The 135,214-nt window shown below is 44.4% G+C and overlaps 2 protein-coding genes and 1 long non-coding RNA gene across 7 annotated transcripts; 2 read left to right on the forward strand and 1 right to left on the reverse strand.

The window, feature by feature from the left end:
• The first annotated feature begins 5,918 nt into the window (after positions 1 to 5,918).
• usp25 (ubiquitin specific peptidase 25) lies at positions 5,919 to 29,495 on the forward strand. Of its 5 annotated transcripts, none has more exons than XM_030360990.1 (26): positions 5,919 to 6,158; positions 9,909 to 9,986; positions 10,337 to 10,481; positions 11,093 to 11,216; positions 11,847 to 12,009; positions 13,246 to 13,332; positions 14,213 to 14,350; positions 14,801 to 14,877; positions 15,204 to 15,277; positions 16,255 to 16,406; positions 17,157 to 17,284; positions 17,398 to 17,493; positions 17,680 to 17,844; positions 18,593 to 18,861; positions 19,809 to 19,879; positions 20,175 to 20,403; positions 20,710 to 21,015; positions 21,935 to 22,074; positions 22,515 to 22,682; positions 24,389 to 24,484; positions 25,287 to 25,465; positions 26,589 to 26,667; positions 26,895 to 26,974; positions 27,312 to 27,435; positions 28,556 to 28,748; positions 29,210 to 29,495. In XM_030360990.1, exons 1-26 carry the CDS (start codon positions 6,117 to 6,119, stop codon positions 29,380 to 29,382), a joined length of 3,576 nt encoding a protein of 1,191 aa, XP_030216850.1. In that variant the 5' UTR covers positions 5,919 to 6,116; the 3' UTR covers positions 29,383 to 29,495. The 5 variants fall into 5 exon arrangements, with proteins under 5 accessions (XP_030216850.1, XP_030216852.1, XP_030216853.1 ...); XM_030360991.1 differs by having other exon boundaries at positions 5,924 to 6,158; positions 9,918 to 9,986; XM_030360992.1 differs by lacking the exon at positions 24,389 to 24,484.
• A 14,168-nt stretch (positions 29,496 to 43,663) lies between these two features.
• On the forward strand, positions 43,664 to 88,503 carry LOC115547586 (uncharacterized). The gene is made up of 4 exons (XR_003977392.1): positions 43,664 to 43,787; positions 69,013 to 69,085; positions 87,019 to 87,089; positions 87,970 to 88,503. It is a non-coding gene; the product is annotated as an uncharacterized LOC115547586 (long non-coding RNA).
• Positions 88,504 to 98,204: 9,701 nt separating this feature from the next.
• wscd1b (WSC domain containing 1b) lies at positions 98,205 to 112,377 on the reverse strand. The gene is made up of 9 exons (XM_030362486.1): positions 112,158 to 112,377; positions 110,021 to 110,786; positions 105,362 to 105,476; positions 103,161 to 103,342; positions 101,827 to 101,948; positions 101,003 to 101,201; positions 100,119 to 100,283; positions 99,832 to 100,032; positions 98,205 to 99,445 (listed from the first exon to the last, which is right to left on the reverse strand). The coding sequence occupies exons 2-9, from the start codon at positions 110,466 to 110,468 to the stop codon at positions 99,093 to 99,095; spliced, it is 1,785 nt and encodes a 594-aa protein (XP_030218346.1). The 5' UTR covers positions 110,469 to 110,786; positions 112,158 to 112,377; the 3' UTR covers positions 98,205 to 99,092.
• Positions 112,378 to 135,214: the final 22,837 nt, after the last annotated feature.

Raw genomic sequence — 135,214 nt, forward strand, 5'->3', positions numbered from 1 at the left:
ATAATTGCCTGGCCTAAAAAAGGTCAGCCCTTGCTTAATGTGAGGTTAACAGGGAATAGGTAGTAAGACTAAAGGGCAAGGGTTCACAATTTTGTATTATTGATAAGAGAAATGGCAGGCGTTTTGTTCAAGCCTGTGAATGCATGCAAACAGGGTGAATAAATTATTCAGGGCGAGCTGGAGTCCCCTCAGTCCACCGCGCAGACTGTCGGCTTGAGAGATCTTGGCTGACATTGAGGGGAACATGAACATGGCTGACATTTGCAGTGTCACATAAGCGCAAGGGTAAATGCTTTACAAACTGGCTGGGGAAAACTATTGCCAGGTCCGTCTCCTGTCGGCTAATGCCTCTTTTCTCCTTCTGTCTTTCTCACAGTCCTGCCGTGACCTCTTGCTCCCCTGACACATGACTGTATCCTTGTCCCTCCTTTCTCCGATGTTGTTTGTTGTTTCGAGACGGAGGGTACCGCCGCGGGATGCTGACATTTTACTTTCAGATTGGCTCATTTCACACTGAGCTGATTGTCATATATGCTAATGAAACCAAATTACAATTTAGGCCAGCGATATGTTAAAACAAAGAAACCACAGCCATTGCTACCTCTTTGATGTTTCACCATACCACCGCCTCAAGGACTTATGCTTCTCGGTTATTTCCCCCCTCACGCACCGTCACACGTGATGACATCGTGGCTCATCTGCGAGGTCGTGAACTATCCGGGTAAACATTTCCCAAAATCCCTGCTAGAATGAGAAAGGTTATTTGAGTGTCAACCTGTCTGGCTCAAACTAGCTGGAGAGTCGCACTTTGTTCTGTTGGGCGGGGGGGTTGGGGGTGGTGGTGGGGGGTAGGGGTCTTAGGCCATTAAGATAGGGGAAGGGGGGAGGGCAGCAGGATAAGTTTAACTGTGGTGGACTCGATGGCATTAGGAACCATACTGGGGACATTCATGAGGCATTAATAGTTGAACACCCTGGAATGGGGATGGCTGCCTTGCTTCAAGGGGGATCAGAAACATAGTCAGAGGCACACAAGCCTTTCGATCCATGTGTGTTCTCTCAATACAGATGTTAATTGGACGAGGGAGATTTCCTGCTTCCGAGACTTCCGCCCGGATCCCAACAGTATTCGGAATGTCTCAGACAGAGTATCCCCTGCGAATCCCTCACTCAAGTGCGCTATCATTTAAGTACATATCACGTTGTGAATTTGATGAATACTTACCTTAAAGAGTCTGTGTGGTGTCAAAAGGTCCCTAGTACACAAAACGTTTGAGCCGTTCATAGAAAGGATGCCTTTGTCCAGTAGAGCCCACATGGTCCATGTCCGAAATACTCTAAAACACCAAACAACCGAAAGAAAACCCCTGATAAAAAGATCTGACACATTATCAAGACAGAATATCTATGTTTTTTGGGTGAACTCAGACTCGAGTAGAGCTCTCAGGGGGAATTGACAGGGTTTTTTTGTTTTTTCCAGAGACGATGTGAATAAATGAAAATATATTTGACATACTATTCAATATATTTGTACCATCAAATATCTAGCCTAAAAAGCCAAATGTTCTCTTTAAAGCATGCTTTATTGATATACAAACTATTCAATAAAGCTTAACAATCTCTGAAATCCTTTCCTATAGCATGAATTTCTAAACCCCTGTGGTTAAAAAATGAAAACCGGAAATGTGCTTGCCAATTTTATATACAATACATTTGTTATGTGGTCCCTCAAAATAGTTTAGGCCGGTTTTTATGAAGAGAGCTATCTTTGTGTGTCCGCGGGTTCAACTGGATCAGAGGTTCTAAGATCGCTGTGATGGTGCCTGCATATTTCAGCAATGGATAAAAAAGAATATTCAATTTACTTTTCGCACTCATTATTTAATTAATTTGTCTGATTGGCCTCCTGATTTCTCCAATGATATTCTGACTGATAGTTCTGCTGCTTTCCTTCCTTGAGGTCAATCTACGTAATGGCTCTGCCCAGACAAGAGGGCTAGAGGCCCTACACAGAGTCCTCCAGGTAACCTTCACACAATCTAGTGGTCATTCCCTATTTCAGTATTCAGCACAGAAATATCAAATATTGATTAACTTGCAGCTCTTGGAATTGGAAAACAGACTATTTGATTTACAATGCTACTTGATTTACCAACCGAAATCGTTTTCATGAATCATTTGCTTTTACCTCATTCATCCTGCGACCGTTGTGTGGATCTGTCTTTATATAACCAGATCTACCAGGTCCTACAAATAAGATGCTATGTTTCCCCCTGCTGGCAAAAGAAAGAAATGCTTGTGCAACGCAACCTAAATGCTGAAGCCCTGCTTCTTCTTTTTATGCAACCGTTGCATTACGTAAACAACATATGTTTAATTATACCCGCCACATTCACAGTGAAACTACTACGGCTAATAATACACACACACATTATTAATATGTATGCACTAGTTAGATGACAGAGGAGTGTGCTACTGAAGCATCAAAAGCATGACCTAGTTATATGTGAAAAGAAAATGTTCTCAAACTTCCACCATAAAATTAATAACAACTGACACATTTGAATATCGAATGTTTAGATGTTTTCCTCTCCTTGTACTTTCGGAATAATTAGCTCACAAACGAGACTATGGAAAAGTGTTAAATAAACTGAAATAGGCTACACATTGTAATGTTTATCCATTGTGGATGGAACCTAGTAACATACTGCCCTACTTACATGATTAAAATCTCAAACGTATTGTACATGCAAAAGCAGTGGATCTCATGCCGAGTCGAGGCAGAAGATAAACGTATGGAAGGAAAATAGGTGTGGGGACCATAAAAAAGAAATCAAACATTGTGACTATCCACTGTCAAGAACAATGTGTTTATGTTTTTGAAGTATAATTAATTAAATAATTATGTATAATAAATATATACTAAAAACCTCATAGTCACAATATTTACATAAAGATATAAGTCATAAATCTAAACCAAGGCAAATCACCTCAAATGTTTCTCAGCAGGCATAATTTTCAGAAATATCAGGTCACTGGGATTTTTCTGATGATTTCAAAAGTTGTGGATTATTTCTGCATATTTTATTGGATAGTGTAGTCGCGGACTCAGGGGGGGGGGGGCAGGGGGGGCGCGCTAAAGTGCCCTTCAAGAGTGTCGAAAACGAGAGGAAATGGCTTATTGGCTGCCCTTTTCACGTGCAAAACATGATTAGGTGCCCTCTAGGGTGCTCCTTCATACAATAAATTATGATGATGTGCCCTCTAGAACAAGGAAATTCAATGACGTGCCTTAATGAGTGCCCTTATAGTCCCCTTCTGCCCGTCTGGTGCCCTTTTAGTGCCCCCTTTAGTACCCTGATAGTGCCCTTCTGCCCGTCTGGTGCCCTTCTAGTGCCCTGATAGTCCCCTTCTGCCCGTCTGGTCCTTCTAGTACCCTGATAGTCCCCTTCTGCCCGTCTGGTCCTACAAGTGCCCTTCTGCCCATCTGGTGCCCTTCTAGTACCCTGATAGTGCCCTTCTGCCCGTCTGGTCCTTCTAGTGCCCTTCTAGTGCCCTTCTAGTACCCTGATAGTGCCCTTCTGCCCGTCTGGTACTTCTAGTGCCCTTCCAGTGCCCTTCCAGTGCCCTTCTAGTGCCCTTCTAGTGCCCTGATAGTGCCCTTGTGCTCATCTGGTCCTTATAGTGCCCTTCTAGTGCTCTTCTGCCCGTCTGGTGCCCTTCTAGTGCCCTTCTGCCCGTCTGGTGCCCCCGTGGTTGAAAAAGTGTGCTAAAGTGCCCTCTATGGTGGTGAAAATTAGAGAAAGTGCCTTATTGGCTGCCCTTTTACACGTGAACAAAAATTAATGAGTGCCCTAGGTTGCCCCTGATGATGATGATGTGCCCTCTGGAGCAAGAATATGGCAAACCGAAAAAAACATGTTGGGGTTAGCTATTGAGGTGCAGACGTTCCTCTCTTTGGTAGCTGACGAACGGGGAATGCGAGGCGTTGCTTTCATGTGGCGTCGCCATGACAAACAGCTACATCGAGTGGTACTTAAATCTCCACTGGATAACGAAGCAAAAAGCGGATTAAGAGTATGTCAGTACCCATAGTGGAAAAGCGCAATTAGATGCCAAGTTAGAAAAACTTAATATTTTCAGTTTGCATAATCCGTTTAAAATGTATATACATTTTTTGAGTGTTCAAGATCATTCAAGTGTAGGCCATTTCATGCAAGAGAGACGATAATGGTCAGCTATCACCTCAACATGAAGGAAAACTTCCTTAAATGTTTCCGTAGCTGGCTGTCAGCAGTCAAAGACTGTATGGTAGCGGCACATTGAATTTTCTCCAGTCAAATTTTTACTTAAATGTTAGTAAAGATGAAAGCAGTAAGGCATCCTCCTTTCTTTGGCTAAAATGTGAAAGTGCACAATGACGTGAACAACTCATTTTGGTGTTTATAAAGTCGCTAGAATAAGGGGAAACAGTGTCTTTGAAGCAAAAATTATTCTGGGGGACAACCCCCAGACCCCCCGTTTAAATTATGAGCCCAACTATTCTTTAAAGGGCTACATGGAGATGTAACAAGTGCCCCGAATGGGACCTTCAAGGCAGCGCTTGCTAAGGTTAGGGTATAGGACCTTCCAAGCAGCGCTGCCTTTAAGGCTCCGTTGGGGGAACAAAACACCATCAAGTTAGAAAAGCCACTGTGTCCGCTGGTGGGGCCCCATGTTGACCAGAATCTGCCCTTTTTATTTTTTCGCCCCTGCCCTTCAAACAGTCTGAGTCCGCCACTGGTGTAGTGGCTAGAAGGTTGGACTCGCAGCAAGGTTTTGGGTTAGATCCCCCCTAGGTCCACAGATGGAACCATAAGAGGTCATATGATTGCTTTCTCCTTAAGGCCTGCATCCACTTTTACTGTATGTTGATTTGGATAAAAGTGCTATAAAGTTACATTTATTCATAGACAAACAACTTCAGATGGCCAAAGGGCTATAAAGTTGAGCATTGTTAACAACTAATAATGATTATTAGATGCATGGTCAGGTCGGCTTAGGTCAGGTCGTCAACCCCCGCCTCCTCCTAGCTGAATTTTAGGGTGTCCCTGAGCAAGACACCTAACTCTACCTGCTCCCGATGAGCTGGCTGTTGCCTTGCATGGTTTACACAGCAGTATGTCTGTGAATGAATGGTTGTAAGTTGCTTTAGATATCAAATAAAGGGGCCACAGAGTAGTTCACCTGCCGACAGATATACCCCATGGAACTTGACTTCCTCCGTTGCTTATTATTTTCTTAATCTGCAGGGTATGTCACATCTAAATATTCTCCAAAGAGTTCTCATCTGGGGCAGCAACAGGGAGCCTGGCCACAGGGAGGTCTACAGCTTGTGGAAACAGGTATGCACCTCAATCTCAATGGCACTGCGAGCAAGGAACTATAGAGGGTAGTAGTGGGTCCAGTACTCACCATGAATAGTGGCAGGTGCTTATTTTTTCCTGTGGTGCTCAGTGGGAAGGAACAACAAGGTTTGCGTGTTGGGAGGGGAGGGTGGTGGTAATTGGCCACAAAGAAAATACTGATGACATATCTATATCTATAGATAATTGTATCAATAGCCTAATATAATTGTAATTACATATGTATATGTATATATATATATATATATATATATATATATATATATATATATATATATATATATATATATATATATATATGTAATTTAAAGGGTGTGAATGTCAGGGGTGGGGGTAAGGAATGTCTTATGTTTTGTAAGGTGTTTCTCAGTTATTAATTACCACACCAATTACCACTATATATATATATATTAAGAGACAAGTTATTCCATGTTGATCTTGTATCGGTGTTATTTTTCAGTTACGTCATTTTCACAGGTTTTACCCGTGACGTAAACTTAGTTCAGACAGACATGAGTAATCGAAAACACATTTCGAGGAGCAGCAATGTTTTCATGCCTGACGTCTTGCGCTGCTATGCCATGGCGCCCGTTATGTCGCTGATTGCGAAGGAAATATCTTAGCTCTTGTTTTCGTTTGGTTTATTAAAAATTAAAAAAAGCGCTTCGCCATACTGGTTTGACTTTAACATCACTTCACCCTGAACCGGCCATGACCGTCGAGCAGAATGTCCTCCAACAGCATTCTCAAAAGGTAAGCTTATGCTAACTTGGGGCTTGGCTAACTTTAGCTTGTTTGGCTAGGTAAAACTTAGCGTCATGAAATACACAACAGTCAAATTCAGTTTTCTAATCGAGTGTCTGTAAAACACACCTGACCGAGTGAATCCAAACGAAACACGCTGTCTACCTCTATACCAGTAGCTGTTATCCCTTATAAATGAATAAAGATAACTTAGGCCTTATTTAGAATATAACGTCCACAGTAATAGGAGGCTAGGTGGAAGCTATAGCTAACTGGCAGTACAAACAATCGCTCTACTTTCGCTTTGTACCCAATGCTGTAATTACGACACGCCTGGTAAACAAATCCTGAGATTGCGCTCGCTAGCATTAATTTGGTAATTTATCAGTCATTTTGCTATAAAATATTAGGCCAAGCTGTATTCACTGGTCTAATTTGCACCTCCACTTTATTCCCGTAGAGTATTACCATGTTATTTTTTTTATAAGAACCCATGATGGGGTATAGCACACGAAGTAAATATTGGTGTAATTTGTATTGAAATCAAGGGGTGAAGTTAGGCCTACGCATAAAATGACCGTTGCAGGCGTTTCCTGGGTCACCGATATCTTTGTTTACTAGGCATGGCCACTAGTGACGCCGGGGAGTGATCCTGAATGATGCCTCCTTGGCTCCTTGGGTGACTGAGCAGCTAGGATGCGCAGGTCCTCTACCTGCCACTGCCAGAAATGCCAACCGCGAAGTAAACTCTAAAGTAATTACACGTAGGAAGAATACACAGCAAAGTCTGTCACTGTCCATCTCAAATCCATTTCAAAAGTATCGTAGCAAATAACACAGCCAAGGTATAACCCCTCCCAACCTTAGATGTTTCAGAATGCTAAACTTGTAAACTTGCTCTATCTATACAGCGTTGGGATCAAATGAAAAAACAATTGCCATGTGGTGTTAAATTGGCTGTATTTAAACAAATGGATTGTCATTTTTTTCATGTTGGTAACCTTACACCTAATATCGATTGTTTGTGTGCTTTCAAAGAAATGGGATTTATTCAGGCATGTTTGTCAAGTATGTTTGCAACAGGACCACCGTTTTACCTAAACATAAAGGGCTATCCTAATCTTTCCATTATCAGTTAGAGGGAGAGTGTGTGAATCCCAGGTTTCTGGGTTTGTACATCCAGTGACAGTTCAGAAATATTGGATGTGGATCAAGTCACATTTAGCACATCTCCTGGGGGATGTATCCTGGGGGAAATATTTGTGTATGTAAAACTTAAATGGGATTGCGCACGGCAAAAACACACCTTAAGGTTAGCTTAATATTTGTGGTACTTGTTGGGAAAATAAAATATGTGCTGGCATGCAAATCAAGGTGTGGTAATGTTTAAACAAACAACGTTTTATTGGGTTGTTATGAAGAAATCTACCCTTTAACAGATTCTGGCAAATAATGAATGCCTTTTTGGTTTATATATATATTGGTCTTGTATATTATATCTGTCTTTTGATCTTTGATACATCTTTGATGTAATGATCTTTTTGTTCAGCAAGCACAAAGCAGTAAAAACAAACAGTTGGCCACAAACATCTCTTCCCATGAAGCGGGCCATTTGTAAATAAAGCAAGGGGCTCTGATTTCTAAAATTCCTGGTGGCAGGCTCTTAGTAGAACCTATTCTCAAGGTTTCATCTTCACTCTATTTGATATTGACAGTTTTACATTTTACATTCTTCTGAATTTCTCAGTCAGCACATCTCAGTCGGCGTCAACTGAATGGATCTCTTTTAGCTTGTAGCAAAATGTAAGATAATTATAATCATCCCATATATTATTGTATTGGCTACTTTACATTTTAAAGCCTTATACCATTTGATAAATCCACATAGTTAATATGGAGATTATTACAGCCCACATGCAAGATGATATGAATATGTAACAACCACACCAGGCCAAAAGTGGCCTATGAGTCACTGTTTATGCTTTGAATTGGCTATGCCGAGACCCTTTTACTGGCTTTCGACTGAGCCTAACAGGTTCATTAAACAATAAACTGACTGGAAAGTCAATGGTTTGATTACAGACCTCAAGAGGCAATAAACGGCTTTCCCCAGCTGGACTGAAGAGGTGGTCCATGGGGCCGCTGATGTTATTGTGCCGCAAACAAACTGTACAGTTGGGACTACGGTCTAAACTCCTTCCTCATGCTTCTGCATGGCAAATTACTAACTTGTGTATTCTACTCTGTTCGGACGGCTGCATTGCCCATAAAGAAGGCCATTGAAAATAGTTTTACCTCATTGACTGGGATTCCAAAAACAATATCCTAGGAAAATCGTATTTCTAGGAAAAGGAATATCTGCATGGTCCATGTTGAATCAATGTCACAGTGTATTCTGTTGAATTGAAAACATTTCTGAAATGGTGTTGGCCGTATGTCAAGTTATTGTACTGGCACACTCAACACTTTTGATGCATTATCCTCACGCACTGACTGTACCAAGTGGGGCGTACGAGTGCATTATTCACTACTGTGTCACTGATGTAATTGTGCTGTAAATATAGATGATTTAACCAGACATTGTTGAAGTGACTAGCTTCTGAAGAATGTAGGATGGATGAATGTAGGCAGTGCCCTTAGAGAATGGAAATATAGGATCTAAATGGGTTGTGACACTGGGTTGAGTGGCCTGTGGAATTCTGCAACTTTAAGACTTTAACTATGAGGTAACATGTTTTCAGTAGCGCACGCATTATCGGACACGGTTGGTCAGGTCTAGTCTTTGTTGAAAGACCACGCCCTGAAGGATTTTGTGTTTTGAAAGGTGAGACGTTGAGGTTTCCTCACATGATCATCATTCAATGTTTTTCTGTATTAATTTACCACACACACTAAATGACTGATATATGCAGAATGAAACACCTTCTAAGGTAATTGTTTGAAGAATGTCCTATTGCGAGTTAACTGCAACAGCCCATCTCGATACGTGAAATGTGGCTTCAAAGTCGGTCATTTAAACCACTTTGCCCATCTCTGGAACAATGATTGTATTGTTTCAACATGTTATTATAAATGCATCAGCCTTTTTCACCCATGGTTGCCAGCTTGCCTTTTAGTGCTTGAAAGACTCTATTTTTAATTACCACACTCTTGGCCTGCTTCCGACTGGGCAGAGCTCGCCAGAGACTAGGTGTAGCACCCTAGCATTGTAACAGCTTGAGGTGATGGTGTTGGATGGTTGAGGCGGGCGTGCTTCGTTTGCTAACTGGGAGTTCTTGTCACATATTATGATTTATGTTCTTTTTATCTTTCTGTTTGAGATCTGTCTGAGTTGTTGTTCAACCCTAGCCTGTATACTGTGCCTACGAAGGCTGCTGAAGGCGCAGACTCTAAGGGCACTTCATCCACCTTGTTAATTCGTTCTCGATGTCTATTGCGTCAATGGTGCAATGATACAATGACAATGATACACTACAGTGTGTGACAACTAACCAGAAAGTGTTATACAGTGAGTTGCTTGTTTTTGTGAAAAAATGTTGTTGGTTTAACCTTGTAGGATACATGCCTCCAAGGGCCAAAATATAATTTTGGTTAGAAAAACTCAAGTGTAATACATTGTTTAACCCTTTTGTCCCTTTACATTCACCAAAATATTATTACAATAAGAAAGTTTAACTTGCAATTTCTTTAAACTAACTCACTTGCGCATCCACTTAATTGTGTTATGTTTACCTTTATCTCCCCTTCCCCCTCCCTTAGCACCAACAGACTCTGATAAACCAGTTAAAGGAGGTCACAGGAACCACAGACATTCAACTTCTCCAGCAAGCCCTGCAGGTACAGTATAATGGTTTAGCTTACCGCACATGGACAAGCATTATTAACATTCAGACGAGTTTTGTTTGATTGTCATGATATTTGCATAATATAACCCTTGCCTTGAAGTCTCCAGTAAATGAACACAACATTACATTTTCACTTCATCGTTGCTCAATTCCTTAGTCATGTTATGCACCTGTTCAACATTGTTTGCCAAAACGCACTCCCACAAGGTACGTGGGAGTTATTTTACGGACATCTAATCCTGGCGAGGCAGATATCAACCCACCTAAGGAAATGCGTTACATCACCAAAGTGAGCCGCTTCGTGTTGTCTTTAACATGGTGAATCGGCTCCTCTCGCTACAGGTGAGCAATGGAGACCTGGCCGAGGCAGTGGCCTTTCTGACGGAGAAGAACGCCAAGGTCCCCCAGCAAGATGAGCCCACGTACTACCAGACCTCCCAGGTGGCCAACGACCGATACATCAGCGTGGGCAGCCAGGCAGACACCAGTAAGCAACGCCATCGTCACCATGAATAACGAACATGTTACCATTTATTTAGTATCCATATTTGGAAGGAGGATATTCGGTGGGAAGAATGGAAAAAAACTGTTAAAAGCTAAAATCAACATTGATAAGCAATTACTTGACTGCTATTCCGCAGTGTGTCTGGACGTTATGAGCTACGATAAGATAATTCTTTATTGTCCGAGCAAGCCTGAAACTTGTCTTGCATCCCAGCAGCTCTATTTGCAAACATCTCAGACAGGACATCAAAAAAATAAATAATTACATTCATCATGACATTACAACAACAGACGAAAACATTTAAGGCACATTAGTGGCATTTGGTCGTGGATCAACTGCCTGATTCAGTTTGAGGCTTGACTAGTGAACCAAAGAGTGCTTCAGTCTAACCTTTTTGAATGTTGTAACCCTATATCTCCGGTTTGATGGTAGTAGATTGTACTCTGTGTTCAGGACGTGGTTGGGGTCGGAGGAAATGTTGGACCTATGGTGATATTAGGCCCTATCAAGGTCCCAGCTGTCGACATGCTATTAATAGGCTCTGACATCCCAACTTGAGACTGTGGTGTGTGTGTGTGTGTGTGTGTGTGCAGATGTGATCGACCTGACCGGCGATGACAAGGATGATCTTCAGAGGGCCATCGCTCTCAGCCTGGAGGAGTCGAGCCGTGCCTTCAGAGAGACTGGCATCACAGATGAGGAGCAAGCCATCAGCAGGTGCTGGCCAACATGTATACCTCCACCCCCCTCCACCCCCCTCGGCCCCCCACTACACGTTTACTGACCCGCCAACACGCATACCTCCCCCTGCTAGCCCAACCACACACACAAAAACAGACCCATGCACATTTCCATCATTGCTGTTGTACCTGCAACATCAATGATGTGCAAATATATGCATTCTGTGTTATCTCTAAATAACTTTTGTGCAGGTAGAGACAAAGTTGTGATTAAACGGAGAAAAAGCTTCACCGAACATTGAAATCCAACTCTTTTAGAAGTAATAATAATCAGAAACACTTCTGAATATTTTACACAACGTGCCTACCTAACTAGTCACCGAAGCCCTTGCTGGTTGAGTGGACGTCGACGTCTCTCACGCACTACAGATCTGAATTGGTGCAGGAGGTCAAGAGGGGGGAAAACCCACCTGAAACCCAACACTCAAGGGCCACATTCCCAGGCTTGTTCTGTGCTAAATGGGGACCAATGTGAAGTCTCTTTGGGGGAGAAACCCTCAGAGAGGCATCAACATGTCATTTGTGTCCTAGACCAAGGTGGCGGAGCGTCCTTTGGCTATATTTACGATTGTATCTACGTTGTGTCATCCTTCCCTCCATGTTATAGAGTCCTGGAGGCCAGCATAGCTGAGAACAAGGCCAGCTTGAAGCGCACCCACACGGAGGTCTGGAGTGACTCGCCCGACCCTCATGACAGGAAGCGGATGGACAACTGTCCCGTGGGCCTCAAGAACGTCGGCAACACCTGCTGGTTCAGTGCCGTCATTCAGGTAGAGCCCACGCACTGTGAGCCGGGAAAAATAAAGAGCTCCCCTATCAGTGCCTGAGGCTATTGAGTCTACCCCCCTCCCATCCTTGTCACAACAATTCGCCTGGTTTGTTGTCTTCCTGTGGCGCCACGGTGGCATGTGAACTGAATACAAATATGTTGGAGGGTACACCGGATACGCCGTCACATGGTGCCTGGTAAACACACACACACACACACACACACACACACACACACACACACACACATACACATACACATACACACACACACACACACACACACACACTTCTCCCTTCTGACAAACAGGCGTCTCCCTTAAGGAGGCTGGGGGCTTTTGCACTGTAGCCTGACCCCTGCAGTAGATTATCTCAGAGCGCGTGATAAGCAACTCTTGACCACGCATAATATGATGGGTGAAGATGAAGCAGCAGTTCTAACAAGTATCTGTTTTGTCACACTCTAAAACGGTTTGGCGGTTCTGGGTCACGGGTCCAAGGACTCTGATTGGCCGCTCGACCCAAAGTGCAAGGCGGCAGCCTTGGAGGGGAGATCTTTTTCTCGCTGACCCCTTTTAATCTAAATGAGGGCAGAAACTCTTAGGTCATTTCAAATGCTGTGGGCCGTGTTTTTAAACCAAAGTCAAAAGTCAATCATAAGCTAGTGTGATAAAATAGCCCACTACATTTATTGTAACTACTGAAGACGTACGTCAGGTGACAAAAGAGCAAAGTATCTGTGAATGAAATTATCTGTGAATGTTTAAAGAGAAGCGTGATTGTTCACTGCAAGTGTACGGTTGTCATTTGATGATTCAGTGCACCTGTCACCCACAAGTCTTTACCGCCGCAGGCACAATCTTTTATAAGTGCATTTCGATGTGGCATACTTGCCCACACCCTGTGCTAGGACAGGGTGGACTTGAAGACGATGTTGTGATGAGAAGTTGACACGCTCCGCCTCGTGGGACATGCAACTTCTCCATTGCACTCAATCATTAAGGGAAACTCCGATCCGTCAACAACAGCATGATAGTGGGCTCATGTCGATTTGGATCCAATTTAGAAGCAAGCATGAAAGTACTGAAAGACTTAAAGTACTTGAAAGACATTAAAACATCAAAACCCAAAGCCTGTTGATCGTCTTATCCTCTAATATATCATGGGGTCAGGGTTGGGTTTGAACGTTTTTGCTGGAGGAATGACTCCGCTGTGTGTCCCGTGGCTCTTCCTCTCAGTCGCTGTTCAACCTACTGGAGTTCCAGAGGCTGGTACTCCACTACTCTCCCCCGGCCAGGGTGCAGGACCTCCCTCGCAACCAGAAGGTGAGATGAACTCCCAAGCTCTCTAAGGGTACTGGTATAGCCAGGCATCTTTAACTTAGTTTGTGAATCTGGTTCACCTATGTTATATCAGTTTTTGTATTTGTTTTTGTCACCGAGCCCTAGACCTTTCTCAACCTTCAACCCCTTGGAAGGGGCGAAAGGTCTCCACCATGATCATTATGATATCAATGGCAGGAGGTTACGACACCGCATTCAGCAGCGTCGCAACACTCTCCTCCGGTTACAGCAGCTTAGCCAGCCACCTCCAGTCCTACGTGTGTTTACCGAACCCCGGTGTGAAATGTCCCCACTCCCTCAGTCACTCAGTACCTCAGTCCCTCGCTCACTCACTCAGTCGCTCACAAACTCCATGATGGACATGTATCTGGTTGAAATGCATGCAGCACAGGGGTTCTTGTTTTGTCGGAAAAGGTGCATTTTCCTACGATCAAAAAACATCCAAACATCCACAAGAGTTCAGCATAAGGGTTAGTGTCCTGCTACTAGTAATATGTAAGCCCATGTTTTGATGGCAGTCCCCTGCAGTGTTAATCCATGTCCTGTTGCTCAAGAGATGGCAGAGACCCTCAAGTACCAAACCTCCTTCAGTCTGATCTTGCTCTATAAACTGCGTTTTATGATGTATCTCGGTTCTGTTGGGCTTCATGCTGACATCACTTTACTGGGAATAAACTTGTCGGGGGCGACATAAACGTCTTTTTATATCTAAAATAGAAAAGCTTGCATCATCAGTAAAGTTGTTTTCATGTTCATACAGTACATATTTGCACTACACCATATTCCAGAATTTGAATGGTATCTGTGTGCTTCCACCTGGCGGTCCCAGTGGGTCACATTTGTCCCGTTGTCCCCCACCCAGGAGCACAGGAACCTGCCCTTCATGCAGGAGCTGAGGAACCTCTTCTCCCTCATGGTGGGCTCTAAGAGGAAGTACGTGGACCCGTCGCGCGCCGTCGACATCCTCAAAGACGCCTTCAAGTCAAGCGAGTCCCAGCAGGTAAACAAGTTCATTCACAAAGAAAACGACAGCGTGCTGTCTAAACACCTCCCAAATGTAAGAGGCACGGCCCAATTAGCCGGAGCGCTAAGCGTGAGGTTTAACCGAGGCCGGGGCTCCAGACACCGTTCATCAGTCATGCTGCTGCACCACGTGGAGAGGGCCAGGTTGGGAGAGCCATTGACCTGGGTGTGAGAGGGAAACGGCCTTCGTCTGTATGATGGAGTGTTCTCGGCGCCCTATAGTCCACTAAAGGTCCCTCAATGGCTCACAAGTCATGAGTCACACCATGGCATGCCACTCAAACAAATGACTAATCGCTGGTTTGCCTGGACTAAGGCCTTAACTCCCTGCGGTTGGGACGCTCCTAGGAACCCCCCCCCCATATATTCACTCCCTTTTCCCAGCGGGCTTCTTTGATTATCCTTGGTGTGTTTATTGTGCCAACAGCAGGATGTGAGCGAGTTCACCCACAAACTGCTGGACTGGCTGGAGGACGCCTTCCAGATGAAGGCCGAAGAGGACCGGTACGCACGCGCACGTACACACGCACGCACGCAAACACACGCACGCACGCACGCAGACACACGCGCGCAAGCAAGCACACATAAATGCACATCTAAATTTGCTCACCTCGGCTAAAAGCTCTGGGCATAGATTTTTCTTTTTATGGCGGTTAAGTAGACAGCAGAGGTCAACACAAGCGACTGCCTCTTTGCATTAGCCCTGCGTCTCTTAGGCAGATAAGTACTGTATTAACAGCCGGGGCTGATATACCGTCCTGTATTCCCCCTGCGCTGATGCGATGGCTACTTCTAAAATGTTATTTTATTCCTTGTTTACCCCATTCCAGCGAGGGCGAGAAGCCAAAGAACCCAATGGTGGAGCTCTTCTACGGGCGCTTCCTGGCCGTGGGCGTGCTGGAAGGTGAGGCGGGGTGAAGGGGTGTTAACATGCAAAGCGACGGCGTGGAGAGAGGGAGACCCAGGACGAGAGAAAGATAACAAATGAAAGGGAATGGGGGAGACAGGGGGGAAATAAAGGCTGGGGCCGGGGCCGGGCAGCAGTAGCCCGGAGAGAGCGTGGGCGTGCGAGCCCCTGCCCCCGGTAATGAAAGGTGACCTTGTTTTAATGAGATATAGGCCATGTTTAAAAAAAAAAAGAAAGAAAAAAAAAAAGGGGGGTGAGAGAGGGGGGGGGGAAGGCGGAGGGAGGAAGAGGGCAGCCGCATTGATCCTGGAGGACCTTGGTGGCTGATTGACATTGCGTTTATTATGCATGACAATACTGGCCCAGAGCCACGGCAAGCCGGGCCAGCGGACGAACTCGCCGCTCGTAAAATGACCTTAATGCCTCATCTGCATGTCCACCAAACAACCAGATCCACCCACCACCTCCACCCCCGTGCTTTTCTGACATCTCATCAGTACTCCATGCAGAGGGTCTCTGCTGCTGCCGCTGCTCTTTAAGTGGTTCTGATGAGTGACCGACTGCTGAACTAGAGGAAAAAATCAGCACGGATGCAAACGAGTGTGAAATGGCTCCAATTATTGCTTTTCTTTTTTTCCACTGCCTCTCTCCCTCTCCTCTCGCCCAGAGCGCTCTGCATCTCTCACTTTCCCTCACGCCTGACCCACTTCTACCCTGAGCCTGTACATATGCTCCTCTCCCCATCTCCGCCTGTCTCTTTCTGTTGCAGTACACTCATATCCGTGGCGTGATGCTCACACTCTTCCTTGTGCAACCATTGTTGGTTTTCTGTGGCTCTTGTTCGATCCTACAACAGTCTACTACCGTGTTGAACACGGCTCTCTTTCTAAAAGTCAAAGTCTCCTTTTTCAAGTCCAAATGTTAGATTTACTATCCGTGAGTTTTGCATTGATCAGCATCCCTCCCTTCTCCAGGTAAGAAATTTGAGAACACGGAGATGTTCGGCCAGTACCCCCTGCAGGTGAACGGCTTCAAGGACCTCCATGAGTGTCTGGAAGCGGCGATGATTGAGGGGGAGATCGAGTCCCTGCACTCAGCAGATAACTCAGCCAGGTCTGGGCAGGAGGTCAGTGTCCCAAGGCTCTTGTTCGCTCTCACGCACACATACACACACCACACACTACACACAATGTCAATGCCAAGTTTTTGTCAACTTGCTCAAATTATTTTCTCGAGGTATAAACAAGACAAATACTTTGTTTTATCTATGTAGCAAATACAAACAAAACAGCTAAGGATTTTCACTTAAAGTTCAACGATCAGTCCAGACACTTCCAGGCACTTTCCATTATGCGCATTGAGTGGCTTATGGTAGCTGGTGGTCCGTGCCTCACGATGAGTCCTGTCCATGGGTGGGGTTGACCTCTGGATGGCTGGGAGGCTGCACATGTCACGCTGACCAGCTGGTGGAGACTATTTACAGGAGGCCAGCAGCACATTGATTTGAAATGACAGCAGTCAGCCCTCTGGAGTAGCGTCTGACACGGCGGTTGAATAATAGTTTGTTGTAGTGGAGATACAACAGTGTAATGGGAACAGAAATGGGAAAATAAAACAAAGCTGAAATGTTGAAAGGGCTTTGTAGCGTGCTTAAGGGTTAGTGTGTCCGTGTATTGTGGGTGGCCTTGGACTGCCACTGATATCTAGTCTGTCAAGGCTACTTACAGTAGCATTGTCATTACATTTAATAAGCACACCTTTTATCAACGGAGACAACTGTTTGAATTTGCACTACATTTACATTTAGTTTGGATGACATTCTGTTTCTGCAGAATATTCAGCTTTCGCTAATGTCAACATCCCTATTGTCTTTCAGCACTGGTTCACTGAACTCCCTCCTGTGTTGACCTTTGAACTGTCCAGATTTGAGTTCAACCAAGCGCTCGGACGGCCCGAGAAGATCCACAACAAGCTTGAGTTTCCCTCCATGCTGTACATGGACAGGTATAGCCACGGGGAGCAGAGGGATGGAGAGAGAAAGTACCTGAATATACACCTGCTGTGTGACTGAGACTAATGCTTGCCTGACTGTCTGTGTGTGTGTCCTGTTCTCTCAGGTACATGGACAGGAACCGAGACGTCACCCGCATCAAGAGGGAGGAGATCAGGAGGCTGAAAGAGCACCTGACGCTGCTGCAACAGCGGCTGGAGAGGTTTGGCATGCCCCCTCTTGACGACTGCCTTATAATTAACTGAATCCTGCACAACTATAGCTGTCACTCACTCTTAATCATACATTGTCCGCCCCTTTCCAACCTGTAATTAGTTTATTTCTTTGTTCTCGTCTTTCTCTCATTCTCTCTCTCTAACTCTCCCCCCTCTCTCCACCTCTCCCCCAGGTATCTGAGTTATGGCTCAGGCCCCAAGAGGTTTCCTCTGGCAGATGTCCTCCAGTATGCCATGGAGTTTGCCTCCAGTAAGCCGGTGTGCACCTCCCCTGTGGAAGACATTGACACATCAGCACCCCCCGGTGGCACAACAGGGCAACAACTGCCCCAACCAAGGTTGGTTGCATAAATATGAGAAATATATATACATTGATTTGATCTGTTTACATATAGTTAAACCCTGATATTATACTATCTCTCTGCTACCTTTTTTTCTGATGTTCATTGCATGTTCTGAATATACTTTCTTTTCACGCTTTATAACTCCATAAATGTGGCAATAATCGTATTTGACGTGAAAAGTTTAGAATGGAACCAATGAATGAAAGAGACACTGACATTGACACTCTGTCTACATTGAGTTTCTGATGCTGAGATGGCTGAAACATTTATGTGCAGATGGGACTCTTCTTGCCGGTCTGTGGAACAATTGCAGATGCAGACTAAACTCCTTTACTGTAGTGTAATGTAATATAATGGTTGATAACACTGGACCTATTCCAAGAATTCTTATTTGCTCAGAGGTTTGTCTAATCAAAATGGCATTTATGAGGGTTCTGAAATGACCTTGGTTAGGCATAATTGATTCTAGGTAAACTGATAATATCTGTTGAGAATCAGATGCAATATCCACCGGGTTATTATTCCAATACAAAAATAACAAATTATAATATAAAAGATATATAATAATCATTTTATACAATCCATTATAATCAGTTCAAGGCGGAACATATGATCCTTTTTAAAAATGTAAAGTGCTCAGTATCTGCATTCAATCTCTGTATTCTGCATATATATATATATATATATATATATATATGTCTAATATACATATAACATACGGCATCATTCTGTGATTCGGCAGCACTGTGGAACAGGCCGCCGCCGTTTCCCCCGACGCCCCGTCCTCTGCCCAGGGCCCGTCGCTGGCCCAGGGCTCGGCCGCCGCCCTGTCTCTGGCCCCGGGGTCGGCCCCCCAGCAGAGGGCCCAGGTCCACAAGCCCTTCACACAGTCCCGGCTGCCCCCCGACCTGCCCATGCACCCGGCGCCAAGGCATGTGACGGATGAGGAGCTGCGCGTGCTGGAGGGCTGTCTGCATCGCTGGCGGAGCGAGGTGGAGAACGACACTCGGGGTATGACGACTGCAGCCGCAGCCATCTTCATGAGGGACCGGTTAACACTCATAGCCCATATTGACTCCAGATTTGTCAGCATAAAGCAATGCATTGTTTGCGATCCGCAGTAGGGCGTCGTTTAGGCAGATTAGCGCGCGCGGGTGTGGCCGTGTGTACTTTGCACATTGTTTCGCAAACTGTTTCTCATCAACAACCATACTTGAAATGTGAGCACCGTGGTATTCTAAGGCTCGTTGGATGAAGTCGTCCACTTTATACCATGTATGATGAACTCTTATTTTGTGGTTCTAGTTAGCTACTACTGTGGCTACCCCGCATTCATTCTATACCTCAGCAAAGCGTGGGAGCAGTAAAATTAAACACTACTTTAAGTAGCTAGTGCCGCTACCTACCCTGCATCCCGACCCGTACAAGTGGTTTGAAGATGAGGATGAGGACTTTTAAGTAAACACATGTGTTAAGCTTACTAATAGAGCCAAGCCAGTCAGGGTAAATGTTAGTTCCAACTAGGCCTAAAAAATAATTTTGTTTGGTTCCGGTTTCCGACCGACCCTGTCAATGTATGTGCGACCCAAATTATTTTATGAGTTTTATAAAAAAAAAAATTTTTTTTTTTTTTTATGTAATTACGTTTTGGTACAGCACCTCTATAATTACGTTTTGGTACAGCACCTCTTCATTCTGTACAAGGATGAGCGAATTTTCTCGTTTTTAAATGAAAACAACCTACCTATCATTCGCTGCCGCTGGAAAAAATAAAATAAAAAAATAAAATAAATTCCCTACCTACCCATGACCTCATCTGACAACCAACAGGAACCAAACTTTTTTTTTTTTTAGGCCCTATAGTTCAACAATTTGTCTTTGTCTCATGACTTTCAATGCTACTTATATCTAATTAACCGTAATATTCATGGCCTCATATTTATACAATTTACTTTCAGATCTACAGGGCAGCATCTCAAGAATCCACAGAACCATTGAGCTGATGTACTCTGACAAGTCCATGATGCAGGTGGGTGCCACTGTTGTTCTTCTATTTACAATCCATGCATGAATATGTGTCAAGCCGTGCCACCACATGATCTTCAACAAATGCCACAATTAATGACAAATGAACTCCACTGGAGATGCTGTTTTATTCCCAATTCTCATAAGTAACCCTTTAATTGGTTCTGCGTCCAATGAGGTCAGACGGTTTCATGGGTTATGGTTTTAACTGCAGCCATAACCCATTAGCACCCATCTGTTGTTCCATGGTTTCTCAGCACTCAAGTGTAGCTGTCCCCCCCCCTCCCTGCTTGCTGCAGGTCCCGTACCGGCTGCACGCCGTTCTGGTCCACGAGGGCCAGGCCAACGCGGGCCACTACTGGGCCTACATCTACGACCCGCACCAGCGGCGCTGGATGAAGTACAACGACGTCTCGGTCACCAAGTCCACCTGGGAAGAGCTGGTGAGGGACTCGTTCGGAGGCTACCGCAACGCCAGCGCCTACTGCCTGATGTACATCAACGACAAGAAGCCCTTCCTCATAGAAGGTATGGTGTCAAGGGAGGAAATAGCAGCCCCTTTTTTAGTCCTATTCAACTGTAATTCCTATGGTATGCAATACCAGGTTCTCCTTGAATTCCCGACATCTTGTTTTTCTCATTTGGGTTGGCATATGTAATGTATTGATTGCATCTTTTGACCAGAGATGCACTGAGACTTTTTCATATGGTTATATTTGTCAGAGAATATATTTGCACTGTTACAATTAATTCAAATTAAATCACAATATTTGAACTAGGTTTTTTCATCACATGCCTGCTCCAACGCTCCTCTCCCATTGGTTCTCCCCGCAGAAGAGTTCGACAAGGAGACGGGCCAGGTGCTGAGCGGCCTGGACAAGCTGCCAGCAGACCTGCGGCGCTTCGTCCAGGAAGACAACAAGCTGTTTGACAAGGAGATGGAGGAGTGGGACGCCCTTCAGGCCCGCAAGGCCCAGCAGGAGAAGCTGGCCCTGGCCGCCGCCGCCGTCGCCGCCGCCGCAGCTTCTACCGCTGCTGCGGCGGCGGCTGCGTCCACAGCCTCCGGAGCCTCCTCCAATACCACCTCCTCCTCCTCCCCTCAGCCAATGAGCATCGAGTACAGTCCTTCGGACAACACAGGTGGGTAACCCTCCAAAGCCACTATGTATACTCCATTTTGTTCTGTGTGAAACACAATGTAAATGCGCTGACCCTTTAGTTCTGTTGTGGCTGGTGAATGATTTAAGATGGCTGACCCACCGATGGCAATTCAATATTGGCTCTGAAGAAGTAGGGTGCTACAATGTACTGCAAGAGTCTCACTTGAAACAACACATCCAGTTAATGTATTTTTTTTTATTGTCATCATTCTCAATGTAATGACCCAATTATCATCTGTCTGGGAAACTAGATAAATGCGTCCCTTCTGTGTGGTTGACTTGAACTGGTATCAGAAATCATCCACCTGATTCATTTTGGCAGTATATTTATTAATATGTCTGTCAAGCCACCGTGCCCATGTAGGGTTGGTTTCCTCTCCTCAGTCCAGATCGTCTTCGTCCACCTTTAGAAGCTGGACATGCATTACGTTGACAGTTTGCTAATGCAAGACTAAGTGGAATCCAATCTAAGCAGCAGTTTTGTCATTCATCAATGACACAGTTCCTGCTTGTGTGCCATTTTCAATCTGTTTTACACTGTACAAGATCATTTTCACCATTAATGATGATTGAACGCAAAATCGTTTCTGTAATGCATTTTTGAATTAAATAGAAAAAGTTGCCGCCATCCTCAAAGCTTTTCGCTCATTAGCCCATATGTCATGTACACTAAATGTCATTAGCTCCATAGCCTCCACAAATTATTCGATGAAAGACGGTATGAAATAAACTTTTTCTACCAACAGAAAGTTGGTAGAAATCTATTGTTAACTTCAACATTCAATTCATCGTTGATGGTCGGGTCTTTTTGGATCAGCTCGTAGCCTTTGAGGTGTGTTGGATCGTCGTCACCACTGCATGGGATCAACTTAACCTTCTGTTGGCTTTGTGTGTTGCAGTGGCAATGCAGGACCCAGATTACATGGAGCAGCCCTCTCCTACCACAGACTCCAAGCAGCTCCAGCAGAACATGGAGAGAGCCATCTCACAGGCTGCTGCTGCACAGGAAGACACCAGCCCCGAGACGCTGCTTAACGCGGTGCGTTCACACACACGCCCGTGCACTAACGCTTGGCTCTAGAGCGATGACGTGCCAACTCGTGGCCCGGAATCTTGACTCAAAGAGTTGGCTTGAATGGAGTAGCATTTCTTGTTGAAACCTTTTTCTATGCCACTTATTCCATATGTGTTACCATGAGATTCGAGAATTGAATTTTCTTTGATTGTTTTTTTTTTTTTTTGTGTAACAAAGATCATCAAAGCACTTCGTATACAATTGATTATATAACGAAACGAAAAAAAATAAAAAACTTGTAAACAATGATGTGAAAATAGGCTTCTTAATGGAGAAGACTATTTTCCCCTTTTTTTATTTTTTTTATTTATTTATTTTCAACCCGCGCCAACTCCAAGACTCTCTCCTTCCTCCATTCTTCTTCTTTTCTGTGTATGTCTGTCTGTGTCCAATTCTCTCCACAGTCTCCTCCCCCCAATCCCCTCTCTCCCCAGCCTGGGGTCCTGTCCCCTTCTCCGCCCCCCCAGCCTGGTGCGGAGGGCGAGGGTCCGGCCCAGCGTACTGTAGAGGTGGCCATCCCCCACGTGGGAACTTTTGTCATTGAGTCAGAGGAAGGGGGGTACGATGATGAGGTAGCGCCCGCAGCACCCCCCTCCCCCTCCAACACTGCACTTGTCCTTTCTGTTGTTATACCTGTATTCAACCAATCCCAGCCCTCCCTACCACTCACAATGGACTTGATTGGTTCGACAATTAATCCCAGAGTTTAAACCCACTAGTTGGTTTAACATAACCATGGTAACTATTTACCTCAATTCAAACCTCATATAACCTTAATGGTATAAGATGTTATGTTATAAGAATAACCTCTTAATCCGTTTTAAGATAAGAAATTACTTTAACTTAAAACCCGAATATGACAATTTTAAACCCTACCTTTAATCCCGACATATTTTAACACCTATACTTAAAGAGGACATATTATGCCACCAGGTGTGAGTATTAGCCTTACAAGCCGTTTCGAAAATCTGCCCCATATGACATCACTAGTGGGCCTGTCCACCTAGATCTGTGCTGGATAGATGAGCGTCGTTTACTTCAGTCCACTGGGTAGGCTGGTAGACTGATCTATCCGGCACAGATCTAGGTGGACACGCCCACTAGTGATGTCATAGGGGTCAGATTTTTGAAACAGCTTGTAAGGTTAATCACACTCACACCTGGCGGTACAATATGTCCCCTTTAAAGATCTCTCACCTATTACCTAATACATCTAATCATACTTTTAATCTCCATAACGTGAATACATTTAATAATCTGCAAGCCAAATGCTAAAGTGCAAACAGTTATAACATAGGGCTCCGTTTCAGTAATTGCATTCGAGGTGGGATTTGTGTGAATACTGGTAAAAAAACGAACGGGAAAATAATCCCCTAATCCCCCTCCCTCGTCAGGTTGTCTTTCCCTGTCTTGCAACAAGACGTCTGTACCTGTTTGAGTTGGAATGAGGGCGTCTCTCCTGGTTTGCCCCACAGATTTTTCACACTCGGAGAAAAAGCGGCGTCATTCATTCCTCTTTCCCTCTTGTTTTGAGCTCAAGATTAAGGGACATTACGGGCAGGGAAAAAGGCCACTGGTTTGACCTGACACAGAGCAACTATATTGCTCAACCTTCTGCGCTCCTGTGTGAAAAGTCACCACCCCCTACCCTCTATTTGAAACAGCCTGCCTTTTGTCTGAAGAAGACTCTTTCACACTAAGCTTATCCTGACCTTTCAGACGTAGGTGGGGGGTTAGATGTTGGTGGTTGGATGAATGTGTGACTCTGTCCATTTGACCCCTGATGTTTGCGTCTGCAGCAGCATTTGAACGGCAGCTGGGGGTCAGGTGTTTCGCTGTGTTGCTCTGCATGGGTCTTCTGGATATTCGCAGTGGGACACTCTTTATCTCGTCTTTGCTTTACGGTAGTCCCCTGGGTCTGTGTGTTTGCAGAGGTGCGTGGGATCGAATTGCACTGCGCTCAATCACTAAACCTGTTTTCTTAACACGGTGCCTTGGCTGTTGTCTCTTTCCTAACAGCCTTAACCCTGGCTGCATAGTGTTCTTTACAGCCGGTTGTCCTCGATAAAGCCGTGCCCTGGTAATGGATCGTGTCATTCTACTGACCACACACTCTTGTCACTTGTAACCTCTGCATGGACTGCTAATCAATGCCTGGCATGCTCTGGACTGCTTGAACGGGTGGCTCACAGCTGAGGACCCGCCTTGTCTGACTCCCAGTGCTTCTGAAGGATAATACTGTGTGCTGTTAACCACAGTTCCCCTTCCCCGACTTTAGGCGATGCTGACCCCAAACATGCAGGGTATAATTATGGCCATTGGCAAATCCAGCAATGTATTTGAAAAGAGTGGGCCCGAGGCAGCCTTCTTCAAGGTATATTGCCCCTTCTACTCCTCCTCATCTCCCCCTGTCTTATCTTCCTCTCCCTTGTACTCGCATCTCATCTTTGTGTCACTTCTTTCTTTTTGATGTCTTCTTTTTTTTCCAGTTTTATGTTGGGAAGTTCAACTCAAGTTAGGATGGGGCGTTGGTAGTGTTTAGCCCATCCAAGAAGAACAAAAACATGGCCAGTGCCTGTCCACTAAAATGGAGCATTAACGTTGTTTTTGAATCTTTTTTCTCTGTGTTTGGACCTCAATTCAATTTTCTTTTTTTTACTGGCCTGATCTGATAGAAATCTTTTTTTCATTTTATATGAAAAATAAGTAAATAATATCATTCTAAAAACACCCCTGCAATGCATGAACTGACTATGTTTTGTTTATTGCGGGAAAAAAATTCCATTGGTAACGTAATATATTTTTGGTAATCAGTGGGATTATTGTTGTCGAATCTGAATATACATTACTAGTATTAGGGACTTGGTGTGCTCAGCATCAACAGAGAGCAATGATGGATGAGTCTTAAGTTTGTCAGATCATATCAGACTCCGTAGGCACCGCGACTCTGGAGAGCGTCAAACTTTTGCACTCAATCACATCGGTGCTGGATCGTGACCGCGCCAAATAAGTTTCAATCATCATCCTTTTTCGTAGCGAGTCACTCAGCGGGGGGGGCAAACGGCCCCTAAAAATATGCACGTCCCCTCTGAAGCCTGACCTCAATCAGGAGGCAGGCTGCTCCCCCCGGAGGTTCATCTATGGTCTCCCTCTCCCCTCCCTCCGTCTTCGCGCAGGCCATCAAGGTGGAGTACGGCCGCCTGATGCATTTTGCGGAGGAGGACGTGGCCTCGGATAACGACTACCGGCTGCAGCACGCCGTCGTCTACTTCATCCTCAACCAAGCGCCCAAGAAGATCCTGGAGAGGACGCTGCTCACGCAGTTTGCCGACAGGAACCTGGCCTTCGACGAGAGGTCAGTGGAGCCGCCGCAGCAGCAGCCACAATGCGCTGGCTCGCCCGTTAGACTTGAGGGATGCTTTGTCTTGAGGAGGATTTTTTTTAAATACGGAGTATGGTTTTGATTACACTTATGCTAATGGAATGAATAAAATGGAGACCGATTGCCGCACTTGAAAGCCCATTTCCATTTCCATCAGCCAGCGCTCACAGCACCCGCTGTTCTAAATTCACTTTGGAAACTGTTTGGTCTTATGCGTTGTACAGCCCTAAATGGCTTTGAGAAAAACAGGAATTGCTAATAGAAAGATGCATATTGAGTTCTATGAATGCCACATATGGTCTTGGCTTTAGAAACCTTCGGGACTATACTAGCACATTCTTTGTTTGTTAGAATAAAGCTGTGTACACATGTATTCGATGAGCCGTGCAGTCATGTTTTTCAGACAGAAAATCAACAGGACAGATATAAGACACGCCAATACATCAACCTTGTTATTGGCAGGCCAATGAGGGTGTTGCAGGCTTCATTTTAATTGAAGTGGGGATCTTTTTCAAAACGACCAGCAGGGGGTAGCACAACTACTAACACACCACAACAGACTGGCTCATTGTCTGCAGCGGCTGGTTGAAGTCTCATCGTACCTATGCGCACACTCATTGCACCTCCGATTGCAATGAGCAGGGGCTTCATTTACTCATTACTAAATATAAATGCCCTCCCCCCCCAAAGATGCGGATAGTGACACCTTTTGGGTATCAAGTGGAGCCCCCGTTTACTGCCATCTCTTGAAAAACTTTTCAACTTCGCTTGTTAGCCTCAATCCATATTCATGAGAGAAGAATTGATTTCTCCCTTCTCTATTTTGAGCCGGATAATTAGATTTATGTGTGCAATGTGGCCTCAATAGCGTTCTCTAGAGAAGCGGTTCACTTCTCCTCAGCACTAAAGAGTGATTCATTAGACCGTGTTAAAGGCCCCAGGGCAGGGCGCGCCATCTCATCTGCTAGAGTACATCACACAGTGACTCACCATCTTCACCACTTACATCAGCCCATCCTTCTCTCTCTCTCTCTCTCTCTCTCTCTCTCTCTCTCTCTTGCTTTCTCTGTCTCTCGCCTCTTTCTCACTTCCTCAGGTGTAAGAGCATTATGAATGTGGCGCGTGCCAAACTGGACCTCATTAAGCCCGAGGAGGTCAACATTGAGGAGTACGAGGTCTGGACCCCTTTTCTCTTGGATGTCTAGTTAAAGGAGTTGAATTGGGTTTAAATACTTGGGAGTCAGTCAGACATGCTTCTGAATAAGGCCAATGCAAAAAAAGAGGCATGTCAAGTATAAAGACGGCACGAAATGTCTTCAGTTAAAGAAATTATGTATAAAGCACTACCAGCTGTATGTTTAAATTAATTTTAGATGCAACCTCATGTGTTACTCTTTATCAGATGTGGCATCAGGACTACAGGACTTTCCGGGACACCACCACCCTTCTGATGATTGGTTTGGAGCTGTTCCAAAAGTCAAAGTAAGAGGACATTGTTCAACTCCTCTCCATACATTGTTTGAAGCCAAGCACAACCATTTGTATTTGTTTTTATTCAAAGCGCCATTTGTTCATTTCTGAACTGTGGAGGGCAGAAAGGAACTCGTAGAGTAAACAAACGGAAAGCTCCTTGCCACCTTGCTTACCTAAGAATAAGTATATATAGGTATAATGGCATAACATAGGGCCTTTGCTGTTGGCAATCAGAGCTGATATTTAAAAGATAGCCCATGCGCTGGAAAAAGCTGATGGTTGTTTGTAGGTGTTGCGTTATTTCTTTCTTACTGAATGCATTCCTTTTTCCTGTGACTCTTTCCAGTTATGTGGAGGCCCTGATGTACCTGATCTACTCGTACCAGTACAACAATGAGCTGGTTGCCAAGGGGCCTAACAGGGGCCACGACGAGGCATTTCTCAGTCACTTCCGCCGCGAGTGTTTGCTAGTAAGTCGCATATATACCAATTTTGGTGACTTTTGCTGAAATTCGTGTGGATGGGAATTACCCACTTAAAGTGGGAATTCATTGAGGCCAACTTGAAGTCAGACAGAACAGCACACGGACGACAGAATCCTAAACTCGCTTTTTCCAGCAACCAATCCGTCTGCTCCATAAACGCATCTGGTCAACTTTGGCATAAAATAATAATATTGTATTAATGGATCTTCCATGAAAATATTGCCTTGCTTGAGCAAACAAGCAGTAGGGGAATTCACCACTCCTAGCTCAGAGTCCGCAGTCTGCCGCCATGGGAACATACATACGTTTTTAATCTTGTAACAATCCAATACAAACTTCTTTTTTCTCTTGGTCCCTACTGGGGCCTCTGGCTGAGGGAGGGGGGCCTCTCGTCGGGTATTTTGGCGCGGTCTGCCCCAGTTCAGGCCCATAGCGATCATGTTGCTACTGAACCCAGTAACCCAAGACTGGCATTGTGCTCGAAATGCGATCACTGGAGCAGGGGAGGGAGGGCTAGGAAGCAGGCGGCCTGAGCGAGTGTAAACACATTACAGTGAGACCTAACCATGTCCTCAGCTAACCTTGGGGTAAAAAAAAGAAAAAGCTCTCAATGTCTTGATCGGACACCTCAGATCTCTGGCCAGAACCCCTGGCTCGCGGCCTCAGCCCGCTTAGCTGTTTACCTTTTGGCTCTTGTTTTAATTGAAAACACTGCTAACGTTGACACGGTTTAATGTGTGTCGATGTTTTTTTTGGAGCAAAATCCAACCGTATTCACAGAAAGTGTGTGTGTGAGTCTGACTGTGTGTGTGTGTGTGTGTGTGTGTGTGTGTGTGTGTGTGTGTGTGTGTGTGTGTGTGTGTGTGTGTGTGTGTGTGTGTGTGTGTGTGTGTGTGTGTGTGTGTGTGTGTGTGTGTGTGTGTGTGTGTGCGTGCGTGCGTGCGTGCGTGCGTGCGTGCGTGTGGAGGGCCTCAATACTGTGTGTTTGGGTTCTACTGCAGGGTCAGGGAGTTCTTAGCAGGGAGCGTTTCCTGAGAACTCATAAGAGGGGGGAAAAGTACTTAAAGTATACTTATCGTGTAACCTCCCTTATATTTACGTTCAGAAACTAAACGAGCAAGCAGCTGGCATGTTTGAGGCTGGCGAGGACCCGCAGGTCACCAACGGGCTGGGCATCATGAACGAGCTGGTGGTTCCCTGCCTACCCCTGCTGCTAGTGCAGGACGCGGAGAAGGACCTGCTGGCCGTGGAGGACATGAGGAACCGCTGGTGCTCCTACCTGGGCCAAGAGATGGAGCGTGAGTCTGCTCGCCAACCCCTTCCAACCCAAATAAACGTTTTCGGTTAGCTCCTATTTGAGTGATGAACTACGTAGACGATCAAAGCTGAGCTTTTATTAGAACATTGTTTTCACTGTTTCAAACGAACACGTCGTTTTTCTGTCTGATTGATTTTCTTTTTTTGGACATTTCTGTTGCTTGGGGTCGCGTTGTTTTCCCAAGGTTCTAAATGATCTTGTTCTTGGTATCGTGAACAGTGTTCAGGTGAAATGGGTTTGGCGTTTCCCTGAAAGTTAGAATAATAAGAATTATGCAACCTTTTCAGTGGGTCGATGAAGCCCTCTTTGCACGCTACTTCGGAATGTTGTGATTTCCTATTTTTCCCCGTCTTTGAGTTCACCGGTTGTTGACGCCATAAAATGACCTCCGTTGTATCCCTTTGTTTCCTCCTACTCTTTCCTGCCCCCCACCAACTGCAGCCAACCTACAGGAGAAGCTGACGGACTTTCTCCCCAAGTTACTGGACTGTTCCACGGAGATCAAGGGCTTCCACGAACCCCCCAAGGTGCCCACCTACTCCACCCTGGAGCTGTGCGAGCGCTTCAGCCAGATCATGGCTACTGTGGCCAAGGCCCTCACTGAGGGCAGATGAACGAGACCCTCAAACCCCCTCACAACCCTACCCCCCTCACCCCTGCCCTGGGCGCCAAAACCCCATGGATCTCTCTCTCTCTCTCTCTCTCTCTCTCTCTCTCTCTCTCTCTCTCTCTCTCTCTCTCTCTCTCTCTCTCTCTCTCTCTCTCTCTCTCTCTCTCTCTCTCTCTCTCTCTCTCTCTCTCTCTCTCTCTCTCTCTCTCTCTCTCTCTCTCTCTCTCTCTCTCTCTCTCTCTCTCTCTCTCTCTCTCTCTCTCTCAAAAAACCCATGCCTTTCTCTCAACCCAGGGGTCAGTCTCATATAGGCGTTATTCCCGTTTTTTTGCTGCTATAGGTTTTATCAATATTATTTCAAACTTTATACGTTACGTAACATGCAACGGAGGATGTTTTTGGTTGTGGGCGAAGGCAGAAACCGAGGTGTGAAAGATGGGAGAGAGAGGCAATCCTCTGGCGATTGAACAACACATATTCAGCTAGTGCTTTGCAAAAGAAAGATACAATAGCAGTTAAGGGCTTAATTTTTTTATGGTTGTTGTTGCTGTTTGGATAAAGCCCCCACCCACCCACCCACCCCACCACCAAACGGCTCTTTTTTTTAAGCTCTCCTTTCCACGTGGAAAGGATCACCCTGCTGCTCTGCCACCTGTTGGGTACAGTATTATCATATCTCCTTTTTGTTTTCTTTTTATTTTCTAAGTAAGTAATGAAACGAGCAGTGTCTTGAGATTTGTCCGAGGCTGTAAGCGGGTCTCGCGTGGACTGCACCCGAATGGAGACGTCTTATCTGCCGTCTGGTAGTGGGCTGTGGTCGCTCTGTGGCTTGTTAATAAATTGAGAGAATAAAATTTTATTTATGGCCCTTTTAGGCCAAATAAAAGATGTTTGTGTCTGATTCATTTTTTTTTAAGTCTGTGTTTAGACATTGTGCATCTGTTCGTCCCGTGTTCTTAAAGTTTGGAGTTATTGCAGCTGCATGCGACCGATAAACACCCTTTGTGGATGATGCATATTCTCCCGTGTGCTGTGAGGATGTCTCCACCAGTCGAGTCGCTGGTACCTGGGATTCAAAGGTCTCTTTTTCGCCAGCTTGGATCCAGAAAGGTTATTTGTCGTAAGCTTTCCACCAGCGTAGTGGTTTTCCTGCGAGTGCCATTGGTGGGACCTACTGGTATCTTCTCATCTCCTCCGCTATAGCAGGTAATGTTTTTGGTGGGGCTCCAACATCACCATGAGCCTGACTAAACAAGTCCGCCAGCTTACATGACTTCCTCGCAATGGGTAAGCCAAGCTCTCTAACTCAACAAAAACAGGAGGAAATGGGGCAGCAAATGATAGACCACTCACCCCCAGCTTCCTACAGGATGGGCCAAAGCATAAGTAAACCAAGGCCAAATATGGCAGCCGGTAGAAACATCTGAATGAATCCGAATAAGTTATAACCCTAACCCAATGACCACAGAAGCAACAAGACAGCCCCGAGACAGTGCATAAAAACAGCCAACCGGCAGGTACACAAGCACCTGTGAGATCATGCGCATCAGAGAAGCCCCAGGTGACAGAAATGAAAGAATGGCAACACATTTATACATTTTAATGCTGACACAAATTTAGGAATTTCACCTAGATTGAAATTAAGGTCGCTCATGTTTTTTCATCAGCGACCGCAGTGTCCATTTCTTTCATCATAGCAATGATAGAAAACGTTATATTCAGCGAGACCTGAAAGTGGTAGGCCTATTCGTAACAACTTGTGAGCACACTGAGAATAGTTTTGTGTCGCTTTCCCTAAACTGGAAAGCGACAAAGGATAACTTGCACATCATAGCGTATGACAGGTCTCCAAGGCACTACGTTAATGTAACCTATGTATAATTAGTAGGATATAAAAACTGCTAACACATACCAACTCTTGATTAGTTATAACTAATCAAGAGTTGGTGCTCAACATACAGCATGCTATTGCTGAAATGGCTGTTTTTTTTTTTGGGGGGGGGGGGGGGGGGCAGCACGCTGTACCTATTGGGTTTTACATATTTAAGATTTTAAGATCAATTGCTCCATGTTCATTAACTTGCACGTCTGCCTAAATGAAAGGGAAAGGGGGAAATCTTTTTCAGATGAAAATATAACATTTCTGAAAAGTAAAAAAAAAAACTACAATGGTACAGCTCAAACGGGCAGTCATGGGTAAGCGGTTAGGGTGTCAGACTTGTATCCCAGAGGCATAAATGCAATTTCGTTGTGTGCAGTGTTCACTTGTGTGCTGTGGAGTGCTGTGTCACAATGACAATGGGAGTTGGAGTTTCCCAATGGGCTTTCACACGTTTCACACAAATGTGCTTTTTTTTCTTGGAACTGCTGTACCTATTGGTTCAGGCTGTGTTTACAATCATTGCTTCTGTTACAATATACAGCATTGCCTGAAAAAAAAATACAAACACACAAATACACAAAAAAAATCCTCTAACTCTTGATTTTTTACGTCGGCTTTCTGACCAAACGCCAACGCTTGCTGCTGCTTGAGGTTGGACCAACGATGGCCCGAGGGTGGTTTGACGCCAAAGCTTGGTGTTGGGCCAACGATGGCCCGACAATGTTTTGACGTTGGAAGTCGGGGATTAAAAAATACATTCAGACCGACTAAATAGTAAAGGGAAATGTTTAATTCGACAGCGCTGAGTTAAAATGTATAGGAATTGATCAGCCTGTGACTTTTTTTTTTAATCTTCTAACTCGTGATTTTTTACGTCGGCTTTCCAACCATACGCCAACACTTGCTGCTGCGGAAGCCGAGGTTGGCATGAGGGTGGCCCAACGTTGGAATTCCACCGCCAACCTTTCCAACCAGTCGCCAACCAATGCCGCAGTTGGGCCAACGTGTGCTTGCTATCTGGGTAGCTGGTGAAAGCTTTTAAAACCATTTTCTAATTTGTTTAGCGGCAACGACGTACTGATTAAAATACTTTGTATTTATTCTATCAAACATTCAACATTGAAAAAAGTCACCTGTCATTTCGCACGGAGTGGCCAGCCAGCGCGGGAAGAAGAAACCTCTAAAGACTGCGCGATGCACATGGACACTTTGTATCTCGCAATTTCGTATTTTGATCTCATTATTTTGAGTTTACATTGGGATATTTTTTATTTTCATTAATACTGGTGGATATAGCTTACATAGTAGATGACCGTCCGTGGATGGCTGCGGGATACACGGTGCTGTTTTTGGTGGTCTGATTTGAGTGTTTACATCTTTTCTTGAGAACATTGCGTGAACCGTTATCTTTTGCTTTATTCGTTTTAGTGCTTTGGATGCAACTGAACCATTTGTTTGATTTGCTTGTTGTTTCACTTCTATACAAACACGCCCAAATCATCATTCATCTGCTGCTATTAACCCGCCTGGACCTCCGCTTCGTTGGAGACTTCCCCGAGAAACAACCGAGTCGTGAGTAGGCTACCCCCAAATCCCCCTTTCAGCCTGGAACTGCTTTGAAACCATTAGCGCTCTGAAGCCGCTAAGCGTCTCCTAATGGGCCATCGATCAGATGAAACGTTAGCCATTACAAGTACCAAGTAACCATATAGATCAGGCCTATTCAACTAGCGGCCCGTGGGCCAAATGCGGCCCCTCTTACTTTTTTCTGGCCCGCAAGAGGTTGCAAGCAAAAAATAAATAAAATAAAGGAGAAACATAGTTGCATGAAAATCAGGTTTCTGTGTGTAGCCGGTGATACTAGCCAGTATCAGTACCCCACAATCAGGAACTGGCATCACTTATTCTGACAATGTTTGGCTCAACCGATACGTGTGAGTCTAGCTTTTCTCATATGAATGCCATCAGAACAAGGGCACGTTGCTCCATGACCTATGAGAAGCTGCAGGAGTGTCTCAGGATGAGCCAAACTAGGCAAACAAGGCAGTGCAATCTTTCTCACTGACTCACTGGCTCAAAATGTCTCATATGTACAGTAGTTCTGTTTTGTGATTCGATGATTCAAACAACATTGTTGAATTCTAAATACGTGTCCAAAATATGTGAGAACAAAATCTTTTATAATGATACGATTAAAAGTGAAGAAGGAAGGAATGCGTCTGACAAGTTTATTCCATGTAGTAGTATTATATATATTAAGTTAACACTACTTTAAGTACGATTTATTTGTAGCGAATCATTCACATAGTTTTACTCTGTGTGGCCAATGAACCCCCAATGGTTTTCCTTTTCGGCCCACTTATTAATGAGGTTGAATAGCCCTGATATAGATTATGCACTGTTGTCCATGGGATTTGACAGCCTTCTAAAGTTAACTTTTATGGATGCTGTTTGAGCCCATCCGTTTAAGTACAACTTTTTATTTGCAGTCAATGTGTTTACCTGTTAAGTTAAATGTATATTTGACCTTAGACTAGCATATAAACAAATATTAATTTACTTTGTCAACATGGTCATTTGCTGTGTGTGTTTTTGCTAATTAATGGAGGGAGACACAAGAGATGTACAGGTATCCTATACGTGTGGACAGGGGTGTAGCAAAAAACTCTGGGCCCTATACAAAAGCAGTCTCTGTGGACCCCGTTCCTCTCTTGATCCATGTAACTCAGGCATCTTTATTTAGTTTTACAAATAATCGGGCAACAATTGTGCACACACACCTCAGTAACATAAGGAGATGATGAGGTTGCCCCTGCACACATGACCTGTGTGCAGGGGCGTAGCCAGGATTTTATTACTGTGGTGGCCAACCCGGCCCAGTCTTATTTTTGGGGTGGCACTTGATTGTCAAGGGGGGGGGGGGGGGGGGGGGGTGTAACACTTTCAATAAGAATAATAAGTAGTGGTGGGCATAGATTATTTTCTTTAATCTAGATTAATTTTGTAATAATGGCAAACGGCAAAAAATCCTTTAGTTTACCTTGACAGCTGTCAATTATACTTGTCAACGGTGAATTATCAAATATAATTCACCGCCGGAAGTTGTGAAGTGCCCATGCAAGTGAACGGAGCATCAACAATAATTATTGACAGCTGAACGTTGGGAAGGCCCATGCAAGTGAATGGAGCCATCTACAGCATTGAGAAGAGCCGTGTAATAATCCATAATAATGTAAGGTTTAGAAGTTAAATATTTGAAAGTTGTAGAATGAATTAATGTAATTTATATAATGGAGTTAAATTGCTAGAAATGTACTTGCAATGTTTAGTCAGTTAATCATCAACATATTTATGTCACACAATTATTACTTAGATATTTACTTGTTTACATATTTAACACAGTCAGGATATTCTATTGAATCTGCCGATTCCCTCACGTTTACCTCAGTCTAAATTCTAGCTTCTGATTGGTTAGTTCGGTCACGTGATGGGTCCGAACAAGGAAGTGTTTGAAAATAGATTAACGGCGATATTTTTTTTATCGCCCGATAAAAGTTTTGCGTTAATGCAGCCGTTAACGCCGATAACGGCCCACCACTAATAATAAGTCAAAGTTAGATCAAACTAATAGTGCATATATTTAAGCTTTCTTTAGATCAGCATTTTCTTTGGTTTGGAGACAAATAGTAATTGTCATGATTTCTTTTCATTTAAACTCGGATGAACATTTGTGCTATTTAAATATCAAGGGGCCTCTTCCAGTAAGCCGGATTTGATGAATTCACATAGTCTTAATATTCATTTTCAAGATACATTGAAATGCGTAACAGGGCAAATACAATCGACAGAATACAAGGCAGTAGATACACCTTGATAAGTAACGTATACTTTTTTAACATTTATAAATACTATTGATCTCATCGGCCGGCCAGTCACTGCTGTTACTTATTCCACCTACACACTGTACACGTCCGTCGACGGATCTCATTGACTTTTGCATTGGGCGCTCTCGAAATGCATTGTGGGTCAATCCGTTCCGTCGACTCTGTTGCCTGCGTCAAAAAGTTGAGAAATGTTCAACTTTTCAGATAGCGACGGATCCGTCGGCCAATCAGATCATGTCCCCCGTACGTCAGACACGCCCTCCAGTGTACAACGTGAATGCGGTCTTACAAATGGAAAAAAATCTTCTCAAAGCATTATTTGAAACCTAACAAATTTGGTTGCTCCCAAACAACGGCATCGCCATACAGCTGTGCCATCATTTCCAGCACTGCTCAAAACCATGGCGAGTACGCGGCGCCATTTATGACCACTCATTATATTAAAAACAGACCTCAATTCAACGCTGGAGTAGAGCAGACTCCTCCACACAGCACTTACATGATATGGCAGTTTGGCTTTTCAACGTGAATGTGTTTTAACCAATTAAAACGTTAAAAAAATTCAATGTCTTTGTCGCTACAGCCCAATTTTAAAATGTAACATGGTGGTGCAGCGCCGCTATAAAATTGTTTTGGGAGAACCCTAATATATATATATATATATATATATATATATATATATATATATCGTTTGTTTATTGCCACTTGTGTTATCCCCTGCTTAACCAAAAACAAACACAAACCTGAATTTCAGTGTTCTGATTATTTGTAGCTTGTTCTATCTACACAGGATAGGTATAATTATTGCCCATTGTCTGTCTTAAAATGTCAGCTTTAAGTAATTTCTATGCCCCAATTGTCTGGCGGAAGAATGTTAAAGAAACGTATGGTGTAGCTATTTGCCTTTGTGTTATTTTTCTAAAAGTCTAGAACTAGATGGAAGGCAAAATGAGATGTGTGGAGCTAGGGTTGTTCTGACCTTTAGAGTTAATGTAGTTGGTGATGTGTGATTATAAAACATGCTGAATCATATTGCCTACAGAACAAACCACTCCTTGGTGTTTCTACTCATGCAGGAACTATATTTATACTTGGTTGTTTTTGGTGTGTTTACTCTTCTTTTCCATATTATGATTAACGTTGTGAAAGTCAACAACATTCTCTTCTGATTTATATCCATAGTTAAAGAGCGTCCATATAGGGACAGTAAATATACTGGACGCTAAAAGAATTGCGGCAAGCAACGTCACGTCTGCCACTGATCCATAGGGCTATTTCTGCGGTTAGCTGTGCAATTAGCCGCCACAGTGAGTTGGAATCACAAAGTCATGTACTAAATCAATCAGCTAAATTAGAGCAGGGGATATTCTCTTGGGCCTGACAGATACTGGATTTTATGGGCCGAAACTGATTTTGGGAATAAAAAATTACAGATGTCGATATCGGCCGATATTCAAAGTATAGATATATCTGCCGTTATTCAATAGTGATGGAACAGGAGGGACACTTATCGGTTGCTGTCAGACCAAGCCCTCTCATACGTGTGTGTAAAGGCCTCCTCTACCCCCAGTAAGAGGGTTCTCTCTGCTGCTGGAGATACCATCAGCCAGGAGAGATCACACATGTTCCTAGAGAAGGTCGACATGTTGGTCTTTCTGCAGACGAATTGTTAATTTTGGGTGGCAGACATCCACATAATATTAAAGATACCCACCCCTAAACATTGCATTAAAATCATAAGCTGAAGGAAAACAATTATCACTAAGGGGAGGAGATACTAACCTTCACAAAGAACATGATTAATGTAATACATGTGATGTAGTGAAGCTATTTAAAATATTGGTAGATTCAAGTCTACTTAGTTTTTTCAAGATTGAATGGAAATTAAGTACGGTAATGATTAGTGATGGGAATTTATGATGCAGTGTTCTATAGATTAGACTACATATAGGCATCCATGTTGCTATGGTTCCATGTTCCATGTTAATTAATAGGCGCATCTTCCAACAAAAGTCTGGTGGACCGTATGTCTGTCGCTTAGGGTTTAATGACACTCTGTTCCCTTACCTGATGCCTTTGTGTTATAATGGCCTAATAAAGGTTGTGCAGGGGAAAAAATGCCACCCGGGCTCCATTCCAATAGTGGAGCTATAGCCTATCCCTTGTGCGATGGGAAACTTGGTGGGTGGGAAGGTGGGTGGGATTAAGCCTCTTGTGCTGCCACTTCCATGGAGACGCAGCTGGACTGAGCAAGACTTCCATCAGTGGGCGAACAAAAGGTGTCTGACTGTTTGGTTAATGGGAGCCCAGTGGCCGATATTGCACGCTCTTCAATGCCACAATGCATGAAACTTGCACACATCCCCTCCCTTTACCTTGAGGATAGAGAACTGAGCATGGGATCTGATAATCAACAACTGTTCCAAGTATCATTATGATCGCCCAAGTACTAAAGGGGAAAGAGTTACTATTTGTGCTAACTATGCTCTTTTCCCTAATTTTGTTTAGGCATGTTCTTGATTGAATAGTGTCAAGTCAATGCTTGTTTTTGTCTTTGTTTTGGTTATTGATCTGTATCATGGCTAGCATGCCCACTTTTGGCAGGGATTCAGGAAATCCTTACTGTAAGCCATATCAAGTAGAAGATGGCTTTAATCTATAGCACACTTTTAACGACATACACTTTAAGTAATAAAAAGGGAGCATTGTAAACGCAGTCGTTCAACGTTTGACAGGTTTCAAGTTTCATGAAAAACATTCCAAATCATACCAGTACTCTTGGCGGTGAGAATATGTATACATTAGATATGAAGTAACATTTTTGTCAAACGAAGCCCATTAATCATTAGCTTTAGGTACTGTTGGTTGTTTTCTTTTTTAAACACCTAGCACCCTCCGCCCCACCGAGCCTCGACATGTGTCCCAGATTGCTGAAGGACTCACTGAGGGTATTGTTTCTCTTGCCAGCTAACTTGGCATGACCCACTTTATTTAGGAGCCCAGAGCCATTTGGCAGCAGAAGGGGGAGATTGAGTGCTGTTTGAGGCATTTAAGAGGCTGTCCTCAAGAAACCTTTCCTTATATCAACAGCTTCACTTATGTATGTGACAGCAGAATGGATTCTGGAAGCGCTTATGAAGGGGTTGTCTGTTTGACTTATGTGGGCTGCGATTCCGGCCAGAACGAGAACGTGTTAATTACAGTAGCTTTTATCAAGCAAAGCTATTTTTATTTTTAGGCAACATTGTTTGCCATCCTATTAGTTTCGATCAAAGGTAGAACTGCAACCATTTTAAGATTAATTAAAAATAGGGTTCGAAAATGTCGAACATTGCGTTCTGACACATAATTGATCAAAGTTCATTCTGTTTTATTTTAAAACGTTGGATAAGATTGAAATATGGCTCCAGGGTTGTCTTCTCCAGGAAAGCTTGAACCATTGTTAGCTGACAGTGTCATTATCTAGGAAGTGGCTGATCTTGAATACAATACCGGGTCCTGCTTTATCGAAAAACCTCTTCATGAAATCAAGTAGGAATGATGTCAAGTAAGGGTGTGCTAGATTTCATGCAAGCTATGGCATCATATGAAATTGAGATACGCAGTCAGGGGCAATCTGCTGTGGTTGAAAGTAAAAAAGTGAACTCTCCTGGGATGTATCACAAAATGATGGGGTATAAAATCTTGTTGTTTGATGACATAATATCATGCAAGATGGCTGCTCTTATTTTATTATCCGCTCTTTGGTATTTTAGCATGGCTTCTTTCCACAACTCATTAAAACATGTCACCTCTCTTTGCACTTCTCAAAGTTTTATAGCATTTTTAAGGAGTGGCTGAGTCAAGAATAGATAAACAATCATGGGTAAAAAAAGCCTAGTTCTTCTGTACGGTATTTAAATGCAAAGATATCACTGGCCAGAAACGGTTGTGCAGACATTGAGTTCTATTTATTATATACATACACCATGATTTATGATATTTTACATGCAATACAAAAAGCAGGTGTGTTTGCTTTAAAAGGAAAAATTCCTGAAGATATTGACCATACATAACCCATGTAAGAGCTAAAGATCATTGTGGTGTGCAATAGATCAGTGAGTGGAATGTTCATTAAAAGTAATCCAAAAACCAGCATCCTATTATATATCCTTGCCTTAAAAGGTTGAATATAAACGTTAACATTTAGTCTTCACAAAGGAGGGATGAATTGGACATGGTTGACAGAGAAATGAATTATAAATAAGTTATAAGCAATATCGACATCTCATGAAAGAGGTAATTTGTAGAGGAAAGAAACTAAGTACTAACGAGAAAGGTGTAGCTAGGACACTTCTGCTTATGCAGTGTTTTGGCAATCATCATCCTACAGATGAAACAAAGCATGAGCCTACTCTGTGAGCAGTTACTGCAATGTGTTATGTGGCCTGGTGAGGGCAGCAGTAGGCTTGGGATACGTCCACATAACATTAAATCCTACACGACGAATAAGAAGAGCAGCCCTCCCTGCATAGGAAACATCCATGGTAGGAAAACGTTAGAAATTGTAAAAAAAAAAGAAACCACGCCTTGAGCATCCTCATGGACTCCAGAACAGCCCACTTAACGGGATATTAACTCAGTAGCTACATCGATCCAACTATCATTCAGCAGCAACCAAGAGAAATGTCTCCACCAAGATTCGTTGTACACTGGAGAGGAAAAACAATTGCTGCAACCTACATGAAGTGGAAGGGGACACGTGTGTTTATTAAGTTGAACTACTTTCCCATGACGTGTGTGTAATGGCAAGGTCAAATGTTTTGATCCAATTTGATATTTGGATCCATAATCAAGACTGGACAGGGGAGTAAATAACACTGTTTATCAAAGTCTTGATATGTCTGCCTCTATATCAAAGTGTGCAATCAAGATATAACGAGTTGATGCATGAACATTCCTGCATACAGACATCAATGTTTACTGGTAGCCATACTAAGCCATCACTTACCGGTTGATCCACAGTTCTCACCTTCCTCCTATGTTCCTGATAACTGCATAAGAAGTCTCTTATGCGTTTGTAGCAGTTTAAGTGGTAGCCATATATGCTGTAGCATTAGATCTGGGGCTGATTCTGATGCTGCTGATTGCTACTTGTTAACTGAAGGTCCAACATATCTTCCTGGTTCCTATTATTAAAAATTGACTGCATATGTAGTATATATTACACTTGTCAGACCTATGGCCACTCAAAAGTGCCTTTCAATTATTGCCTCAGAGTCATATTCATACACACATCCAAACTCCAACGGCAGTGTCAACCAACAGCCAGCTTGTCAGAAGCAGTTAGGGTTAATGTCTTGCTCAGGGACCTCTTGACGCTTAGCCAGGAGGAGCTGGATATCGAACCAGCAATCTTCGATTTGTCAGAAAACCCGGTCTTCCTTAGCTGCCGACCATTATGTAAGTTCTGACTTGGTTAAGAAATTGTATCACTGTGTGACCAGCCATATTACAGCTAAACCTGGCACTTGTTAGACAATTGTTGTAGTGTAACATTTTTTTATTGTTCTGCAGACTTTGAACCCATAAAAAGTAATTTGGTAGGCCATGACATTTGATCGTGTCTGGCAAATAACCATACTCTCTTTGGAGAGCCCCCCTTGTGGCCACAAGCAATGTTTTGGAAAGTTACATCATGACATTTAATGAAATTAACAGTACATTGCAAATATATTCCCATTCTTCATTACATATCTACCTCCTCCTCTGTTGTTTTTTATCTTAATGTCATTATTAGAGAACACAGTCATTCATTTCAAATATAATTCTCCTCCAGCAACAGATAGAATGTGATTGAATCTGACGGACTACTTGCAATAAGCCCGAGTTCGTATAAAAATGAATTTCATACAGGTGTAAACGTAATTCACATCCTCACAAAAATAAGCCGGTTTGCTTAAAAGGCGTCAGATACTTGCAGGTACAGTTCTTTAGCATGATATGGCCTATTCAGCTGATCCAGGCCAACGGGATTTCAGCCCTGAAAACCTTTTTTTGACCTTAACAAAACCCAAGGTCTTGTTGATTTGGCCTTGTGGGGAGCAACACGATAAGAAAAAACCTTCATTATGTTTGACCTTTTGTCAGATATCTATTTTTGTTCCCTGTCATCTACATTGTTTTTGCTTGATTGAAATAGCCGTATAACTGAAAATAGCATTTAGTTGATCAGTCATTTTTCAAATACATACATTTCTCCCAAACTATTTGGATATCCCTTTAAAACGTTTGTGAATAGAAACAGCCCAGCGACGTTTGACAGGATATCCTGCACAGATCTGCTGTGCTGAGAGCAACACTGGTATACTGTTGTGAGCCATAGGCTGCTGCTAGAAAAAAGGATCTGTGCCACTTTTATGCTTTTCCCTGCCTTGTTATGTTCTTGTTCATTTGATTTTCATTACCAAGAAGGCACATGTTAAAGTTAAGTTGGACAATGAAAAAAAGTAATTTCTTAATGAAGTAATTTCTGAAGAGCTACTGTTGCAAACAGTCCTACAGACGTAGATTATACAAACCACCAACCATATAAATGATTATTGCACAGTTGTTATTTCATGTATCACTACTGTATGGCTGAAATCGGTGACAAAATTTCCGGGTGCTCAGTGAAGAAAGCAGTGAGACCTTCCCGAGCAGGGATACCACTTCATGTTAGGAATGCGTTCTTACACGCAGCACAGCCATAACGCTGAGTGCCTGATTCACAGGCTGCACTCACAGCTTCACAGATTAAATGCAATGTGTTGGATCATGTCCAGTTATGATGCGATATATATATGACATTTTTATGACCACTGAAAATATTATTTGAATGAATGGAACTTATTTATTTAAGATTGTTGTGTACATTACAATGGAGCTACTATTATCATTGTTAATTAAGCGATTGCTTTTAAATCCAAAATAGTTATTTAACTTAAATTCAATTGTGCACCAGTAGTTGGCTTTGCTGTTTATTCAAAAGCCATATTTGAGTCGATAGGGTGAGGAATATAATTTCTTTATCACATTCTATTCGTAACGCCTTCTTTTGTGCTATAACAAAGCCGGTTGTTGTGCACGTATAATATGAATCAATATCCCGTTAAGTGTGCCTTATCGTGGCTGGATAGATTCTAAGTGAGCCAGAGACTTTGTTTATCCTGTGGCCCGCCAGGGTGTGTCATATGATCTGATGAAGTAAACCCTTGGAGTTTTGCAGACTTACTAAAGCCACCAAACCCGACGTTTAGCGTTTCTGTTCACAATTGCAAGAGCGCGCACACACACACACACACACACACACACACATACACATATACACACACGCACACACATGTGACACACACAGACAACACACACGCAATTGCTCGCACACGCACACACACAACCAACAGACAACACACAAAAGCAGTGCGTGTGACCTGAGGGTCAAGGTGCAGTGACTCTGAGAGTTGTCTAACTGGGCCTCTTGAAACTCGTGCCTTGCATTCCAGTGCCCCAGGGAGGGGGGCTGTCACAGACCAGCCTGACCTGCGAGCGAGAGGGGGAGGGAGAGAGAGAGAGAGAGAGAGGGAGAGAGAGAGAGAGAGAGAAAGAGAGAGAGAGAGAAAGGGAGAAAGAGAGAGAAAGAGAGAGGGAGAAAGAGAGAGAGATTAAAGTAAAGATAAAGGCGATGGAGGGAAGCCGGTGAGGGATTATACAGCGTTTGCTTGCATCGCTAGAACCGCCTGCTAGTTCCCTCCCCCATTGACCAGCGGAGGACTTTCCGCAGCAAAACTTGAACCTCCTATTCTCCAGCTGCTCTTCTAACTAGCCCACTTGTTTTCTTTCAGACCGCCTCCCCCCCTCCCATCTCTCTCCCTCTCTTTTATCTCGCTGTGTGTGTGTGTGTGTGTGTGTGTGTGTGTGTGTGTGTGTGTGTGTGTGTGTGTGTGTGTGTGTGTGTGTGTGTGTGTGTGTGTGTGTGTGTGTGTGTGTGTGTGTGTGTGTGTGTGTGTGTGTTGAACGTGTGTAAGAGGAGCACTTTTGTCCGGTGCCTTTTTTTTCTGCGGTGTTGCAGACACCCATGGAGAAGAGGGCTGGTGGATTTTAGGGGTTACTGATTGGGTGCACAGCTGCGCCGCGCACGAGTCTCTCTCCACTTTTCCACACTATCTCCACACTGGGACTATCGCGTCTCTACCTCTCGCTCTCTCTCTCTCTCTCTCTCTCTCTCTCTCTCTCTCTCTCTCTCTCTCTCTCTCTCTCTCTCTCTCTCTCTCCCACTCTTCTGCTTTCTCTCTCTCTCTCTCTCTCACTCTCTCTCTTGCTCTTGCACTCTTGCCTCCGTCTCTGTAGCTCTCTTTCTACCTTTCCCTCGCATTCTCTTTTCTTTCCCTATTGCTCATTATCTCTCTAAGTCTTCCTCTCTCTCTCTCTCTCTGAATCTTTATCTCCCTCAATTTCCTCGGACTCCCTCTAAGCCAACGGGTGTTTTGGACAAGGTGGGCGGGAGGAGGTGTGGGGGTTGAGGGGGGGGGGGGGGGGGGGCAGAGCATAACGGAGCGCAGGAGAACGGAGTGGGTTGCACATCGAAGAGAGGATTCTTTCGCTCTTGGATTTTGGCGCTCAAATCAGGTCAGTGGTCATCTCATTGTTGGGTCGGTTTTCGACAATCTTTGTGGTGGTCAAGTGCCAGGAACTATATATGCGTTGGTTTGTTGTCGTTTGGTAACATTGTTCTTTGTTCACTTTGTTTTGCCCTCCGTCCACATGTTGCCAAGACTTTTTCTGCCTCCCCTCGTTCTTTCTCACTCGCTTTTCCCGAAATTCAAGTCGGTATAAAGTTGTGAAATATTAGTGCCACTAAGCGCACATGTCTGCGGCTGACGTTTACAGAAAAAGCCTACTAAACGGTTTTGGTGGTGGTGTGTTGGGGGTAACGGGGTCAACGTCAAGTAAGAGAGAGTGGCTGAGTTGTGGGGTCGATGGTGGGGGGGGGGGGGGGGGCTGGCGGCGGTGTAGGGTGTGAAGGGAATGGTAGTTAGCACGGCCGTAAGAACGGAGGTGGGCCTCTAAACTTTCTTTAAGCATGACACGGATACTTTGTGAAACATGCGCCTGCCTCAGCACTCGGGGAGCAGCCCCCTTGCTTTAGGATACTTTTTACGAGCCAATTCGACGAGCCCGCTTACTCTGCTAATTGAAGCGGCGCAGTTACACAGTGTGATCTCAACCTATTTCTCCGACCGCCTCAGACACAAGCCAGAATCATCCAAAGCTACCGCACTCGAATTCCCTGTGAAGCCTGGTTGGTTAAAAAAGTGTTGCAAAAAACAGAAAAGAAAAAGGGGGTTACTGAGTTCATCTGTCCTCTGGGTTTATTTCTCTGGATTTGCCGCTGCAGTACCGCTGCTTCGTCACCAAGCCGCTTCGTCACTTTATATACCGTGGAGAACCGCCTTGAGAAGTGGTACACGAGAACTGCTTGTGTGCTTGAGGCTGTTCGTGCTGGGTTTAAAATTAGCCAGTCAATAGCCCACGCAACAACATGCATGAGGACATATTAGTTGGTCTATTTTTCCACGAAAAACGTTCTAAAAATACTCACATACTAGGTCTGCAGCAGAATCTAGTTCACTATTTTGGGCATGTAGGTCACAATTTAAGAAAATAGCTCAACCTCAAGCTGTCTTGATGAGGATCATTAAAATTGCTGTTGATTTGAAAGAAAAATGCTGCCTACTCTATTATGAAATATAAATCATAAAGAAAATGATTTTTGTTGGAAATGTATTCCTCGTGTACTCATTGCACTGTACGTTTTTGTTTACCTGACTTCTACACACCCTTTTACAGTACTATATTTTAAGTTGGCACTGCGATTGTTTCTTGACAATGAAATAGTTTATTTTATGTCCACCAATGTTCTTCATTTGGGATGTATTTACATTTTTCTTTGCAAGTTTGTGTCCCCATGATGGTAATTCGATTTGTCAATGAATAATTGGTATAACATAGATGACCTTAGGCTAAATTTATGTTATACTGATGAGATAGCCAAAGTTACAGTCTAGTGGTTGGTTGTTCATCGTAATGTATTATTTGGTATTATCTATTAATAGAATAAAATAAATAAATCTGTGCATGATTATTTTTCTTTCTTTGTTTTTAGACTAGTTTTTCTGCCCTTGACATCTATTTCAAATGTGTGCCATGCATTGTGAAAACGTGTCAAGCTATTGGCCTGACTGACCCCTACCACTGATTTCTCCCTATTCCTCGAGCCCCCCCAAGCCCGCGCCCCACAGATAGAAATTAGTCTGCTTGGTGTTTGCGAGCAGTGAAAGGAAAAGCTTGGCCGGTTCCAGTAATTTATTAGTGGCAGGCCTGCCACAGCCATGCAACTGACAGAGGTGCCTTTCAGAGAGAAAACAGAAACTCAGAAAGTCAGCAGGAACTTAAGCTTAGTTTCAGGAAATAGGAGGAGGCTGCACTCGTTGCCACTTAAGAGTACTGGGAACATGGACTGGTATATTTTTCTTGGACTTGAGTTGGTTATTTGTGTGTCTTTCGGTAAGAACCGGTATGCCCTTGCCTTGGAAATGACTGATTGTGTTACTGGTAAATGGATGAGACCTGCATCGAATCCTATCACGTGACGTTTAAGCTGGCCTCACTCTCTTTGGAAACATGGTTAATTACAATCAGTGCAGGAATTCAACATAATGTTGCACCATAGACCCAGTCATACAGGCAGTACATATAAGGAATGTGAATTATATATAAGCCTAGTAGTGACAGCATCTCCTCTTGATTTTAAACTTTGAGACTGGATTGAGATGTTGCTCTATAGGAACAAGTATAAGTATATAAAGTAAACTGTTAGTATTATAGTATTATAGCTTTGCACTATTTATATAACTTATGAAGGAATTAAACAATTTAAAGAATTTTGTTTAGAAAGAAATATGTTTGACACTAATGATAGCAATAAAATACTGAATTCTTTATAGCAAGATCTGTTAATTTGCTTTATAAAAGAGATTTAAAGAATAATACATTTATGGCAAAATGCAAGCAACATACCATTCAACATCACTAAATGTTATTACCATGCATTTACATTCAACATTCATTTGGGTTATACATTAAATCAATACTTGAAATATTTTTGGATTAAGAAGGTCCACAGTCAAGAGATGCACAACCATTCGCAAACAGTAAGACCCATTTCCTACAAACTGAGGAAATAGTAAAACATTACAACGCGACTGCCCCCTCCCTAGTCGATCCGATTCCTCTACAAAAGGAGAGGATTTGAAACCCACCTCCGAAACCATATTTCCTCCCTGAACCATGAATGTGTTTATTTGTACGAGAGGCTGCCCGTCCCCCTCCCAGGTCAGAGATCACGGTACTTTGTCTTCTCTCCCTCGCGCTGACGGTGTCATCGCTCCCCCGTCGTCCGGGCCGAGGCCACCAAAGCTTATTCGTTTTGTAGTGTCGATTTCTGCGTTTGGTCTAAGCCCGCAGATTCCCATTGTGTGTGCGTGCGTGTGTGTGTGTGTGTGTGTGTGTGTGTGTGTGTGTGTGTGTGTGTGTGTGTGTGTGTGTGTGTGTGTGCGTGTGCGCGCGCGCGCTGCGCGAGTGTGCTGCCGCGGATCCGTCTTCGCTGACCGAACCACGTGGGCCCGGGGCTCCCCACCATTTTAAACAGCCAGTCTGTCACCGCTCCCACAGCGGAGGGGGCGGGGATGCCTCCGAGCACATACGGAGAGGGGTACACTAGGAAATGGCTTCCATACATCAAGCGTTTCCTTTTCATGGAAAGGTGGGGTGGGAGGGGGAGGTGGGGGTGGGGTGTAAGCGGTGTAGCGGGACCGGGGCCGTGGTTTAAAGCGCTGTAGTGGTGGCTGAAGGCGGTGGTGATGTGGAGGGGGCAGATAATGGACACACAATGGGCTAAGGCAAACATTGGCCGGTGAGACAAAGGCTGGTCCACTTAGGTCACAGTGGGGCGAAACTCTTCCCATTATATGGGGGAAGTGATCTTCATTGAGGCTTGGGGCTTTTTTTTTTAAGAACCCCCCCAATAAAGGGCTTTTACTCGTCTGCACTCGGGGTCTGGATAAAGCCAGCAGAGCACGTTGGTTTATGGAAGAGAGTAAAGTAGAGCAGTCACAACATCCCGCCACCGCACCGGGCTGGCTTCAGGGTACCATGCATGCTATCCTGGCCGGGTTGTCATTGCTGCAACCCTCCCTCCTCGAGTGCTCAGAGATGGGAGGCTAGGATGGGGTCTTTCATCTGAAATGCCCTGTTTATTTTCTTTCTTTCTTTCCTTTTATGATACAATATACTATAAGGTACATATAATAGACCTATATATTTGATAAATGAACGATTTTTTCCAAATATAGTAAAGATCAGAAAGGTAGACGTCCTTAAAGATTTTTTTTTTGTAAATAGGTAACAATTGATGTCAATCGTGTGTCCTGCCATTGAAAATAGCCAGTTGTTCAATTAAGTCACATGGAAATTGTAGCAGCTTTTATCGCTCGGAAAAGACCTGTCTATAGGTTTTCCAGCTAGTAGTGCTAACCACCATGCTCTCACTTATTAGTCCAACAGCCGGATGAGTTGTGGTCTAATTTATGACTTGAAAACAAGCAGTCAATTACATGGTCATTACACGCTCTTAAAGATTGAGTCTTCCCTGCTTGCTGTTATTCACATTTATAACGTTGCTTCTCAATAAACGTGCCATTACCTCTGAAGCAAAATAAAGTCACTCAAGCCACATGATAAACAACACAATCATCTTATCAGCTAACCACATCTAGCCTTGGGTGGATGCTGAAGATCTTTCACAAACAACAATGTTACACAAGACCAAGTTTACAAGCAACCACAGCTCTGTGATAGATAGGATAGATATATGCACTTGGGCCTCTGCAAGCACTGCTTGAGTTTGTTATTGTTTTGTTGTTTGTTATTGTTTGTGTTGTGTGTGAGTGTGTCACTGTGTGTGTGTGTGTTTGTGTGTGAAACCGTACGCGTGTTTGTGTGACTGAAGGGCCATTATGGGACAGCTTTTTAATGGCGGTCTGGGAAAGTGGAAACCCAACGCCGGCTGACCGCTGCGCTTGTGTACATGAGCCCCACAGCTGGTGACGGCTGGGGGAAGGGAGATGGAGGTTAAGGGAGACAAGGGAGAGGGGATGGGGGGAGAGAGAGAGAGTATGGTGCGCTCAGTAATTAGTTGTCTGGTTTTCTATTGACCAGTCTGGTGTGGAGGCCTTGGGGACTGTTACATTTGCTATTGAGAGTGAAAGGATTATGCGTCTGAAAGAAATTAAACGGCAGCGATGAATAGATTGCGGTGGTGGCCAAACGGTAGGCTGCTGTTTTTTTCTTCTTCTTCTTTCCGAGTATTTTATTTATTTATTTATTTTGTTCCTCCATCTGCTTCGTGCGCTGACCTGCGTCTCGTGGGTGGCTGGGCTTGTGTTTTTCCTGTCAGAAGGCACTCGTCGTCGCGTCGTAGGTAAATTGAAAAATTGTGCCATCGGTCATGACAGCTTTATGGAGGGATAACACCCAATTTTGGACGAGACTGACACACTCGTCCGACGCACGGACTTGGACACACACACACACACACACACACACACGCACACACACAAAAACACAATGCCATTGTTCCGTATTCACTGTCAAATATGAAGCCCTCTTAGCGGACAACTTATCATCCACCCGAGAAAAAAATGAAAAAATCCTTTCCGTGTGTTAGCCGTCAAGAGTTTGATGTGGCAACTGTGTAATTAGATCCTTTAGAGGGGAAAGGAGGCGATGGTGGGGGGATGTAGCGGGAACAACTGATGATGCTTCTCTGGCCGCCGTGGGTGGGGTGGGGGGGGGGGCAGTGTGCTGTCCCTGGTCGGTCGGACAGTTTGGACGAAAAAGAACAGGTCACCCCAGGCTTGTCTGTGAAGGGCCATGAACACAAAATGGGGACCTGGATTCACAGCGTATGGTTTGGTGACTCAGACCTTTACCTCTTACCACGGTACCAGCGTGGAATAACAAAGATAGAAAGAAGCATGTTTATTTTTTTTGCGTGTGGCCAGGCTGTTACACAATCCCTATAATGGCATAAAGCGGAGAAGAAAAAAAGTCACAAAAGATGGTGGGGGGAGAAAGTGCCTATAGCAGGGGAGTCTATTTTCGCCCAAGCGTGTTAACATTAGCCTGCATGTGTGTGTGTGTGTGTGTGTGTGTGTGTGTCTGCGTGGAAAATGTGAACCTGCTGAACCCTTGTGCCTTGAGTGTATCTTGCGGACGAAAGAGGGATGAGGTCATGTGTTCTCTCCCACTGTTTGTGTAGCTGGCAGAGAGGCAAGGCCCTGCTGCTGGAAAGCCTCTCTGTATGACTCACGTCAGGAACCATGGCTACCCAGCGGGACGTTACCCAAACACGCCGAGATCAAATCAAGATGCAAACTCTCTGTCCCGGGGTCGTCCCTCAACCAGCCTACTTCCTCTCCAAATAAACAGCTAGTAAAACGTCTTTTAACGTTTTACTAGGTTCCATCCAGTGCCTGAATTAAGGGAACATTAGGTAATTATTTTAGGAAAAAGAGTGTGGTTGTCAGGTTATTTGAGATTTTGTTGTATTTGTTGTTGTGTTTTTCCATCAGAGGCATTAATATCTCGATCCACATGACAATGTCCCCCTTTGTACCCCTTCAAGATGTGAATCCCCTTCTCTGTCTCTGTCTCTCCCTATCTCTCTGTCTGTCTCTCTCTGTCCCTCTCTCTCTGTCTCTCTCTCTCTCTCTCTCTCTCTCTCTCTCTCTCTCTCTCTCTCTCTCTCTCTCTCTCTCTCTCTCTCTCTCTCTCTCTCTCTCTCGCTCTCTCTCTCTCCCTCTCTCCCTCTCCCTGGCAGAGATTCCTTAGCGATTATCGCAGTGTAAATAGAAGTGGTCTGGACACTGTACCCTGGTACTGGGATGATTCTATCCAGGCCACTCTAGTGGGAAACAGGTCGCTGGTGCAGCATGAACAACAGCCTGCTTGCTGCTCTCTCTGTTCGTCCCATACCGCCACCGAAAACAGTTTTTCCATTGTCCCGGGTTTCTGATAAAAATGAAAATATGCATATGACGTTCAAACCTAGGATGGCCTAAATATCAGCAGGGGTGTGTCTCTAGCATGTCGGCTGTGAAGTGTGGTGTTGTTGTAAATATATACGCTGGCTCTAAATAAACATGGGCATCCATGAGGGGAAAGTGATTTCCAAGGCAACCAAACATTGTAGAACGGTGGTCCGTCTTTATCCAGCGATGGGGATGTTTGCCGTACGCAAGGAACATTTGCTCTGGGATATATTATTGTTTTGGTGATGTGTTATTGTTTATCAGCTATCGTTCCAGTGTGTTACGTGTGTGGCTTTTCGAATGTAGGGCAGAGTGACAACGGTAAAAGGATGAAGTGCACAAGAACTTGCTCTCGTAAGGATGAGCTGATTTCAGAAAGCCAATAAAATGGAGGAAAATAATAACAGTGTAATTTAATAACAAGCCCAATGAAATTTGGTAATGATGGGAATGATGATGACACTATTTACCCCTCGATATATAAAATTGTACACTACAATGAACAGGAGAAATGTACCGGAGATATTTATGCTTTGCCTAAAGTGTTTGCAGATGGAGGGAAAATATAGGCCGAACAAATTGTTATGATAAAAAAGACATCCATTATGAAAGTCAGGGCAAGTACAAAAAAAACGAATATGAACAATGTTCTCTGTTCAAGAGTCTAAATCAAAACTCAACGTACAAAAGTATATACCATTTCCGTCCTTTCCTCCGATTACATTGTGATTTCAATTTTAGGCCCAAGGGAAAAAACCTGAGTCTTTCCTGGCTATTGCATGGAAACTCACTCACTGAAATTACATTAATGCCGTTTGCTTGCACAGGAGGTTTTTTTCTCCTTTATAATCCAATTTGCGTATTGTGCTGTAAGTTAGATGGTTTTCCTTTGTGCTGTTTGTGATCATTGCAGCGATACCAGCTGTGCCTGCCGCCTGCGTCACCAGTGAGACCGAGCTATCACTGCTTTAATACGTCCATTACACTTGAAAATTAAGGACAGCCGAGGCATGAGTACATCTGCTGTACAAATGACCACCTCGAAGGCAAATGCAGACATTATCAAAGACTGCCTGTGTATTTGTATTTTAGCATCTCCGTTTCCATATATTTCTGTGTGTGTGTGTGTGTGTGTGTGTGTGTGTGTGTGTGTGTGTGTGTGTGTGTGTGGGTGTGGGTGTCTGTGATTGGCTCCGATACCTTTCCAGGTACTTTCCCAGCTCTTATACCGCCCCAATCTAGGTTTCACTTGCAGTGTGTGTATGACGCCATCTTGCTGGAAGGAATATCTCCGTGCTCCATGTGGCTTGCGCTCAAGTACGTGCAGACGTAAGTAGGCGTGCACACGCCTCTCTTGCTGCATGGGACTGCCCAAGTCAAGAACATGGTCACAGACTGTGGCTCTCACAGACCCGGTCTCATGTACATCCGTAGACTGAACAACCCCCCCCCCCCCACAAACACACACACACACACACACACACACACACACACACACACACACACACACACACACACACACACACACACACACAGACACCAACCCCCCAACAAACCTGCATCCCCAGAGTCCCCAGACTGCCTCCCCCCACTGCCTGTCACCCCGCTGAGCCCCATGGGTAATAGATGGTGTCACTGCTCTGGGTTTGAGCCCACCTTTAGCAGCTAGACAGAACGGGGGCCAGAGCCCACCGAGCGGAACAATGACGCGTGACATTTGTCAAGGTGAATAAGCTGTAGATGTGTGTGTGTGTGTGTGTGTGTCCGTGTGTGTCTATGTGTGTGTCTCTGGTGTGCAGTGTGTGTTTGTGGTGGTGGGGGGGTTGTATGGGGGAAATGCTGGCACATGTACATACACGTGACAACGTGACAGTGTGGCAGGCCTGACAGGTAGCCAGAGGAGGAAGAGCAGGATTCAGGGTATGCAGATGTGGTCTCTTCTTCTTCCTTTCCTGATTTTCTGCATTTTTCTTGTTGTTCACCTCCAAGCTGTCTTTTTAAGTGGCTGGCTGTTTCTCATTGTTCTTCCCACTCATATTTTCCTGTGGTATTTGTAGCCTTTCTGTTGTTCTGTTGTTCTGTACGGACCTCCTTGAGTCCTGTACAGGGTTACCCATATGGAGGTGTGTGTGTGTGTGTGTGTGTGTGTGTGTGTGTGTGTGTGTGTGTGTGTGTGTGTGTGTGTGTGTGTGTGTGTGTGTGTGTGTGTGTGTGTGTGTGTGTGTGTGTGTGTGTGTGTGTGTGTGTATGTGATAAATTAGTATAAATGTGTGTATTCATTAGCATTTTGATTCATGAGCTTTCTTGCTGGCAACGGGGGCGACCTTTGTATCTGTGTGTATGTGTGTGTGTGTGTGTGTGTGTTTGTGCGTGTGTGTGAGCTTGTTTTTGCAAGACTTTGCACGTGTCTCCCACAATTACTTAAATGTCACGTCTAAATGCATAGTTTTTGTTCCTTCTTTTTGATCAAAATCAGTTTGGTTTTGGATTTCAACGTTGTTTTTTTTATACACCCTGATTGCAGATCTGTATCGCCTCAACCTTCGAAGTGTGTGTTTTCTCACCGAGCACTGACTCCGTGTGTCAGGCATGTTGCCCGTGGTTTCTCCTTTCTTTTCCTTCTTTAGCATATTCTACATTCATATGGAAATGCGGGGGCAGAGGAGGGACAGATTCTCACATCAACTTGATCTGGTCATGAATGGCCGCCTGTGTTTGCACTGACCCACAGTTGGCTTTAAAGACACTGGGCCACCTTTGGCCCCCAGACCGGACCAGCTGAAAGCCAAGCGCAGATTCAGCGGTGATACCGGCCGGGTGGAATAATAATCATCCCGGATCGTAGAGAATGCACAGATGCTCGTAGCCGCCCCCAGATAATTAGATAAAGTTGAGAACGATGAGGAGCTCGGTTCTCCGGGGTTCCCATGTGGATCTTGCGGTTCAGTGTGTGTAGACTGACAGCCATGCTTTAGTCCCAGGAAGATGCCAGCACTCTTCTCTCCTTTTCCCCTCCTTTCAGATCATTCTTCTCCTCTTTTTTTTTTTTTTCATTTCTGAAAGACAAGAATCTCTTTTCCTCTCGCCCGCCCAAAACCTTTGCGGTCACCAGATGATGAATGACCTTGCACTGAACGCGGGGCCGGATGGTTTTAAATGTTTCATATTTGTGGATCCTATATAAATCTCTAAAATAACAATAACTTCCACGATTATTTTTATGACGTACTTATTATTAATATGGAAATACATTACAGCTAGAAAATAAATTATTTCTCAGAATCTCTGTAATTAAATTAATATGACATGCCAAAACCAACAACGATATCAAAGCTGCCTGGGTTAGCTTTAATAAATGCGTAACCACAGCACAGTACAAATATTTGTGTTGATTTAAATGCTTTTGCAATGTCGTTTTTTATTCCCCCCATTGAGAAAACCGTGTGGGATTAAGGTAATTTCTCTTTCACTGGGATGTCAGGGAATTAATATGGTCTTTGAAAAGTCCCGTTTCTAATAACCTCGGACCGTGTTTCCTTTCCGAGCGCCCCGCTCCTCAGGCGGGGCCTCCCAGTCTGCCGGGCTGGGGCTGGATCAAGCTGCGGGGTTCCATCAAACAAGATTTGTCTCGGTGGATATGTCGGTTTTGTCCTCCAGGATTAGGGCCCACCACCCCATCCCAACCCATGGCTGTTACTTTGTCTTTTACAGCATTCAGTGCCGTCTTCCGCGATGTGTGTGTTTGTGTGTGTGCACACGTTTGATTAGCTGTTTAGATTTTCTAAACAGGGGGGGGGGGGGGGGGGGGGGGGGGGGGAGTACGTCACGCTTTTTTAGAAACATTTTCCATTTTCCATTCGACTGTATTTAGGTTTACAAAGCGTGATCATTTTGAAATGTTTGACTTTAATTCACTTTTTTGATTAAATACATATATGAGAAATAAAAGTAAAATTTAACAAATAAATTATATAATTTGGTGTAAACATTTCTATACATTTATAAATTAAACATTTGAATTAGTTATTTTCAACAGGACTCGGCTTATTGATCCAATTTTGTAGTTTATATTAAATGGGGATTTTGTACATTGATTGGGTTTACATTTGTTTAAAAAACCTGTCGCTTTAACAACTGCACTCTACAATTTGGAGGCCATTTTGTTCTCATATGCATCCCCTCAATTAAGGTTCAGTATACAAGTGGGGCCCTAAAAAGAGCAGCACGTTGCAGTAGGGTCCCAACGTGTGTGTGTGTGTGTGTGCATGTGTGTGTGTGTGTGTGTGTGTTTGTGTACGTGTGTGTGTGTGTGTGTGTGTGTGTGTGCGCGCGTGCACGTGTGTGTCTGTCTGTGTGTGTGTGTGTGTGTGCGCGTGAGAGCGTGCCCCCTGTTGTTTTGTCTCTCCATTAGCACTCATTCAAGAGACAATGAATTAGAGATGCGTACGATGGGCTTGTTAACACACAGGCATTAGCAAGTCTGTGTGCATGTGTGTGTTTGTGTGTGTGTGTGTGTGAGGGAGGGGACACTCCTCCAGTGTTATGACTGCAGTCTTTCACCCAACGATACACTCCACTCCATCACTACAAGTGTCCGGCCACTGAATAGGAAGGATTTGTTGCTCTACACCTAATTAAATGGCCCTCTAAGTAGTGGTTTGAGTAAAGGGCCCCCTTGTTCCAATCCCCTTTCTAAAGCACCTTCGAAGGCTAGTGTTTGACTTTGGTGACAGTCGTGGCATGTGCTTGAAAGCTTGCGTTCCTGTGGCAAATTCTAAGGATGCCTTTCACAGCCCGGGATCTTAACATCACTGAGGGTTGGTTTTCTGCAGGAGCCTCCTATGTGATATTTCATCTCACTCATTAGCATAGCTTACATGCTAAAGTTGTTTACACCGAGCCTGGCCCTGACTACCTTGAGTTTCCCTAAGAGGATTCTCCTCATGCCCACAATCATTAAAAAAAATGGCTGCTTTAATTGAGCACCACTCATTTTTTTCAACTAAATCAACAGTTTTTATGAGGTGCCCTCCATCTGAATAAATTGTAAGACGAGTTCTTTTTTGTTTGTTTTACCAAAGCTTTAATATCACTCTTAAATTAGCCAAATTATGATGTTGTAGAGATATATATATCTTCCTTCTAGTGATGTTTATTTTTTTCACAGTTCTGACTAGAGACTTTAGAAGAGGATGAGGGTCCCTATGCAGCAGCATATGGGACCAACCAGAAGCAGTGTGCCAGAGGCCTTGTGTCTGTGAGGAGGGACGAGTCGAGGCGAGGTCAACAATAACATTGTTTGAGCATACGTCAGACATCGCGGCGTCCGCCATATTGTCTGCACATGGTCCAGATGCACATTAAAACCGTCTGATTACTGGTCATTTGTATTATCATCATTCGTTTTGAGGACAAAGGTAAAAACGAAGCCGGGTGTCTGAGGAGTGCATGCAGTGTGAAACATCGAGTCACATGGGCACACTGGCCAATCGGCTTTCAGGAAAACAGGAAGAGAGCGAGTAGCGATATAGAAGGAAAAAAAAGGCAACCTATCATAACTGGGTGGTGCTGGCGCAGCGTCCCTTTTGCCCAGCTACCCCTGTCTCATAATTGGCCTCCTTGGTCATGAAGCTGGCATGGCGGTGTGCTCATATTGTTGGTCCTCTTGGCTTTACAGTGACATCGGACACTGCGGTCCTGCAGTGGGCACTTGGCTGCTACTGTATCCAGGCAGGACTACAGTGAGATTGTGAGAACAGCCGGCTTTGATTACACATCCCATGGAACATCTGCCTTTTGGGAAGTTTTTTGGAAAGGGAGTTGGTGGCTGGGTGTGTGGGTTTGTGTGTGCACGTGTGTGGGTGTGTGTGCACGCATGTGTGTGCACGTCTTTCTCAGAGAGCGAGAAGCAAAGGGGAATCTGAATGTGCTGTCCGGTACCTTCTCATCGATCTTTGTTCCTTCTGTCGTTCCAGTCTGTTCCAAAATGTGATGGGTAATATATGCTATTAGTGGGGTAGTATTTTTTTTAAATAGCTTGCTATGTTATTATTTTTCCCGAGCTTCGTTAGCATTCACGAAGAGACTGAGCTGGCATTAGCCCTCATTAGCATTTGACATGTGTGTTTATTCGTACACTGTGGTACATAAAACCCACAACAGAACAAAAATCAACAGAGGTTGTCCCTGCTTTGGTCCCGACCGGCCGTTTCCCTCCTCATGCAGACTTATGTGTGCGCTGGTTCCAGTCACTGAACTGCAGTCAAAACCATTGTCACCCTCCATTTTCTCATGCGGTTCTCTCTCAGCTCCTGGCTGCTACTAAGAAGCCCCCCGCTCAGTTTTTTTTTATATATATTGTTCATTTAAATCCATTCAAAATCTAAATCTGTGTTGTTTTTCCTGTTTGATTATTAGAATTTAGATTATTATAATTATTATTATTATTAAAGATGAATTATTATGCAAATGCCACAAATTAGATGTAATTTTGCACCCAACTTTTCACCACACAATTTCAAGAATTAAAAGGTTTATATTTCAAAATACATTTCCCTTATACATGCTTCCCTGAAACATGTCCCATATTTCCATAGTAATTTTCATTCTCTTTATGCATGCTTATAAAAAGTGAAGGATTTCTTTCACTCACTATTAAAAAAGAAATTCATCAAAATAAGGAATAAATTGCGATCCACACACAAAACCCTTCGAATGATGAACCTTCAAGCTTGTGGTATGGGGTGGAGGGACAATGTTCAAACACAGTGAAGCAGTCACTGATTGTTTGGCAGACACAATGCCCGTTCTTTCTTACCGCGCTGATTCTTTGGCTTTCCTTCCTCTGGCTTTGAATTTGCTCATTTTCTGCCCTGGCTTGGCCCCCCTCTCTCCTCCGGTTGCCCCCTGGATTGGCCCCTGCATAGCAACTTGTCACATGGAGCATGGGAGCTAGCTGCTCTCTCAGGACTCCAAGTTCTGCATTTACATGATACCTTGTGGTACATGAGATTGTAACGTGTAGTATGCGATTTTTTGGGGTCTTTTTTTAGGTCTTTCATCCTGTTAACAGTATAATAAAGTAATTTATTAATGCTAAATTAACTGTATGTAAGGCTTTATGTTATGTATAGCTTTGTTAAATCTCCCATGGAACAATGTCAATCTAGAAAACAATGTAGTATATTTTAGTTCAGGGAATAATTTTATTACACTAAGATAAAATGTACTGATGATACAATTATATTCAAACCATTTTTTTGTGATTTCCCTTGAGATGATCTTAAACACTAATCAAGTGAAATTGATAAGATATAATTGAATAGTGCAAATCAGCCTTCTTTTAACATGATTTGTAAAACCTTTCTTGACAAGGATTATACATTTTCTTATTTGCAAGAAAAATTGGGATAATATGCACTTTATTCCACACAATATTGAACAATGTTGATATATTGCAATGGATTGTCTGCACTTTTTGGTTTAGGCTGTTGGTAAGTGTCAAACTCTAACTGTCCTTTGCTCGTCGTTTGCCTGTTGGAGCAAAAAAATGTTATTAGAAGCACAAACACAGTACTGGAGATAAATACAATAGAATAATTTAGAATTTGGATTGTGTGAAAACAAATGTAATTGTAAGAAAATGTATGTGGATTTCTAAAGTTGAGTCCAAATGTAGTATAAAAATTGTATGCATTTCTATTGCATCAATATCATGTTTGGTAATTAGTTTCACAATTAATTAAGAATTTGTGACAGGCCACAATGTCAAAATTAATTCATAAAGTGGTACATTTATATATGCTAATTCGTTTGAACAGAAAATAAGGTTATCTTATTGAAACGAACACATTTTGAACCCTTTTTATCCAAAAGTGAATTTTGGAAGGTTGTCATGTTGAAAAGTCATTAATTGAAAGCTTTAGAAGCAAGAAGGCAATTACTCTTCATGAATATTTAAATGTGTTTGATGTCCTTCAATTTTACTTATCTAGTATTCATTATTATGTATTAATTATATCCAGGCTCTCGTTATTTTTGAATATTATATACATTTTAGTTCCTCAGTAAGGTTTGTAATATTTGTGTTCATTTAAAAAGCAAATTTTCCGAACAGCCAGAATGAATATGGGATATCCAAAGTGTTAAATCTTCAGACCTTTTTTGCTCATAGGACCACTTTCCAAAATATCCCATCCTTTCACAACCCCTTACCATCCATCTACAGAAAGCAAAAAAAAAAAGAAAAGAAAATAATGTTAAAACGTATTCTTACACATAACACTGAAATGAAATCTCAGCTCTGGCCCACATCACACACACACACACACACAGACCTGCGTGAAAAAAAAAAAAAAGCTTGCTAAGCTATCCGTTTCACATACGCAGGGACAGAAGGTTCGATATTCATTCGATCGATGAATGAAAAGGCACAATGGCAAAATCGGACGGGGCTCCTTTTCAAATCCACGTCTCCAATGTCCCCCTCCCCGTCACCCCTCTGCAGTCTGCAGTCGCAGGGCGGCCGGAGCGGCAGAGAGAGAAAGAGAGAGAGAGGAGAGCAAGGGTTACATCAAGGCTGCTCCCTGGACCGTGCAAACAAGTCTAGACCAGTGACCTGTTCAATGGCTCCTTTTCAGGAGCGGGGGCAAGTTCGCTCAGAGCGAGGAGAAAGGCAGGCATGCTCTCTTTTCAGCGGCGAAGCAGCTCACAGCCCGCAACCGCCAGGAGGTAAGGAGGGCCGGGGGGGCAAGCATCTGCTTCCATGGTTACGGGCCGGGTATGGGGACCCTACTATTGAGGAGCCTCCGTTCTCATGCTCCCACAGAGGCAATGTCACGCATCTTTAAAAAAAAAAAGAGAGAGAGAAAGAGGGAGAGAAAGAGGGAGAGAAAGCGGCAGGGCCAGGGCGAGGGCGAGGACCATATCCACAGCAGCACAGAGTTGCTCTTTGAGAGGGAAAATAAAATGATAGCACATGTCTGCTTGTGGAGGAGAGCTGAGGAGAAAAAAAACACAGAGTTGGGAAACGCTTTAGTGATGGGGGCGGCGGCATGTGCTGGATAAAGAAAGAAATGCGTCACATGATCGTAGCGAATCCTAATTCAAAGTAAGATGTATGATGTTTTTTGTGTTGTTTGTTGCCGTTTTGTTTTGGTTTTGTTGTCGGCGATGTGCGGTTCTGTTTCTCTGATATATGTCAGTGGAGGATTTTTTTATGGGCTATTGTGTGGAAATTGTATTGTTTGGTAGAAGTCAGTAGCCCAGATGATTTATCCTCAGCAGGGGCAAAGGTCAAGGTTTATGTGTTGAACTCTTTTGTTCTGCAGGCAAGGATATTTTCTTCTTCTTATTATTCCTGCTTCCTCCCATGCCTTTCCCAGTTGTAGAATAATTTAGTAGAAAAAGCTGAAGGAGAATGACGAGTGATTGAGTGGGCTGAGTTATTCGCCGTCGTTCATTAGTTTTTTGCTCTTTCACTTTTATTTTACTTTAAGAATATTCTTGAGATAAGCTAATGGAAATATTAAGACTTGGTAAATATTAAGAAAAATGGTTAATAAATGAAGATGTCTTACTCTGACCACACACAACCGATCAAATTGATATGACCTACGAATGTATCCCAAGACAGTTGTATACGTAAAACAGGACAAAAGTTGTGTTTATTCTCGCTTGTCCTTTTTTTGCCGGTTTGTGTTTGGACACGGGCTGGACACAGGCTGTGGGTCTCCAGTTGAATGGACACTTTTGCGTGTGGGAGTGTGTGAAAGGGGGTGGGGGGGGGGGGGGTGTTTCTTGACCAAGGCGTGGGGAGAGTGGGAGGTGTCGGTGTGTTGGAACGTTGAATTTGGTCATGCAGCTGACGCCTCACCCTGGTAGCGCACTCCAAACAGAAGGGACAGATGGTTGGGCCCCGAGGAGAGGCTAGGGGCCGACGGATTTGCTCCCAGACCGTGGGAAAGTCTTCCCTGGACTTCACCTGCTTAGGGAGCTGTGACTGGATTAAATAGCAATGAAAGAAATGAGAAATAGAGGAGGAGAATAAAAAAAGTCATGCAAAGAATTGTGTACAATGCTTTGCTAGGAAGCTAGTTTAGCATTAGAGTACAGCAGTACAGAGAGATTCGGGAGTCCGTTGGAAGTGTTTTGTCATTTGTATTTGTATTATTTCTTTCTTTCAAATAACACAAAACCTCTCTGTCACTGTGTTTTCTGTGTGTGTGTGTGTGTGTGTGTGTCTGCGTGTGTGCGTGCGCATTTTGAAGGCAGCCGGGTTGCTGGGTTCATTCTGTTTTAGCGTGTGTCTTGGTTAATCGTAATTGAAAACAGTTGATGGTTGGATTGGAGGGAAGTCAGACAGCATGTTCGACCATCTCTTACTCTGTGTTTGATTACCTGTTGCACATGCAGATGACCATGTGGGCTCTTTTCATACATTGTTTTGTAAAAAAAAAAAAAGAAGAATGAGATCATTTTTCAGGCCTGCTTCTGATTGATGTCAAGAGGCAAACACTGTTTGAATTTACGATTTTCAAAACCACAGCGTGTACTTTTGATAGATTATTATCAATTTGAAATGTGCAAAAACGCTTTAAGGATTTTATCTTTGCAGCTGTTTGACAGCTTTAAAAGATGTAGCTTTAAAGCCAACATAAAGAGATATAATTTCTTGAAGTTTGATGTAGAAAACGGATGTTGAGAACTTAATTGAAGATGTTATTTTTTTTAACCAAATTAGCATTGGATTTTGTGGTTATTGCATATCAAAACAATCATGATATTAGATAGAAAATAGGTAAAGCCAGCTTCTAAATTTAAACCCTTTTTGATAGCTGCAGCATTATGATTTTCCTAAGCAGAAAATGATTCAACTTGCCTTGATTTAAACTTGGTGATAAAAAAAAACAACAATACTTTAACTCACACACACACTGAAAATATAATGTATTACCTTATTATATAGTATAATATCTAAAATATATAATAATAGTCCTCAACATCACAATATCTGTAACAGGTCTTTCCGAAAGGTCTTAGTTGGAACCGAAAGATTAGATTCATATTACTTGAGAATGACACACACACTCAAATACCTACTTTTGGCTTTAAAAGGGCATTATCTCACATAGAACTAGAGTGCTTTAGAGTTCACTTTGGGTTCGAGTCAAGTGCTCTCAATCTGAGAAGTGTGTGTGTGTGTGTGTGTGTGTGTGTGTGTGTGTGTGTGTGTGTGTGTGTGTGTGTGTGTGTGTGTGTGTGTGTGTGTGTGTGTGTGTGTGTGTGTGTGTGTGAGTGTGTGAGAGAGTGTTATTTGGACGGGGGGCAAGGTGTTAATCAAATGTGGTTTTGCAATGCCTACAACACTGTACTTGTAGTTTATGGCTTGTAATATGATACTTCCTTAGGGATACCCAGTAGCCGTTTCATTTTAATGTCCTCTCTTACCTTTTGGAAAATGAATTATAAGGAAACCCCCCCAAGTCATTGGTCCATCAACACAATGGATCGTTTAGATTTGGCCCAAACTGCCGACAGTCCTGTACCAAAAGATGAGGTCATATAGTGTATATTCATTACACTTGAGAAAATGGCGATCATTTTCATACCCCAAATTTTAAAACATTGCTAGGCCCTAACAGCTCAAACCAGCTGATTCCTTAGTACTATACTACTTTACTGTACAACTTTTTGAGTGTAAACAGAAAATCACAGCGTTACTGTATATCCAACCACAGACAAAATTGAAAATGTATGAGCATGCATTCATTTAAACCTTCATCCCCCATTGTTGAAGGATTCTTAGTTCATCGTCTGATGAACGTTAATTAGGTAACATGCCCTGTTTTGCATTTGTTCATACAACTATATAAATATTCACTCAAAGACATTTTGTGCTCCAGCCTCACTGACCTGTTCAGATCATGGTTTATTTTTATGGCTGTAATTTGCCATTGGCCCATTGGTTTGGATTCAGAGGCCCACATCATTAATCACGGAGGCCATCACTGCAGTATAATTACACTTTCTCTTTGTGTACCCGGCAACGTGTTCTCCGTCTCTAACTTGTGTACGCCGCGACACTGCAAATAAATTCACTGCTGCGCTCTGTGTGCAAACACAGAAAGAAACAAGCAAGCCCTTTCATGTCATGACACTAATGTGAATCGAGAATTATATTGACCTAAAAAAACCCTTGTCTTTTACGGATAAAAAATACAACCAACAGGGGCTAATATACGTCCAACCAACTAGCTCACTCAACCACCATGTTTTGCATGGATTGAGGCCACGAGAAGACCTCTTTCAAAGGAACGTGTCGTTTGAAGGTGTTTGCGACAATTTAAGGCAAGGGGGCTGACAATAATGGAAGCAACAGACACTGCAGGAAACAAACGCATCTGTGTGGGAGTTAAGGGGTGGAATGGGTGGCGACGCCGCGGAACCCTTTAAGATCATTATTCCACACAAAACAACCCCCCCCGGGAGTGTGACTCCACTCTGAATAGGATCTTCCGCGGGATTTAACGGGTTAACCGCGGACAAAGGGAACGCGGAGCATGTAGCCCAGCGTGGGGTGGGGTAGATGGTTGGTTGGCAGTGGGTGGGGGTCTCTCCGGCGACAGCACCAGGACTGCATTTAGAAACCCCTCCTCTGTCCTGGTTTGCCCCTGCCTGAATTTATGGCTCACTGCAATATGTGGTCTAAAAGGTCTGGGCCTCCAGGGTGGTGAGGAGCCACATGTCTCTCGCTCTGGGATCTCCTTCCCAGTCCGCCTTTCCAAGATGCTTGTCAAAATACACCCACATGCTTGTTTCCTCAAGCCATCATCAGGGACTTTGACAGCAGGGCACATGGCACAAGTTTAGCAGGGAGATGGTAAATCAAGACAAGCAGTTACATTAATTGACTGGATGGACGTGAACCTTGGACCGAGGCCTGATTGGAATCTCCCGTAGATGGATCAGGGTGTTGTTCTCAGCTGTTTCAAAGATCATATGATCATAGCATGTTTCGTCTGGGCCCAACAAACCAAGCCCAACGTCGGGTTGAGCTGTACAGCTTAGCATTGACACTGATTGGCTTTGATTCTCACTCAGGCATAGCTCGTTGAAAATGTTTCCAGAGCTTTGACAGAGATTAATTAAAGTGCAAACCATTGAATATGCGGACGATATTTGTCTAGAGTTTCCGAGGGATCCATAATGGTTAACATATTCTCTGGAGGTCGATGAATGTCTAGTTTCTAAGGGGTACCTTGTGTTTTCGTTTGACATTTCTTGATGATCTGCAGTACATATCATTTATCTTACATCATTTGTCTTATATCTGAGATACATTCATATGTTTTAGAAAGTTTGGCTGTTTGCAAAAAAACATTCAATGAAGGAGCCCCCTTTTAAGTATTCATTGAGCTCTGCCTCAAGTCTCTGGGTGTCCCCAGTCATTATGGCTTAATGGATGTTTTGAAAGTGATGTATTGCCTATTCACCCATCTGATTTACCTGCAAATCAACTCGTCTCATTGGCTGCTTCAATAGCCCTGGAAGCTATTCACATTCAAGCTTCGTAATGTTAAAGTATAGCTATGCTCAGTGAATCCTTTGCAAATCATGAAATATGAATTCATGTCCCTTTATTTTCTGAGTTTTACTTTATTGACTTCTGCCTCTTAATTGTGCATGATTGTGTTTTCAAGAGCCTAATTAAAGTCTTGAATCAGCAATTATTCTTTCCATAGACTAACACTAATTTGTTTTATTTCTAGTGGGGTATTTTCCTTTGTCAGTCAATTGGTTGGATAATGAAAGCTTCTGCAGGGAATTATTTTGGAAACAGAAATAGTAGAGACAGGCTGTGAAAAGGTATCATTATGAGAACTGCTCTTTCTGCCTCTCCAATGAGATGGAATCCTTAATTCACTCGATTATAGTCTTCTCCTCTGGAGATGGCATGCGACAACGATTTGTTGGATAGATTATTCATTGCTTCATTGAAAATGACACCCCTGTAGCTAACCTTTTGAAGGAAATGACGGAAAGAAACCAACATTATATTTATTGAATTCAAATTGATCGTACATACTCAACAAAAAACGAAAAAACAAAACAATATAATGGTATACAACTAGCCTAGATGTAAGTAAGACCAAACTTGTGTTCTCAGCTCTCAGGTTAAGATTCAACATACACAAACGTTTTGCAGTGCTTTAGCATTGCACACCAACAAATGTAAAGTAAAAAGATAAAGAAGTAATGCTTTTTAGTTATTTATTTATGTTTCAACAATAAATTAAACAATGTATTTTCCTTCCAAAACATGGGAATGTGCTTATTCCAAAACAATCTTAATAAATAAGCCTGAATTTCCTACTAGGTTGTTATTGACATCCTATACCTATTTACTCAGAGGTAAAACCATTTTATATGAATTATATTTCTTAATTTTCACGTTTAAATCACCTCACTCGATGCGTGACACATTAACAGTTGTTGGTCAATGTTCCCAGGAAAAAGTTCTAGGACAGCAAATAGGGCCACTCAAGTTCTGTCACTTATCCTGCAAACTGTTTAAAAATCAGAGTTTATTGGTTTATAAATCTATTGCAACGAAAATAATTGTTGAAATACCATCTTTTTGCATTATCATATATTCATTAACAATTATTTGATCATGTTTTTTACATTATGACTCCTAAATGCTATGAAGTGCATGTCAATCTTAATTACATTAGTTGAACAATTGCATAGCCTTGCTGTATAAGCAAAAAGTTAATACTACTATTTGCATATATTATGATACGAGGAAACCCAAATTAGCCTTTTACTCATTTAGATCCCATGCATTCCATGCCGAGCTGCATGATTGGAGCTGGTGGGAATGAAAGCCCCACATTAGGTCCCGAGGCGAGCCGACCACACGATGCTGTGCTCTTTAACATCTCAGGACCAAGGTGCTGCACAACGCAATCCATTTTAATTGTCTTTTTTATTAATTTGAAATGCACAGGTCAATTAAGAAGATGCATTTCCCAGGCTTTATGCAATGTCATATTTATTGATCCATAGGGGTTGCTTTATGCACTCATTTGTAGGATACATTTATGTTTTGAAACTCAACCGTTTGGAATTCATTAAGTATTGATCCATTTAGAGATGGTAAAAGCCTGGTCGGATAGCAGTCCTATCGGAGGCAGCGTAATCAATTCTGTGCCATTCAGAAACCGGTGCCCTTTTACTTGGTTACAGTTATGCTTCAACATTAGCTCCTGCTGCAAAAAACTGAACATACATCAGGAAACATAATGAAGTGTAATTGCCCTGCTCCATTTAAAATATCTATATTCTTTTAAATACATGCATTTGAAAATTCAGGCTTTATGGTCAAGACGGAACCAACATAACCATTTGTCTGCACTTAGCCAGCTTCCTGGTTATAGATCATTCCAAATATTTTGCTTCTTTTGTTTGCGTCTGCCTCAGCTTTTGCTGTAACTGCTCCAGAAGCCCAATTCCCTGATCCTGCCTGCCATCCATCCCTCCCTTTCATTTGATTGGCTCTAGCATAGTCAGTAACAGCCAATAAGCCATGAGGAAGATCGTAGTGTTTAGTCTGGTGCTAGGCAGTAGGATCAACAAACAGGTGGGTCAGACAAAGTCATTGTCCCGGCTGGCTGCGCAGCAAAGCTTTGTTAGAATTTAAAGCAACGACACACTCCAAAAGACTTTCTAAATAACATAATTTCTATTTCTATAAGTTTAATACTTGATCATTAAGAGATCTGACATGACCAAACTGAGGATTTTACATGTGATCTCCCACGTGGAAACCCCACAAACACCAATGGACTTTTTTTTACACTAACTCTCAGTTTTAGCATTTAGATTAACTCATTTTAAATATTACTTATGGAGGAAAAGCCTTATCAGGAAAGCCTGTATGATTTCCAGTATTCAGCTGTTGCATTTATTCTTGGTATATCTCTCTTCAGCAAATGTATCGAGTTCATCCTCAGAAAAATCGTAAAACTTTAAACGCAATAATGTATACTTTGTAAGTGTTGTTTTTTAGTTTCTGTTGAGCAATGACATACATTGTAGATCTATTTACAAAGGAATAGGTTATTGAGTAGATCATCAAATCACAACGTTAGCCTTTTAAATCGTTAGACCACCTGTGTGCCATTTCACCCCTCTTGCTACATTTTCAAGCTGCCTTGACCTTTACTCCATTTGAAAAAGACAAAATAGATACATAAAAAATATAAATTAAATAAATTCTTCTTAGGTTACACATAATTACCATGTGCATTCACTGTTTTCGATATGATGATCTGTGTCACAATATTTTATTACATTCATATTTTGTGGTCTGTTTCCTTCCATCCCCAGACATATGGTCTATGGATCTCGTTCTTAAGTGGATGTGTTCGTTTCTCTCCCACTCCCACACAGAAACCATACAATATTTAATATTGCCTGTTTGACAGCTTGACTCCACCCGTCTGATTTGCAGTGGTATATTCCATCCCAGGGGAAGGCCCTCCCCCCTTCCACAGCTACCATCTCATCCCCAACCCCGATCTCATTTGAACTTTGACCCTGGCCCCCTGCCTTTCAGGATATGAAATGACCCCCTCAGTGGCAGAATGTTTTGGAACAGTTTCAGCTAAGTCGGTTTAATGGAGTCTAGAGCAGGTGAGCCTTGGAGGCCCCAGCATGGCTCCTTTGTTTAGGATTCCTCTTCCCCTCCACGGGCCAAGACACCACAGCAGTTAGCACCCCTAAGCACCACACATAATGAAGACCAACCATGCATGAAACATTATTCTTTCATTTAGTTTCTTATGCTTATGTTGTTCTTGTAATTTGTAATATTAAGTTCATTATCCTTTATAAATGACTCGGTCTGAATGTTTGACCGACTCAGCTCCCTCATTGATTGTTTTATAAAACAAGCTTGGGAGATTGCGAATGAAATAGTGTGACATCCTCTAAGGATTTAATAAAATTGGCTGTTTCTGTTAGATTGCCAATCTTGATGTTACCTGGGGTGGGTGGGGACTTTGATTCATGCAACACATCACCAGTGACTAATGTCACTGTTGTTGTAAGTCAAGGCGATTTGGCTGTAAATCATAATCCCTTTTATTGTGTAATTTGGCAACATTTTATTACCTTTTGCCCAGACTCCTTACTGGGAGGTATCTGATAAATCCCTGTTTCAGAATCATGAGAATGCAATCTTTGTGGTCACTCAAATGTCAGCAACCAACCCTAATGGACTGCCAAATCTAAGCAGAAAAATGTCTGAATGTCATTTCCCTAACCCTCCTCATTCGCTATGTAAAACAAAACAAGCGATTGGATTACATGATGAAATCTGAGGCAACCAGCATGCCCATAGAGTTGATTTTGGAAGTCTTGGAGAATTCCTGCTCCACATCGCATGATCCTCTCCTTTGCCCCACCTCGGGTGATGGGCAGGCTGCCAGGTGAAGGTTGCCATGACTCCTAACACCACCCCTTCTCCCTACCTACCCCACTTGGAAGGTGCCAATTTTTTGGTTGGGGGAAGTGTGTGTGTGTGGGGGGGGGGGGGGCAGACTGGGTTTGGGTTTGGACAAAAGATGTCTTCACAATGTCAGGATAATAATTGCTGGGAATGCTGTGGCTTTTGGTAGGAAATCATGTGATGTTTCTAGCCAAGGTTTCGTTATTGTGCCAAGCAAGAGAAAGGCAAAGAGAAGAGGTGAAAAAGAAAACTTGGAAACCGATGCCAACCAAAAAAAGGCTTCTATCAAGTTCCTCTCTCCGCCCGTTCTCGTTCGGTTAGCGAGAAAATGGCGGATGGAGCCGTCTTGTCAGCCAGCTAATTTAGAAAATGCCGTGCAGCTTTTCGGCTTGAATGTTTTCCTGCACTTTAAGAACGGACATTTTCTAACATTTAGTAAAGAATGGTATGAGCGGTAGTGGAAAAACAATGGTCAGATTGAAAAAAATAAACCTGAGTGGAAATTAGATGAGGAAAAGACAAGAGATAGTGAAAGTCTGGCAATGGCATTTGTTCCCACTCTCCGCGGTTGCATACCTGTCTTTGTCGCACTGCGGTGGTTGGAATATTCTGGTGTTTAGGACTCTGGCATTGGCACGGTTAATAGTAGCTGACCGTGGTCTGCTTGATTACACTGGCATCCCTCTCAGCCGGTCTGATTTATGCAGCTCCTTGCCATGGCTCTCTGCTGCCCGCGGTCTTGGCTGAGTTGTTTAAACCTCTCCCCACAAACGCGGCGCTCATGGCCGCGGAGAGGACCGAGAAATGGGATTTCTGGGAGCCTCTTTTGGATAACAATCCACAAGAGTTAGTTCTACATTATGATAAGGACCGTGGATCTAATTTTATTTCCGGGACCCGGTGAGAAAAAAAGCGAGGCAGAGCACATTTCTTGCTTTACTTTGTCTCTTTGTTGCTCAGACACTGTGCAGACACAATTACCGGCTCTTGCTTCCAACTAACGTGAATATGCTTTAATGCATAATCTCAATAGTACTTCACTAAGCACAGTGCTAATAATTTGTCAATTGTATAATTTCTAATTAAAAGATAATTAATATTCTGTAGCATAATAGGCCTCAACCGCATCCAGCAATGTCCCTTTTCATTTAGTTAATTATGGCTTTTGTTTCTTTTCTGTTTTCAGAGGGAGAAGAGTGAAAACTTGAGCTGCCCTGGACCCATCAAGAACCACCGAGGCGAGACAGATTCTGAAACCGGTAAGTTAAGAGAAAACTTGTCTTTCTTTCTCGGTGGTTGGATGAATGGGGCAGATTTGCCTTATGTATCCTCTAAATACTACAAACCGTCACTAGGCTGTAACGAGCGAGATGAAGGGTCAATTTAATTTTGTGGCTTCCTTGTTATTGTCCTGGTTTATTTGAATGCTGTGGAGCGGATACACAGCCCAGACAGTGATTGTAAGTAGTGAACCAGGCAAGGGTCCTTCAGGAGTCAAGTGCCGTTTCTTCCTACTTGGCTTCTCTTGCAGTGAAATCATCCCAGGGGCAATTACAAGTATTAACACAGTTGTCAGGTCACATAAGCTGGGACAGTGATGTTTTGCCTTGATATTTTTGCTTTCATTATTTTGATACCATTTGCTATTTAACCATTTGACACAAACCCGTAGATCCGATCTTGTGGCAAATATGACAGCACAAGTTCGCTTCTGCAGGTCTCTGTCATCCTGGTGTGAACTTCGTCAAACTGCTGTTTTTGCAATGTAATTTGATAATGTTGAAAATACATATTCATGGATGAGGAAGGAAGGCATTTTATAGTTGCATTTTGATTACATCTTAAAAAACAAAGGGCAAAATGCTTGACCTGGTACCCTGGCATGATTGTAACGCATACAATTCATTTTCTACGTAAATCATTAAAAGACTAAACACAGGAAACGAGATGGCAGAAGTAGCTTTTCATGGAGCAAGGAGTCAAGCGCCCCCTGAGGGCAGAAGCCTAGTCACCCTTGGTTTAACAACCAGACTCTGGAAGATCAAGGAAGGCCCTGCCTGGCGGTTTATGACTATGCACTGCATTATACTGCCTCAGCAGATCTGTTATGTTACCTGGAGCTCCATGCAGACAAAGTGTTTTAAAAGTCATGCAAATGATTCCTACAGCTAACAGGGAGCCATTGGGGGGAATCCAGGATTTGCGCACCTGTGATGTCATCTATTATAACCTGTGTTATCCCTGGCTGCTGCACGGTGGACTAGGTAGGTACTGAGAGAGATTACGATAGTCCAGCGGTGAGGAGATGAGGGTATGGACGAGGTTAATGGTTAAAATGGGATTGTTTTGGAAAAGGTTCAGAGTTGCGGGAAAATTAACTGGCTAACTTTCTTGACCTGATGTTTAAAGTCTTATTACGTTTCTGGGTTTTCACAGAGGACCTGGCTCATTCGCTTTAATGCTGGAACCTGGTGGGCAAATAGCCATTTTTTTGGTCTCATTATTTGGTCCAGTTAATAATAATTGCCTTCCTCCATCTAATAATAAGATTGTGATGCATAGTAATTTTAGTATGCAAACATCAATAAAAAACAAATTTAAACAACTTATAATAATATTGAATTATTCTTGAATTATTTAATTCCATCCTACCAAACCAAACCCTAAGGTACAAGTATGTGGAACCTTGACTGGGTAACATGAGGTTTGTTATGTCATAGAGATGGGAAACTTGTGAAAATGTGTGCATCCGGGTTGAGGTAGTAGGTTGTATGGTTTAGAATTACACCGTGGGAGTTGACTGTACAACCTTCTAGCTTTCCTTGGAGTACACGTACGACATCAAAGACTTGACTTAGGTTTTGAGCTAACAGCTTATTTTTATTAATATAATGGTCTTTCACTGCTCATTATCGATGCTGTTGCTCCATAGCAGATTTCCTTTTTCTTGCTCTTGCCAACTTGGGGTTCATGCTTCGTAGTTGACCTTTGCTGACCTTTGCGGCCGAAACAATTCATTGAGCCTCTGTTTGATATATTTTAGACATGGTTTCCTTTTATAAAATAAAAGTTTACACAGTATTGATCAGATTGGTGACCTTGTCTCCACTGCAATGTTATCCCTCCAGTAGAGTTTGTTAATTCACAATATGTGTTGCTGATTTTGAAGCAGTGGTTTATTTGGATAAACACCAGTATTTTGGGTTAATTTTGTCGTTGATGGTCCAACAGAATGCCATTAAAGACCTGCTTAGTCATTTGGATGCAGAACATTTTAACCTTAATGTTAGAGCGGTGATAAATATTGCTCCTTCCTTTTAAAGGGCATATCTCTCAATAAGGCAGAGCTGAGTGGTAGAACCAATTTCACAGTATAGTGGCTTTACCCCTCAAACCGAGCCTCAGGCTACTTACGCCATGGTACTCCATCTTACCAGAAGTTTGTTCAACGGGGGGGACATGCCATCATTTAAATGGCTTGTGAGATGTGAACTACTGGCAAACTTTATGACACCCAGATGCGTGTATATAAAGTATACAGAGTGAAATAGACAGAGTCATAATACATTTCAGCTGCTCCGTTTCATACACTTCCTGAGTGTACAAATATTGCCCTTTTACAACATGCGCATTTGCACTTTATATCGGAAATTTTTCTCTGAGATTTAGAGGTCTGTTTAGAATCCAGTGACGGCTTCAATGTCTCTACAACTGAACAGCCTTACTTTCGACCACTGAAACGGTACCTTTTTCGACATGAAAAATAAAGAATGTTTATGCTTTGTGTAGTGGGCCTTGTGACATATTGGATGGTGTTACACACAGAGAGCATTTATGAGGCAAGATCAGGTTTCAGGTTGAGCTTGGCTCTCTGACACTACAGCCTCTGTTTACTGTAGATTTGTCCAATTGGCTCATTGCTTCTGGCTTCATCTCTACACGACTCCACCCCACAGCTTGTAAAATTACTCCAGTTCACTAAGGAACATGGACCAGTGGCTCATCTCTAGATTTGCCACAGTTTGTTACACCTCTTTTAAGCTTGATTTGAAAGTGCTGGAGAGGCATCACTATATTCTGTTGCAGTTATTTATCCTCTTCAGCAGGAGGGAAGGTCATTTCTAAGTAGACTCACGTTAAGGGACCATTAATATATTCTCTTGGCTTTTTGGCAACAATTCACTTTTACATTTACAATGTTTTTAATACACACTTATCCATTGTTTGTTGGGCAGTCCTTTTTAGAAAATGTGTACTGTAATCTTTGTATATCTTGGTTGTTGTTCATTTATAGATGTCATATTTCTATTTTGCAATTTATCAGACTTACAGCAATAGCTAAGTTATGACCTATATAAGACATGAATTGTGAAAAACCCATACCGCAGACAGAATGACGATATGCATATAGCTGAAGGACCTGCTTAGCACGAAACTTGGTAAACCCTATTCAGAAATGGCACCTCCATGCAGATATTTGAAGATGTGTCTGAGATGGACTGCAGCCACATCTGGCATTGATATGCAAGTCAAAATGCATTTGCAGTGACCACTCCTGATCGTATTTCCCTTTGCCGCTCAATATGCTAATAACTGTTCACCACTTTCCACAATGTTTCCATAGAGTTGGCAGACATCAGGCAAGGCTAGCTGGAGTGGCTTCATGGTAATTGAGCCGCACTGAGATGTGGATTTTTTTCTCAAATTCATGTTGGAAGAATCTGGCTAACACAATATGCGAACATGCAGGGTTGATTTAGTCGATAGAGGTTAAATCGCAGTTTTAATGATGATGTTGGCATGCGAATGATCGCATACTCTGAGCGATGGAATGCCAAGTCAAATACCATCAGGGGTGCATGTGGATTCAGTCACACTTTTTTTTTGCTAATCATTTGCCAAAATTGACAAGGCCGCAAGGACTGGCAACAGTTAACCATTTCTCCATGCTATTTCGTTTCTGTTGCCGAATGTTTTCAGTTACAGCTCAGGTCAGGTTGACAACCTGACCTGTAATTCAGCTATTTATTAGAAAGCACCTTGAGCTGCTTCCAAATGAGCCCACAGGAAATTGTGTAGTTCAGCTTTCATTGTGGTGATATGCCCACACCCTGAGTGTGTCATAGATTCTGTGCTAATTCTTAAAGTGCATTAGGAGAAGGGTATATCCATGGGAACTGTAATCCATTCATCAACTTTCATCACTTCTGTAGTCACTTGTACAGATAATGCCTGCTCTTCTCAACCAACTGAAATCAAGGTAGCAAATACCCGAGTTTCTACTCACACACACACACACACAGCGAAAATACTGTTAGCTTCATCATTAATTATTTCACGTGACTACTCATATAGTACAGCCTCCATTTCCCCAGCATTTGAACATAGCCATGGGAGTAGGGCAGCAACAAGCTTTGATTAATTATGAAAAAGAAGAAGGCTTTCTGCTTGTCTTTCTTCACCAACCAACTCCAATGGTTCTTCCAGATGTGTTGTCGCCATGGAGCGTTGTGCTGGCTCAGCACTCATCCACTCAGCTGCCCCGGCAGCAGCGCTAAAAGTCATTGGTTCCAGCTGGGTTGTCATTTATGGGATGGCTGAACAAATAAATTATGGGATTAGATAGCAGGCGGATAGGGCCTCCGGTTTTTTCCTGAACACCCTAAACAATCGTTTCTTGTTGTTGCTCCTGGAGCTCGCCGTCCCACAGCCTTAGTTTATTTGAAAGATGTTTTTATTCAAATATACAACGTTAGAGCACTTTTATTAGACTCCAAGGCAGACACGTGTCATTCGTTATAAGGTAGTGCCGCGTTGTTGATGATGATTGCTTTGTTTTGCCTTTTTCTTTGGTTGTTTAGAGCTTCTTGCAAACGTATAACCTATAGACACACAAACAACACACAAACACAGGCAGCCATGGCAACCCCTGATCTCTTAAGATTTTACGAGGCGAACGCTGCAGCATAGACACACATGAGCTGGAGAGGCAGCCAATGGGATAAGCACCTTTTCTAACAATGAGATGACACACACACACACGCACGCACGCACGCACGCACGCACGCACGCACACACACACACACACACACACACACACACACACACACACACACACACACACACACACACACACACACACACACACACACACACACAGAAGAAGCAAACTGGATAAAGAACCGGAAAACATTTGTTTCTAGGCCAGTGGCTATTTCTATCATTTTCACAAATATCAGACTCATCCACGAAGGCAAGTGTCGTTGAATGTCCCAGCTGCTAGGAGGGAGCGATTCCTCTTAATGCGGCCGAGATAATGGCAAATGAATAATCATAACACACCAATGGCAGACGGGGGGATGTCATCGATCTGTCTGGACCCAGCCCCTCTCCGCCTGCTGCATCAGCCACTCTCCCCCTATTGATACGCTCTTGCCCCTTGACCCCTGGGACAGATCAATGCCATTGATTGGAGAAGGGCAGGGACAAGGGCAAGAACTGCTGACTGGCCCGACAGCCAGTGTGACAAGACATGATCGTCATTAATGTCCCGCTGGCTGGCTGGTGGGCTGGCTTGCCGGAGAGGCGCTGTGCATCGCATATTCTCTACCCCCCCACCCCCTCCCCCTCCCTCCGCCAGCCCCCTCCTTCACTCACACACTTTCCACTCTTTTCCTATAGCTCTGCCTTCTTGCTCCAGTCCTCCATTCTCCATCCTGCGTTTTCCACGCTGTCTGCGACGTGGCCATTGTTTGACTACCTGACTGTTGCATGAGGCCCATCGTCTGTGCCACAGATATGGATCAGACCACCGAGCTATTTCGGGCTCTTTGTGTAAAAAAAAAACACCCAATAAAACAAGTCATTGCGTCATGGCAAATGGCAGCACCCATGTGCCATTCGACTCGAATCAACTGCAACCCTTCCGGTTCACATTTTGGTTTATATTAAAACAAATTCATTTTTTTCGTTTAGTGTAGAATACATTGTAGTTGGGTAGTGGTCTGTGCTGCCATTGGGCTGCATTGTCTTTGCTGTGGGATGGGGGAAATAACTCGGCGTCATCCGTGTCTTACCGACGCAAAACAAAGACGGAGTGTGGTTACGGTGTAGACTGTTGTTATCTGTTAATGCAGTTTGTCACATAAAAATGGATGTCATTGCATTACGTGGCTTAATTACACTCGCGAGCAACCTATTTTTAGTCTAGACCGACGAAGTGAGCGATTAGGAGATGGGAGCAATATATTTGTGTGTGTGTGTGTGCGTGTCTCTGTCTCTAGGTGTGTGTGTGTGTGCGTGTGCGTGTGTGCGTGCGTGTGTGCGTGCGTACCGAGGCGAAGGGCGGGGGAGAGGCGGCAGCTCCAGACGCTGCAGTGACATGGCTGTAATAGAGCTGATTGATCACTCCCCAACACACTCTCACACACACACACACACACACGCGCGCAGAAAATAGCACACCCCCAAAGCCCCTGCGGTCGCCACCGCCATCATCAGGCCAAAGACTTACCCTCCCCCACTAGACTTCAACCTGGTCACGGTATTGACATTGGCCGGAACATTCGTTTTCACCTCGGCAACGAAAACGCTTCTGTTGTTCTGCCGTCGATGCCGCAGCCGTCGCCATGTCCTCACTTCCTCGTCCCTCCCGTGGACCGCGGACCTCGAGGAAGCATGGGGCGAAATGACATTTAGGAAATTCATCCCCTCTTTCTTCCCTTTTTTCCCCTGCACTGCGACAGAGCTCCCCCAAACCTGCTGTTTTTTCCATTTGAATTAAAAGGGCATAATCAATCAATGATAACATTTGCAGCGCTCTCTCCCTGCCCCCCTCCGCTGTCAGACGGGGTCACAACCCTAATCTATCGCTGGGTGTTGGGGGGGGGGGGGGGGGGGGGGGGGGGGGCGATTAGGCGCACAGATTAGACCAAGCCGTCTCATAAGGAGAAGCAAACAAACACGAGGGCACGGAAACCCAACGGTTCGCCACGAGCGCTCCCTCCTCTCGCTCTCCTCCCCAGACAGGACGTACAGCAAACATCTATCAAGCTTTAGAGTGCGACAAATATACAAGGCTGCGGAAAAAAAAGCCAGATAGTCGGATAGCAGACGAGGAAATGACGTTATATGACATTTAACACAATGGCCGGCAATGGACGACGATTTTTTGGTTAGTCCTATAGTAGATCGGTCAAAGCTTTCTCCTGATTAGAGATGCATTATAAACACCCCACTCAGCCCTGATAACCCTCCCCCCTCTCCGTACACACACACACACACACACACATACACATACACATACACATACACACACACACACACACACACACACACATACAGACCCATACATTCACACACCTAAAAAGGTACAACAACACTCATTCCCACTTGCATTTAATTTGCCCATGTTATACTAAACTCGTTGCAGTGCGACAAAGGACCTATCCATCTTCAGCTTCTATATGTGTGTACGTTTGCGTATGAATATAGAACATTTTGCGAAGTACGTTATTTGATCTCCCCCCAAACGAAAATTTAAATGAAACAATGCCCTGCAGACCTGAAAATTGTTTCGTCTGTGTGTTTATTGTCTCGGAAGGGAGGCGTCCGAATGTGACGGCGCTGTCTGTCGCCCAGCACGCCGTTGTGTAGCATGGTCAAAATGTTTTGACAGTAACTGTTTGTGCTCATGCTTGACGTGGCCCTGCGTCGCAGTCTGCTGGCACATCCTGTCGGAATAAATTAATAAATCGGCCCATGTGCCGTTTGTGTCCACGGAGGTGGCCCGATTTCCGATTTCTTAATTTCTCTATTTATTATTATACATTATTCATTCAATCCTTGTTTTTGTTTGTTTTTCTCCCGCTCGGCGGCATTGTTGAAGTATCAGAGAGTGCGTCATTTGTTTGGCTGTTTGTTTGTTGTCGCCTGTCTTCCTGTTTGTCATCTGTGCCATTGGCTGCCAGCAGTGTTTTCTGTCTGTTCAGGCTGTGCCCTGTTTGTGTGTTGTCTCAGATGACTGTGTTTGTTTCCTGCCTCCAATATTGTGTCAGAGACTATGTCTGTCTACAGTCGCACATGACTCTCTGTGCGTTTGTGCGTGCGCATGTCTGTCTGTCTGTGTGTATGTGACTGTCACTTTGTGTCTGTCTATCTGTGTGTGTGTGTGTGTGTGCGTGTGCGTGTGCGTGTGTGTGTGTGTGTGTGTGTGTGTGTGTGTGTGTGTGTGTGTGTGTGTGTGTGTGTGTGTGTGTCTGGCTATGGGTACGCGTCGGATTCATGTTGCGTTGTGCTGTTGCACAACGGCGGCGAAGCGCTAGAGCGCATCTTCCTCGGCAGCCAACCAGTTAGCTGCAGCGTGTCTGAGCGCCGATGGAAAAAAAAACACAGAGAGAAAGGGAGGGGGGGGGAGAGAGAGAGAGAGAGAGCGAGAGGGAGAAGGAATTGATCAGCGCTGGGAGGAACGTGTGTGCCGGCAGGCGCTGGATGGAGGGTGTGAGAGGAAGAAAAGGAGAGAGATAGGTAGGTAGAGGCGAAGAGAGAGAGAGAGAGAGAGGGAGCACGAGGGTCTTTCGCTGCAGACTCCTGCTGCAGTATCTCACATTGGGGCGAGCCGGGAGTACCAGACAGCCAGCCAGACAGGTGGAGAGACCTGGTGAGATGGAGCATCCAGGCGCCTCCACCCTAAACGCTGCTGTTGGGGTTGGGTTGGCGGGGGTGGGGGAGAGACAGCTGAGGCTGGAGAGGCGGCAGCTTTTGGGACGGCGGGACAGGGGGCAGGTGGGAGGGGGGTGGTTGGTTAGGGTAGAGGTCATGGCGCGCGTGTGTGTGTGTGTGTGTGTGTGTGTGTGTGTGTGTGTGTGTGTGTGTGTGTGTGTGTGTGTGTGTGTGTGTGTGTGTGTGTGTGTGTGTGTGTGTGTGTGTGTGTGTGCGAGGGACTTTGTTTGTGTGTGTCTGCAGGGTGCCAGCGGTGGTGATGGTGAAAAGGCTTTTCTTGCATCATCTCTTCCAATTTCATTCTGGTTATACGCGCATGTGCATCCGTGTGTGTGTACAGTGTGTGTGTGTGTGTGTGTGTGTGTGTCTGGCTAGGGGGGAGGAGGTAATAGATGGCCGTGCGGCGACGCGGCTAGTGTCTCCACGTCTGGAGCCGAGGGGGGAGGGAGGGAGTGATGCGGTTGGGGGGGAGGGCTCGCGTGTGTGTGGTGGTGGTGGGGGGGGGTTGGTGTCCCACCTCACTAACCTGCGCCGTCTGGCTGCTTCTCCCAGCCCCGGCGCGGCGCGTTTATTCTGTCTCTCGCCTTCGCTCTTCAGAGTGTTGTTTTCTTTCCTTCTTCCTTCCTTCATTTTTTCCCGCTGCCACCATCGCTTCTATCTCCTCCTTCCGCGTCCTCGTCGGCACAAAGATGGATGACAAAGAGACGTCGGTCGGTGCAGACTAGAGGCGCGCCACGCCGCGTGCGCGTCACGCAGGACTCCACGGGGGAGCGTTTTTTTCCGGAAGCCTCCACTTTGCCTGGCATTCCCCAGAGAGAGAGAGAGAGAGAGAGAGAGAGAGAGAGAGAGAGTGTGAGCGGCATAGAGAGAGAGGGAGGAAGCAAGGCAGAAATGTATATGTCATTTTTGTTGTCTGAGGGGGAGGAGTTGTGTGTGTTAAGGTGGGGGGGCAGACTGGTTAGCATATAGGGGTGGTTTTGTTTATTTAGAGAGGGGGGGGGGGGGGGGGGGGGGGCAGCAGGGGTGGGTAGGCCGGGGTACCTGATGGACTGAGGTGACATGGGAGTATTTTTTTACAATGTCACAGAGTTTGCAATCTTGTGACGGGGCAGTTTTGCGATCGCCCCCCCCCCATGTGAGTTGGGTGTTCCTCTCGGATTCCGACGCGTGTTGGGAGCCCAGGCGTGTGTTTGTGTGGCTGTACGTGACGCTCGTCCATGTATGACAGACGCCGGATGTCTGTGACAGTGACAACTTATTGTTGGGGCCGGGCCCCAGTTTGGTGGCTACATGACAGGTTCTGGTGGTGTGTGTGTGTCTGTCTGTCTGGTTGGAGTCGGGGGGGGGGGGGGGGGGAGTTGGGGTTGGCGGGTTCAGTCTGGACAGTAAAAAAAAAAAAAAGAGAGAGAGAGAGTGAGCGGGGGAGAAAGGGGGGAGCCACCAGCAGTTCTGGAGAAAGCTTTGTGCAAACCGTTTGCTGGAGACCAGTCCTGCGCTTTTCCTGCCGCTGCTCTTCCTTTAAAAAAGGAAAAGATTCAGATCCACACTTTTTAATGTGGATTTTTCTTTAATTATCACACTCTTCCTCCGTCTCCTCGCTTTCCGCCCTGCTGACCGATTCCGACGTTGATGACTTTCAATGATTGATAAAAATCGCGCCGGAGCGATTTTTTGTGTCGGCATCCGCACCCAGAGCCAGTGGACCCGGGGCGGCCCGGCCCGACCCGGGGGCCGGTGGCGGGGTGTCTGGCTCTCCGCCGGGCCAACCCTGGCATCGGCACGGACAGAGACAGAGGGTCCCGCCAACGCGGGGGTGGGGGGGGGGGGGGGGGGGGCTCGGGCAGACCTGAGAGGGAGACAGGGGGGGGGGGAGAGAAAAGGAGGAAAAGGGTAATCTAGACTGATGATCAGCCAATGCTCTGAGCACAAAGAGAGCATGCGTGGCTGCGGGGCTGATGGGGAGATGGCGATGGTGGAGGTGCAGGGGGGGAGGTGGTGGTGGTGGTGGTTGAGGCGTGTGGGGGTGCCGGCGGCGGCACCGGGGGGCTGGGGGGGGGGGGGGTGGGCTGTGAGGTCCTTTGCCGGCACAAAGGCTAGTTAGCAGAGAGCAGGCAGCGTCGGATCCCCTGTCTGCTTCTGCTCCTCTCTGGCTGCCGATACCGCCGACCGGTGCTGCACCATGGGCTGATTCAGGTCTCACTCTCTGTCTGCCTCTTTGTCTCTCAGTCTGTCGTCGGCCGCCGCCGCTGTCCTAGCCAACGCTGTCTGTCTCCCTTTTCTGTTCATTAAGTGTCGGTTTGTACCGTAAATGCCGCAATTGTTTGTGTCGGTCTGTCCATCTTTCAGTCTCCGTCTACCTGTCTCTTGTCTGTCTGTCTCTGTCCGTCTCGCTTGTCTGTCTGTCTTGTCTCTTTTGTGCATACAGGACGCTGAAGCAGCTTGAAGGAAGATATTAGTCAATCTGCAGACAACCTGGACGCGCACCGCCTTTCTTTGTTCTGTCAGGGGACAGATGTTTTACATTTTTTTATTTTTTCATGAATGAATTGATTTGGTAATTTTAGCCTGGCACTGCCTTGAGCAGGGATGGAGGGGCATCTGTGTGTGCATCTGTGTGTGTGTATGTGTTTGTGCGAGCGTGTCTGTGTGTGCATGCATGTGCACATCTTAGACAGAGTGTGATGAGGTAGACTTGAGGACATGCCCAAGAAGAAGAGAGAGAGGGGCGGGCCACTGCCGGTGCCTGTCATTGGCCTCCTGCATCCCAGTGGAACGCCATTGGTGCTTCACCTGCTCCCTGAGACCCTAACTTGTGAGCTCTCTTGGTAAAATATCACGGGTTAGGCTCTTGGGACGCGGGCGGAGGGCACAATCGACCTTCAACCGACACCGCCAGCGGGGTGGAGTCACGGCGACGCCTGCCTGATGACCTGCTGCTAAATGATGACTTGAGATCTGTTTAAGATGGTTTATACAGTTTGGGAAGGGGAAAGTGGAAAAATTGTTAAGGATAATGAAGACGGGGGAATGCGGAATTGTTCCATTTTCTTTCCGTGTTCCCGGGGAGCCGCGGCCATAACGATAAAGAGTTAAAGTCGAATCACAGACATGTTTGTAATGAAAGCGTTGCCTTTGGTTCTGCCAGACAGAACCACAGAGAACGCCATTCACCGCCGTCAAACTCGAGCGTTGACTATCACGCTACACCATTAGGCATTCGCATCGCAGCACCGATACCAGACTAGACTGCGGTCACACACAGTGCGTAGGTCTTTGTTAATAAAGATTCCAATGCGACACACGCAATCACTCCAATTTTTTTCTTTTCTGTTGTTTACCGACATGGAGACCAGGAGGACCGCTTCAGGGCGCACCTCCCCCTAACCGTCTGTTGATTAAACTTCTGTCAACATCGGCAGAGCACAGACGCATGCCAATATATTTGATTAGCCGTTAACAAATCGGTGCGTCCAAATTCGATCACTCTCGCTCCAGTCGCCCGGCCCCAGACGGATGTGTCTGCTGTCGCTGTCTTACGCAGCGTGGTGACTCTGGGTTCTGGTGAACTCATTCACTGAATGACTCCGGCTTACCTATGTCATCCCCTTTGTTTCCAATCACAGACAGACAGACATTCGGCCACACACACACACACACACACACACACATGTGCGTGCAGGAATACCGGAATGTCATGATAGCAAAACCGTGGCCGTCATCCGTGTAACGTTGATTATGTAACGATACGATAGAAATTGTCTCCCTGGGTAGACGTTGATAAAGCAGACTTTATTATCACACTTAGAGTGTGCAAATATTTTTCAACTCACTACAATTTATTTCTTAAATCTAGATCTGATGCTGTCAGTAATAAATAAATAAAATCCAGCAGTACAACATATCAAAAGAGGCAATGTAAATAATTGAAATACAGTATATCAAAAATATAGTGATAAATATGTTATATGTTTGTGTGTTTCTGTACTGCAAATATCAGTAGTCCAAAATTAGAAGCCGAAACACTAAAGCAATATGTTAATTATTGAAGTGTCACAGCCCATAATTTGGGCAGCATAAAACCCATTGAAAAATATCACAGATTGTAGCGACCGTATACATTGTCATAGTGTCACAACAACAAGCTCCCAAATTTGGGCTTGCAATTTTCAACTCCAAGTGACACAAATAGATAATGTGATTCAGCCAGGCTGCACGTCGAACAACAAAAAAAGAGGAAACGACAATGAATTAGTCTCACACGAATCTGTCTGTGACAAAGGCTGCTAAAGAAAGCCTGCTCACCGTGGAAGTGTGTGTGTGTGTGTGTGTGGTGTGTGGTGTGTGGTGTGTGGTGTGTGTGTGTGTTGTGTGAAAGGTGTGACTTAATTTGCAGCCATCGCGGCTTGACCTGCTTTTTAAACTTTTACGTTCCCAAGGCAGCGTGGCTTTCTGAAAACCTAATTTCTGCCAAATTACCCATATTAGAGATGCAGTTCAAAACAATTGATTTTCCTCTCCAATGTCCCCCCTCCCCACACTCCCATCCCTCCCCTGTCTCTCTCCCTTTCTCGCTCTTTCTCTCCCTAATTACGTTGCCTCTGTGGTGAACAATGCCGATGCCAACTAATCAGTGTGAGCCTGTGCCACAGACCACCCCCCACCCCACCCTCAAACCTTACACACACAGACACACACCCACACACACACACAAACACACACACACACACACACAAAGACCACCACCCCCAGCAACAGCTGAAGGAGCACTGTGCCCCATGAATACCAAATAGCTGGGCATGGTGCGACAAGTGCTGAGCAGTCAGACACAGTGCAGCAAGACGAGGTAGAGGAAGAGAGAGAGAGAAGAACGAGTGGAATGAATGGAAGGGAGGGAAAGAGGGAGGAAAAAGAGAAATAACAGAAGAGAGGGAGAGAAATAAATAAAGAAGGGGACACTGAGAGGAGTGGGGAGAGAAAGAAAGGTAGAGTTGCAGAGAGTGAAAGAAATGGGGGGGGGGGGGGGGGGGGGGGGGGGGGGGGGGGGAAGGAGTGAGACAACGAGATGGAGAGCGAGAGCGTAGAGCGTAAGCGAGAGGAAGCCCACAAAACAGCCAGACAGTTTTATTAGACTCTGTCTGACACGCAGCGTAGACCGGCAGCAGGCGCGCCCACCGCTGATGAGATCCTCACTGCTCCCCTAACAGTAACAAAGCAGCCCGCTGCATCCAATCTGCCCGCCATCCAATAAACCTCCTCCTAAAATAAATAAATAACCAGGAATAAAAGCAGGGCTTAGGGCTACACGGCGCCCCACTCACACAGAGAATACCAACTTTCCTCAAAGTCAAACCTTTTGCTGTGTGTGTGTGTGTGTGTGTGTGTGTGTGGGGGGGGCGGGGGTCCTGTGTGTGGGTGGGTTGGTTGGTGTGCGTGTGTGTGTGCGTGTTTGTGTGTGTGTTTTGGTCTGTGTGTGGTTGTGTGTGTGTTGGAATCTATTTTTTTAGGTTTGTAGTAGCTAAATGTGATGAGATATGCAGTGTGTTACAGAACCTGATCATAAACATTACCAAGAAATGGCGATATTTGAGGATGGGTAGTTACGTTTTAACGCAGTCTTTTGCAAATAATTATTATAATCAATCCAAGCTGTTGAAGGTGTAAGTTACTATTAAATTAATATTGCAATGCAGATACCCATTTTAAAGATTCCCATTTTGACATTTTAGGTGTGTGAGCTCACACATTAGGCTGCATTAAATTACCCAAATAATGTTTTTGCATTGCAGTGGTGACAAGGAATCCATCTTGTGACTGTTCAACTGAATCACAGGAAATCCCATACATAAATTGCAAAAAGTTGGCTTAATAAAATAATTATAATTATATACCGAAACCAAAATGTAATTATCTTTTGATTGAATATATACTCATGTCATATTTGAATTTGTTATAGTGCATTGAAGGATCTAATAATAGTGGCTGGTTGATGAGTGGTTTGTAATTAAAGGCAAAGCAGAGGACAGGGGCAGGGCCATGTCTCATGTCGCTTTATTTATCTCTGTAGACAGCCAGCCTTAATCTGTTTGGTTAATTGTTTCATTTGATTCCAGGACATGCTATTCAAACAAGTGACCAAAGTGATATCCTAAACAAGGTGTAATTTAGTATGTAATAGTTTATTCAAATAAACATTACGTGCCGCCTTCCCGGTTTCAATCTGCTCACGGCTAATTGAACTACCACCATGCTTTGCTTACAGAGAAAATTACTTCGGCACGTTTTAAACAACACACGCCGTAAAATTTCAATGTAGCCGTGTCTCGCACCGTTCCAAATTACAGCAGTAGGCGGTGGGTCACAACATCACAGGTTTGCGTGGAGGAGTGTGGCCATGGGGCATCAACAGTGGCTCAGCAGAACGCAGCCAAATGAGCCACAATATTTAATTCAACTAAGTGCTCCTTTACGCAGCTCTCCTCAATGTGTGTGTGTGTGTGTGTGTGTGTGTGTGTTTGGGCCTTCTTGTGTTAGTCTCGGCTAATTCCTTCGTAGAATAGATGTGATTGAAGCTCTGAATGAGCCCAGATAAAGCCACGGCCCCGGCTTTGATTCTAGATTAAAAGCCAGTGCAGCGGCATACCTGCGTGTGTGTCTGTGTGTGTGGATGTGTCTGTCGTCCTTGGCGTATGTGTGTGTGGGGGGTGTGTGCGTACGTGCGTGCGGATCGCTCCCCATTGTTTGGATGTGTGCTCATGTATCAAATGCCGGGCTGTCACGTCGCCGTGAGATAAAAGTAATGGTGGACAGATTCACATTTACACGCCACACTACAATTTGGCTGGAGCTGACATGTAAATCCTGCTGAATTCAAAGACTTCTGCAAGGTGTTTCTGTGTTAGCGTGCGTAAGTGTGTGCATTGTGCGTGCGTTTTTCCACGTTAGTGCGTTTGTGTGTGTGTGTTTGTGTCCAAGTGTCTGCATCTGCATGTGTTAATGCGGGATAGTGCCTGGATTAATATGTGTGGTTGCAGGTACGTGTGTTTGTGCCATAGTGTGTTTTTATGTGTGTTTATTAGCTCATATGTGTGTGTTAGGGGGGGGGGGGGGGGGGGAGGTATGCAGCTGACAGGGGAGCCCGGCGCGGCGAGGGGATTCTGCGGGGAGGGCGGGTAGGTGATCGGGGCGTCTGTGTTTCCAGACACTGCGGCAGGAGGCTAGACAGTCACCTAAACACACATAGACACACACACACACACACACACACACACACACACACACACACACACACACACACGCACACACATCATGTGTAGATGACATTGCACACAAGTGCGTATTTCTCTCTGCCACACTCAGACACACTTACACACACACACAAACAGACACGCACACACACACACACACACACACACACACACACACACACACAGACGCCAAGCCCCACTTGCACAATCGACACCCAATGTCGCCCCTACCCGAAAGCAAATGCAATTGTCTTTTTTTTCTTTTTCATCTAATCAAGGGTATAAATTGTAGCCCCACTTTTAATGTAATATTCTCCGAGCACCAGGGAAAAGTTTGCCTGTTATTATTCTCAGGGTGACACAGATGAGGGTTAGACTCCATTAAGGATCTGCAGAGGATTGCTTCGGGGCAAACAGTGAGTCAAAAGGACAGCCCAGTCGCCCAGAGTCCTTCCTCCATGTTTTATTGCAGGTTTGTAGACCTGCTGTCGAAATGTGCTACTAATTTGCTACTCGCATGATGGTGATGGTTACGGTGATGATGATGGTGATGATGATGATGATGATGATGATGATGATGATGATGATGATGATGATGATGATGAGGTAAAGGATGACCAAGGCGCAAAGCATTGATAAAAGAGAAGGTTTTCACTGGCCAAGCCGCTGCGTCACATGGGCACGTGTGTGTGCACGTGCACTGCGTCCATTGGTGGTCTATGGTGACCTGGATGGGCGTGTCTTCCCTGTTACAACCTTCGGCCTGTCCCCTCCCCTAGTACGTCTGCCCTTACTCCTCCCCTCAGATCTGTGAATCAAGGCGTTGCCAGGGAAACGGGGTATCTGGCGAGCAGCCTGATGGAGTTATTGAACTGTAACTGGCTGGGATAATTATGCTTTGGGTTGCAGGTTATCTCTCTCTTGCTGTCTCTCTCTCTCGCTCTCTCTCTCTCTTGCTGCCTATCTCTCTCACTCGCTGTCTCGCTCCCTTGCTGAATGTCCCTCTCTCTCTCTCTCTCTTGCGGTCTCTCTCTCGCTCTCTTGCTGCCCATCTCTCTCACTTTCTGTCTCTCCCTTGCCGAATGTCTCTCTCTCTCTCTCGCTGTCTCTTTCAATTTCTCTCTCTCTCTCTCTCTCTCTCTCTCTCTCTCTCTCTCTCTCTCTCTCTCTCTCTCTCTCTCTCTCTCTCTCTCTCTCTCTCTCTCTCTCAGCTGGCCAGGGTTTGAATGTGACCTACGACTGGCCTAGATGTGTCGCCTCGGGCGGAGTGTTTAGCCCCTAGCAACCGGAGACAGTTTGGCAGTTGTAATCTTGACAGAGACGTCCAGTCATAGAGCCGGCATGGGCAGCGCCAGATTCGCTTCTCCTCCGCGCTACGCCGTCGTCCTACCGTTCACGTGCTCGTCCCTCCACCAAGCCAGGCCTACGAGGGAAAGGGACCCTTCTCCGGCAATGTTTTCCTTGTGACCCGGCTGCAGCAGTTCAGCTAGAAGAATGAAATACAGTTGACAAGGTTGCCTACGGTGAGACGTATGAGCCCCCTGACATTGGTGTACCCCCCCGCCCTGCGTGACGACATAATGACATGATATTAGTCGTATGAAACTATTTAATTGGATTTATTCTTAACCCGTCACTTAAATCACGCCGTCCAATTTCGTTTTCCTTTCATTTTAGCATTAGCCCTCCCCCGTAGCGTTAGCTTCCTCTGTAGCGCTGTTCCTTATCGTCACAGCGGTTGCTAATTGAGTTGGACTGGAACCTCGCTTTTTCACAGACGGTCTGGAATATCATGTTTTTAATATTAAGCGTAAACGGTGGCTTTATGTGTGTGTGTGTGTGTGTGTGTGTGCTTTAGATATTACACACTAGCGAACAAAACACTTATCTCTCCCCCCTGACGCACACGAGCATGCAAGTGTGTTCATGTCTGCGTAGCGACGCTCCGTGGGCCTCCCCCTGGAAGAGGTCACGGCGACAGGAAATTCCTAGCATGTTTAGCTTCACATCGTTCACGTCCTTGACAGGTGGAACCAGGGCCCATGTTTACTCTGCCGTGTTGAGTTGGGTGCTGATGTTCCATGATGAGGGGAGGGGGGAGGGGGGTGTGTGTGACCACCGTGATCTCGAGACACGCGCTGCCGTACTTGACTCGCTTGTCGTAAACGGCCAAGTGTGTGTCTGCCCGTGTTATGACGCGACTCTTCTGCCTCTTTTGGTTTCTCTAGGAAGCAGAGCAGTGGTCGAGTGTCTCTCTCTCTCTCTGTGTGAGTGTCTCTCTCAGCCCACATGTGCAAGGGTAAGGGAAACTGCAACCTGCGTTTCAGACACACACACGTACACACACGAACACACGCTCAACTCTCTGAACATTTACTACACGTTGTTAAAAAAAAGTGTAACTTCGTAACGGTCTCCCTGTGTGATCTATTTATTTTAAGTGTCGAGGTTAGCATTTCAGTGTCCAACTGTCAACCCCCCTGACGCCCCTCCCCCTCTCTCCCTCCCTCTGTCTCTCCCCTCCCTCCCCCTCCCTCTGCCTCTCGCCTCCCTCTGTCACTCCCCTCCCTGCCCCTGTCCACCTCCCAAACCTCAAGCGCTCCGCCGCAGTTGTGTGCAGTCAATAAAAGTGTCAGACAGGAGGGGAACAGACGAAGGGCTGGATAATTAGAGCACAGCTTCTCCTGGAAGACTGCTCCATGCCTCTGCCCAGGTGCTCTCAGGGAGAGAGAGAGAGAGAGAGAGAGAGAGAGAGAGAGAGAGAGAGAGAGAGAGAGAGAGAGAGAGAGAGAGAGAGAGAGAGAGGGGGGGGGGGGGGGGAGAGAGAGAGAGAGAGAGAGAGAGAGAGAGAGGAAGAGGGCGAGGGCCTGGGCATCCTGTTTAACTCTACCTGTCCCACTGCAGTCACTTAAAACAGTGATGAATGTTTCCCTGACCCAAAACCGATCCCCAATACTCTCTCTCGCTGTCCCTCTGTGTCTGTGTGTCTCTCTCTCTCTCTCTCTCTCTCTCTCTCTCTCTCTCTCTCTCTCTCTCTCTCTCTCTCTTCTCTCTCTCTCTCTCTCTCTCTCTCTCTCTCTCTCTCTCTCTCACGTCCACCCTTCTCTTTGTACTTCCTCTTCCTGCGTCCTGGCCCTAACCCACTTCCTCCATCTTCAATCCTGCATTATTCCACACAGAGGGAAAGAAGGAACAAGGAAGTCACAAGCGAGCCCTGCTGGGAGGCGGGTCCTCAGGCTATGCGGGAGCGACACCGCAACCCCCCCCCCCCCCCCCCCCCCCAGCCCCCCACCCCCTCCCTGCCTCTATCATCATCAGCATCGTCATCATCAGTATGCAGGGCCGGTCGGCCAGGTTACTGCTGGAGTCCGCAGTAACAGCTCGTCCGGAGAGCCATAAAGCAGGTAAAGAAAATACATCAAGCCCCATGCAGCGAGCCCTCCAGGGGAGAGGAACCCTCTGACCCTCCCCACCACTCACTCACACAGTGCTCATACCCTCACCAATACACATGGAGATAGATGGTGTTTATGCATGGTTGGTTTATGTTCTACTATAGCCATAGTTTAATTTATCATCTATTTATTATTACGTACTGGTTCTTTTCGTAACTTTTTTTAGGATTGTTTATATTATGAGGGTTTCATTGAGTGTGTTTTCTTAATGTGTTGTATGTATTAAAACTTAATAAAATCGTTTTGATATGGTGGAAATACTTGTGCGTTTTTCTGCCCGATCGGTTATCTTGTGGAATTTTTTGGTGTGTTTATATCTATGAACATTGTGGTGTTTTAGAATCATAATAGCAACCACTGTGTATATTACATGAATGTTTTTTCAATTAAACTTTATCATTATCCGGGGTGTTTATTACTATTGATAATCACAGCTGTTTTACCAAGCAAAAGGATTATTTATTTTTAAATATTTCTGTTATCCTGCTTAGAGTTTCACTGCTCTGTTTTGCTCCAAGGTTCTCTTGCCAAAGGCGCACAGGGTTGAATTATAACTCAAATAACACAATAACACAAAAGAGTGTGCTTGTGTGAAATGAGTAAAGGAGCTGTATCCAGTCTAATAGGCTGAGAGATTATGTGCGTCAAGAGCACTGGTTTGGTTCCCTCTATTTGTGTGTCTGTGCATATGTGTGTTTGTGAGCGCACTTCTGAGTGTGCCTGTGGATGTGTGTGTCCGTGGATGCTTCTCTGTGTTGAATGTGCACGTTTCTGTGTCTCTGCGTATGGGTTTCTGACCTCGCTGCTGTGTGTACTCATGTATGCTTAGAGGTGTGTGTGCGTTCGCTCTTCTGTAGGTTTATGTGCACCCTTTTGTGTGTGCGTGTGTATGCTTGTGGTTGTGTGTTTGTGCATGCTTCTGTGTGTTTAGGTGCACGTTTCTGTGTGCGCATGGCTATGTGTGTTTGTGAGCTCCCTTCTGTTTATGCGCGTCCATGCTAATGGTTGTGTTTTTGTGAATCATTCTGTGTGTTTATGCACGTTTCTGTTTCTGTGTGTGCGCAGGCGTTCATATGGGTGTTTGTGTGTGCGTGTGAGTGCTTATGCGTTTTCGGGTTTCGTCCGTGCCTCTGTGTGTTCATGTGCACGTTTCCATTGAATGTGTGTGTGTGTGCATGCATGCTACTCTGCGTTTGTGTCTGTCTGCGGGCTTGTATGCGTGTGTATGTGTGTGCATGCTTCTCTGCGTGTGTGTGTTTGTGTGTGTGTGTGTGTGTGTGTGTATGTGTGTGTGTGTGTGTGTGTGTGTGTGTGTGTGTGTGTGTGTGTGTGTGTGTGTGTGTGTGTGTGAAGCGTCTGTGTGTGTGGGTGAATGTGCGTGTGCAGAGCAGACAATGTTGTGTGGGAGCAGTGCGGGGGCCAGGCTGCAGATATCATCCATCTCCCTGTCACTGGCCCAAGGACTGCTGGGAAGGCGGCCGACAGCTCCCCGGCTCTGACGATGGTGGCTGCATCCTAATTCAACCCCCCCCTCCCCCCTCCCTTCCTCCCCCACAACCCTCCTCCCCCAGCAACAGAGCCCCATCTAAAAAACACAGCGCATCGCTCCGCCCTCGCCACCCAGTATGAGAAATCATTAACCCTGCCATCCTGGAACAAAGCACCGAGCTCCTGCTATGTGTGCCACCGGCTGCAAGTCATATCGTCGCCAATCATGCGCAGGGCGGGGGAGCCGGCGGTTCCACTTAGAAAACGTTTGCCGGCGTCTCCGTAAGGTACGGGAGCCCCCTGCTACTCTGACCGGCCGGACGCAGCGATGGAGGAGGGAGACGTCGGAAAAACTCGTCGGTTGTTTGCAAACACTGCAAACACGACTGCAGAGGAACGTGTGGGGGCGAGGGGGTTAAAGTGTTCACTGCACGTTCCATCCTTTCTCTGTAAAAATATTAGTTATATTTCAAGGCAGGCTCCTGTTTTTATACATGTACACAACCTTTGCATATATATATACATATTCTATATTTACTTTTTTGTATTATTCATACATATATATATATAAAAAATATATATATATGTATATATATTCTTTGTATATATCATATATATATATATATCACTGATAGGCTGTGTGGCCATGTAAGGACAATTTAAATGAGATTGCCACAAATCTGTTCAGTGAGAATGGGTGAGAAAATAAGCTTTCATAAGAGTAATGAAGTGTTCATGCAGTGAGCCTGTCTGTAATGACTTCCTTTTTGATAAAGCGCTGGAGAGGGTGACCAATGAAATGCATGTGGAACGCATTGTGTTTTGAATAAGCAAGAGATGTAACCATTATGTTTCCCTTTAATCCCTTTTGATACGGAACGGATCGAGCGTTTGTGTCGGCCATCTTGGCCTCATGGCCAACTTCAGCAAGCGTTATTTCACCGTAGAAGGAAGTGATATTATAAAAAGCTGAAAGAGATTGACAGTGTTAAATTAAAGATATTATTGACATCAGAGAACGTCCTCCAGCTAAATTGAACCACCTCGTAAAGATGCCTGCATTTTAGATTGAAAAAATGAACTGCGGGTTTGGATTAATAATACAAACATCACACATTTGCAAACCTCAAGCCGTACCATCATATCACATAGAGTCAATTCATTGAATAGTCACAGAATGCTTATTTTTACATGTTGACAAGCAGTTAAGCTGTTTTGGCTACCGATTAGAGGTGATGAACAGCATTCATTCACCACCGCATTATTATATTCTAATAATAATTTGTAATTCACATCTGTGACTTATTATCCTACAAAGCATTCACCCAAGCTATTTCTGCTCCTTACCAACAATCCTAATGCATGTGCAACCCATTAAAGAAGAAATTTGGCGGTATTTAATGTGTGCACGCATTAGACTGCCGTCACATGAAGTTCCCTCTGCGTCCTGCCTTAAGTTTGCTCGGCAGGGTGGTTCTCTGCATTATGGTGGCAGAGACGTTGCCTCTACAGTCGTTTTCCTCCTCTTGTTGAATCCACCGGGGTGGGACGCAGCACGATCCACAGTGGGGGGGACTGGGAGGTGCTCCTCATCTTAGGAGACCCCGCTCTATAATACCCTGACTGCTGCCGTGTGTGTGTGTGTGTGTGTGTGTGTGTGTGTGTGTGTGTGTGTGTGTGTGTGTGTGTGTGTGTGTGTGTGTGTGTGTGTGTGTGTGTGTGTGTGTGTGTGTGTGTGTGTGTGTGTGTGTGTGTCTTTGCATGTGGGAAAGAACTGGAGAGATTGTGAAAGCCCAAAATACCCAAAATAATGACTAGCAATATTATTTTCCCTCCCAGTGTTCAAGGCACTCCAACTAAGGGGCTATTTAAAAAAAAATGCTGAGGATAGCTTACACTAAGTGCACTGTCCTTGTTAAAGGTCTATCATGCTTCCCTGTGAAGGTGTGTATGCTGTTAATACACACAACATATTACTTTGAGCTCCCTTTCAATATCCTCTTTAAATACACTAAAGGGGTCAGTTTGTTGGCTGATGTGCTGTTTTGGTAGAAAATGAATGCATACTTTGGAAGTCCTCCTGGATCAAACAAATAGATCAAATGCCGAGATAACGCCACCTCTAGACAAACACTGGTTAGTGCAATAAATCTGAAGGGAATGAATGCCGATCCCGTTAGTGCTAATACTTTTGCTGGCATTACAGTGAAGCAATTAAAAATTAGGATTACCTTATTTTGGCTGCTTTCTTTCTCTCCTTTCTGTGTTTCCTGAACTAGCAATGCATTTGAGTGGAGGAAACGCTGTGTAGTTGAATATACGCTCCTCTACTCAGTTAGAATCTTTTTTCGTCAGTGCTATTTCTATGAATTATCTTTTAACACCACCCCATCAAAATATCTGAAGTGATTATATATATTTAAAAAATCGAGGTTACAGTTCCAGTCGGGAATTTCTACAAATAATTTGAGTAACCAAAGTTTAAAAACACATACTTTTGAAACCCTGAAATGCTTTTAATGAGCGAATTTTGATTGCCAAGCTACAAAACAGGCCTATATTTGACTCTTATGGAAGACATTCACAGTTTAAACTTTTCAAACTCACCACGGTTTACACCCAGCCAGCCGAGCAAGGATTTTTAAATCTGTCTGACATGCACTTGGAGCATCCTGAATTCATTGTCGGAGAATGAAAACATGAATATAGAATTCAGATGTCTCAAGCCTCTCACAAGCTCACCGGGGCCTGCACACAAGAATACAATAGCGGGGGAAAAAACATCAAGCTCGCTTATTATGAAAGACAGTCGGCTGGAGATCGTTCCTGGTGAGCATCGAGCAGCAGGGGAACTGGCTGCAGGATAGAATAAGAAGAAAAAGTGATTACTGTGGAAGATAGATCTTCAAAGTTAACTTCAAAGAAGATGTAAACTAGCCTACAAGGCATTGACGGTAGGTTATGTAGGCTAGGAATGGCCATTCGGGCCTGTTGAGGAAAAATCCAACAGATGTTCTTCTGTAATGTTTTACTACTCATAGTAGATCTTGTGTTTGAGGTGCATAAGGTGCAATGAGGTTATCCAAACCCTTTGACTACTTCATTGCCCTTATTTGGATTTCATTGCAGACCTATTGAGCGAGACAAGGTGTTCTAGCGCCATCTTGTGTTGTGCAAAGTAGTAGGCCTATGCTGTACGATCTAGTTCAAATGAATTGGATATTTATTAATTTAAAATCAAGGCAGGCACTTAGCAAATAGTTTATATAATGTAACAAAAAAAAATCGTATAATTATTATTATATTATAACGTATATTCCGTTTCACCCAATTCTCCCTGTCGACCACAACCCAAATCCAGTGTCTAAAGCAGGCCTATTCAACTAGCGGCCCGTGGGCCAAATGCGGCCCCTCTTAATTTTTTTATGGCCCGCGAGAGGTTGCATGCAAAAAAAATAAAAAATAAAGGAGAAACATAGTTGCATGCAAATCAGGTTTCTGTGTATAGCCGGTGATACTAGCCAGTATCATTAACCCACAATCAGGAACTGGCATCACTTATTCTGACAATGTTTGGCTCAACCGATACGTGTGAGTCTAGCTTTTCTCATATGAATGCCATAAGAACAAGGGCACGTTGCTCCATGACCTTTGAGAAGCTGCATGACTGTCTCAGGATGAGCCAAACTAGGCAAACAAGGCAGTGCAATCTTTCTCACTGACTCACTGGCTCAAAATGTCTCATATGTACAGTAGTTCTGTTTTGTGATGATTCAAACAACATTGTTTAATTCTAAATACGTGTCCAAAATATGTGAGAACAAAATCTTTTATAATGATACGATTAAAAAGTGAAGAAGGCAGGAATGCGTCTGACAAGTTATTCCATGTAGTAGTACTGTATATATTAAGTTAACACTACTTTAAGTACGATTTATTTGTAGCGATTCATTCACGTAGTTATACTCTGTTTGGCCCATGAACCCCCAGTGGTTTTCTTTTTCGGCCCACTTGTTAAGGAGGTTGAATAGCCCTGGTCTAAAGTATGCACAAATGTTCAAACAAGATGTTGATTGGGATAACGCAATTATTTTTAAACAGTAAAATAATCCCCTTGCAACTCGGTTGAAACGAACATACATCATCTGCAGCAGCAGTGTGCATACGTCACCGCACCGCTTTACACCATGCAATGCCAGCAGGTGGCAGGAGAGTACCATTTCTGTTGCCCTACCATCTTTCATAGTCTACGGCGCTTTATCCATGAGGAGGAGGCTCACTGACTTAAAATAGACCAGATTGTAATTTTGAAAGATTGCTTGAGATACCCCCCTTTGTTAGTCTGATTAGTTTAATATCCGGGAATACTTCAGTAGCTAGCCACCTTTTAACCCTTTTTTCTGGGTAGGCTATGATTATTAAAGTGTAGGCCTACATGACTGAATTACCACCCACAAAAAATGAATAGGCTACATCCAAACTAGTGCTTTGCTACTGTCTGTTGGCTAACCTCCCATTTAGTCATACCTTGCTTCCTGGGAAGTAATATGAATTGTTCTCCCCTTTCCCCTCCTCTCTAAGTCTTCGGGGAAAGAGTGTTAGAAAGAAAGGCTCACTCAAAAAGCATGTGGCTTTGTTTTCCTGAAAATATGCAACATAAAAAGTGTGACATCTGCAATCACTTGAATTGTCAGATTGAATCAACTCCAGACTATAATAAATTTGATTCAGAGCTTTAAGCCTGAGTTGTCCCTGATTCGACATCGAGTGGGTTTTTCTTTGGGTGTTGCAGTGTCCCCACAAATACATGCAGGCTACATCCTTTTTCACAGGTATAGACAGTGTGAGCGTGGTGGTACAGAAATTGGATGGTCCCTTGAGTGGACAACATTTCCCTTGCAGGAGAGCAAAAAGAAGATGTCCACACTACACATGATCCTGATTGAAATATAAACCATCTCTTGAGACCATTCACACCCATAATACCCCCATTAAACCCTGTGAGATATTGCAATGCACCAGCAAACACAGGGCCTTAGAATGGGATCTGCTCTCTCATTTTGCAGCCATTTCAATTAGCCACTATTACACAAAGGCAATCAGCGGGCTGGGACCCCATGCTTGTCAGCCGGAAAGCATTTTCAACAGGGCCTCTGTATGAAATGCATTTATATGCGGTTTAGTACGCATTCAATCTTCAATTAGCACACCTGAGTGGCAATGAATTAGGCCTTTATTAGTGTATAATTTAAAATTAAGATGCCGTTATTCTCGTGTATAAAGACAACAGCAATCAGTTGCGTATACAAATGTCCCTTTAACCAAGCAGCGATTTATGCAGGATGTATGCTTACCATCTGCTACAGAGAGCTATAATTAGATATTTGGCGTAATTGTATTCAGCCTCATGCATGTACCCCTTTGAAAATCAATGTACCGCTTTGACTGTTAAAAACAACAACAATGTGCTTGTCTGTCTCCATTTCTCCAGTTATACATCTAGTTCTCTAGTGATGTCTGGAGTACAAGTCATGGGCCTCATTCCCCTAGCGGCCATCATGGTTCAACCAAGATGGGACCAACATGGCCGCTAGGTGAATGGGGCTTATATGAACCAAATAATCAAAGAGTGATAGATGATGTAAATTCAGATAATAATGGGAATAGTAGCATTCTAGAGCATGGACTGCGTTTGAAATCAGTTTGTTATAGCGGGTCCCTGCAGGATGAGTGTATGTGCAGTTCTGAACAACATCCAGCTTCATTGCATAAGGTTATCTGCGTCAAGTCTAGCCGGGCCCTATCTCGATTCCTACTTGAAAGTCTCTCCTAAGTGGAGAACGCTCCCCGGCGTCTCCATCTTTCATCTATTCATCATGAAGCAGGTGTAGAAAACGACTCTTCTGTACACTTGTTTCCAAGGTGACAATGAGAAGGACAAGCTGGCCATTTGGTAACTACACACACACACACACACACACACACACACACACACACACACACACGCATGCACACACACGCAGGCACACGCTGCACACTGCACACACCACACACACACACACACGCACACACACACACACACACACACACACACACACACACACACACACACACACACACACACACACACACACACACACACACACACACACACAGGAAGCTGTCAAAAGACACACAGCTGCCTCAAAAGGAAGCTGGGTTGCCAAACAACAGACGATATAAAGGTGTGTATACGTGAGCTTATCTATTTTCTGTTCTTGTCAGACACTTCTCATAAAGATAATAGGCTGCCAGACGACCAGCAGCGTTGGAGGGTTGCCTGCTGCATCTTCCCACACAGGTCAAGCCAAACCATGTGTCCTTGGTAACAGCATGTGCTGCAGACAGTACTCCAGTAAGGGCATACAGAATGTGAAGAACTAAACCCTGGCTCTGCACCAGAACAACCATTAGCCAGAGGGCTCTCCACGAGGACGGCTCCGGAGGTAACATCGAGGTGAGGCCGCGCTGTAAATCCTCTCAACTTCAGAGAACCTTGGGAGTGGAAGCACTTGCTTGTATTTTGGTCCCGGCTGTTGCCGTTTTGTTATTCTGGCTCTTAGGAGTCATATTTATTTAACGGTAATGTTTGTTTGTCAGAAGAAAGGTTAGCACGCGGTCATCACAGCTCAAGACAAACCGTTTGAGCACAATGTGAAGGGGGCTCGCTCCGGGGGCGGATTATCCCTTTGCATGATCCCTATCTTGATTTGTTGGTGTTTAGTGTCACGCAGAGCCTGCAGTCGCTGTTGAGGAATTGAGTCCTGAGGCGCGTGCGTTTGCATGCTTGTGTGTGTGTGTGTGTGTGTGTGTGTGTGTGTGTGTGTGTGTGTGTGTGTGTGTGTGTGTGTGTAATAGGATGATAGGAAAGCTTGATCACTTTAGATAGATCCTTCTTTATAACTGACCCTCCAGCCAACAGAGGACATTTTGTTTAGGCGCGTACACCCACCCCCCCAAAGAGCGCTACTGAGATGTAATAAAGTGCGGGGCGATAAGGGAGCTCATCATCCCTGTCACAGCTTCTCACTAATGGAGCCTGTACTCCTCATAAACACCATCTCCGGAAATGGCCCGTCTTTTATCTCCCAGTATCCCGAGGTGGTCGGTGTACAGATCAGGAATGCACTTTAATTAAAGTTTGATGCCGTTCATCTCGGCTTTTGAAATATTTACGAACCCCCCCCCCCCCCCCCCCCCCCCTCAACCTCAGATGTTTGTCGGATAAGTGAATGTATATGTCATTGTACTTAAAACTGGATTCATATTATTTTTGCTGTAGTTCTCAGATGTACAATAGCACTATTATTTTACTGCATAGTGATTGTATTAAGGCAATAGTGAGTGCCACTTAAGAAGTGCTTGAAGAGGGCTATAATGGTGTAACCTCATCAAATGTAAACTTCCCATTATTGCCGACCAAAACACCCACCAATAGAATTAACCTTCCCATAATTAAAACGAAAAAGATTTTCCGTGACATAAAGCAGATTGAACAAGTTAGCTGTGATATTAGCCTTTGCTGCCCCATTGTGAAAGACCCTTTTTTTTATTTATACCTTCACATTAAATCACGTTTTTCTTGTCTGTTTATCCTTTGATTTGTAAACACTTTTCCATTAGATAAGTTAAATCAAAAATATGTGTTTTCTCCCCTCTATTTATTAGAAAGTGAAAAACAACAACTCTAATGCATTTCTCTTTCAGGAATAAAAATGGCTGAGATATACGAGGGCAGGCTCTTCTCTATGGAAAATTTGTGTCAAAGCCAAGTATGCTGAAAGCTGTTTTCACAGCCCAAGGAAAAGTGTGTCTCTCCTTACAGGATGTTGTCCAGGTTGAATGGTTGATGGTGAATGGTGAATGGTTTCTTCAACAACCTGACCAAATTGGAGACTGCAGTGTGAATTGCTATCACCTTCTTGGTACAGTAGGACAGGTACATCCATCTCTCCATTCACAGAGAAAACCTCTGGGGTTGAAAATAAACAGATTGTTCACTTTAGCAATTTTGTAGACACAGACTTTGTTATTTGTTGGTGGGTATGTCTGAACCAGTCAAGTGGTGTGTGAAGTTGTCACAGTAGTAGTAGTTTTGTCTGTGGTTCATTGGAAGGCTGGTTACCCCCAACAACTACAAGCATTATAGCCAACCGAAGATTTGCCTGCAGATTTGATTAATTTCTGTGGATAACTGAGGGTGTAATTCTCCCTAAACAACTGTGGCTTCACACTCACTTTCATTTTGGACACGTGCCATTTAGGCAATTCCATCTTTTTTTTATCAAAAATGTTGGTAAACTGAGATGGAGATGGTAAACTGCCCATAAATGCAGCACTAGCTCATTGTGAGAGCAAGGATAGTTGACCTAAGACTTCTGCACCTTATTTTGTGATATGTTCACCGAAGAAACAACACACATTGTCTCTGGAAATATTTAGGAGTCTCTTATGCAATTTTATTTCCATTTTATTTCACATACTTTACAAGGTGACAGGAAGTTTGTACAAAGTACATTTGGTTACACAAAGGTCAGTGTAGCCTTCGGTTTAGAACAAAACTTGAAGTCGACTGTAAGCTTGGCCATAGTACTTTGAGAAATGTACAGTCAAGACATTGTTTACCATTCAGTATGCAACACGGCTTTATCAAATCAACCATTGATTCAATATGAAAAAATTTGGCGATTTGATTGGTGGTTCCTCATGTGGAGGCATAGACCAATGGCTGAAGAGAATATACACCAGGACAAGAGTCAACTCATTCAACACTAATCCTACTGATATGAGCGTCATGTAAAAATGGAATGTTTTACTTGTGTGGAATTTTAAAGAGGCTTTTCAAGGGGCTGGTCAACCCATTAGCTATCCAACATCAGATTAAAATCTGACTTTGAAATGATAAAGTAACTTCATAAGACCCCTTTAACACCACAATTTAATGAATCGGAACCAGACAGTTTATGACCTTGGAGCTTTCAGCTGAAAGTGACATTCTCAACCGGCTTTTACAATCAATCGTCTGCTTCTCCCAGGTCATCTTTAATGGGAAAAATGTGTCAAGTGTCCTCCCAGCCATTCACAGTGAGCTCAACGTGTTAGAAGACTCTGGAGTGGACTCCTTACACCTGCATTCCTGATATCAGCTGGACCATCTGTGAGCACGGAGAAGATCTTTCAATCATTGTATCCAGGATCCTCTAAATATGCCCCCCTCCATGGGTGAAGCAACAGTTTGCACTCTGTATTTTTGTATACTCTGAAGCTTTCTTGGGCATATCCGTGGTTTGGCTTGCCCACCACCATCCCCTGCCCCACCATCATCTGGGTAGGTATTCCTGTGGAAGTCCCGTGAGGTTCCTGTCAAGCAAAGCCTGGTCCACGGATCTGACGAAGGAGTCAATCAGCCGTCTCATGTCCCCCGTGAAGGGGTCGAAGGACGGCTGCTTTACACCGGAGCGCTTGAAGTGGCCGTCTTGGTTGCTCTGCGCGCACATCAGCCTCTCCTCGCTGGCGGTAACGTTCAGGAACAACGTGACCAGGCGCAGCGGCGGGAACAGCGCCCTGTGCAGGTCCTCGTAGTGCACTACAAGCAGCCGCTGGCCAAACTTCAGCCAGCTAAGCGCGTGGGATGCCCACCAGGGGGCGTAGCTCGCTACGAACTCTGACCATTCTGCGTAGTAGAGAGAGAGAGAGAGAGAGAGAGAGAGAGAGAGAGAGAGAGAGAGAGAGGGGGGGGGGGGGCTCGGTTATTGTTGTGAATCTCCCCCCGCTTTTCATTTTTATTTGTTGATAGTTTGGCTGTGTAAGACAAGCATCTGCCAAAAAACACAGGCCATCTGGAGAACACACTTTTTGGTTCCAATCAAAAGAAACATGAAAACAATTGCCTACTTTCCATGAATGACTTTCTGTTAAATATACATTTTATGGATAATCCCAGTATATTGTACAGAACTGATTGCCTTGAAACCGCCCTACCATTCCAAACAATTGCAGTATTGAAAAGAACAATGGCGTCTAAATCACCAAGGAAAATGGCAGTGGGGACAGCGTTACCTTTGCTCTTCCACTGTGTGTCCGTCGCGTGGCCCAAATGCCCGGCGCACTTGCGATTGAACTCCGCCATCAGGGACCGGTACGGGTTCCGGATCAGCAGGATGGCCGCGTCGAACATCTCGATCTCCTTCTGTCCACTCTCGTGGGTCTTCACGCAAATGCTTCGGCCGCTCTTCCAGTAGTCCTTCTCCCCTTTGAAGCCTGAGGGGAGGACGGAAGCGACCATCAGCCCACACAGCCACACTGGCCAGCATGCAGCAGGTTACTGGGGACCCAGTGGCCCCTACCTCTGTTGTACAGCGTGCCGTCAAAGTAGAAGCTGCCAGTGTAGTATCCCGTCACCAGCTCCACCAGGTGTCGAAGCCAGGTGTTGCCCGCCCCGGGGAAACTGGACAGAGCCACCAGATTGCTGGAGCGTTGTGGCAAAAAGGTCCTTTCTTTGCACCTCAAGTCTGGCATGGCGCAAAAAGCACAGGAGGTCAGCCAATGCATTGTCTGAACGAGTGTCAGCAGAGCCCCCAAATCGACCGTTCCAGCTCGTTATGCATGTCTATGATGACAACATGATGAAACCCATCCATCTTTGATGTCATCTTGACACAGAGTTAGCTTTAATGGATTTCTTATGCAAATCCTTTCTCCTCATTGCCAACTAGAGGCTGAAATAAAATCAGATTAGAAGAAATATTGCTTCAATTCTTATTTTACAAGTGTTCCACATGCACGGTAAATACAGCAGGCTGCCCTGTCTACTTCCCACTCACTTCCCCCCTGTACAGATCTGTACCGCACGGTATTGTAGCATAGGGACCAGTCTCAATCGCACATATAAATGTCACATATATATATATATCTGTTGTCACTATATGTCCTGGCCCAACCAGGCTCAATCAATCTGGCCCCCTAATCATCCTCCTGTATAATTGGCCGACTCATTAATTCCCTCACTCTCCACCTCAAGCTGGTGTGTGGTGAGCATTCTGGCGCAGATTGGCTGCCGTGCATCGCCCAAGTGGGTGCTACACACTGGTGGAGGTTAGTGAGGTTCCCCCTTCACTGTAAAGCGTCTTTGAGCGTCTAGAAAAGCGCTACATAAATTCAATCCATTATTATTATTATTATTATTATTATTATTATTATTATTATTATTATATATTACATGACCCCTCACCGAGGACAGGCGTGTGATACACTTGGTAGTAGTCCTGCTGCGTGGGTGCTGTGGGAGTAGCGGGGGAAACCAGGCTGGTGTGGTTCAGACCAGAGTCCCTCCCACACATCTGTGCCTGGGGCTCCTGGGAGAGGCTGAAGAGAGAGCTGGTCCCGGCGCAGAAACATCGGGGAGCCTTCAACACGGCCAGCGGAAGCTCCTACATCAAATGAAAAAAAGACTCAATCTCAGGAGGGTGATGTGCACGCATATGCACCTACGCATGGACAGACACACGTTTGATTTATTCCCTCTTCAACAAACGTTAAATCTACAGTGCTTGTGACATCCAGATGCTGATGTCAAATTGTCACTATGTTTGCACTACTATGATGAGCTGGACGAGTGTGCGCTCGTTACATGCACCTGCGCACACACTCACTCACTCAGCAACACACACGCACACGCACACACACATACACACACACACAGACACTACACAAATACATGGGGATGGAAGGACTCCAAAACCATCGTTATCTCATTATGGGCCCATTAAAGCATAAGCAGCCATCAGCGGTAATGAAACCCCATCCCCAGACTCGTGTCAGTGGGATCCCATGGGGGACGGAGCGACACACGCGCACAGAAAGAAATGTCTCTTATCTTCCATCTCCAGGGAGCGCACACTTCAGGCTGTGGTCTACAGAGACTAGCGCTAGAGTGCTAGCACATCTCTCTGTAGAGTATAGCCAGAGATGTTATGCATTAATCTCACGGTATATATATATATATATATATATATATATATATATATATATATATAATTACGGAGGGGAGCGAACCTTATCCGTGCAGGTCTCGATGCAGGATGGCACGGTGAGATTGGGATGGAGGGAGGCCACGGGGAAGGCGCTGATGGTGCTCTTTGGTATCTTGAAGCAACCGCTGTAGTAAACATTCCTGACTAGGGCGAGAAGGAGAGGGAGAGCAAGAGAGAGATGCGCAATACAGTATGAACACGAAGCAGGTTGTGAACCCATCTTCAAAACCCAGTTGAATGAGAACAAAGACGCGTTCATTGTAGCTTGCTACTGGCACTCGACTAGCGAGCTTACGTTAAACGCTTAAATAAGAGAAGGCAAGATGAGGTCGGATAAGATGGGTGTTTGAACACTTCAATGCCAAGTCTTTTGTAAGTAGACATATTTTCTGTATTTGCAGTTATTATTTTTATTTAAATGTTTAGTTTCAGACTCTTTCATATTTACTGTCCTGAACTCTATGCTGTGACAGCAACATTTCCTGTCAGGGATTAATAAAGTAAAATCAACTTCTAATAAAAACAATTAAAAAACTAGTAGGATTAGTAAACGCCTATCTATTTGAAGTTAACTCTGCTAGTTTGGTATGAGGCCCGGGGAATGTGGCCACACTCCATTTGATCCTAATTTCTTTGAACATGGATAGGCTTAAGTATAAATACGCAGACTTTACCACTAATGCAATGTGACATCCATATTTAGGTCAGTCAACAACTTTGCACAAAGAGTACATCACGAAGGCCTGCAACAACTTGAACACAACTCTTTTCGCCCCATTCGTGAGGTAACCGTTCCCTTGTAAAAGCTCATCGATGCATCATATCTATTCATATGAATTTGTTTCTTTTTATTTTGCTCAAAGATCCACCATTCCTATATGTTTCGGTGAGTGTTTCATAAAGACACGGTCTTACGAGCAGGGGTAAAAAGAGGGTGAAAGATGGTGAATGAGTAATCATTAATCAGGAGTGTGCTGCCCGCCGTGTATAGCTGCCATGCATCCCCACCCCTGCATAATAAACCCATGTTTCTGCACGCATATACATCAATATCGCAGGAGGAGAAGTAACTAGTATAATATGTTATGTGTGTGTGTGTGTGTTTGTGAGAAAGAGAGAGAGCGACAGAGAGAGAGCAAGAGAGGCCTAAAGACTGATTTATAGAAATCCCCCCTGCCTGAGTGTAGAGAGGGAAACAGAGAGGTAAGAGGTAAAGGAAACCGAGTAAGAGACCTAGGGAAAGAAAGAGAGAGATTGAACGAGGGAAGGAGAGAGAGAAAGAGAGAGATCAAGCAAAAAAGAGAGAGCAAGGCTGATAGAAGTAAGTAGAGACTAGCGTTCCGGTGCCGGACTCACATTTCCTGTGTCCCGGGAGTTGTTCCACCTTGTATATGGAGAGGCGCTCCACTCCCCCACAGGGGGTGCCCCTCTCTCCGCGACAGCTCACACTGCAGTCCTCCTCGGGGGCCTGGGAGCTTCTGATGCGGTTCCCACAGTGACACTCGGCCCCATACTCTAGACCTGCATACTGGTACCCACTAACCACACACACACACACACACACACACACACACACACACACACACACACACACACACACACACACACACACACACAGACACACACACACACACACACACACACACACACACACACACACACACACACACACACACACACACACACATACACACACACACACACACACACACACACACACACACACACACACATATAGACGTATATACACACAGGTAGAAATACACATATCCATGTATATGAAATCCATGCATGCACACATACACACACACACATGAACAGAAATATACACGTGTATATACCCACACACAACCACACACACAAACACTCACACACACACACACAGACATACACACAGCAACACACACACACACACACACACACACACAAACACACATGAACATAAATACACACGTGTATATACACACACACAACCACACGCACACAAACACACACACACACACACACACACACACACACACACACACACACACACACACACACACACACACATAAACAGCCATAAACATGAGCAAATATAAACAAACACATACCCAGGCCCACACACACCCTGAAAAATATACTTAAACATGAGCATATATAGACACACACATAAACACCCACCCGATCACACACACACACAATCACACTACAAACACACACACTCATGCACACACCCACATACACTCAGTCAAACCGGATGAACACATACACAACCGGATATACAAACTTAAAGACACACTTAAACACAAACACACACCGACACACATACATAAACATCTTTCGCGAGAAACCAAAATTGCTCCCGCCCGGGGCGATCCATAACCGCAAGCCATCAGCCGTTGGCTACAGCCAGCCTATCGGACACCACTTAAGATTTAAAACTCATTCGTTTATTTTGGGTTTCCCGCCCTACTGAGGATTTCCTCCCCTTGCCGTGTTGTAACAATAGCGTGCATGTGTCCGCACTACGCCGGATGGGGCCACAGCCCAGCTAAAGAGACTCCTGAGCCAGGGGAGGATCCAGGGTGTCCAGGCTTACTCTGGGACTCATCCCCCCCCCCCCACCCCCTGTCCTTCCCTCTCCTCTGCGATGAAAAACATAATCAGAATTGACCTTTTATATATATCGTCCTTTTATAGTTTCCGCACTGAGGCGAACTTACTCCTTTTGCCACATTTCTATAACTGGAACACTTTGGTAAACAGCACATCGCGGAGGGGTAGAGGAGAGGCTGAAACGCTGTCAACACCACCTTGGTAGTCTGCGTGCATCTGCCTTTATTCCACTGAGATGCTTCCTCTGCTTTCCACAATGTCTGAGGTGCGCTCTGTGAAAGCCTTTTTCTGAAATCTAAGATAACATCAGGATAATGTTGTGCAGGCACAGCTACTACAGCAGGAATGGCTTTGAAATGTCAAAAATCTATTCAGATTCTGATTTTGCCCAAAAATATTTGTCATAGCTAATTGCTCCATTTCTGTACTCTCTGCCTTATACTTGGGTGCAGTATATATCTCCTTCTGTTTAGTGAAAATCCTGCGCATAGTGCATAGTGTACAGCTATGTATACTATGTCATCAATTCATTAAAAGCCTCCGTTCACTTCCACTCCATATAGATAAAGCTGCTTAAATTGAGAATAAATGTTTATAAAAAGACATCAATAGGCAACAGCCCATGAAGGACTACTCCACAACAAGAGATGGAAACCAGCGTTATTACCATGCAGTTTCAGTATTCCTCTCTCGAATACCTGAATTCAATCTGCAATATTGCCTCCATGTGATTGTATGTCACGTGACGGGCTCTCCTCCCCACCGCCAATCATTCACTGTCCCCCTCCACCCCTTCCCCAGCCACCTGGCACTCCACTGGAACACAAGCAGCCATTCACCCAGAGGAGTCTCAAAAAGTGCTCCGCACCGAACAGCGCTGCCTCTGTGGCTCGCCCGGCGATGCCCTCTCTAGCCCTCCGCCCACCGGCGCAGCGGCCCAGCCTCCACAACGGCATTACCTTTCGGCGCAGGTGTCCTGACACAGGGTGCTGGTCATCTTGCGCAGGTCGTACAGGATAGTTCCCCCCAGGGCCCGGTCCCCTGCCTCGTGCAGGAAGCAGCCCACATAGGTCCCTGCGAGGGGAGAGGGGGGAGAGTATAAGACAGATGAGAAATATAACGGAGGAAGGTCAGTCACCCTCCACTAGTGTTGATGTCAAGCACATGGTGGGTCCTCCCAGGCCCACACAAGGGCAAACGTAGATCTTTCCATCCGTGGATGTGAAATTGGCATTAATTGAAAAGAGTATTCAGAAATAGTATTTTTGTTATTTTTTTTCTATGCCCTCTATTAAGCATTTGTAACATTTAATTCTATTTTATACCGGAAGGACTGAAGAGCAAAAAATCTAGGCGAAAAGAAAGGGATTTTCATTTGATATTTCATCGATCCTGCTGAAAGACTCTCCCTTGATAGTTAGAAATCTGTCATGCCATATGTGAATCTGCCACTTTCCAGACTATTGTGATAAAATATCACATATAGTTAAGCAAGTAAACAAGTAAATATTTTATTGTCTCTCTCACGAGCGAAATTTGCTTTGGGCAAACAGAGAGCGTCGGCGACACATACATAAAGGTTTTACATAGACATACATAAAACATGAAACACATTGCATTACCCAAAACATGGCCTCACCCAAACACATGGCCTAACCCCCACCTTGAAACCCATTATAAAAAGTATGGTATTGCATTATTGCATTTATTGCGCCCATAAAACTCAGTTATGTGATCAAAAGCGCGTATTTTCAAGTTACTAGCATTATATGAATCCCAAAAATTACAATAAATCCCAAGCTGGAAAGGCCAAGGAATTCCAAGTACACATTTATTGCGCCCATAAACCTTAGATGGAATGATTCTTTCGTTTCAACCACATTTTCCCATAATTGCCACAATTTGAGAGTGTGGCTTGCCGTCAATGAAGTGCTCATTACGTTGACAGGGTAGTTTGAGCCACTGAATGACATGAACATGAACAGATATTTAATGTAAATATGACACCATCCTTACAGAAAGAAACTGGTCATTTCTATGCAGAGCATGTTGAAGGATTGGAAGCCTTGAAGCAGACGGTGTTGGACAAGCGGGGAGGTGGGGGGACACGGTAGATGAATGTAGCCCATGTGTCAGCAAGATGCACTGACACGAGAGAAACAAGAAACGGAGCATGAAATCCTTTGTCTGGGCTCAGAGCGTGTAGAGCACAGAATTTAACGTCCAACAGTTTTGCAGTGTCCTTCTGAACCACGTGTCCTTCCAAACCATGCGTCCTCCAAAACCCTGCATCCACCTAGACCCTGAATCCCTCTAAATCGTGTGTCTTCCGAAGCTCTGCATCCCCCTAAACCCTACATCCTCCTAAACCATGTGTCTGCATAAGCCCTGCATCCCATAAACCCTACATCCTCCTAAACCATGTGTCTGCATAAGCCCTGCATATACCTCAACCTAGTGTCCTGCTAAACCATGTGCCTGCATAAGCCCTGCCTCAACCTAAACCTAGTGTCCTCCTAATCCCTGCATCCTCCTTAACCCTGTATCCTCCTTAACCCTGCATCCTCCCTTACCTTGTATCCTCCCTAACCCTTTATCCTCCTAAACCTAGTGCCCTTCTAAACCCTGTATCCTCCTTAACCTAGTGTCCTCCTAAACCCTACATCATTCTTAAAGCTGCATCCTCCTAAATCATGCATACTCCTAAACTAAGTGTCATCCTAAACCCTGCATGATCCTAAATCCTGTATTCTCCTAATCCATGTGTCCTCGTAAACCCTGCAAAAATCTAAGCCCTGCATCCTCTTAAAGTCTGCATCATCCTTAACCTTGTATCTCATAGAACCTGCATCCTCCTTAATCTTGCATCTACCTGAACCATACATCCTCATATACTCCGTAAAGCCTTCGCTATAGGCTTGGTGGACCGCATTTCTTGACTACTTTGTCGTGGAAGCCCATCTCAATGTAAAGAATCATTCCAATACATCCAAGAAATGCAGCCCTCCTTCTGCAGTCAGTGTATCATTTTTGGCCAATATCAGGGACAGTACTGTCCACATGTTAGTAATAAGAAGGAATTCGTTCATAAATGAATACAGATGAGTGCTAACTAGCTAGCATACCTAATACTTAAGTTAGTGTAATTACATTTTTTATCCTTATTCTTCAGACTAATTGGGCATTCCCCAAAAGTTTAGTGAAATGGTTTTTCGTGGACCACCTTGCAATTGTTGCAAATCTGATTTTGAATCACGTTTGTTTCAACAGAGGTCGAGATTTACTTTTCCTTGCAGATGGTTTGCTGTTGGTAAACCAAGATCTCTTCCTAAAAGTAGCTGGTTATTGACACAGTTAATCAATGCTGTGCCCCAGACTTTGCATATTGTATGTAAAGGCTGTGAGGGACTATTCTAGACCATCCTCTAATATAAATCATTGTTGAAAAGCAATATTTTCTAAGAGCTGATCTTGAACGATTAGAGCCTTGATTCAAGCATGCAAACAGGGGAAGGGAAGCGGTTTGGATCAGCAACCATGCGTGAGATGAACACCCTGTGTGTTGGTGTTTAATGACATGCACAAAAACTGGCCCAGCTCCTCTTCCCAGAGAGGGCTGAGAAAGAAGTCGATGCCAATGGAAGGCAGTAGGCAGCGAGGAGGGGAGATGCAAGATTACCACAGATGGGGGTAGGCAGTCCATTTTAGGACCATTAGAGTAGACCTGCGGAGGGCAGCAGGGACCCAGTAGGGGACCGCCGATCTTGGGAGGAAAATGCAGGCTACCACACAGACTAAAAGAACGTCACGCTTTTAGTCCAGGACTCAAAAGCTGTTTATTTTTAGAGAAAAGCTATAATTAAATTGTCATTGATGCCTTATCCATTTATTTATTTATTTTTGTTGTATTCGTGGATTTCCCCCCGTACCGTTAAGGTTTAAGTTTTAATCTTCCGGTAATTCAAAAACAACAAATCCTTCCCTGTGCATTCAAATGTAAAAATCTCACATAAATGCATAATGGAGCTGTGTTTGCTGCTCTAAATTCATGCCTGTCTCATGAATGTGCAATGAGTTGCAGTTTCTAAATGAGAAATGGAAACCTCACGCGCAGATTGTGTTACCGCTGGCTAGGGGCCATCCGAGCAACCTAAAGTAAATCACCAAATAAGACAATAGGTACATTTGTATGTTTTCTGCCTCATATATTATTCAAGGAAAAAACATTTTTCTGTCAACAAGCTTTATTTGTTACACACACATATCCTAGCTGCGGTGCTCTGCACACAAAAGAAATACAATTCAGAGGCTATCGTCCATTTCAATAAGACGTTGCAGAGGTATCTGCTCTATTTCAAGCCTAGCCTCAAGGGCTTACACTATGCATCTAGATGTTGTCATGGGTGGGTTGACACAAACAGGGTAGCTTTGGAATTGATTGATAATACAGTCTTCATGTAACCTAGTGGTGGCCAATACCACCACTGAATGACAAACATTGTACTGGTGTACAACCAGGACTATGAATAAGAAGAATCAGGAGGAGCTATGTTCTTCTTGAAGAATATCAGGGATGAGATGAATGTGTGTTTTTTCCAATTGCCACTTCCCCAATGAAACGAGCCGAAAGGCGCACAATGTGTTCCTTGTGTTCCCATGTATCATCTGTCTAGCGATCAACACAGAGATGCTTAAGTTGTTGTTGACTTCCGTATCATGAGTTCATTAACAGAGACCTTTTGCATCACTGACGACGACGAATATGTGTTTTTTGCTCTACGTTTATTTTTTTCTAGTCACAGTTAGACCTCAGCGAGACAAAGACATTGAAATTGCCTAGCAGTACCTTCCTTACACACATACCGGCCTTTCCAAATGCACAGACATGAATCTCTTATTGTGCTGAATAAAGCTATGAGGGATGAATTTGTAGCCTTTTTTAATGCACTTTTGCACATAACATGTTGTACGCCACCAGGGAATGTGTCTATGTTCATTGCCAGAGAAACAGTATACAAAATCCTTAACCTTTAACCAACCACCGTTGAAACACGACTTACATAATAATGTTATAGCAACAGGGCTTCTACAACCATATGTGCTTCAGCTACTTGCAAAGGGATGCACGGGTTAAAAGCGTATTCTTGGATTGAGCACAGTATACAACTAAATCGATGGATATCCTTATTCTTGTTTTCTTATGGCGCATAATAATTCACTCTCTGAGCCTTGCACAGTTTCAGGGGGTAACATTGTTGTTTGCTTGTCAATTCACTCATTCAGGGGAAAATTAAGACATGTTAAATTCAATTTAAGATAGACAAAAAAACCTTTTCAGCCCGAGCCATCTTGTGTGTGCCGAGAATAATGGATTTTCTTTTATAACCCATGAATCATCGGAAAGTCATTATTTTAACTCTCCACCCCTTTCTGAAAAAATACAGCTCAACGTGACCCGGCGGAACGCGCTTATTTTCTTCTCCTTCTTCAAATGAGGGGCCTCTCAGAGAAGCCTGACATTGCGTCTCTGGTGACTCAACACCCACGACTCACTGTTGGTAACTGTTTACTAGCGTGCATCATGCGGCTGCGAACGCCTTATCTTCACCGCCGCTTACCTTTCCGTCTGCTGCCGCTGCTCCGACCGCTGCCGCTGCTGCTGAGCTGAGCGCCCCTCTGCTCAAGGGTCTCGGGCAGAAGGCCGTGGAACCAGCGGTGCTGCAGGTGCTGCGCCCCCAGGCCGCGGGAGTCGGCCCAGTGTCGCCTGGCCCTCGTGCCCGGCCCCGGCCCCGACCCAGGCCCCGGGGTGGCCTGGTAGGTGGCCCACCGGGAGCGATGCCTCGCGCTCAGGCCGGACCCCCTGGGCACGGTGGGGGGGGCCACCAGGGACAGCGGGGGCTTGGTGGAGGAGGACAGGGAGGGGACCCCGCTGGTCTGCGTGACCCGCAGGCCAGAGCGCTGCAGGAGCAGAATGCTGCCCGCCATTAGGTAGGCGATGCCCAGGAAGAACAGCAGCACCTGGGCTCGCCACAGGAAGCAGTGCACCTTCGAGAGCCGCGCCAACATGCTGAGCGCGGGCTGGGATCAGAGCAGCCGACCCCCCGGCGCGGCGAGGAGCGTCAGAGTGCGGCGTCTACAGACGCATCAAGACGCACTGTGCCGGCGCTGGTGGCGGTCCAACACCATGCTCTTCCTCTTCCCTAGTGTAGCCCCCCAGCAGTGCAGTCATTCTTCCCGCCAAGCCTCCACCATGCCTTGCTTCTTCATCTCAGTGCCCCTCCTCCACCAAGGGGTGGGGGTTGGATCCTTTTAATGTGCCACAGCTAAGATTGACCTCAAGGCAATCTCCAGCACTGCAACACCCGGGTTGCCTTCAACAAGTCCCTGGGGACAAAATGGAGGGGGAGAAAACAGGCAGCTGTTTTATTTATTTATTTATGTATGTATGTATTTCCTCTTTTTAAATGTCACTGTTATCCGACTCCATATGTGCATAATCCAATAGTGCGGTGGCATGTGAGGGGATTAGACCCGTAGCTCATGTTGAAATATATAGGCTTGTGTTTCCCTGGCCTCCAGCTATGTCTTTTTTTTTCCCATTTTGCTGTTTGCTGCCTCTTTTATGTTCAAGACGATCCCTGAAGTTGTGGTATCCCTGCAATTTGACTGCAGGGTATGACAGACCTAACTTGCAATGTTGTTTGTGCTTTTTCACCACATACCAAAATAACTGAATTAGTTGGAACTTACAAAAAAAAGGATATCTTTTACCAAAATTTTGAATATGGCCTCTCTTCCCCAAACCATATCAAACAATGTTGAGTTATTAAGCAACATCTGTCAAGGACGAATATCTATTATGTGTTTGACAAATTAATCTTAAATCCTAATTTGATAGGTGGAAAATCCAAAAGAGTGTAGACCCAATCATGCAGTGAAAGAAATATGAGATGAGATGAGAGGACAGCAGATCTCCATATTAACACCTTCTCGTGCATGCAGATTTGCAGGATATATGACAATGTTGGCCAATTATCGTTCAGCTGTCAAACCTATTCTAAACCTACATTAATCTTCATAAGCAATAGCGTTTATGAAAGGAATACATCCAAGCAATGTCAACGATTAATTTCGTCATAGTTCGCTTTGGAAAATGGGATCATTGAAGTGTTGCCATACAAGGTCCCAGGTGTTTTATTTCTTTTTTTTGACACCTCAGTGAACGCTTTGAAATGAACTGCTGGTCTTTTAGTATATCACAGGCAAATAGATGCGTTTCAGAGCGTGTCTCTTTGCTTCGCACCAGCGGACATTATAGTAGTATTCATACTTCCTATTGTGTCAATAACCGTTAGGGGACCCTGACACCGTTTTAGTACTTTTCACACAATGTAGCCTATCCTTCGGGTCGTTTTATTTAATCGAAACATTTCGACACACTTGCGAGCAAAGTATGGAGCTGCTGCTGCTCCCGAGAATCGAAGCAACAGTTTGCCCACAGAATATCCTCTTTACATCGTTTCATGCACAGTGGTCAACTCTTTCAACTAAACACAATTTGCGGACATAAAATGAACTCAAATAATACAGACTATATCATCTTAACACTGCGAACAGCGTCCGCCGTATGTTGCATGTTTCATCCAAACAAAAAAGAATCAAGGGTAAGTAGGGAAACCTTGCATAGCATTAGAAATCTTCCATCTTAAGGTTCCGCACCGTTTACAGTAGATGATCATTTGGCCGGTTGCTTACCCTCAGCTCCAGAGAGACGCCACGACGTCTTATCGCTCAATAAATTATGAATCTGTTGACATGCTCTCACTTCCCCGGTTTTTCTGAAGGTCTCCTTACAGTTCCTCAGCATTTGCCAGAGCTGTGACGACGTGCTCGCGTTATATAAGCGATCTCCCTCTCTCTCCATCTCTCTCTCTCGCTCTCTCTCGCTCTCTCTCCCTGTCTCCATCTCCCTCTCCCCCTCTCTCCCTCTCGCCCTCTCTCTCTCCCTCTCCTCCCTCTCTCCTTCTATCTCCCTCTCTCTCTCCCTCCCTCTCCCTCTCTCTCCCTCTCTCTCTCTGCTTCTCACATTTTACTCTCCGTCGGAGGAGCTGGCAGAACGACATAAAGAGAGGAGGCAGTGTGTGTGTGTGTGTGTGTGTGTGTGTGTGTGTGTGTGTGTGTGTGTGTGTGTGTGTGTGTGTGTGTGTGTGTGTGTGTGTGTGTGTGTGTGTGTGTGTGTGTGTGTGTGTGCGTGCGTGGGTGGGGTGTGGGGGGGGGGGGGGGGGGGGGGGGGGGGGTTGAATTCTCATTTGCATTGGTGATCTAAGCGCGTCACGGCACTCGCTGTGCGGGGAAACGTGTCCGGCAGTAGGCATTGAAGACAAGAGACACGCCGAGTCCTGATGCTTTACGACGTTGCATCCTCCGGCTCCATCCTTGATCGACATTTGTTTATCGACCGACTTGCCCTTTTTTTATTATTATTCTCATACTGTATTAATGTATGCATTTGCATACATTTCAAATGTTGTGAAATGTGATACTTCTCCCCCCCGCGCCCCCTCCCACAAAACATCCACCGGCAGTTTGAAGGACATTTCAGCACCACGAACAGCGCCGCGTCGTGCAGGGACCTGCTGTGCATGAATAAGGCAAAGTTAACAGTAGAAGGGAATGAGGAGGGGCTGTTAGGCTGCCCTATGTAGTCTATAGGTTACTTTAAGCAGTTTGCAGTTTTGGCAAGAATACAAATCGAAAATGGGCCTCAGCTATACTATTGTAATCTAGTCCAAAATCTAGTCCTTTCTAAAGACTTACTTATATTTTGTTGTTTATTTGCCTACTATATATTTGGCTGCAACACAGAGACTCTGCTATATCTAACATCATCCGTGGAGATATACCCCGCCCATTGCGCTGCTCCTGGGACTCCAACACGTTACTGTGTGCCGTCCTGGATTTTACTGACTTCCAATGTGTTCCCCGGGGAGTTAACAAGTCAGCCCTAGCGTCTGTTCTTCTTCAGACGAAGAAATATCGAACCCTCCAAATAATTCATTCAAGTAACAGATTTCCTGACACAAGTATTTATATAAGCCTATTGATTGATGTTTGATAATGCTGCACATGTACAGGCTACACGATTGTATGAAAAAAAAAAGAAGATATCTTCCTAATCAACAATTTCTACACGCCATTTCTGATTTGGATGTGCCTAAAACCCACATTTTGCCTGAACAGAAGCGTATACATCAGGTTTCTGCACTTATCATCAGCTCATCAGACATTGCAGACACCTAATCTCAGCCCACCTGGCTGCTATACTGTAGTGTTATGACCTCTCTTGAACCCGCTCCCATTGAGAAATCTGTGTGCGATCTCAGCTCTGCTTTATTTCAATTAATTTGAATGTCTCCTCCACACAACCAAATCTCCCCAACACAGCCCAGCACCCCACACAGCGCTCAGGGAAACCCATTCTCCCAAAACGTACCCCCCACCAAAATTATTCCTCCTCTTGTTCAATTGCATGCTGTCGCCAGTTTCATGTGGCTGACTGCGCTGTCATCTCTGTGTGACCTTTGCTGTCGCGTTCCTGCCAACCCCACTGTAGTCCCAGGGCTGTCTTAGCGTACAAGGCCCTAAGAAGCTTAAAAGTGCATGCCACAAATCAGGCTTTTTCTGCCATACTTTCAACCACTGCCATCAGCGATGTTCCCATTCCCCCCCCCCCCCCCCCCCCCCCCCCCCCCCCCCCCCCCCCCGCTCCCTACTCCCTCCCGCTCTTCCTCCTTCTTCTTCTGTTGCATCTGTCCTCGGCGCTGCTGAATAAATAAAAACGCCAGCTAAATCCTCTCCAAACTTTCTGCCACTGTTGCTGCCCTCCCACTAATTCCATTACTGCCTCTGACTTCAAAGGCGTTGACTGTGGCTTTATGCCGGTGTCTCTCTCGCTTCACCCGCCCGTTCCTGACGATGCGCTTGACATCCCTCTCGAAACGGCAGGGGTGCTGCTCCCCTCTCTCTCCACCACGACGCTCTCTAAGAAGTAGAGAGCGCCTCTGTTCCCCCCTATGGGACCGCTATCATCCACACCTTATTAGCTCCCCGCTGGATGTTTTATAATCCCTCATGATCCCTCTTTTCTGTACCGCACAAACAATTCCATACGGCGTTTATTAACCGATGGGGAGATGATAAACGATCAAATGAGCATTCGCCGAGGCGTTGCATTCTGTCACCATTAGCGTGTGTACAGTGACGGAATTTGCGCTTGTGTTTTGTGTGCTGGCAAAAAAAAAAGAAGGGGTCTATGTCTGTACTTCAGGAGTAACCTTTTGTGGATTTCTCCTCAGTAATTGCTTGGTCTGTCTGTTTGTCTTTCTGTGTGTGTGGGGTCCTGTCTGTCTGTCTGTCTGTCTGTGTCTCTGCATCACCTCCAGGCTGTGGTGCATTTGTTGGCCGTCCCTCTTCGCTAAAATGTCTGGGCTCTGTTGCCACCAGTTCACCCCGTGACATTTGCGACTGTTCCTTATGCTAATGAGACTCAACTCTCTCTTTTCCCTGTATTCTCTCTCTGCGCCCCAACCAGCCCCCCGACCCCCCCCCCCATGCCCTCCAGAGCCAGCCGTGTCCGTTGGTTAGCTGACATTTTCACAGTTGAATGTCTGCCAACCGACTGGGCCTAAACTAATGCGGTTCCCAATTCCTCCCGTACCAGGGAGTAATCCCGGATCCCTGTCCCCTCTTCTGGCTCAAAAAGAAGCCTCTCTTTGGCTTTTTAAGGAATTAAAGTCTTCCATAGAAGAAATGTTTCCCCTCGCTACTTGGCGTTGTCTCCTGCCATCGCTTTGTTCTGTCACTTCCAAGCCTTACCTTATGTATTCTTTAGCTGTCGAACAAAACATTATACCTTTGCAAGTAAATGCAACACAAATCAAGATACGGGTTTGTTAAACGCTTTCCCTTTATTGATCCAGCCTTTTTCTTCTTTTTCATTTAAATGGAAACATATGCACTCAGAAACCGAGCTACTAACAAAGCTCTACAACTAAAGCTTTAATCTCACCTTGCAAAGAAAGCACACATTGTTGGCTTGTGCCAGCTGTCAACGTAATCTACATCCTGTCTGGGTATAAAACACAAGCAGCCTCCTGGAAAGATGAGAAACGAGAAAGCACCCACAGACAGCTGAGTAATTGCCTATAATATATCAACTTATCAAGCCTTCCCAAAACCTTGTTCCTTTAAATCTAATCCGAAACACATTATCTTTAATTAAAATACGGAAATGAGGATGAATACAAATTTGTGTGTTATTCAAGGAGAGGTAAAAAGAAAATAACCTTCTCAGGCGGCCATATTACTGGATATTACTGGATTCTTATTTCGAATGAGGAGGAAAAAATAAAAACGTGTGTTATTAACCTTTGGCATTTAAAAGCTATACATTTTGTACACATTCAAATTAATTGAAAAACACAAGTGGCGCAGGAACAACACAATGCACAATGCTGCAAGATTTATATTTAATTAATATTTCATCTTATATTATTTAGGAAGTTAACCAAATCTGATACATTTGGTTGCTATTCGCCAATGACAAGCAGACACTACTAAAGCTACAACCAAATCCCCCTTCTCTTTCAACTCTCTTTTCCACTAATTTGTAGCACTATTTACCCATCTTTATCAAGACACATCTGATGCATGCATTAGCACTTTTGTGTAATAGTACTCTTCTACAGTCGGATTCAACTCGAGTTATCTTAAGACAGTGTGGAATACAGAACCAACAGAGGATAGACTCAGTTATTTACAATGCACATTGACATTAGGAAGCTAAATATCAATGGTCAGCACTTTCAGGAAGGGCATTAAATACCCTTATTAACAATGTGTCAATGCACTCCATGAGGAGAGAGCATTCAGGACATCATTCATATATACAGATATGCTTTTCTGCAATGACCCTGCAACATGATTAACCGTTTCTTCATCATAAATAATGATTATAGATTCTACACCACATACAAACACCACCTGTACACATATCCATGCTAGTCTTATATAAGTTCCCTTAGTCAAATGTTAAAAAATGAGAAATCCACGAAAGCCTCCAGATTGATGCTAAAACGAAAAATTCTCTCTAACGAGATAAGAGACGTTCTATATATGTTTTAATAAGTTGTGTATTTTTTTTAACTCAGACAGTGGTATTTTTAGAGATACATACTCAGTAAGTTTGTGTAGTGCAGCATAGCCCATCAGGATCCTGTTTATGCATCTGGGGCAGCAGTACAAGGGTCTTCACCCTGTCTGGAGTCTGAAGGAATATGGCTCAGTCTTCCAAGCGAGATCATATAAAGGTATGTATGGGCATGGGCAAACGCACACACAAACACGCACGCACGCACGCACGCACACACACACACACACACACACACACACACACACACACACACACACACACACAAAATAACCCTAAATAGAAAATGGTTTCGAAACCAGTTACAAAAAAAACACACTGAATAGCATCCTGTGAAATATTTTTCCAAAATAGACTAATCTTTCTATCCAGGCATAGAGCTACTTTATTATACCTGCTGTTTTTTTGTGTCCTTGGGTTCTGTGAGAGGCATTCAAAATGAAGTTTGTTATAATAAAGTCAAAGAAAACTGTAATGCCAATGCCAATGACTAGATATGGGAAGGCTCTGGTGATCAACTCAGGCCAAATATCCACTCATAATATATAGTCTAGCACAGACAAGAAGCACGTCAACCAATTTGGTGAGTGTGAATGTTTTTGTTAGGTTAGGCATTTGTGGGGGAGGGGGGGGGGGAAGGGGAGTTTTGTTGTTTTGCCTTTTTACAGGAAAAGCCTTGGCAATACATATCAGGGGACGGGTCTCCATGGACCACTGCTGCTAGGGGAAAGCTCTCTGCGTCCCAGCCAGAGACTCTTCCCTGTTCTTCCAGGGGGCATGGGTTTGGCAGAAGCGGAGTAGGGGGGCACTGCAGTCTTTACGGCATAGATGAGGAAGAGGGGGGGGCATTCATATTCTCAATATTCTTGAGAATTTCTAATACACTATTAACCTTAAAAAAGATAACTTAGAATATGGAAGGCTGGAATAATCAGACGGGCGGTTCTCCCAACGGAGAACCGCCCGTTGAGGTTATGCTTTCTCTTCAGAAGGTTTTTTCAGCAAAAGATATTTATAGAAAAAGAACCCTTTTGTAATTGTGTGTTGTGGTCTGTGGTCATCCTCCTTGTTTTACTCACTTTCTTCACAGGTAAAGGCAGAGGCAAGGCCGAGGAACACCAGAAACACAACAGAGCACTAATGATAATCACCCAGGGACAGCAATTATTCTCAACAACCGTCTCCGAAGGGATCCGTGAGGTTCCCGGGCCTGCGTTTTTCAGGCACGGCGTTTGCATCATTGTTCGCATTGCTCACGCCAAGGTCACGGCCCAATCACAAGATTGACTGAGAAGCGGGACCGCCGTGTCTGCTCCAGTGGGGTAAACTGGATTAATGTACTGGGTGCTGGTGGTGGTGGACGTGGTAGAGGTTCGGGGTGGGCCTCCACGATCGCAAACATAATCAGCATGTCTCTACATGCCTGGCCCGCTTCAATCATTCACTGGTAATCACTCTGCGAAATGGAGCCCCCCTCCCAGTCCCACTTGCCAATCTGATGAAAAATCCAGAGCCGAGATGTGATCCTTGTTATCTGTCTCCTAGTGCAGCGCTAGGGTTCATAATGGGTCAGCGAATCACTGCCAAGCACAACCCATCGCCTGTGATGGCAACAATAGCCTCACAGCCGCATAGCCATTGTAGCCGTACCAATGACATTGCATGCACAAGAGAAATATATGTCTGTTTAATAACGTTGACATTTGCAAAAAGAAAATCAATGAGAACTTTCGTTGTTTCAATCAAGGTCTAAGGAGAGTGCGGATTCAAGCTGACACAAAATATATTTAGTTGTCTATATACTTTCAATGAAAGGTTGTTAGCCTAACTCAGGCTCTAATTGACTGGCTTTGTCTCAGGGCTGCAGCTGGATTAGACTCCCGTGATGACGACGTATCGAGCACAGAACAATTAAATAAACAGATGGACGCCATATTGTGTTGCTTACGATTTCCACTGGATAACAAGCACAGTGATAGAATATTGCAACCGACTATAATTTTCAAGCTTACATGTACGCATATTTTCATGCCAGCCTAAATTCAACAGAACTTTAGTGAACGTGCACTGTAAGAGACGGTGAAGGTGATCCTATTCCCGCTCCTCTGAGCACAGATGGAAATAAAAACGGCTTTCTTCAGCCAAGGTAGACAGTATTTTCTGTTTATTCAGACACATACTGCCTGCTACACCTCCTCAAGAGACAGAGACGTCTGAGGACCTGCTTTTGAAAAGAGGCAAAGTTTCATCTTTGTTTGATTCCTCCAGCTGCCATCCTTCCTTCTCTCCTCTCCTCTGCCCCCTTTCTGCACTTAACAGAGGGTGAGGGAGATAGAGAGGGACACAGAGCAATAGAGAGAGAGGATTTCAGTGTTTATAGCTCAGACTGTATGATTTATACATGAAGGATCCTCTTTATTCATCACAGAGACTCCCACTGGGTGAGCATAGCGCTCTCTGTCACAGCCTTCTCGAACACTAAAATGAAGGCTGAGAGGGTGAGAATTCGACAAACACAAAGAAATGCAAACAGGGCAAGTTTTTGAACACACTGTTCTCTTGTGTTTGGCATGCATTTCTTGCTTCACGCGTCTCTATTTATTTTTATTTTTTGTGCCCCTGTCTATGTGTCTAAAGATATATTTAGGATCCCTGTCTTCCTGACCTCATGAAAGTGTTGCATCAGCCTAGAATTAAAAACACATACCATCACCAGTCTACTGAGTAGTAGTGGAGATGACACTGAACATAAAATGACCTGTATTTATTGTACAGTATGTGTGACTTATTGTGGCAAAAAGTTTAGTGAATCAAAACAGCCTCTATGTGCATTTGCTAAAGATTCAAAGGATTATGGATTTTTTAACTATTTTGTGTTACAACATTCCATGCTTTAACCTTGTTTCCATGGATTTCTTTCCCTTACTCTTGCATGAGCCTTTGAACAACTGCTGAAATAGTTTCTAGCCGAAAGTTGTGAATTCATCACCTTGAACTAGACACCAGTAACTTGAATCTCGCTTCAATCCATCCTGATTACCACCTGCAAGTCTACTTCTTTCAAAGTGGTGAGACAGAAGCCTGTCTAAAGGTGTCTCTAAATTATATGCCATCTTTGTAAAACTAATACTTACATAGTATATTTATCAGTCACTCATCTTAATTTACATTGCTTATTGTGCCAAACTGCAATTGAAAGAGCTTATCTGTCTATTTCCATTGCGGGTAATGTTGGTAGGATGTGTGTGTCCGTGTGCATGCGTGTTTGTGTGTGTGTGCATGAGTGTGTGTGTGTGTGTGTGTGTGTGTGTGTGTGTGTGTGTGTGTGTGTGTGTGTGTGTGTGTGTGTGTGTGTGTGTGCGTGAGCGTGTGCGTGTGTGTGTATGCGCGCATCTGTGTGGGCGATCAAGCCTAGGTCTTCCACTAGGGTAGAAACGGATTGGTCTTATATTGGGCCCTTAGTTCCCACACATCGAGGCGCCAATCGAGTTGTCAATTGTTTATAATGCATTTGTAATTCCATGCCCCTCTTTGTCTCTCTTGTTCAGGGGAGAGAAAGCCATAGATCAACCAGAGGAAGAAAAAAAGCCCACCAACCCTTAATTACAGAAAATCAAGACGAAAGACCTCTGCGGACATCACACCACCTTATCGACAGGACACCTAATTGCACATCGCAGATTTTCCCAGGGTACAATCACACAGTAAACTATAATCTTGGGTAACCTTCACCTCACACACTTATCTAACTCAAGCCTGCTTTAATAGGCTCAGTTAAATAAAAGATGAGGTTGTAAGTCGCTCAAGGCTTCAAAAGTATTTCATTTTCTAATTAACATATGCAGGAGGGGGGAAAAAACGAACGGGGCTCTGAGCTAGCAGAAATTCCTTGAGTAACGACAGCCGCAGGCATCCCAGCATTAATAGGGCTTCTAAGCAACAAAGTCTACAATCCATCTCACCAGAGCCATTTAGGAGTCACCTGAGTTGATGTTAACCACATTTTCAAGGAAAACAACAAATCTTGTTTGCTAAACGGTGGGGATATTTATTGGTAGCCACCAAAGACACACAGCAACACCCACATGTGTAATGTTTGGTTAGTTTAGACACGGATGCTATTCTGGAATCCAAGCATGCATTTATTTCCTACTACTCTGTCATTTTGTTGAAAGCTTAAGTGTAGCTCACAGTTGTCATTGTTATTTAATAGTTGAAGAGTTTTGCTGTGATGTATTTTTTGGGGCTTATAGCCGATCCATTTCTTAATAGACTAGACACCTTTATATGAAAACAGTTCTTCATAAGTGCTGGTCTAACGTGGGCTATTTTTAGCTACAGTACGTTACCATTAGGTGCTATAATTCTCTTTTGAAGTACCTGTAAGAAAGGAGGATACAATAAGGACATATTTGTCAGAGGCTTGGTGTAAGCTATGGGCCACCAAAGAGCCACCAGCATGATATATTGCAGATTAAATCAGCTATTACTACAGCAGCCCTGTTACCATAATGAGAACACGTTGGCACACTTGAATAGATTCATTTCTTTTTGGTAGCAAATTATGATTTAGGTGAAACTCTTACGTCTTCGTTGTCTCAGAAGTGACACACATTGGGGTAGGTGGCGCAAGAAAGGTTCCACTATACATCATCCATCTCCCAGAGCAAAGTTAAGTACAACCGTGTAAGAAAATGTAACCCATACTCTACACACTTTGCCAACACTGCAAACGCCAGCATGTTGTGACACAGCTGGGATCCTCACAAAGATCCTATTTTCAACGGCATTGCAATTAATGTTGATTGGTGAGGGAAAATTGGAACCCACCAAGTAAGGCAAGTTAAAAAAGCATGGGATAAAATAAGCGTTGGTGTTGGAGGTGGCTATGACAGCTTGTTGGCTTGTTAAGTGGGGTGAGTTGCAGAAGCGTCTATGTTTACAGCTCAAACTGGGTTTTAGTGCCTTCACTTAATTAGCCTGCGATCTCAGGCGCTGGCCTCTTTTGACTGCAATTGACTTTTTAATGAATCAGTAGAGCTCCATGAGATGGAGCGAGAGAGAGAGGGAGAGAGAGAGAGAGAGAGAGAGGGAGAGAGAGACAGAGAGAGAAGAGAGAGAGAGAGAGAGACAGAGAGACAGAGACAGAGAGAGAGAGAGAGAGAGAGAGAGAGAGAGAGAGAGAGAGAGAGAGAGAGAGAGAGAGAGAGAGAGAGAGAGAGAGAGAGAGAGAGAAAGAAAGAGCGAGAGAGAGAGAGAGAGAGAGAGAGAGAGAGAGAGAGAGAGAGAGAGAGAGAGAGAGAGAGAGAGAGAGAGAGACAGACAGGCGGTTCAAGCAGCTATTCTGAAGAGTATCACAAAGTTAAAGCCTCCACATGTGTAATTAGAAAGCACATGGGTACCGCAGGTCGACCCCAGACGTCCCGTTCTGTAGTGTGGCACACATATGAAGGAGAAGACCTTGACACAGATTCATTTTTCACGGAGCTCAGCCTTCAGTAACTGTGGCCGCAAAGCAAGGCCCGGTGAAAGTCAGTGTCCTCCTTGTCCTCCAAGGTTATAGCTTCTCTTGCGCCACCTTTTCTCCGCCCCATTAAAGACCATACTTTGATGGTTCCAGGCAGGGTCACTGTATATTCATTTAAATGCAAAAGCTGTAGGACTAAAAAGCTGATGCCAAACTCGCAATCATAGATGGGCCTGCGTAGAGACTCCTCGCTTCAAATCACCAATCACTCCGTGCCGGTGTTATGTTATATAAAAGGAATTCTTTGTACGGGGGGGAGAAAAAAACAACCTTCAAACATTGCTTTACCAAGCTGTCCAGACATGATTAAAATGGATCCAATGTGGAGGCAATGTGCCAAGTTTCAGCAGCTCTCCACAAAGGAGGTGCCGTTTATTACCCGGTAAACCTTCGGAAATCTCTTATTCAGTGTCGATTTGTTCTTTGGTTATCATCGATCCTAACAAGTGGATGGATCCAGAATAACAATAGGATCACCAGTAGATTCCCGAGTTGTTAGCATGCAGGAGGCATTGTACACAATGGGTTTCGGAGTGGAAAAGGGATTCCGTCAAAATAAAGTCCTGTCTTGTCCGTTGCGTACATCGAAGCACCGAGAGTGGCCCACAGCCGAGTGGTGTGACAGAACGCAGCTCATGTTTACATGCGGCCCTGCGTCAGAGCCTGTGTCTCTCCGCCTCTCTCTCTCTCTCTCTCTCTCTCTCTCTCTCTCTCTCTCTCTCTCTCTCTCTCTCTCTCTCTCTCTCTCTCTCTCTCTCTCTCTCTCTCTCTCTCTCGCTGTCTCTCCGAGGAACAGAATGACACATACTGTTTATGTCTCCACCAGAGCTGTCCCTCGTGGCTTCAAATTACGATGACAGAGTGCACTCACCGCGGCTAGGCTAATTACGCCGCACTGTCGTATCGTGCGCGTCCAAAACAACGTCGGTGCACTTTGTATTTTCAGAATAGCCGTGGTGTCACTGCCGCAGACACCGGTCAATCCATCTCCTAGCTTGTTCTTCGCGTTTAGGTTGTTGTTTTTTTTCTCCTGTAGATTGTATGGTTGGTTGGTTGGTTGCACTCCCTCAATCCCACCTTTTGTTCCAAAGACGTCTTGTGTATGATCTTCTTTAATTTCTCCATCCATCACTCGGGCCCTGCCTTAGTTAGACAGAGAGAGAGAGAGGGAGAGAGAGAGAGAGAGAGAGAGAGAGAGAGAGAGAGAGAGAGAGAGAGAGAGAGAGAGAGAGAGAGAGAGAGAGAGAGAGAGAGAGAGAGAGAGAGAGAGAGAGAGAGAGAGAGAGAGAGAGAGAGAGAGAGAGAGAGATAGTCCTTGGGCATTGCACACAGATTGATTACCTTTCATGGCTTCGGTGTAATGACAGCCGACCCTAGCTAATTCCTGATGTGATGAATACCGAGCAGAGTGACTCAAATCTAGAGGGAGACAAACAGTCCTTGGGCTGCCGCCTGAAGTGTCCGTCTCCCATTCATTACCGGCCCTCTGATAATGTTAAACCTCTTAAACCAAACAGCCGTCACAGAAAACATTAGCTTCTGAAATCCGGTGTTGAATAGACTCCTCATTCGGTATGCCCTCCTTGTCTCCAATGTCCCTTTTATTGAGCCTTTCAAGTCCTAATGCATCTGCAGCTTTAAGGGGATCTTACTCCAGACCCTGTTTTTCTCCTGCGACACTTTGGCACTTTGAAAAACCCTTTTTACGTTTTCATTTCGTGCTATTAGACATCACCATGATCGCACAGAGCCGCTTCTTAAGCGCATCAAAATGGATCAGAGAGAAGCATTGGGTTGAGGAGAGTAAATAGAGATATCGTATCAAAGGAAGTTGCTGTGTGAGCACAAATCTACGTATTATTAATGTTGCAGGCAGTGAATCATGTGTTTACCATTCGCAATAGAGGGTATGAATTAAAGTAAAAACATATTTGTATAACATTTCCCGTAGAGTAATTGCAGAGGCACTTTGTTCTCAGATTTGCTGGATAATGTATCAGTTTTTTTTGTTCCCTTTGTTAAATAGGCCTCTATTAATGAGAAGAGCTTGTGGGAGCGATGTGTTCTGCAGACTTCCTGCTGGTGACCACCTGGTTCAGAGTTCTTTTCAAAGGCTTACCAGCGGCTCTGGGGCGGAATATTCTCTGAGCTAGCACACATATCCCTCTTAGCCATTAGCAGAACAGAAAACAACCTCCTTGGGAGGACCACCTTCACATTGATTTTCCCCCATAATTGCCCGTACATGGCAGGAGAATAGAAAAATGGCTGGGTAGCAAAGGTGAAATTGAGGGGGCGGAAAAGATATCTGAGATGATATGTTTCATATTGTCAAAATCTTCACCAAGCAAGGTTCAAAAAACACAAGGAAATAATCTCAAGCCACGAAAAAAAAGAGGAGGGAATGTGAATACTGGCTAACCAAAACCTTTTATACCATACTCTTAGATTAGGCCTATGTCCACATGAACAGGGTTTACCTGATATAAATGTGTGACATTAAAGGCTGCGATGTTAACCACCGTATTAGGCCATATAATTGTGGGCCTAGCTGAGCCCACACAAATAGGTGTCTGTCAGCACACACTGCCTAGCACCTCTAAAACTGCTTAGCACTCCCTCCGTGTCCTCAGCTTACACACACAATGTGACGCAGAAAGTCCCGATCAGCATTTACGGGGGGGGAAAGGTGTCACTCACATTTTGGGCGATTATGATGCTATTTCCTTTGTTCATCTTTTGTGAGCAGGCGGTAGCAAAACAGGCAAAAGCTCTCCCATTATCATCATCATTATTTAAACGCACAGATGGCCAACTTTAATGACACTCACATGCTCCAATGTTGCCATGGAAAACAGCAATCAATGGAAGGTGAAAGCGCCACTGACAGAGCGTAGAAGTACAGTCGGGCGTCGCAGGAGAATGAAGGCCGTCAGGCCCTCGCCCTCCCGCCTGTGTCCGGGGGGGGTCCTCTGAGAGACGTGACAGATGTCATCTTGAGGAGGGGATTCTCTTTAGTGCCTCCCTCCCTCCCTCCCCACCCTCCTCCACCCACCCGCCTTAATGAGGCTTGTTGTTCCCCTGGACGTACATTTCAACTAATACATCTGGGCTCTCAGACTGGGCTCTCAGAAGCCCAGTCATTTCCTCCTCCGAGCATCATCAATGTTAAGTGTACATTCAGCCGGGATTCAACCCATTCAAACCAAGCCTACGTTTTGTATAATTGTGTTTTTTATATGGCGTTTCCCCCCATCGTAAATAACGTTAGTAGACCTCAAGCCTGATTTAATAAAGCAGATTTAATTACATGTATAGGACTGTATATCCTCGGATTTGCCATTGGGGTGCTCGGCTTTTTATAAAGGAAACATGGTGACTGGGGCTTTTTATTATTCCTCTCTCCTCCATTCACCCGCTCTCTCTTTCACTCTCTCGCTCTCTCTCCTCCACCCTCTCCCTCTATCTTTCACACTCTGTATTTCTCTCTCTGTCTCTCTCTCTTTCTGTGTCTCTCTTTCACTCTCTCGCTCTCTCTCTCCTCCACACTCTGCCTCTATCTTTTACACTCTGTATTTTTCTCTCTGTCTCTCTCCCTCTCTCTCTCTCTGTCTCTCGCTCTTTCTCTTTGATTTTCAGCAGTGACTCATATCAGAGCAATGTGTTCACCTATTGTGTTGTTGAGGGAAAGGATCCTAGCAGCTCAGTCGATCGGCATAATGATGCAAAATTCACTGAAAATATATTTTGTGAGGGTTCTTTTTGGAGGAAATAAAAATAATGCCACACTAAATCACTCCACTTCACCATAATAATATGAATAGCTATTAAGATTGGATTATTATTAACACTGTCTATGCATGATATACAATGATATAAATATGTATACTGACGTAATTTATGTCATGGAATTACATATAAAGGATGCCCACCAATTAAACCATCTATAAGATATAATAACAATAGTTTTACACCTCACTTGCTAAAACACATATAAATATATGTCCAATTTCACAGTTTCAGCATCTTTACCAACAAACTACAGCAAGCCATTAAAGACAACCAGGAACGACATTCAGTGGATCTCGCTCCTCAATGTGGTGTACTTTCAAGCAAAACAGGACATTAGGGTGGCACAAAGGTAGAGGGAGGATTGCTCAGGAGATAATTGGCCGCCTAGTTCAAGTATTTACTGGCTCGGCCTGCAGCTCACTTTAACAGAACATCAGGCCGCAGTGACTTCATTATTGGTCGGTACGCTTTCCTGCTCCCACTTTTCGGTGAACAATTCAATGCATAATATGAGCAACAAAAGTTGAGTTTGTTTGTATGTTGTTGTTAAAGCACAACAAAACGTCAGCTATTTTCTTTACCAAATAAAATCTTTCGGACCGAATATGAATATGATCAAATCCATGACAATCCAACTAAATGTGGTCAACCTTTTCTTTAACGCACCAGTGCATAGGAAAAGGAGGCAAAATAGTGAAAGCAGTTAACTAATAACCGAACAGAAAATGCCATAAGAAGACAATATTGTCAGGGGCCTTACTGCAATGGTTGCAGCAGTTTTCAAAATGAAAATGAAAAAAAGACAAGACATTTTATCCTGCGTCTACACACACTAGCACCAGCCAAATATACCTTTTTTGGCATTTTTTTTGATGGTGGAGGAGGAAAGGTGTTGATATGTTGTACGGAGCGCTAACTCGATCAACGTCACACGTGTCAGCATTAATGTGATCTTTCAGATACCATAGATGTGTTCTGCCCAGCCAGCGCATGATCACCATTATGCGGAAGCATGTAATAAAATTAAGCCTGAATTCTGCCCCTTGCATTCATACTGGACTCATCCGAAAGAGCTGATGTAACGTTTGGTAATCAGTGTTCTGTGGTCGGAGAGGTTTGCATGCGCTACACTTATTGAATGAGTTTCACCAGACAGCGACATAATGCGTTTTCATATCCATAATCATATTACGGATGTGGCTGGATGCAGAACGGTCAGCTTCAATTTCACTTCAATTTAAGCAATTGCTTTTTTTTTTCTTAAGTTATTACATTATTATTGTATTATCAGTGCTGTGTGGGAGCGAATGGCTTTCCTATCCAGGGCACTCACAGAATATCTGTCATGGTTATACTTTGCAACACCTAGTTCTCATCACATAGCGAGTTTACCTTTGTAATACTCCTATCTGCTATGGTTCTGCAGGTGTATGTTTACCTCAAGGTTTCAGTTTCGGCTGAAGCATTCTCCTGCCCGCCTCCTGCTATAAAGCCAGTCGTGTAGCTCGGCCTCTTGTGTTTACTTTGCACAGATAGCTTTCCGGTTTCACCCTCTGTCCATCGCTGTTAGCGTGTCGGCCCCGTCGCTTACGACATGCCGAGTACCACAGCTTTTATGGGTCTTTTTTTTGGCCCCCTGCGTATCACACACTAATAATAGAGACTGGATGACGCCGCTTGTTATAAAGTGCCCGTGGGTGGTCCGTTCCACTATGGACGACTTAACACCACCCACCAACCCCTACCCCCGCCCCCGGCTTGTAATACGGTGCTCTCCTGCGGTACCATCGACTGCGAGAGCTGATGAGAGACAGAATTATCCACTGGTCGGTGCTCAGAAGGTTCTACCTAATGGCTGCTTGTGTGTGTGTGTGTGTGTGTGTGTGTGTGTGTGTGTGTGTGTGTGTGTGTGTGTGTGTGTGTGTGTGTGTGTGTGTGTGTGTGTGTGTGTGTGTGTGTGTGTGTGTGTGTGTGTGTGTGTGTGTGTGTCTGTGTGTGTGTGTGTGTGTGTGTCTTTGTGTGTGAGTGTGTCTATGTGTGCACAGTGTATGTGTGTAGGGTGTTTATGTCACTTTGGATAACAGCCTGTATTGTCCCTGTGAGAAACAGGGAGTCTCTTCCGAGTTAATAGATGGACACTTAGCCCCTGGCCGGCGTATTCAGGGATACAACAGTCGTTCCACTGTAGTAGCATACATTACAGCTACTCAGCCGCCACGGTGAAGTGACATTGGAGTAGGGTCAAAGAACTGGTAGACCCAAGTTTACAATTCATAAAAAACATGTGGCTGCATTATACAGTATATGTCCATTGCCGGATCTCTCCTTAGCAACACAATTATTGGAAGAGAGACTATCTTTCGATGACAACAGTCCCCTGGGCAACCTTGAGCTTCTTAGAGTAAAAATAAATAAATAAAAAAACGCTTTATAGTTCTCCTAGCCATTGCTAAGCCACAAGAACAGGGACTGGAAATAGAAAAGGGGAAGGCATGCTCTATTGATCGTTAGTAAATAAGGCTTTCTGCACATTTATTTTTCAGAGTACGTCACTTTGTTGAGTAAATGTGCTATTAAAAGCTGGACCTAATGGTGCGTGCTTCGGCTAATTACATAGTTAATTGCCTGTGTCTTAGTGAGCTAGTCATTCCCGTGATGTCAGTGGAAATCTATTCACAGGATAGGTGTACAGTGTGGGCTCTCATTAGTTTGGTGTGAGTTGTCAATCTCACTCAGAATCAGACACACACTCACACACACACACACTAAACACACACACACACACAGACACACACACACACACACACACACACACACACACACACACACACACACACACACACACACAAACACACACACACACACACACACACACACACACACACACACACACACACACACACGCACACACACACACACACACACACAACATCAATTTGACCAGAGAGTTGATTCGGGCACATTTATTGACCTATGTAAATGTAGGCCATGGGTGTCACATACACAGTGCAGCAAACTCATCAAAGGACCAGAGGAAACAGAATCATTCGGCTAGGGTTAGGGTTAGAGCAAGGGTTAGGGTTAGGGTTAGGGTTAGGGTTAGGGTAAATAAATGGTACATACATATTTATCTACATATTCATATTTCCATAATTCCATTATAAACCAATTACTTCAATGGGAAATATTGTGTGTAATATTATTTTTTACTTTGCATATTCTATTGCTTTCTAATCAAATGGAAGCTCATTACCAGTCAAATCACGAATGGTTGTTCTGGTCCAGGCAACATAGTGAGATTATCATAACTCCAGTGAAGTCAAAGCCTTTTTTTAAACCTTGCCTCTGCACAGTAAACATTTCACAATTGCAAAATGACCCCTGACCCCTGCTAATTTTGTAATTTTGCGATCGTTTCTCCAGTAGCATGTCACGGCCCGGGTGATATGGCTCCGTTTGCAATGGAAGCAGAAAGCTGCCATGATTATGAGGTGATAGTCTGACAGTCTCATTATTTCATATTTAACTGCTCTGGTTGGCTGAGGCTGACAATCGCTTGACACGCAGCAAAGCTCTTGGGAGATAAGCAGTGACAACTCTGTGTTTGTAAATCCTTCTTAAGTTACGCTATAAACTCTTTGTCTTCGAGGTAGGTATTCTGAATGAATAAAGAAATATTTTGACGAGTCGATCATGCGTTAAACAATAGAGCTTTCAGTGATGACAGACAAGAGAGAATAGAACAGTTTATTGAGACATAGGAATGCAGTGTCATGTTCCTCAAAGCATTAAGTCTTATTGCTGGGTATAATACACGTCAATACATTTCACAGTGCATCTCCACTGGGAGTTTATCCCTCACATCAAACCAGGACATATGTATTGCTTGTGACTGTTACCACTTACTTCAACCACTTGATATGGTTATGTGTTTATTTCCCTGAGCTGAAAAGGCTGTTGTTGTCAGCTGTAGTCATCCTGGGGTCCACTCATAAGTCATAAGAACTAAGACATTCATTTAATACAACACCAAAACATTCAGACACTTTCCAAAACAAAAGAACATACTTATGTTATTTTACAATAGCCCGACGTACAAACAATTACTAATGTTGTAATAATAATAATAATGATGACTAATGTCTTCAAAAGAAGGCCTTCAGATACCACTTAAAAAATATCTTGCCAGTAACTTCACAGGGATATTATTCCACAATTAAACGAGCCAGACCGAAAGCAATGGAGAACATGGATGTCATTTATTAGAGTAAATTGTGACTTAATGTTTTCCCTTGGTGTCTTCAATGTATGGCAAAACAAAACAAACAATTATTACAAATCATCTGTTTAGAATGGGAGTAGAACGTTCTAAATTGCGGAATAAAATGCTGAATGACAAAGAAAGCAGAGAGAATAATCGATCTTATAGGGTCCGTGACAAAAATCTTTAATTTGGTCTCTTGTTGAATTGACTTGGTTGTTTACTCTCTGATTATATTTCCTCTTCTAATTGCCTTTTTTCTTCATTCTATTTGTCTTACAAAAAACGATGCAAATTTTAAAGTGTGCTCCCAGGCAGCAAAAAGCGAAAAAGAAAAAAAAATGTATAGAGAGAGACATTCATTCCTAGAACAAGTGAAATCCTGACATCTAATTCATCTTTATCGGTGACTAATGATGCAATTTTTCCACTATTCCCCTCCTCTATTCTCCTCGTTTAAAAAAATATAAATCTCTCCCTTAAGGCAGCATGAATGAGTTTACAGGTTGTGTGTGGTTGTGCTTGTGTGTGTGTGTGTGTGTGTGTGTGTGTGTGTGTGTGTGTGTGTGTGTGTGTGTGTGTGTGTGTGTGTGTGTGTGTGTGTGTGTGTGTGTGTGTGTGTGTGTGTGTGTGTGTGTGTGTGTGTGTGTGTGTGTACGTGCGTGTGTGTGTGCTTGTGTGGGTGAAAATCTATATCACTATGCTCCAGCAGTCAATTGCCCCCAGTGGCTTAAGTTGCATCAGTGATGTTCAATAACTTTGCCTATAGCCCCCACCTGATGACATTTTATTATTTTCTCCAGCTACCCTCGGGTGGTCAGCAACAGCTCCGAAGACCTTCAGAGGTATTAGGTGCTGTGATTGCTCCGGGCCAGAAAAACCGTCCAATGTCTCCCCGACCCACTACACTCCTCCCCCTTAACCCTTTACACATCTAGCTCTTTCACTTTCACTTTACCTCCAGCTTCTCTCGCAGTGCTGACATAACCCCGCCCCTCCTTCTTTTCCCATGTGTTCCGTGATGTTCTCAGGGTATAGGGCGAAAGAGACGGAGCGAGGTAGAGGAGTGGTGGCGGGGGGTTCATGGGGGGGCTTATAAACCAATTTATCTGTAGGAAAAAAATCTATCCATCAGGGGCTGCCACTGAGAGGAGAAGAAAATTAAACAATTACCGCTGCACGGCTGAACAGAGGACCCGATGCCACCACGGGTCCGGCCCAATCATTTAACAAGCTGTAGTTTAATATTCCACTCGTGTGGTCCCAATGTCAGGCAATAGATAACCTTTTAAAAGAGCAATTTATTTTACGCAATTATCTGGTGGTCAACCCACTTAGCTAAATGAGCAAGAGTCACCCTATGGTCCGTGCGCTCCTGAAGTTCTGGACGTTGCGGGCGCTGTCCGGCCTGTCGATGAGGGCTTCCTCGGTAACTCTTTAACTGTTCCAAATTGAAAAACTTATATTGGAATAGTGGCAAGAGCTTTTCCCAAACATAATTTTGTTGCCAATGAATATATCAACACCAGAGTGTTGCTAAGCTGACATGAAATTGTAGGAAACAAATAAAGCATGGTTTGGAGTTATCCGTTCTAATATCAAACGTCTCATTTCACTGTATATGCTAAATCGCTAGTAGCACGGTGGAGACACAATGAATCCATTTATATAATTAGACTGTAAATAGGTAGTAACAGCTAGAGCCACAATCGTGCCTCGAGGTGTGAAAGCACACACAAAGTGTATCCTTCCAGGGAATAAAGTGAGGGAAGCAGTTCCTTGGGTGGGGAGTTGAACATCACAGGTAGATATTCACCCGTGACCTGGGAGGTGCATTCATCGTGTGATGTTAGATGAAAGCGCAATCTTTCTTTGAACATCATTTAGCAGACACTTTTGTCTGCAGGTATTTCTGCTGGAGACTCAGAACAGTCAAAGCACATAATCAATAATGGGGAATTTAAGAGCTGCAGGCAAGGTCTCTCAATTCCAGCTGAATTAACAGTGTTGTACTGGTGTGGGAGTAAAGTGTTTATTTAGTTTTTCTCTAAATAGAATGCTGCTCTATGTTCAAGGCATGTCCGGAATAGTAAAGCTAAGTTGTCTCAAAGTAAAATGGCTTTTGAGACTGCAAGTACAGCATTCCATACTATGGAATCCTCTTCTTTACTGTCTGTTTCTTAAAATGTCATCATAACAGTAATTAAAACAAAAAAAAAGGATACAACTCAATAGTTTTGGGATAACTGAGCCTTCAAGTGTTTTATTTTTAGTTCTGAAGGATTTAGGCAGACATGTACATAGCTGCGGCAAACAAGGAAGGAAGACAGTTGACTTTGGACTCAGAACTCTACTGGCTGCCGAGAGAAGGTTGGTTCTTATGGACTATTAACCGATATGGCACGGGTGGATGCGGTTCCAGTGGCTGCCCTGAAAGCAGTCATCATAGGATCTGGTGCATGAATCAAACGCCTCGATACGACTACAGGAAGCCACTGGAGCACAATGAGGACGAGGCACGCTTCGGTTGGTTGAAGGCCACAAGCATTGCTCCAGTTTGAATCATTTGCAGGAGTTTGGCGATGCGCACTGGCACACCAGCCCGGCAGAGCACCGGACAGTAGAGATGGCAGTGAGATGACGTGTGCCTGGCAAGGGGGGACTCTGCTGTACTAGGCCTTGGGCAGAGAGCACAGGTACTGTCTGATGTTCTTGAGGATTTACTGATGGGAATCTTAAGCATGATCCGCCGACGGACACAATAAGGTCTCACTGGGTAGTGCACGTACCACTAAGGCTCAGTCCTGGTTTTGATTCCTGCCCGGGTTCCTTTGCTGCATGTCCTCCCCTCTATCTACCATACCTTCCTCTGTATCTCAATCCCTCATAAAGCATAAAAGTGCAAAAATAAATCATAAAAAAAAAAAAGGTTTGTAAAAGCCTGCGAGCCATCCTAACTCCAGGATTTGCAGATTCAAAGAATTGATTTGTCACACCGTCAAGTGAAAAGATGGCATGGCTGTCAAATATAAACAAAATAATACACAAAACAAAACCTGTATCCATTTAGTGTACTAAACAGACTTTGATGATACTAATGATAAAGAGCCAGACTGATATGCTGTGTTGGAGTGATTGACCTAACAGGGTTAAGTTGAAGGTGGCTGGGTGCCCTGCAGAGAGAGATGCCTGTGTGACATGCTGAGATAACTGGGAAGTAGATGGGTAGCATCCGCATGGGACCAGCACATCCCATTGAGGATGTGTACGGTGAAAGGGGAAGAGGGCCCAACGTTGATCCCTATGGAACCCCGCTCTTCACTAGAAGTGACCGGGACTCTTAAAGTCGTCCATGATACCCTGACTAATCTACTGTAGAAGTTAGGACCCTGGGATGTTTTGTGATGGCTAATTATGTAAATGTATCTGTTGGTCAACTCTGTGCAATAGACATTTGAAAGTAATACGAAGAAACCTTGTTTATTTCTGCATCATGAATAAGGAATGTTTTTTACGTTTTTTTTGCGATAATTCCGCCTGATTCTAACTGCTGATAGGATTTTTCTGGGACTTATGAAGATCAACCTTTAGAATATGGTTTACAGTAATACATGCGCGTGGAGGGAGGTCAACAATCATTAAGACATCCGTGGTACTTCAAGGTGCTCAGAGTGATGGGTTGTTCGATTTGGGCCAAACATTGTGAGCATCAAGGACAGAACATTGTTATTAGCTCTGGGAACGGAACAAGGAAGTCCTGCTTGACCCAGCGGTGGGAGGCCTATATCCTATGATCCTGTGTGTGTGTGTGTGTGTGTGTGTGTGTGTGTGTGTGTGTGTGTGTGTGTGTGTGTGTGTGTGTGTGTGTGTGTGTGTGTGTGTGTGTGTGTGTGTGTGTGTGTGTGTGTGTGTGTTTGAACACATGACAGGACAGGGTTATGTTTAGTAAGTAATCTGTTGAACACAAGATGGCAAAGTAAGGGTAATGATGATTATTCTTACACATGAATATCTAGAGGAAATGTAGCTGTGTGACAGTATTTAGTTCAATTTGGATCTTGTTGAGTCGAATTGATGGAATAAACACAAAGATCTGAGGAATAAAATAAGTTGAAATGGCCTGGACTTTTGAAGATCAATCAATGGAATTCTGGGGGTGGTGTTTTTAAATTCATGAAGACTGAGAACTGAAACACAGTCTGTACTTAGTTCAAACACAAACGATATGAAAACAATGCAAAGCCAATTGTTAAAAAATAGACCCATGAGTGACACAGGTCAGATTAAATTAATATGAATATGTGTGTGTGTGTGTGTGTGTGTGTGTGTGTGTGTGTGTGTGTGTGTGTGTGTGTGTGTGTGTGTGTGTGTGTGTGTGTGTGTGTGTGTGTGTGTGTGTGTGTGTGTGTGTGTGTGTGTGTGTGTGGGTCGGCTTAGCTCAGGAGGTAGAGCTCGATTCCCAGCTCTTCCTAGCTGAGTGTTGGTGTGTCCCTGAGCAAGACACTTAACCCTAACTGCTCCTGACGAGCTGGCTGTCGCCCTGCATGGTTGACTCTGCCGTCGGTGTGTCAATGTGTGTATTAACTGATGTAAGTCGCTTTGGATGAAAGCGTCTGCTAAATGTAAATGTGTGTGTGTGTGTGTGTGTGTGTGGGGCAGCGATGATGAGGAAAGGATTTGGCTCTCCTTCAGCCGCTCAGTAGCGTCTGGAATGACGCTACTGAGGTCAAGCGTCATTCCAGTCCAACATTTTAATTATTTCTTGTTGCACAACTACAGACAGGCAGATAATGTTGATATCCAAAAGCAGATAAACTGGCTGCACGATGAGTCAGTCGAGATTAAACCGAGCCAGGGCCGATAATAGAGTTAAAACGTCTATGAAAAGACATAATCCAGACTATAGGGATTTAAGTAACAACAGACAACTCCCCCCAGAGATTAGCTGGCTGCAAAGAAATAAAGTGTGTGGCGAGCATCGCTTGTTCAAAGTTTGTCAACCCATCGTATTGCATTGCTCCACA

Source organism: Gadus morhua, chromosome 7, assembly GCF_902167405.1.
Source record: "Gadus morhua chromosome 7, gadMor3.0, whole genome shotgun sequence".
Lineage (NCBI taxonomy): Eukaryota > Metazoa > Chordata > Actinopteri > Gadiformes > Gadidae > Gadus > Gadus morhua.

Bases quoted from the DNA above. Each gene is read 5' to 3' on its own strand.
- usp25 (XM_030360990.1), top strand. From the start codon at position 6,117: ATGACCGTCGAGCAGAATGTCCTCCAACAGCATTCTCAAAAG. The intron at 10,482-11,092 runs GTAAGCAACGCC...GTGTGTGTGCAG, and splicing joins GGGCAGCCAGGCAGACACCA to ATGTGATCGACCTGACCGGC. The intron at 24,485-25,286 runs GTATATTGCCCC...GTCTTCGCGCAG, and splicing joins CCGAGGCAGCCTTCTTCAAG to GCCATCAAGGTGGAGTACGG.
- wscd1b (XM_030362486.1), bottom strand. From the start codon at position 110,468: ATGTTGGCGCGGCTCTCGAAGGTGCACTGCTTCCTGTGGCGAGCCCAG. The intron at 105,477-110,020 runs GTAAGCGGCGGT...CTCCCCTCGCAG, and splicing joins CAGCGGCAGCAGACGGAAAG to GGACCTATGTGGGCTGCTTC. The intron at 101,202-101,826 runs GTTCGCTCCCCT...CATTTGATGTAG, and splicing joins TCGAGACCTGCACGGATAAG to GAGCTTCCGCTGGCCGTGTT.